The 117,160-nt window shown below is 46.9% G+C and overlaps 5 protein-coding genes and 3 long non-coding RNA genes across 15 annotated transcripts; 5 read left to right on the forward strand and 3 right to left on the reverse strand.

Moving 5' to 3' along the window:
* The first annotated feature begins 2,053 nt into the window (after positions 1-2,053).
* Clcn1 (chloride voltage-gated channel 1) lies at positions 2,054-32,053 on the forward strand. 2 transcript variants are annotated; one of them, XM_003475264.4, is made up of 23 exons: positions 2,055-2,335; positions 4,772-4,892; positions 5,283-5,414; positions 5,985-6,113; positions 6,312-6,445; positions 7,453-7,530; positions 8,504-8,582; positions 14,374-14,499; positions 14,806-14,890; positions 15,237-15,338; positions 15,641-15,725; positions 15,918-16,067; positions 20,342-20,411; positions 20,576-20,686; positions 22,248-22,461; positions 22,699-22,832; positions 24,916-25,160; positions 25,521-25,629; positions 25,850-25,929; positions 26,129-26,167; positions 29,245-29,349; positions 29,431-29,517; positions 30,021-32,053. In XM_003475264.4, the coding sequence occupies exons 1-23, from the start codon at positions 2,159-2,161 to the stop codon at positions 30,399-30,401; spliced, it is 2,973 nt and encodes a 990-aa protein (XP_003475312.2). In that variant the 5' UTR covers positions 2,055-2,158; the 3' UTR covers positions 30,402-32,053. The 2 variants fall into 2 exon arrangements, with proteins under 2 accessions (XP_013014271.2, XP_003475312.2); XM_013158817.3 differs by lacking the exon at positions 15,237-15,338 and having other exon boundaries at positions 2,054-2,335.
* LOC134476446 (uncharacterized) lies at positions 12,377-22,253 on the reverse strand. Its single transcript, XR_010048097.1, has 2 exons — positions 21,529-22,253; positions 12,377-12,731 (listed from the first exon to the last, which is right to left on the reverse strand). It is a non-coding gene; the product is annotated as an uncharacterized LOC134476446 (long non-coding RNA).
* Positions 31,592-63,370, reverse strand: Fam131b (family with sequence similarity 131 member B). 6 transcript variants are annotated; one of them, XM_063250652.1, is made up of 7 exons: positions 63,061-63,370; positions 37,966-38,075; positions 37,596-37,631; positions 37,201-37,294; positions 36,717-36,914; positions 35,219-35,365; positions 31,592-35,041 (listed from the first exon to the last, which is right to left on the reverse strand). In XM_063250652.1, the coding sequence occupies exons 2-7, from the start codon at positions 38,017-38,019 to the stop codon at positions 34,569-34,571; spliced, it is 1,002 nt and encodes a 333-aa protein (XP_063106722.1). In that variant the 5' UTR covers positions 38,020-38,075; positions 63,061-63,370; the 3' UTR covers positions 31,592-34,568. The 6 variants fall into 6 exon arrangements, with proteins under 6 accessions (XP_063106722.1, XP_063106720.1, XP_003475358.2 ...); XM_063250650.1 differs by lacking the exon at positions 63,061-63,370 and adding an exon at positions 40,314-40,499; XM_003475310.5 differs by lacking the exon at positions 63,061-63,370 and adding an exon at positions 38,840-39,235.
* LOC134476447 (uncharacterized) lies at positions 39,561-44,866 on the forward strand. Its single transcript, XR_010048098.1, has 2 exons — positions 39,561-39,650; positions 40,844-44,866. It is a non-coding gene; the product is annotated as an uncharacterized LOC134476447 (long non-coding RNA).
* On the forward strand, positions 61,809-70,948 carry Zyx (zyxin). 2 transcript variants are annotated; one of them, XM_063250649.1, is made up of 10 exons: positions 61,809-62,165; positions 62,728-62,947; positions 63,353-63,552; positions 63,683-63,775; positions 63,872-64,408; positions 68,490-68,622; positions 68,734-68,903; positions 69,011-69,189; positions 69,958-70,078; positions 70,458-70,948. In XM_063250649.1, the coding sequence occupies exons 2-10, from the start codon at positions 62,740-62,742 to the stop codon at positions 70,560-70,562; spliced, it is 1,746 nt and encodes a 581-aa protein (XP_063106719.1). In that variant the 5' UTR covers positions 61,809-62,165; positions 62,728-62,739; the 3' UTR covers positions 70,563-70,948. The 2 variants fall into 2 exon arrangements, with proteins under 2 accessions (XP_063106719.1, XP_063106718.1); XM_063250648.1 differs by lacking the exon at positions 61,809-62,165 and adding an exon at positions 62,364-62,643.
* A 66-nt stretch (positions 70,949-71,014) lies between these two features.
* Positions 71,015-84,825, reverse strand: Epha1 (EPH receptor A1). The gene is made up of 18 exons (XM_003475244.3): positions 84,668-84,825; positions 83,669-83,736; positions 80,439-80,720; positions 78,549-78,951; positions 78,186-78,341; positions 77,524-77,868; positions 77,269-77,396; positions 76,875-77,028; positions 76,518-76,614; positions 76,254-76,312; positions 75,304-75,429; positions 74,271-74,456; positions 74,083-74,144; positions 73,770-73,976; positions 73,462-73,611; positions 72,969-73,162; positions 71,473-71,628; positions 71,015-71,386 (listed from the first exon to the last, which is right to left on the reverse strand). Exons 1-18 carry the CDS (start codon positions 84,753-84,755, stop codon positions 71,308-71,310), a joined length of 2,940 nt encoding a protein of 979 aa, XP_003475292.1. The 5' UTR covers positions 84,756-84,825; the 3' UTR covers positions 71,015-71,307.
* Positions 84,588-90,209, forward strand: LOC134476448 (uncharacterized). Its single transcript, XR_010048099.1, has 3 exons — positions 84,588-84,616; positions 87,558-87,645; positions 89,934-90,209. It is a non-coding gene; the product is annotated as an uncharacterized LOC134476448 (long non-coding RNA).
* Positions 90,210-110,271: 20,062 nt separating this feature from the next.
* LOC100727247 (taste receptor type 2 member 143-like) lies at positions 110,272-111,174 on the forward strand. The gene has a single exon (XM_003475308.4). It carries the CDS (start codon positions 110,272-110,274, stop codon positions 111,172-111,174), a length of 903 nt encoding a protein of 300 aa, XP_003475356.3.
* The last annotated feature ends 5,986 nt before the right edge of the window (positions 111,175-117,160 follow it).

Here is a 117,160-nt window from a genome sequence, read left to right on the forward strand (position 1 = left end):
TTAGTTTCTGTCTGCAGGAAAGACAGATACTATATGTGGCAGAAGCGTTAGCCTCCAAACCAGCACACATCCATTATCTTTGTGAATGGAGTATTATGGACCTTGAGATTCACAGGATTGGTGGTGGGAAAGGCTGATAAGTCACGGTTTGATATATTGGTAAAAATATGCATTGTCAAGTGATCACTACAAATTGGTTAACCATTACTTCCAATGGTCACTCTAAGCAAAGTTCAGACACACAGCACAGTATTGTTAACGAGAGTCACCATGTATATTAAATCTCCAGAACTTAATTCAACCTCTGTAACTAAAACCTGGTATCTAGTATCTTGATTGACATCTCTGTCGTCAGTTTCCCAGCAACACTCATGTACTCTGTTTCAATGAATCCTACTACTTTAGTTTCTACATATACTGTACAACCATGCAGTATTTGTCTTCCTATATCTGGCATATTTTATGTAGCATATGTTCTGATTCATCCATGTTGTCACAGCTGGTAGGGTTTCCTTTTTCATGGCTAATATTCTGCCACATTTTTTTTGCCGTTCTTCTGTTGACAGACATTTAAGATATTTTCATATCTTGGCTGTTGTAGATGGTGCCATGGTGAACAAGGGAGTCCAGATATAAGTGGCATACTGATTTTATTTCCTTTAGGTATATATTCCAGAGTGGTATTGCTGGATCATAGTTCTATTTATAATTGTTTGATAAATGTCCATCCTTCTTTCCATGAGAACTGTGACAGTTTACCTTCCCACCCATAATACACAAGGGTTCTCTTTTCTCTGTGTCCTGGACACTTAACTGCTTCTCTTTTTGATTGTAGCCATCCTAATAGTTATGAGATGGTAACTTACCATGGTTCTGATTTGCATTTCCCTGATGATCAATGAGTTGAACACCTAGAAAAGCTGCTTTTCATGGTATCCATGTCCCACTTGCTTTGAACAATTCCATTTAGCTTAGCTCAGAATTACTTTGTAAACCAGACATTTCCTGTGCCATCCTTCCAGTTCCTGAACTAGGAGAGTCCTGGGAAGAAGCCTCATTTGGTGATGCCCTGCACTTCCCTTTGCCTCAGTTTACAGCTCTTCTTCTATGGTGAGGAGTTTATGGAGAAATTGAGAGAGAAAAAAAAAAAACACCATGGCAGGTGGAGTAGTCTGGCCTTGGTGGAAAGAATTTGTTGACTTGAAAGGGGAAGAATGGAGAGATCACTTCCCCATCATCTTTCATTCATTGGGCTCATCGAGTGACAAACGCCCTTTCCCACCACCTTCCCTTGCCCCAGCCTGCTTCCCTCTCTCCTTAGTTATCTAAGCCACTGAAGTCTACATGGAAGTCCAGTCCATCCCTGGAGTTCTGGACTGGGAGTGCAGCTGACACCTGAGTGTGGGAAGTGGATGAGATTCCAGAACCCAGGGCTGTTACCCCTCATCCCATTGGGCTCCACACCCCGGTGTCTGATAGGGTGGGATCAAGGGCAAGTGTTATTAACAGCTTCTGGCAGACAGAAGGGCAGAGAGCTGGAGGAGAAAGCTGGAAACGGGATGGCTGGGCAGAGCTGGCCCGACAGAAGCTCCACATCCAGATGAGGATGAAACCCTGCAATGACATGGACCTGGGGACAACCCAGCATGTCAAGATGGCAGAGCGGCACCATTTGCTCTCCCAGGTGAGTGACTTTTCTGGTGACTCCAAACCTTCAAGGAATTCATCCCGCACCCCCACCCTCCACATCCTGAAGGAGACGTGGAGCCACACAGTGTGGACAGCATAGTGTAAGCACTTTCCCATCCTGGTCTGGGCGATATTTATAGAGGGACCGATGACCGGGAGCTGGACAACTACTACTGACAAGGGAGGGGACAATGCTGCTGGCACGAGGAGGGAATTCCCTGTGGGGCTGTCCCACAGGTTCCCATCCCAGCCCCACCCCCACACTGCACTCACACCTGCTTCGACCCCAGCAGATCAGATGTGGCGGGAGGGGGGTGTCATGTGATGGAGAGGCAGCTATAAATAGCTGGAGGTGGGCATACTGCCCCAGACGCCTTGGGGACAGGCGAGTGCAGAGGCCTAAGGAGCTGCACCGAGGGGAGGATAGGGGCAGGCAGGCCAAGGCCCAGCCGGGGCTGGGGGAGGACACATGGAGCGATCCCAGTCCCAGCGGCATGGGGGTGAACAGAGCTGGTGGGGAAGTGCCCCCCAGTACCAGTACATGCCCTTCGAGCACTGCACCAGCTACGGACTGCCCTCCGAGAATGGGGGCCTTCAGCACCGGCCCCGAAAGGACGCAGGTCCCCGGCACGTCTATCCCACACAGGTAAAGTCCTGAGGGTAGGGAAGCAGTGGACAGGGACACTGTAGGGCAGGGACTGGTGAAAGTGAGGGGCTCGGTGACAGGAGAACAGTATCTTTTAATAGCTTTTTTTAAAAAGTGCTCAAAAGACAAAAATGACTAGAAAGTCTGGGCTTGCTTAAGTGTGCATTTGGAGAGCTACACATGCACATTGATAGGCCCTTTACTAACAGAATAACTGTGTCCTGGGGAAGCTGACTGAACCACATGTGCACGAAGAGCCAGTGCTTACATAACCTCCCGGGAATGACTTGTACAGGGGCCCACGCTCTGTGTGCTTCGAGCCTCCCACACCCTCAGCCACAAGCAGGCACCCTAGGGTTTCTGCCATGCAGCCCCCACAGAGCACACACATACAGAAGCCCCTCTGCAGAAGCAAGAGGCAAAGAGTTGGGACAAAGAGTGGATAGCTTATCAGTGATCAGAGTGGCCAGTGTCAAAATGAGCAGAACAATGTCATCAGCACTACAGCACTTTTTACCTAGTATTGGTGAAGCCCTACGTTTGCCCTCCAGCACCACACACACACACACAAAAACTTTTAAGTGGCCAGATGGAGCAAGAATATATTCTGTGTGAGACACTTGGAAAGATGCAGAGATGTGGTCCCAGAGGAGCTGGCAGGCTAGTGTCTGGAGATACGTATCCTCCAGGGGTGGGGAATGGACATTCAGAAGAGCAGTGAGGGTGGGCATGAGGAAAGAAAAGATTGTGAGATTGCCTTGGAGAATTTACAGACCACAAATAGTAAGAAAGTGTGGTTCTCACTCCAAAGAATACGGAGAGCCATAGGATGGAAGGTGTCTGGAGGGGCAGGAAGTCAGACTTAAAAAGGGTTTCTGTTTGCCAGGAGTCCTTAAGTCCTGTTGGTGTTGAGTGGAAAACCTGAGGGGTGAACTACACAGGGGATAACACCAGGGGTCAAGCCGTAGCCCAGCCCCAAGGGGAGTTGTACAAGATGGCATGGGGAACTCATTGGAGGATGGGCCATAAACCTCAATGCAGGACCAATCCTGAGACCAAGAGGCTTCTTGGAGACCCAGACCGTGGGGCACTGTGAGGGGCTGGACAGAAAGATGCTCCCACCCCGGCCCTGCGCTCACTCTTGCACTGGTGCTGGTCATTCAAAAGAACAATGAAACAACAGATCAGGGTGCGTTCTACTGACAGCAAAGACACTCACTGGTTAAGTGAGCCTGAAATGTCACATAGGAAAGAGTGGCAAGTTACTTTGGGGACTGAGTCAGTCCCAGTTCTTTGATCTCTACTCAGGGTGTTTTCTATCTATGGGTCCTGGCTAAAACATAGAGGAAAACAAGTCTCCCTCCATCACTAACTTCATCTCAAGGGGTGACACAGCTATGAACTGAGAAATGAGTCTGTGCCTATTTGGGGTCAAGGTATAAAATGCTACTGCTTTTTATTGTGAAATCAGATCTCTTCTGCCCAGGCTCTCAGAATCAGCAACATGGCCTGGCCTGACCTCAGCCCCAGAGGATGGAATTAGTGTACTGGGGTGGGGCAGGCTGAAAGTCACTAGAGTTCTTCCACACCCCCCTTGTCACACATGCTCCTGTCGGGGGGATGGGGGTTTCCAGATCTGACAGGTGCTGCTCCTCCCTCATTGCATGTTGGTGGGACCCAATTACCAGACTCAGGAGTAGATTGACTTCCTTGTCAGGCCCAGTTCCTCTTCATGCAGGCAAACTCTGGAAGATGGGCTAGACAAGCTTTATCCAAGCTTGATCCACAACCCAGTGCCTAAAGAGAGGCAAACTATTCAAAGGCAAAGTGCAACTAAGTCATCTGCCCCTCAAAAGAAATACATTTTAAAAATCGATTTAAGGGACTGGGGATTTAGCTCAGCGGCATAAGCACCTGTCTTGCAAGCAGGCAGTTGTGAGTTCGATCCCTGGTACCGATAAAAAGGAAAAAGACAAAAAAAAAAAAATCGATTTAAAGATATGTAATCCATACTCAGTCTGTCTACATTAAGATCCTTATGCAGTGTCCATGCAAGGCATAGGTCTTAGAAAACTAGTCAGACAGCATAGTGACAACACAAAACGCCTACCTGATACAGATGCCCAGTTTTGTGTCTCTACTTCATAGTAGAAATTGAGCTCCTTAATGATAGCTACCATGGACCAAGACGAAGACAGTTTGAGGAGTGGGTGGGAAGAAGGTGGAGATGGGTGGATGAAGGAAGAGTGGGGAATGTGAGATTGGAGAGCAGAGAGGAAAGGGAAGGGATGACCATCAAATGCTTTGCATGCAACCCTCAGTGTCCAGGATTCAAAGTAGTTACTTCCTCTTGTCTCTGGAGTCTACATGCTGCCCTTTGTCTATTCTTTTTGATGCTTCATCAAGACAGACCTTGATCATTCTCCTTCTGCCCAGATTTATGGCCATCACAAAGAGCGATTTTTGGACAAGGAACAGGATATAAGGATGCCCAAGAAGATGGGCTCCAGTTCTACCTTGGACAGCAAGGATGAGGACCACTATTCTAAATGTCAAGGTGATGGGGGCTGAGAAATAAAGGAATCTGGAATAGGAGGTACAAGGATTAGGAGAATAACTTGGGTGCTCCATTCCACAGATGCCCCCACACACATAAAGTCTGCCTCTGAATATTATCTTCCCTTGTTCCCTATTGTGACCCCACTCCCCCAAGAAACAAGAGTTATAGAATGGAATTCACATGTTTTTGGGAACTGGATCGTGGTGTCTTCTGAAAGGACAGGGCAGCAGGTGGCATAGACATAAAGACAAATCTGGTGACCATGTTTAAACAATAGCCTGTGGCCCAATATTCCCCCCCCTCCCCCCCGTCTTCACCCAATCACTCAAAGTAATAACTGGCTACTACTTCTGTCTTTTTTTTTTTTTCACACTTTTCTCTTCCTAGGTTGTATCCACCGCCTAGAGAGTATGGTAAGAAGGAAGTTAGGGGAAGACTGGATCTTTCTGGTGCTCCTGGGCCTGCTGATGGCTCTGGTCAGCTGGTGCATGGACTATGTCAGTGCCAAAACCCTTCAGGGTATGTTCTCCTTGAACCACTGCTGTGAGCTTTACTCCATACCACAGAGGCTGTTTCTGGGGTTTCCACTTAGGAAAAGCTAAATGTGTTTTGGTAGAGGATGCTGCATAGACACTGGTGTCAGTTGCATCTTCAGCCTCAAGTAAGACCCAGATCCACTGCTCTTGCCTCTTCCACCTGCTATTACCCAAGCAGTGGGTGCCCCTCTCATAGGGTGACCCACTTGTTCCAGTTTCCCTGGGATCTCACCATTTTCAGCATTGAAGTTCCAATGCTGGTCAACTTGGGTGGTTGGTCACGCCATGGCCTCTACCCAGGAGCAACCACCTTGTATTAAAGCATGACTTACAGAGTCACCAGCTACCTCTACTGCAGGGAACCACAACAGGCACACCACCTCCCCTCTGTGAAGTAACAGGGCTCCCCCAGGGAGAGGTCAGCAAGATGCCACAGCCTGTGGGCGCAGCTGGTCTGCTGGTGGGCTCTGTGCGCTTGGTGTAGGTGGTGACAGTGCCATCATTGCATGCTCCTCCTCCACCATCTAACTGACCCCAGCGTGTGTCCCTGCAGCCTACAAGTGGACCTATGCCCAGACGCAGCCCAGCCTTCCTCTGCAGTACCTGGTCTGGGTCACCTTCCCGCTTGTCCTCATCCTCTTCAGCGCCCTCTTCTGCCACCTCATCTCTCCCCAGGCTGTTGGTAAGGAGTTTCTTTGCCAGTTTCACACAATCTGCTTCCTGAAGACCCTTCCATCCCACCTCCAATCCTCTAGGAACCTTGCCATTCACCTTCCCGTCACATCTGCTTTGGCCTCCCCTCCGCAGTCCTCAGTTCCACTTTCGTCTCTCTATTAATTCCAGGCTGAACCTGCACATGGTCTTTTCTTAACCCCCTTAGGCTCTGGAATCCCGGAAATGAAGACGATCCTTCGAGGGGTTGTCCTGAAGGAATATCTCACACTCAAGGCCTTTGTGGCAAAGGTGGTGGCCCTGACTGCAGGGCTGGGCAGCGGCATCCCTGTGGGGAAAGAGGTGGGCACTGAGACATCGTGTGTGTGTGTGTGTGTGTGTGTGTGTGTGTGTGTGTGTGAGAGAGAGAGAGAGAGAGAGAGAGAGAGAGAGAGAGAGAGAGACGGGGTAGGGGGTGAGTTTGGGTGGAGTGCTGTCCTGTACACTGTGGGTTATTATCAGCATCCTTGGGCTTTAATCTGAGATCCTAGTAGTAACTCCCAGTCATGAGCACCAGCAATCTCCAGACATTGCCATATATCCCCCAGGGGCCCCAATTCTGCCATGTGGACCACTGCCTTAGTGATAATCTACACCAACCCTCTAGTTTTCATTTGTAAAAGCAGAGACCTAGAAACACTGAGCTTCCCTCAGGTGGCTGCCGTAGGCCCTCTCAGCTCCATCCCCTGGGCACCCTCGCCACTGCACTGCGGTGCACACTCCACACAGCAGGTGGACTCATCTTTAAAAGCGGAATAGGCTGCATCTGATCTCTGGTCACGACCTTCCTAAATGCCTCCCATGCCGTTTAAAATAAAATCTGAACTCACAATGGCCTGGTCTGAGGGCCACCTCTCCTGTGTTGTCCTCCAGCCTCCCAGACTGCTGCCTTCATTGTGCTCCAGCCTCAGGGCTCTCTTTGCATCTCTCAGCCATGCCAGGCTTGTCCCCCTAACAGCCGTGTAGAAAACATTTTCCCTGGCACCCTCCTGTCTCACCGTCTCACTGTCTCACTGCACTCAAGCACAGCTTGTGTTTTAAATAGCCAGGGGAGCTCCCTAGACCCTAGACCTGTTCTAAACACATGTCCCCAACCCTCCCACACCAATCCTGTCCTTCTTTCCTCACTCTCCCTCATTTGTTTCGTTGGCATTATCTGAAAAGATAGCATACAGGTTAGTCATCATCCAGTCCAACTTCAGCAGTTCCAGCAGCTTGTCTGGGGCCAACAGTTGCAAGTATTAGCTTCATGAAGCCTCTAGGCCTCCTTCCAGACTGTTCTCTCTGTCTTGTTCTCTTCTGTCTTCCAGGGCCCTTTTGTCCACATTGCCAGCATCTGTGCTGCTATCCTCAGCAAGTTCATGGCTGTGTTTTGTGGGGTCTACGAGGTAAGGTTGAGACCAGGCAAAGCAGCAGGCACGGCTGGTGGACAAAAGCCGCCGTGTGCACAGGGAGCCAAGCCGGGGAGGGCCGCCTGCTCCAGCTGGCCATGGTGCTGCAGGGGCATTGCACTAACCCGCACTCCCATTCCCCACCTCCATTCAGCCAGTGCCAGTCCCGTGTCTGATTTGTGTCTGGCCACGGTGGCCTGGGTCATGTTCCCTGCTAACCCTCCTGTGTCAGTTCCCCTCCCCTACCTCCTGTGCTGCCTTTGGTCCTGTCCAGTTGCCCAGCGCGTCTGCCTGCCCGCGTACCCTGCTCCCCCTGTCTGGCGTGCTTCTCTGTTGCAGACCCTGCCTAGGCAGCTTGACCTTCTGGTGCCGGCCTGCGCAGTGGGCGTGGGATGCTGCTTTGCGGCCCCTATTGGAGGCAAGTTTCACTTCCTCCCTACTCTGGTTGCCTGAGCCACACATGAAGGGAGGTGGGGGCTGTCATAGCTTTGGGATGGACGAAGACGAGTTCACCATCAGGTGGGCATGCAGGAAGTGACCGTGGATCACAGCCCCCCAGTCCTCATGCACTGATATTTTTCCACAGAAGGCTATGTGTCCTTCTGAGACCAGCCATTCTTTCCTGCTGCCTTTATTGATACTTTTATGTCTGCAGTCCTCACTTATCTCTTCTGCTACTGCTACTTCTCACCATGGATATGTCCATCTCCAGCCATCTTACCTGCCTGACTTCTATCTGCTTGGCTTTCATTTCATTTTCTATTGTTGGCCTTGAACTAGAAGGTCACTTCCTGTTTGCCAAATTCCCTGAGGTTTTCCTGGTCTGGGAGTCACAGGGGCAATGGTATCACAGTAATTCCCTGAGACATAGGCCTCTAACTTCGCCTCATTCCCCACCCCTGCTTGTTCTCCTTCGCTGCCCCTTCCCTTCTCCTGTCTTTCTGTCTGTCTGTCTGTCTCTCCCTAGTAGCAGCCGTACTATTACACTGACATGCTGACAGTGGGCTGTGCCGTGGGGGTCGGCTGCTGCTTTGGAACACCACTTGGAGGCAAGTGCCCCTTGAATATTAGCCCACTTGCCTGGTTTTGCCCTCCCCAAGCGCTAGACTTAGCCATTTTCTCTTTACAACAAGAACAGCGAACTTCTAGTGAGCCTTTGCTCTGTGCTTGGGAATGCTCTAAGCACTTGACACTGATTCCCGGTGAAAGCTGTATGAGCAAGATGTTGTGGAGGAGAGAAATGAGCTGCTGAGAAGGCAGGTGAGCTGAGCAAGTCCATTCTGATGTGGAGCCAGGAATTAGAAGCAAGCCAGTCTTCAGGATTCCCCTGCTTATATTAAAACCTGTTTGTATTATTGGTTACTTTGGCCCCCTTGCGGTATGTTTTATAACCGGAAACCGAGAAAAATTTAGCATTTTGTTGTATTTTTTAATTACTACAATTTTTATTAGTTCATGATTGTGGTATGTGATGATTACATTCATTGTGGAGAGTTGGTACCTGGGTGTAGCAATCTTCTGTTTTCATTCTCTTTCTTACCCTATTTCCCCAACCCCTTTCTCCATCTCGTGGTACCCTTTCTTTTTGCAAAAGATCTCCTTGATAGAACATGGGTGTTTCAATGAACCTTCCTCAGATTGCTGGTGAGCTTTAAAAAGGGAGTCTTACAGTGGGAGTTTTAAAGGCAGATAAAGCAAATGGTGGTCTTCTAGATTATTTTTCTTATCATGGGTAAGAAATGGACTTGGTCAGAGAAGACAGTTCTATTTATTCACCAAAATCAATTGTAGTTAGGATCACAGGGCAGGAATTATCTGGATCATTCACTGGATTCATTGGTAATTAAAAAAACTTACCAAGTAGGTAATTGAAGGAACAAAAGTGCAGGAAGACTATATGCTTTTTAAATGACCACCTGCTAGAGCAATGATAGTGTAATCAATCTTTCTACAGAGACATCTTCCAGGCAGCTAAAATGCCTCAGCTCTAGAGTAACATGGGTCAGAGTTCACAGTTAATGAACACACACATTGTGCCACCCTGTGCTACCACTGTGCCTGGGCAGCCAAAGACCCAGTGACCACATGAGCTACCAGTATCTGGATGGCACTGCTGATACCAGCTTATAAGAGTCATTAGTCCCTGTCATGGGAGGACAGTGTGAATTCCTACGTGAGTTAAAGTTCATGGTTGCATTTATACACAATTCGCCTTTATATACTCTTTAACCTTCCAAATCCAGAAGGTCTAAAGAATAATTTTAGTCAAGAAGAATTTCATTGTTGTGTTGGCTTGTGTTGTACCAGCCAGATTCTTTTAAAGCAAAACATAATCTGCATTCTCTTCCTAAAACTGGAATGTTTAAGATACATGAGGAAGGTTCTTTTTGGTCGCATGGAGAGTAGAGTCCAGAGGAAAGTTACAGAAAGAACATTGCTCTCTCACAAGAAACTGCTGAACACTTGGAAATTAAGGTGTCTGCTCAGGCTATCTGTACATTAAGAGACAAAGATAAATGCACCTGTATGTAGAATTATTTGATTTACTTATAAGAAATATAGAATAATTGTGAAAGAAGAAATTAGCATGAAGATCATTTATTCGCAGTGTAAGCAGCTCTTAATTCCTTGCATAGATGAAATAAATATATTTCAGCATTCTACTGAATGACAAATGTTTATTTGCTGCTGTTATGGGCTAAGAGCTGTACTCAGTCCTGTGTTCCCAGGTTGGTTGCTGTTAGGAGAGACACACAAACGGATTCTCACAGCCTACATCAGTGGCCCTGTGGCAGCCTGAGCAAAGTGCAGTGGGAACTTTCTGCCAGGCTTCCTGGGAGGCCCACAAGGCTTTACAAAAGAGGAATGTTTGAGATGAGGCTGAGTTGATAGGAACTTGCAGTTTTTGTGTTGTGAGGTTTTTTTTGTTTGTTTGTTTATACCAGGGATTGAACTCACAACTTTGCACTTACCAGGCAAGCACTTGAGCCACTGAGCTAAGTCCCTGGCCCTAATAGGAAATTTCAAGGAGACACTGAGGTGGAAAATTTGGGACAGAAGAGAGAACATCAAAAGATCTGGGGAGTTATCATTACAGTAGGTTTTACAAGAGGAAATAGGAAAGATATAGGAAATCTGGACAGGTAAATGAGAGATGCAGGTCTTACTCTTTAGGATAGGATTTGTCCAAGTGTGTTTTACACAATGTGATGTTATAGGTGTACCGTGTAAAAATGGTTCCAACATCAAATCACGGGAAAATGCTTGGTTAAACAAAGTTTTTTTGAAAAACCAGAAAAGTGATCAAAATGTCTCATATCCTGACATAATAATGAGCACACAAAATGTCGTTATAAGCAGCATTTCTCAGGGCCCCCCTTCTGCAGGGACTGTCTCATGGGGAGCTTAGTATTGCATGGACGTGAGTTTGGAAAATGCTGTTGTGAGTGAAGTGAAACCACAGAAAGGGTTTGAACAAGGAAGTGACACAGCCAGCTCTGCTTGTCCATCCAATCCCTTTGGCACATGTGCACAGAACAGAACTAGCCTATGGATTAACAGGATTAATCTAAGATTAACAAGAAGACTATTGTCATAGTCTTGATTCTAGATGACAAGAAACTGAGCCAGGCAGAGGCAGAAGAGATTGAAAACTGACTGATAAATATGAGCAATATAAATTCAAATCCTTGTGGCCTACTGATTGGTTTTATGTGAAGACAGGAGGGATAAGAGAAAGAAGGATCGAGGCTAAAGCTCAAGCTTCCAGCAAAGGCAATGGATGCACAGTGGTACTGGTAACCAGGGTGGGGAATAGGGGAAGTGAAGCAGGACTGGGGAAGAGTTGATCAATTTTACTTACCTTGAGAGCTTTGAGTTTGAAGTTCTCTGTGGCAGATACATGGATAGCTGAGACTGAAACCCAGGAATGGGGCTAAAGACATAGACTTGCTGATCAGTAGCATGTGGGCGTTGCTGACACCATGGGCATAAGGGAGACTGAGAGAGAAAGTGTGCCTTGAGCAACAATGGTAGGAGACCAAGGACAAGGCTCTGGGTTGGACAGAGAGACATAGGAGACAGCAAGAAATCAGAGGAGGAAGCTGAAACAGGAGAAGAATAGTGTTCCAGACCTAAGAGGCAAGAGTTCTCAAAAGCTGTTTGTGTTTTTAAGGCTTTGTTTCCTTTTAGCAGCACATTTTCTGTTTGGCTGTGGCTAATATTAAAATTAGCTTTCATTCCTGAGCGTGGAGTGACAGACTGTGAGGGAAAGTGTCCCAGATCCACTTCATGGGAAAGAAAACCTAGCCTAGGATTTCAAAAACTTGTTGTAAAATATTCATGAAGTTGGATTGTTTTACCCAGGAAGTCAAAGCCAACTTTACTTTTATTATGGGCAAGAAAGGAGAAAAGGGGACTTGGGATTTAGCTTAGTGGTGTAGCACCTGCCTGGCAAGTATGTAAGGTCCTGAGGTTCAATTCCCAATACCAAAAAAAAAAAAAAAATTAAAGGAAGGAAGGAAGAAAGAAAGAGAGAGAGAAAGAAAGGAAAGGGAAGGAAGAAAAAAAGAAAGAAAAAAAGAAAAAAGAGGGCCAGGGACATAGCTCAGTTCAACCCCCAGTACCACAAAAAAAAAAAAAAAAAAAAAAAAAAAAAAAAAAGAGAGAGAGAGAGAGAGAGAGCAAAAGAAAGAAAGAAAGGAGAAAAACCTGCAAAACACATTGGGTGAAATCCTTCTTGTAGGCTTGAGGAAGGTGTTCATGGTGGGATTTGAAGAGCAGGACAGGACAGCTGGCCAGGAAACCAGGGCTCCCCTGCTGAGTTCCATTTTCAATAGTCCACTTATTTTGTTCTCCTCTTGTTCTTCTTTCTTCTTTCTCTAGTCATTTCCCATCTTCCTCTGCTCATCTCTAGAACATGTACTTGGCACTGACTGTGCCAGGCATGAACTCAGTGTTGGTTTCTAGTAATTTATTATCTTAGGGGGAACTCAAAAATGTGCCCAGATCAGTAGATCTGAAATTGGCAAGTGATCGGGTTTCTACCAGAAGAGGAAGACTGGGAGTAGCTTCCCAGAGAAGGTGACATCAGGGCTGGCCACTGAAAATTCTCTGCTAGCACTAGCAACAGCAGCATAAGGTGTACCCATCAGGCCAGTGTCCACTTGGTACTCATGTCAATGACAGTGGACTGTCCCCTGGAGGAGAGAAGGTAGAAAGAGGCATGGAGGAATTTTAGAGATGTGATTCGTGAATGCAAATTAAGGAAAGAAACTTTCTTGCAAGTGAGATGCTTCCTTAAGGAGGAGGCAGGCAGCAGGCTGTGGGCAACCCCACAGCTGTTTACCTTGGAGACAAAGAAGGTAGCAAATCTCACCATGTTTCTATTTTATCTTGCAGCCAAGGCTTATCATTAGGGGCTACATTTCCCTGTTTCTCCTTCCTTATTTTTGATAAAAAGCTGAGGCGGGTGTCTTAGTTACTTTTTACTTGTGGCTGAAACAAAATACATGAAGCCCAAAGTTGGGAAAGGAAACGTTTATTTCCTACAGTTTTGGAGGTTTCAGTCCATACTCAGTTGGCTCCAAGGCAGGGTGGCATGGCTGGGCCACAGTTCATGGCGCCTTCAAACACCAAGGCAGAAACCAGCAACAGAGCAAGACACACTTTCTTCCCGCCATTACATCACATCCTGGCTCCACCCCTAGGCCAGTGTAGCACTCACACCCCCAATCCAAGCACTAGACAATGAACCAATCACAAATGCATAATGCAAATGCATGAGGCCTGGGGGCCACCAACATAAACCATGACAGCGGGTTTTAGATAATTTCATTATCAGCTTTTACTTTGTACTGAATCAAAATCCAATCCCTTCAGTCTTAGTGTTGGGGGTGTTGGGGTTGAGACAGGGTCTCCCTATGTAGTTGAGGCTGGCCTTGAACTCACTATGTAGCCCAGGCTGCCCTTGGACCTGAAACGGTCCTGCTGCTTCAGTCTCCCCATGCCTAGGTGTTTTCTTATTATTTTGTTTGTTTGTTTTTGCATCTCTTGAATGCTGTTTGTTGAGACTTCAGTGTTCTTGTCTCTGTTCCCACCATATCTTCCTTTTGTGATAGATCTTTCTCCTCATTTTTTTTTCTCAGAAACAGTGTAGGTGAGAATTTCTAGTTGACTTTCCTTTCACCCACCTTTCTTAAACACGATTGCTTTTATCTTCTTCTAGCTTTCGTTTCTCCTTTTCCTTTAGATACTTTAAATATGGTTTCCTATGTTTTTAAAGTTTGGATGACTCCTCTGCTTTCATTTCATGGAATATTGAGTATTGTACCATGTTTCTTACTTCTCAGTGAAGTTGCCCCCATAGAAGGTAGTAGCCAGGTTGGAGGGGTTGCCAAGAATCCCAGCATATTCTGAGCTCTGCATAGCAAGTCTGTTGAGCACCTGCTCTGGAAACTTTCTCTCTTTTACCTTTCTATAGAATTTTCAACTTCCTTCAAATCTCCATGGATACCTTATACTTGTGAACTTCAGTCAACCCTACATACTAAGGGATGTGGAGGTCATGGCCACTAAAGCTTTATATTTTGGGTTTTGGGGTTAAAGACCCATCCATTTCCCATCTTCTATGTTATTGAACCACCTATGTTACTACCCAGCCTGATTTAAAAAAAGAAAAGATAAAAGTCTGGGTAGTATGTACCTTACAGCACAAAAGACCAAGAGACCATACTTTCCACTGCTGCTTCCCCTGACTCAAGTCGCAACAAAAATTTCTCAGCTCCATGTGATGGTGGGTGGGAAGTGACTGCACCTGACCCAGCTTTCCTGACCCCTTAGGCGTGCTCTTTAGCATCGAGGTCACCTCTACCTACTTCGCAGTGCGGAATTACTGGCGAGGATTCTTTGCAGCCACATTCAGTGCTTTTGTGTTCCGTGTGCTGGCGGTGTGGAACAAGGATGCTGGTAACAGGGAAGGCCAAGGGAGGAGGTGAAGAAAGGGTAACGAGGGGAGCTCTGGGGGGCACGTCTGAAAAGAAATGTATGGCAGCACTTGGGAAGGGGGACCCAAGGCGTAGGACCAGAATCTAGGTCAAGGAGTTGGAGGGCAGGGGTGGTACAATCCTGTGCATAGAAAGACAGGAATTAAAGAGAAGAGGAGAAAGTAGGATTGGAAGAAGGAAAGGAATGTTTGAAACTGATGACCTCTTTTCCCTATCCGTGACTTTCTGTGAAGCTACCCTGCCACCAACACTGTTTTTCCTCCTGCAGTTACTATCACAGCTCTATTTCGAACCAATTTCCGAATGGACTTCCCCTTTGACCTACAGGAACTCCCAGCCTTCGCTGTCATCGGGTCAGTGGGGCTGCCTGCTGAGGGTGTGGTGAGCAGGGAGTGGGTGAGGCTGCGGGTTGGAAGGGACCCAAGCTGGACAGAAGGTGAAGTGGGTGTGGGTAAGGTGGCCAGGGAAGTGGTACAGAAAAGGAAGGTAGGGTGCTGGTATGCATTTCTCTGTAGTCGCTGGGTCTGAGGGAAGTGAATTTCATGTCTGTGAGTTTCCAGCCCTGTAATTTTTTTTTTTTTTTTTTTTTTTTTTTTTGCGGTACCGGGGATTGAACTCACGACCTTGCACTTGCCAGGCAGGCACGTATGCCGCTGAGCTAAATCCCCAACCCTCCAGACCTGTAATTTACACCCTCAGGATTTGCTGTGGGTTCCTGGGAGCTGTATTTGTGTACCTGCATCGCCAAGTCATGCTCGGTGTCCGAAAGCACAAGGCCCTCAGTCAATTTCTTGCTAAGCAGTGAGTCACTGCCCGTCCCTTGCCCTGCCTACTTACTTTCTGGTTTGCCTCAGAGTTCCTCTCTTTTTAATCTTGTGAAAGGTATTAAATGCCTTTAGGTGGAATGCATTAAAACAGCAGGGAGCTCTGTGAGTAGGGGGCAAGATGTAAAAGCTTCTCTATAAAGATTATTTTTTTTGGCAAAGACAGTGCTCTGTGCTGAAAGAATTGTGCCTGTGGTTGACTACCGGAAACTTCAACTCACCAGAGTTGAGCACTGGGGTTCCCAGCTCAGCTGGGGAGAGGCTCTGTTTCTTTTTCAGCCGCCTGCTGTATCCTGGAATTGTTACCTTCCTCATCGCCTCATTCACCTTCCCACCAGGAATGGGCCAGTTCATGGCTGGAGAGGTCAGCTCTAGGGGGACCTGAGGGTGGGGTTCAGGACACTGCACCTAAGCCAGGAAGGAAAGGGGCAGTTCAGGTTCCCTGCGCAAGGCGCAAAAGAGACTCTTGAATAATGAAGTTGGGAATGAGTTCTCTAAAAAAGGGAACACAACAGATCCTCAGAGAACCTGCTCCCTCTGCTTCTTCCCCAAACAGCTGATGCCCCGGGAAGCCATCAGTACTCTGTTTGACAACAATACGTGGGTAAAACACGAGGGTGACCCCAAAAGCCTGGGCCAGTCGGCTGTGTGGATTCACCCACGGGTCAATGTTGTCATCATCATCCTTCTCTTCTTTATCATGAAGGTACTGGAGCCCCACGGTGGCCCCCCAAACCTCTGTTTTCAATCAAGCCACCCAGGACTTGCATGGGGTAGCAAGGGGAATGTATCTGGTCTGTATCTGACCTAAAAAGGTTACTAGGAAACCAGGGCATAAATAAGTTGCCCGTGTCTAGATGTGAACCACATCTGGGTTAATTGCTCCATTCATGTCAGCTCAGTGATGCTAGTGTAATTATAATAACCCCTCTAATGGTTTCACTTGTTATCTTATTAAGGCATCACAACAGCCACATAAACAAGGCAAGACGAAGTTTAGCAATATAGACAACTGTGTCAAAACCTCAAATTAATTAGCCAAGTTCCTCCCACATGTTAGGTAATTAGGTGCTTTAGTCTCCATGTATTTTTCATTTTTAGGTGATTAGCACACACATTCACCCCTGCCAGTCTGTGGGTAATCTCTTTTTCTGGAATTTCAAAAGAGATGACAATATTTAAATCTATTTTATTAGTGACTAAGTAATTTGTGTAAATGTTATTATCCCCTAGGTAGTGAGGCTATGAAGATTTCGCCATGCTCAGACTATTTCTTCCTAACTTCAGTTAGGAAATGAAAACTGGCTTTTTAAAAACATCTGTTCTTTTTCATACCTGTCTATCAGAAACTGTATATTTATAGCCTTCTCAGTTACTGCCTTTTACAAACACATTTTTTATTTCCACCCTTGGTTGTGACATCTGCACAATTACTGATTACCTTTCTTTTCTACTTTTTTGGTAATTCCTCTTTTGGTAATAGTATGGCTTGCCTAAGTAATCCAACACTTTCCTTGGTATATTACAGTTCTCATGCATGTCTGTCCACACTGAACTTTCATGACTTTGAATACCTTGCTATTAACTTCTTTGTTGTACCTTTTATGAATCTACATTTTTCCAGCATGAGTCACTAAGTTATATTTATATTATTATTACAATGCAGTGGGTTTATTTATTCAAACAATGTTATTAAACACTTATGTGTCAAGTACATAATACTTGATCTTTTGTCTTTGTCTAATCTTGTGCTTACAGCTGAAAAAATTACTTTAAAACCAGGCATAGTAACTCACACCTATAATCTCACCATTCTGGAAGGTTCAGGAAGGGAATCCTAAGTTTGAGCCCAGCCTGGGCAGCTTATAAAGTTAGCAAGACCTTCATGTAAAAAGGGTTGGGGATGTAGCTCAGTGCGAAGGTTCTGAGTTCAATCCACAGTGCCGTAAAAAGATTTTTTTCTATTCATCTCATGTACTTTGCAATGTTTATCTAATCGAGTAGAGATACCAGGTGCTTCACACATGAGGTTTCAACTTATATGCTCAGGGTTAGTGTGGCTTTCTTAAAAGTTATATTTGTCTATGTTCTTCCCTGAGCCACTTGAGGTTGGTAAATTGGATCTAAATTTTCTATATTTTGTACAATTCCCTTCAATAATTTATTCCTTATTTATTTCTACCTTCAAAATATTTGACATTTTTTCATAAAGAAATTCTTAATGTCTTTTAGGGATTTGATTTCTGGACTTTTAGTGTAGAGTTTTCATCTTTTTCAATTTATAAATCTTAGCTCCCCATACTGGGCATTGACTCTACAAACCCATTTGTAGTTTTGTTCTCCAGTGATGAGGACTGTGTTTTTCTGTATTTCTCTACACTAAGCCAAATGGTAATACTGGGGTCATCCATACTGTTAAAGTGTAAAAATAGTCTAAAGTTTTATAGAAACAAAATACTATGCATTCCCCCACTCACCTCATTCTACCTTCTGAGATTTCTAGTTATGTATCTGCCTTCCACTTCATGGATTAAGCCCTACTTAGATGATATAGAATGATTCAACTATATATTGCTATGATTAATTTCTCACTGAATTATACACTTGTTAATGTTTATATCATAAGTGTATTAGAAAAACAACCCATACTTCCTGGGCTACATTTCAGTCTTAACAGTTAGCAGCAGGTCTATGATACTCTATAGTATTTATAAACATAAAATCATTTATTGCTACAAACATGTGAGGTTACTACTTATTACTGTTTCCTAGCATTTCCCACAGTTAGACCGACAAGTTAGTACCTGAAGTTTTCTGGCAGTATAAACTAGTGAGATTCTCAATTCAGCTCTTCTATAACATCGATGAAGGGAAATCCTGTCTTCCTTTATCTCAAGACATAGCAAGTATCCTTGTGTTGTAACTCAAACTATTTACAATTCTATCCTCTCCATTTCCCTTTTAATAAGTCTAATACCCAATCAAATCTCATCAGTTCTCAATACAGCCGGATGTTTTATAGAATTCATTCTGCTGATCTATCCCTCTTGTGAAGGGCCTAAGTCTCTATTTAGAGTCTATGATAATTGGCCTCTAGTTTCCTAGGTTTCTAGAACTGGGTGTTTAAGAGTTGTTTTCCACATCACTTCAGAGTCTGTTCTTTCAGGTGACAATAGCTAAAAGAGTTCACTTATCTCCTGTGTGATTCTTTGTGCTGTAGGAGCAGATGACTTCAATGCCCTTTGATCCTCACTGTTTGCACGCATATCTTGGAGATAATCCAGTTTCTCCTCTGAAATCATACCCATTGGTCACCTGTAATCTGCACTACTGCAGTTTCAGATTATCTTGAGCCTACAAATCTCTTATGGTTTTTATGTACTTATCACAAAGAGATGGTGCCTAATAGTTCAAGGGGTCTCAAACTGTTAAATGTCACGATCACTTAAGAAGCTTAAACTGCAAGTGCCTAGAATCATGTCGTCTATGGGGTCTGGTCATCTTCATTTCAAACACATTCCTAGGGATAAGTGCTACTGTTGGGTATTTTAGTAAATATTAGCTCCGAGGAGCTTTTTCTGCTTTGCATGAATACTATTTGACCACTCTATGGTCCGTCTTCCTTCTCTCCCTTCCTCCTTCCTGTATCCCATCTACATTTACTAGGCATTGTGCCAGTCCATTTTCTCCCTTCAAATTTCAGTCCATATTCTCATCTTGGATATTTAATTTTGCAACTTTAATTCTTTTAAAGCGGTATGTTCTGAGAGTACATTTTGCCTTATTTGAGTAGTTCTGGGATGAAGCTTTCTGAAAATCTTTATTGCTACCTTGTGAGTTCAGGCTTGGCTGAGGAGAATTAGAGAATTAAGAAATGTATTTCCAATTAGTTTGCAGTGCAACTGAAGCAGTTTTAACACTTTTAATATTTTAATCTTGTCAATTTGTTTGAACATCTCTTCCCATCTTGTATCTAATTAGTTTGAGATCTTTTTCCAACATGGACTTACTTGTTTTAGAAGTACATATGTATGTCAAACTTCTGCTTCATTTATGTGTTATGTCTCATACTTTTATTTCTTTGGAAAATATTTCAGAAGTTCAATCACTACTGCCTCTATTCCTTTTCCATTGTCTTTCTCAATTCTTTTCATTCTTTGCCTAATAATGTATATCCTGCATGTGCTACAACTAAATTTCTATTAAGATACTGCTTGGTGAAATTGGCCTTGGAGATATTTTCCATTGTATTAGCTGACTAATCAGGCCCTCACTTGGTCCCTTCAGTTCACTAAGAACAGACTTGAGTGTGGAGAGGCTTCTGGCAATGGAAGCACATGCCAGGCAGGTGCTCTACCACTGAGTCACACTCCTTGTCTCAGATCTAAGTTTTGATCTTCGGGTTAAAATGGTTTGATGTAACAGCAAATGACACAGGCAAGACACTCTTCCTTCAAGTTCCCCTCATAAGATCTGACACATAGGTGGCTTTATAAAGCTAACCTAGTCACAGTAAGTCACTGAGAATTTAGTGTCTGCCAGGGAGACCTTGGGGGCTCATTTTCGAAAACATTACCAAGGAAAGGACTCTTCTGGCTTTAAAAGTTTTGGGCTACTGTCTAGCAGAAAACTTCCTGGGCTAAGGAAAGACAGTGGGTTGGGGTCCTCTCAGGGCAGTGAAAGAAGGATCTTTTGGGGCTCTATTCCTTTTTCTAGAGTGTGCCAAAAGGAAAACACAGTCATCCAAAGTAGGAGAGATTTGGGTTAGGCTCTCTTATCCTGTTGTCTTCGATGATCTCTGAGAATGCCAAGTTTTTTGGTTCTGAAGAAAGGGAGAGAGGATGACTTCCAGAAGGATTAGCTATCCTGGGATTTCTGTGATGACACCAGAAGAGGGAAGGAGGAGGACAGCGAGAAGGGAGTGCACTGGTGCTTGCTGAGCAGAGTAAAGAATGTTCTAATACTTTTTCTCCACCCTAGTTTTGGATGTCCATTGTGGCCACCACTATGCCCATACCCTGTGGAGGCTTCATGCCTGTGTTTGTGCTAGGTAAGTTCTGGTGGTGTCTTATTGGTCGCTGCAATCTAAGCTACTGAGGGACAAGCAGATACCTGAGATACTGGGAATTTGCATTTGGTCTTAAGAGACATTAGCTTGAAAACAGAGAATGAAGAACTTGGATCTCACAGGACTTTTCTTTCGTTCCCATCTAGGAGCTGCATTTGGAAGGCTTGTGGGAGAAATCATGGCCATGCTATTCCCAGATGGTATCTTATTTGATGACATCATCTACAAAATTCTCCCTGGGGGCTATGCAGTAATTGGTGAGACACATTCCCACCTTCCAGTGACCAATCTTGGAGAATCCTGAATCCCCACAATCAAAGTCTCCCAGTACATCTTCAATCCAGAATACACAGTATGGTTTTAATTTAATGCTGCTTAAATCACCTCTCATTCAAATACTCGACCCATTGCTCTGACTCTTGTGATCTCTCACTCTACTTCTTTGAACTTTGGTTTCCGCAAGGGAAAATTGGTAACAGGGATATTACATGAGGAGGGAAGGCTGAAAGCACCTCAGACAGTGTCTGAGTGTCTAGTAAGGGTTTTCCTCTCCTTCTTGAGAATCGTGGGCCCCACAGTGCAGGCAACTGCTCAGGTGTGCTTAACCTGAGATGTACTGATATTGTTGGGGACTAAACACAGGTGTAGGAGCTGACAGACATGAGCTGTGGGTTTCCCTGCCACTTGTTGCCTGGATGACCATGGAGCAAGCCAGCTGTTATTCTGAGCCTTAGTTTCTTTATTCTAACATGACTCCCTGAAATAAGGTTATTCTAAAACTGACCATGGGAGTCCCCAGAATTACTATGCCCCCTCCCTGTTTCCCATCCTTGCCAAAATCCCATAACATCTCACCTTCCCCTGGATGAGAACCAGTAAACCAGCTGTGTAACCCAAAGGGCACTCACCCCCATCATGCTTCCTTTATAAAACCTGCCATCAGCAGCTCGCATCTACTCCTACTCTCCTGCTTCATACCTCTCAGGTGTCATCCACATCTTTCCTGGTCTCTGTGTCCCTGTATACACACCCCAGGATTGAATACTGAAAATCAGTTGTGTTTCTTTGGTTGGAATGTTCTGAGTTATTTTATACATACCGTTCAGTGGCATCATTCCTCTCAATATTTTCCTTTTGTGACTTTTTCTCATTACATTTTCACATATGCCTGCTCCAGTATTTTTCCCACAGGCTGTCTACCTCATGTTTGGGTTGGTGCGAAAGTAACTGAAAAATAAACAAGATAGATTCTATCTTCATTGAGGTTATAGAATCATAAACTGTTAGATCTGCAAGGATTTTAGAATTCATTTAATGACCCCTTTGGTCCATAGAGCAGGGATTCCAAAGCAATTGAATTCTACTTATATAGTTGAAACACAGACTCAAGAACTGATGCAGGTCTCGTCTCTCCAATTTCGCAGCACAGTTCTTGGGTTTTCTCTTTATTCATTCATTAATTGTCAGCATCAGCACTTAAGGCTCAAAATAATACGACATAGTGGGGTTTTAAAATGCTCAATTAAGAATCATACAAACTTTTAAAAGCAAAGATTGGATAAGGCATCACTATCTTCATGTTATAAAACAGCATTTTGCCATAAGCAAAGATTTTGTGATTTACTAAATATTATAGAAGAGAATCAAAAACATAATTTTCTAGCAGGTCAGCATTGTAGCCCCTAGTCTTGATTTTAGAAGTATAGTTCCTGACCAAGGCACTGCTTCCCATTCTGTGTTTTTCCTACGACTTCTGTGTATATCCTTCAGGCCAGGAAAGCAGCTCTAACCTCTGGACATATTTCTGTGTCATTCTAGGAGCAGCCGCCCTGACGGGGGCCGTGTCCCATACAGTCTCCACAGCTGTGATTTGCTTCGAATTAACGGGTCAGATTGCTCACATCCTACCTATGATGGTGGCTGTTATCTTGGCCAACATGGTAGCTCAGAGCCTGCAGCCTTCCCTGTATGACAGTATCATCCAGGTCAAGAAGCTACCCTACTTGCCTGACCTTGGTTGGAACCAGCTCAGGTCAGGGGCATTAGTAGGAATTATCTCAGGCTTCCTGGGGGATGGGAGGTTCTGAGGCTGAGACTGAGGTCAGGATCAATGTTGGGAAGCACTGGCTTTGCATTAGTTTCTTATTTCCATGGGGTACACGATAAATTCTGTGAAAATGCACATCCAATCTCATTGAGAGGAATGAAAAGAACAGCAAAGGCCCAGGCATATGGTGGGGCTAACTCACTGTGTTTCCTCCCTCCACAGCAAATTTACAATCTTTGTTGAGGACATCATGGTACGTGATGTGAAGTTTGTTTCAGCTTCATGCACATACGGAGAACTGCGAAACCTGCTCCAGACCACCACAGTCAAGACTCTACCACTGGTTGATTCAAAAGGTCAGTGGGAAGGAAATCGATTCCTGAGCTGCTGACCTCAACAGAGTTTCAGAGAGCTACAGGACACTGATGGGGCTTGTTTTTAGGGACCATCAAACCTGCTTCAGGAGGCCTATTCTGTACTCTTCAGGGATATGATGTTCCTCAAGGAAGGAAAAAGGCAGATCTATCACATGCACAAGAAAATAGTGAAAAATCCAATAAAGAAACACAATTGATTTTCAGTATTCAAGGCAGCTGTGTTCCATAAAGCCACCATGAATATGAAATTACTGGATACTGCTGAACAATTACTTTTAGAGGAAAAATAGGGACCAAGCCTCTGGTCACACCATTTTTGTCAATTAACCAATACATGACCTGATTTATGTATGTTTCTCTTTAACATGCTTTATTCCATAGATACTGCTGAAATATTAACACAGAACTTACAGCCAATGCCACTGTCATCATTCCTGAATGGAGCTTACTTACCACACATATTTTCTCAGTAAACTACATCGCAGTCTCTTTATGCTCAGGAACACCAGGCAGCACTGTATTATTATGTTTGAGACTGTTTTAAACAGCAAATTCACCAACACAAAGCACAGAGATATGAAAAGCCTAGCATTAAATACGCTGCAAAAAGAACCCTCTTTCACAGTACTCAAGCTGGAATGAGAAGGCTGGGCACTGTTATGTTCCATTCCAGCTGGGAACACGAGTGTCAGGCAACTCAGTTTTTTTGTGACTTTGTACATGTCTGTGAATTACACCAAAAGCCCCTGTGGTATTGATATTGGGTTATGAATGTGTATTTTAGTGAAAAGATGAGTTCACAAATAGGGAATGCATAAGTAATAAGGATCAGCTATAAATCTCATGGTCCTTTACTACTTAACTAAATCACACCTGTTCCCGGGACCCAACTTCAAGACAGGAAACTGCTCCCTATAAAAGATCTGAGTAAAGGATGATTTTTCATTTCTCTCTCTCTTTATTCTTCCTGCCCACCTCCAGCGCTTCATCCTGCTTTTTATTATTTCTTCCTGTGTTTTGTACACGTATGTCTTATTTTCTGGTATTCCTTGACGGTATAGACAATAACGTCTATATTACCAGAGCGTTTTGTTCTAAGTATTTACTGGATAGTCAGTAAATATTTCTCTAGTGTTCAAATTAGTGCAATAGATAAAAATCATGTAGCATTACCAGGAGGCATTAAGATTGCCAGTTCTGGGGCTGGGGATTTAGCTCAGCGGCATAAGTACTTACCTTACAAGCAGGCGGTTGTGAGTTCGATCCCCGGTACCAATAAAAATGAAAAAGACAAAAAAAAAAAAAAAAAAAAAAAAAAAAAAGATTGCCAGTTCTGATATTGGATAATCAGAGCATCTAAAATTTTCAAATTATATTAACTCAAATATTTCCTATAAGCTCGGACACCTTTTAAGTGCTTTCCACAGTGGCTCTTTGCTGAAGCAAGCTACTGATGATGAGGTACATGACGTTCATAATAATGGCTGACTTAGGAACATTGATTGCAATGATGTTGCTGCCATTCCAGTGTAAAACTTAATGAATATGTTGATCATCGTAGCAGGATTTTTATAAACATACACAAGATCGTCCCAGGAAAAATAGGCATGTTGTTTACAGCCCAGAAGGACTCAGGTTCTTGACGTGGTGAAACGTCAGATGTGAAAGATGGACCCATTTTTTCCTCCTCCAGTAAAAGACAGGAAGCTTACCTTGCTGGTAGACTTCTTCCAAAATGTGTTCACGTCTCAGCCTATGTGAGTGGCATTTCTTGTTGTGTTCTCTGTGGACAGCATTGATCAGCCTACTTTAATCCAAATAGCAATACAAATAAGTACACTTTAGCATCAATCCGTGTGCTACCAGTTGGGTCTGTAAGTGCTGAATGGCTGACGTAAAAGAGAGTCAGGGAAGTTACCCCCGAAGGATTTTTGAAATGCTTTTTTGGGAAGAGGGCAAGCGCTACAAAAGGGAGGTGCTCTGGGCGTCAGCTGCGCTTACGGTGCAGGGGCGTGGCAGGGTGTGGGCAGCACTCGGGTTGAGCGTGGTGAATTTCCCCCAGATTCCATGATCCTGCTGGGCTCCGTGGAGCGCTCAGAGCTGCAATCCCTTCTGCAGCGCCACCTGTGTCCCGAGCGGAGGTTACGGGCAGTCCAGGACCTGGCGCGGATGATGTCCGAGCTGCCCTACGACGGCAAGGCACGGCTGGCGGGGGACGCGCTCCCGGGCAGTGCGCCAAGGGGCCGGCCTGAGTCCTTTGCCTTTGTGGATGAGGATGAAGATGAGGACCTCTCCGGCAAGACCGAGGTTACAGAGCCTGGAAGGACTAGGGAGCCGGAGGGGGGGGGGCGTCGGCAGGGGGCGCCAGCGACATCTGTTGACGGTGGCTAGGCTGGTGGGCCACCGGTGCAGGGAAACTACCAAGAGGGAAGGAACATGGTGGTGAGAGAACACGACACAGTTCTGGATCCGGTGCCAGAAAGGCCAGTGCCTCAGAGTCTAGCCAGCCACTTAAGGAGATAACGTCAAGATGTGTATCTATCAGAATCAAGAGGAATTTAGGCATTCTGAGCCCTGGAGCAATAGAGTTAGGATGACAACTGGTGAGGGAGTGAAGCTTCAAGCAACTTTTCCCCTGACACCAAGAACTTGTGCTGTTTCTTTCAGCTGCCTCCACCTCCACCACCACCCTGTCCTAGTGCCCCATCGTCCTCTGAGGAGCCCAATGGGCCCCTGCCCAGCCACAAACAGTCACCTGAAGGCCCAGAACCTGCAGGTGAAGATCTCCCTGCATGCCTCGGGGGTTACCCCTGTGCCTTCTCCACCCACCTGTAAGACTAGGAGGTGGGGTGCAGGGACTTTCTTTGGTAGATTCTCCACCTTGCTATCCTAGGTTACAGGGAGCAGAGGTAGTGGAGAGGTGTCCGCTGGGAAGTGCACTTCTTTGAGGGCAAAGTCTCTGGGAAGCTCCTGGCCACTTCCTCCACTCCTTTCAGGTCAAAGATCCTCCGTCTTTCAGTGCCTGCTGCGCTGCTTGCTGGGCAGAACTCGGCCTCCAAAGAAAAAACCAACTCAGGTGAGGGATGTGCTTAAAGAGGAACCAGGAGGCTCACTTTTGAGGAGTGAGAAATTATGGTCTTTAACGGAAAGCAGAGATCCTGCCAAGGATGGTGGCTTGGGAAGAAGACTCTTGTGGTGCTGGCCAGAGAGAGATGGGAAGGTAGCTAGCATGAGAGAAAAAGGAAAGAACTTGATTCTGTGTCTTTCTTCTCTAGGATTCGACAGAGTTAGTGGATAACATGTCACCGGAAGAGGTAAGTAAGAGAAACAGCTCTTCAGATGGATTGTTTAATCCGATGAAGTTATTGCTATTTTTCCTACTTTCTCTATTTTGTTATTATAATGGTTAAATGTAAAGGTTAGGGATGTGGCTTTGCATGCAAGGTCCTGGGTTCTATCCCCAGGAAAAAAAAATTTTAAACGTAGATGGGGAAATATTTTGCAAAGTTGGAGAAAGTCATGAGCATGTAATGGGATGCACTATGTTCTCAGAGGGACAGGGTCCTTGCAGAAGGGGACAGTTCATGAGTAGATAGGACCATTGTACCCTAGACCTGGAAATGGAAGATCCAGACTAGGGAGAGGCTATACAAGAAGGATGGGATTTACTGGCAGCAGAACCAGCCCTAAAACATAACAAGGGAGAGAATCACATCAAAATTCTTAATGGGAAACCTGCCCTGGTGGACCCATCAAGCCCTAGGACATTGTACCCCTGGAAGATGTTTGTCCTGAGATTTTGAAGAGCTACAAATGTGAGGCAAATAATGACAGTGTTGTCTCATGGAGGCAGATGCCTCTTTCTTAACAGAAGCCATTATCAAATCCATGAGAGAAAAATCAAATCCTGAATGTGCTTGGATGTGAAGAGTGGACGGAATATGGAACAGTGATTGAGAGCCCAATCAGAACAGGCCCCAGGGGTCATGGAGGAACAGAGAAAATCCATTAGCAACTATTGTACGTACTAGAGGGAATGCAAGTTGGCTGCAAAGAGAGCACTTTTAGAGTACGTAGCTGACAAAAAGCCATGGCGAATACTATTTTAAAATAAATATCTTATTGAACATCCAGAATAAATATGTACCGAAGACTCAAAATGCTACCAGCTCAGAGGAGGGACTTACAGTGGAAAGGAAGGAAGAAATGGTACTCTCTCCCTTGCCGTCCATTCATAAATGACTTATGGAAGAGCCAGATAGATGGTCCCACAGGCGGGGAAAAAAAGAGCCTTTTCTTCTGCCACAAGCAGGAAGCAGATGAACCAGACTGCAATAAAGGAATACTTTGTCTAGTTGTTAATATCTATTTTATTTAACATGCACCAAAAAAAAGTGAAACCCAGTTCATTTATCAGTGTGGAGCTCCTCACCGCATGTTCCTTAGTCCTTTGTGCCACTGATGGGACATTTCAATCAAGACACAAAGTGCAGCTAAGTATAAAAAGAAGAGAAATTTTATATTTCTATATAAGAAAGACTTTAAGGCTCTACCAACTCTCATGTGACCCATGGAGCTATTCTGAAGGGATAATATTTAATAGGAGTCAAAATTCAGGATATTTTGAGCATAGTGCTCACCTCAGATCAGATGACAACTTGATGTCAACTAAGATGTTGGTATTGATAAAAACAGTATGGGCAGTATAGCATGGAAAGAAGTCAATACTGAAAGAACCTCTCCCAAGTCCTTGCTATAATTTGTTTAATTCTGTATATTCTGTTCAGAATAGCCACAGTTAGAACTCTGGCTTCTAATTGGTGCTGAGCTTTTTACAAGATCCAACAGCAGTATCTTCTCGCCTTACACAAGTTGAGGCTGAACCCGAAACATGGTTAACCCACAAAGCCAGATACCCAGTTCCACTGGTCATGGCCTGTGGAGTCCTGGGAAGACTATAACATGGTGCACCTCTGCTTCCTCATCTGTAAAGTGAAGATGAAGATAGAGTTGTTGGGAAGATGCTAGCAGCTAAGACATGTAAAGAAGTTAGAGCCAAGCTCTGCACAGAGGAAGTGCTTGGTAAATGTTTAGAAGCATAGTGTTACATACATGCAATCCCAGCATTCAAGAGACTGAGGAGGAGGATTGTTGCAAATTTGAGACCACCCTGGGCTCCAACGTGAGTTCAAGGCCAGCCTGAACTGCATAGCAAGACCCTGTCTTCAAAAGACAAAAATAAAAAGTTTACTGAAAATGCTGCTACAGCTCCTGTTGCTCCTAAGGAACAAGCAAAAATGGAAGCTGAGAGGTCGGAAATAGTTGTAGAATGGACCAACACAAAGGCCTGGTGAATCCCAGTATGAACCTTTAGTCAGCAGATTGAGTTTAAAGGAGCTGTGATGGGGTCCAAAAATATTAGGAAAAGAGAGATGGAGGGAGCCTTCTTGTGGACCACACCCTCACCCCCAGAATGAGGGGACAGACTTTGTCCATAGTCTCTGAATCTCAAAGATGTAGAACTGGACAAACAAAAAAGTAAATTAAAGTACTGCATCACTCGGAAGGTGCTAACCAAAGAACAATTTGAGAAAAATGTTAGACTAAGTTATGAAATCCAGAGGCATAAGGGCTTCTTTGGAATTGTGGGGATTTCCATTTGCTTATCTCAAGTCAAGGGAACAGCTGGCCTATGTACCTTAATGCTTTCTTCATTGACTGAGAGACAAAAACAAACCCCAAATGGCTTTGCTGAAGTCAACTAAGTCCATGTTATTCAGTAAGTCTACTCAAATCTGCAACTGTTCCCTGAGCTTTTCTTCCTAAGAGGTGGCAGTACTAGTTACCTCATAATGCACAGCACCCCGAGGAGGTCACTTCCTGTGCACAGAGGTAAGGCCGATACCATATGTGGTTGAGCATGCGCAGTGTCATTTCTGAGAAGGAAAGACCTCCAAAGTACATAGGAATTTTAAAAAAAGAGGGAAAGCCTGTCTAACTGGGCGCATCAGGAAAGTCACACAGTAGGGAAATGGAACAGGCACAGGAAGCCCCGGTAGAAAGAACAATAAAGACGACAGAGCAGAAAGCAGTCTAGTCTAACCGGAGAAGCAGGTCTACAGGAGTAGAGGAAAATAAGGTTGGAAGGATACATAGGAAGTAAATGTTTGGGGGTTCCAAGGGTGTAAGACTTAGGAAGCGAGGGAGCATGTTCTGGGTGCCTGAGGGTGAAGATGGATTTGGAATCTAACGAGGGAGGGTAGGGGAGGAGCCATCTGTGGCAAGACAGGGAGCACTTGGGGCAGGTGGATCTGTGACAGTCTGTAGATTGGAAGAGCACACTGTTTAGAGGGCCTCTGTGATACTGGTGACTTTCCCACCCGCCCTGCAGATCGAGGCCTGGGAGCAGGCGCAGCTGAGCCAGCCTGTCTGCTTTGATTGCTGCTGTATCGACCCGTCTCCCTTCCAGCTGGTGGAGCAGACCACTCTGCACAAGGCGAGACTAGCTGGCTGCTGAGGGCTGCCGGGAGGGCAGGGATGGCGTGGGACACGTGCTTACCTGTGCTCTTCCCATCAGACACACACGCTCTTCTCACTCCTTGGCCTCCACCTGGCTTATGTGACCAGCATGGGGAAACTCAGGGGCGTCCTGGCGCTGGAGGAGGTAACAAGGATAGGGAGCCTGCTGGAGAAGAGATGGGCACAGTACAAGAAGGGGGCATGGGAAGGAACAGGTTCCCCTTTGTATTTCTTACATAGAGATCGGGGAGGTGGGACCCTGCAGAGAATGTAGACTGCAATGCCTTTATGGTCATAGTCCTGAAAGGGACACAGTTGTCCACCCAATGTGGCACAGGCTGAGGATGGGGTTCTGGGAAAGTCACAGGAATGTGCACCTGGGCCCTCATGGGGAAGTGGAGGTCATGAGGAGGGAAGGGGTACACGGGGCCCCCACTGTTATGCAGGTATAAGTTTCTGTCATGCCCTTGTCTCTTTTTCTTCCTGTTCTCTTCCTTTGACCATTCTCTATTATCTCTCTCTGATTTTATCTTTCTTGCCTATCCCTTTCCCATCCCTCTTTTCTTCTTTCTTGTCTGTTTTTTGTCCCCATGTTTTTTTTTTCTTTTTCCCATTTTGTACCTCTCTCCTCCTCCCAACCCTTCCCAGCTACAGAAAGCTATTGAGGGTCACACCAAATCTGGAGTGCAGCTCCGCCCTCCCCTCGCCAGCTTCAGGAACACAACCACCTCGACCTCTCGAAAGAGCCCTGGGGGCCCAGCTCCTCCTGCAGAAGGCTGGAGCCTGCCTGAGGAAGCTGGAGGCCATCTTGGAGCAGAAGACCTGACCCCTGCATCCCCGGAGACACCGGTGCCACCCCCATCCCCAGGTCCCCCTCAGCCCCTGGCCCCCGCTACAGCAGGGGGTGAGCTGGAGGAGCTGGAGTTAGTGGAGAGTCCAGGGCCTGAAGAGGAGCTGGCTGACATCCTTCAGGGCCCCAGTCTTCGATCCACTGATGAAGAGGATGATGAGGATGAACTGATCCTTTGACCAACTCTGGATCCTCCTCATAAAGAATGTTTAGAGGCCCATCACAAAGGATGGAATTGTGTAGGATTGGGGTCCTGAAATTGGGGTGGTCGTACCTCCTGGGAATTTTTAAATGTGTTAAGAATAATCTTAAAGATGGAGTCAAAATTTAGGGAGGAAGGAATTTCAGTTATTTAGACAGCTTCCCAAATCCCAGGCAGGCAGGTGGTTGTAACCCCCAAGGGGTCCTGATAATCCATGGGGCCTCCTGAGTTTTCTTGTTGTATAGATGGGGTGCTCACTTCCCCTCAAGGCCCACAATTGCCCAGTGCTCTTGTGCCAGTGTTTGCTGTCCTTGTGTGTCCTTTACTTCCTACAGGGGGCAGATAGGAGAGGTCCAGAATGACAGTGGAGGGGGGATGGGACCACCTCTAAGCCTTGCAGACTGGTCACCTCAGAATATGCCTCCGATCCATGCTTCTCTGGGAGCCCCCAGCTCCCACCAGCGCATGGTCTGCCCCCAGGTCCTATTCTGCCTGCTATTACCCATCTTCATGCCAGGGCTATTTAAGGCCAACCACATCCCCCTCCTTTGTCCCCCGCTGCAAGCCATGAGCTGTGGATACAAAGACTATCCAGGGCAGCTGCCTGGCAAAGAAAAGGTGGCCAAAGCCTCCACATGGAAGAAGCAGTGCCTTATTGTCAAACAATCACAGTCCCATGGTATCATCTGACTCCCCCTGGCAAAGAGGTCTCCCCTTTCACATTACTCTCTGATTCCAGGTTACCCCCTAGAAATACATCTTCCCTATCCTGCTGCTGCAACTGATCTGTCCTACCAAGGGTCACTGTGCCCTGGCGTCTTTCCAGCCTGCAACCCCTCTTAGATAGGATCCTCTGGTTCTTCCAGGGTGGAGTCTTGGAGGGGACCCCTCCGGATCGCTGGCGTTTTTACTGCTTCCCATGCTTGGGGCAGTTCCACCCTTGAGCTCCCCAGTGGGCAGCAGGCTGTGGTGCATGGCGTTAGCTGCCTCCCATGCTAAGGGACACTGGGGCTCTGAGAATCCAGAAGCACTGGCTCCAAACCCCATGCTTTTTTCCTGCCCTCCCTGCATGCCTTGTTTACTTCCTATTCTCTTTTCAGCATTCTCCTGCCCCTCCCCTGTGCCCAGCTCCTCCATCCCCCAAATAAGACACTCACAGTCAGAGGATGCCACCACATTCTGTTTAGTGTCACTGAACACAGCCTCTGGTCCTCCCCAGCATCGCATCCCTTCCACCTCCCCAGGCCAAGAGAGAGAGATGCCAAGGCCTGGGTAGGGGGGTTGGCAGAGGGCATCAAGCCCATGCCCATGTGTATATAATCTATAGTATTTATATATATTTATACAATTCTCTCTGTAATATATGTCATAGAATCTCTCTCAGGCCTGGGGTGGGAATATCACATTAAGAAAACATGCGAAGACTGGCCATAAAAATGGGAATTTCTCAGAGCTGGAAGATGGAATGAGAGGCATATGGGGGTGGGCAAAGATGATAATAAACTCACTCCCCAAGATCCCTCCTCAAGACAAGGGTAAGAAAGGTGGGGGTGGTAGAGGGTCAGTGGAAGAGGAGGAATGGAAGGTTTGGATTTCCATTTAATAAAGTTGATTGAAAATGAAAGTGCACCCCCCCCTAAAAAATCATTGAGCAAGAGCAGTTTCATTCACAAGAAGATAAAACAGCCCTGCTCCGGAGCTGCTGTAAAACGTGCTGCACAGCCTTTAACCCCAAAGGAAAAGCAACCCTTCCCCACCGCCCAATAGCTTCTTCCTGCACATGCCCCTCCCACCCCCCTATAATAGGTTAAAAGCAGTCCCCATGCATCCTGCCCCAAGACCAGAGGCAGTTCCTCTGCCAGAGTTCATAGCTGTCCCCCAACACCTGTTTTCCTCTTCAGAATGGGGCAGGGTTTCTAGCCAAAGGCAGACATCCCCCACCTCACAGGCAAGTGCCAGCAGCTTCAGGACACCCAGTCCCTGTTCTGTGAGAACCCTACCAGGTGCCTTCTGATCTTTAGCCATCTCTCACCAGGGACCATTTGGCTTTCTTGGGAAAGGAAGGAAGGAAAGAAAACTGCTTTAGTCTACCTGTCCCAACTCCTCAGGGCCCTGAGCACAAAGGAACTGTAATGAATGAACCTACTCCCTGGATGCAGTCCACTAAGACCTGAGGGCATTGGGGGAGAGACAGAAAGGAGTGATGCACTGAGAGAATGGGCAAGGTGAGGAAAGGGAGCCAGTGGCAGAAAGGTAGAGTAAGCATGCAAAACCCCAGGGGCCCAGGGCAGGAGTTCTAGAGTCAGGGCCAGCAGCCAAGTTGGTACACTGGCCCTCCCCAAACTTCCTTGAAGTAAAGTGTCGGTATGTTGAGTAAAAACACGTGAAAAAAACCCAGAGGTATCTTCTCCCATTCAGGTAGTGCAGATCAAGTCAAGGACTGTCCACCTACCTTGGCTCATCACACCTTCTCTTGTTTCCTACAACAGCCAACCTCAGGATAGCCAGCCACACCCTTCCTGAACCCAGATCACTGCCCTGCAGCACCTCCTGAGCATGGGAGAGTACGAACTTGCTGAGGGGCAGGGTCACAGATGAACAGAAGCACCCTAACTCTCCACCCGCTCATTCCAAAGCCAGTGTGGGGGTGTAGCTTGCACCCAGGGCTTGGGAGAGGACAACAGTGCTCCCGTGGTGGCAGAGGATCAAGTAATAGGACCCTGACAGAGTGGAGTAGGACTCAGGCCTTGGAGCAGGAGCAGGAGCTTAGAGGAGCATGAGGAAAGAGGGAACAGGGCAAGGAGCTTCTTCAACTCACACTGCACCCATGCCAGGGGCTGGTGCAGGCAGTGGTAGGGGTGAGGTGCTCCCCAGCTTTACTCCAGTCCTGCTCCCAACCCTCAAGTACATGCTGGGCTTGCTTGCTGCTCCATGACCCCATGTTTCATTTCAAAGCCGAGCGGAGACAGCACGACTGGGCAACCTGTGCCTCCTGGCAAACTTGTCCAGGAAGGAAGAATGCACTGGTTCTCCCCTCTTCCTCCAGCAGGTGGCCTGGGGACAGATGCAGGACACCTGGGAGGCCATCTCGGGAGTCCTGGGAAGAGCTAACAAAGGGGCAGAAGGAGCCAGAGCCCACCCTGGCCCACGGCCACCAGCCCAGCCCAGCCGGGGCAAAGACAGCACCGGAATCCTCCCTCCACCCTGCTCAACCCTGAGTCCCCAAGAAGTTATAAAAATGTAGAAAAGGCAAAGAGAAAAGTGTAAACAGCTCCAGAGAATTAGGGGTGGTCAGGGGGAGACCCAGCCCTCATGCTCCCCCCACTGGTAGGGACACTGCCTCCTGTGTCAGCGTATCTTGAGACTGGCATCTGTTCCCCCTCCTCAGGGCTGGGCTCCCAGAGCAGGATGGAAGAAGAAGGCAGAAGGGAAGCCAGAGCGGAAGCAGCCAGCCCCAGGTGAGTCTTTTCTCTGCTCTTTAGAATTCTCCTTGCAGCCAGGATGTTCAAGAGCCCAGAACAAGGAGCCACATTTGTTCTTGGTCTCGCTAGTGACCTCCTTGTCTCTGGGCAGACCTTGAGATAAAGAATCTGCATGGCCCCCAGCTGTCAGGTCCAGCTCCTGTGATCAGGAGCCAAATTCCCCACAGAGGGCAGACGGTCCATCCACCTGGACACAAACATGCCTTTCAGGCCACTCCACTGTGCACCTCAAGCTACTTCCAACAGCTCCTGAGGTCTGCTCCTCAAGCCAGAGAAAACAGAGTCAGGAAAAGCAGTTGTGAAATGGAAAAAGGAGGCATTCAAACAGCACAGCCAAGGCTCCTGGAAGATGAAATCAGGGAGTGTAGAAATAAGATCCAGTCTCCAACATGGTCACTCTGCCCTGCTGTCCCCACGACGACGCTCACGGGACAGACCCAGAAACCTGTAGCTGCAGCTCGTCTCCCACAGCCATCTGGCGGCCTGGGTCTCAGTTCTGGACCTGTGGTTTGAGTGTATGCCTTATTGGTCCTCTACTTTGCAAGTAAGAGCTGGAAGCTCCCAGGTTCCCCACTGTCGTCTGCCCAGCTCAGCTGTGCTTTGAGGCAAGGGAGGGTATGGGTTGCAGCCATGCCCTCGGGTAAGAGAAGGGAGAAAGAAAACTAGTTGTTGGCCTCGCCCTCCTCCTCATCAAAGGACTGCACACCTGAGGATGTGACGTCAGACACCTTCCGGCTGAGAGCAGTGGACATTTCAGGATCTTCTCGCGGGGAAAGAGATTCCAGGTCCCGGCATCCAGCATCCTCTTCCTCTTCAGGGGCTAATGGCCTCTTCTCATCCTCAGCAGGGCCTCTGGCCAGGTCCACCCCACTGCCCCCTGGTGCCCAGTCAGTTTCTCCTCCCAGCAAAGCTGGAGGCTCCTGAGCAGAGTACCCTGAAGCAGGCTGGGAAGGCCCCATGTCGTGCAGGCTGGGCTGTGAGTCACCAAATGCAGGGCCAAGATAGGATCCTGTGGCCGGAGAGGCAATAAGGGACTGGTCGCTTGCTTCCCAGGCATCCGATGACCCCAGACAGTACATGCCCTGGGACACATAGGAGTGGGGCCAGCCATCCATGGGCGCTTGGGCTAGGGCGTCTGTAGAGAGAATGGGAAGGTCTGAACATCATTCATGGGAACACCACGGGAAGCATGACAAGCACAGAGAAGAGATGGTAAGACACAGGCACATGGAGCAGGGGATGAAGAAAGCCCTAGGAAAACAGAGAAAAGATTCTGCAGGCCCAGGAGCTGGTTTCTGGAGCCATTACTCACCCTGACTCTCCATCAACTCCTGGTAGTTGTCACTGTAGTTGCAGCCCAATGATTGCTCCTGGGCAGAGTTGACACTCATGTCCTCACCATCCATGGAAGACCAGGCCATCAGAGTGGCCTCAGAAATAGCAAACTGTTCCATGACACCTGCACCAAGAAACAAAGTCGTTGCAAGATTTCCTGGGGACTCATGCAGACATGGGGACATCCCCAGGGCAGCGCTGGTCATTAGGAACAGAATGGAGGCCTTTATGTTACTAAATTTTCTAGCAGCCACATTTATAAAAAGTAAAAACAAGTGAAATGCCTTATGTTAACATAGATCGATATACACAAAAAGATGATCATCTCAGCATATTAATGATCTAAAATTATGAATCAGATATGGTGCAGTGTTCTCATCCAGTTTATATTTTAGAGGTACAGCACCTCTCTACTTTGACTGGCCACGTTTTATATTCTCCACAGCCACACATGGCCAGCAGCTACCGTGTTGAACAGCAGAGCCTTTGTGTGTGCCCCAAACCAAGGAACAAGTCACAGAGAAAGGGTTAGGGGAGCTTATGTGGAGGTATCCTAAGGGATTAAAGTTAGGAACTGGAAGAAGCTTTTCACTGGAGGTTTTTGGGAACTGAACCTAGTCTTAGGTGGTTGAAGAAAGGAATTCAGGGGGTAGTTCTCAAGACCGACAGAGGAATGCCCAAGGAAGCACTGAGACAGTGTGAGTCCAAAGGGACATAAAGTTGAAAGTCCAAGGGATTGGAAGGCAAAGGGAGGAGGACATCACTGTTCTAGCAAAAGCCATGAGTAAGCGGAAGCCTACGCTGCTACTACCCTGAGCTATCTGCCTTCCCTCCTCACGGGTATTTCCTCCCCCATCCATACCACCAATGAAGATTCCTCCCTACTTTTCCAAATCTGTCCCTTTCCCTAGGCATCTCCCTGATACTTGCCACTAGGCGTCTGTCACTCTTTTAAGTACTGTATACACCTGCCATTGTATGTCTCCTGCCTTCTCTTCTTCCGTATACCACCACCTCCAAGCCAGTTCCTCTGATCAGCTAGTGGCTGTCACAAGTGGTGAGTTCAGAAAGTGAATCAGCAACACCAAATATTGATTGGCAAAGGCTGGAAGAGATTCCCCGAAGCCTCTTTCACTTCCAAGAATGAGTAGAAGTCCAGCCTTTCCAAGCCCAAGGTCCCTGCATTTACCTCCTATACTAAGGAGTGCTGGGAGAGGACAATCCTGCCATTCAGAAGAGAAAGCACTTTTACAGGACCCACAAATCCTAGTTCCCCTCATTTCCCGAGATTATAAGAACAGATGTGAGGGCACTTACAGAATGAACAAGTAGGAATGCTTGCAAGTTGAGCTACTGGAATTTTTACATTACAGTCAAGATATGCACAGAGACCATCCTATCACAGGGAAGCATGGTAAAGGATCAGTCTCTGGCCAGCCCAAAAATATATCTCTTGAGGGTTCAAGCTAGAGTACCTGCTAGGAAACGCGCCTCCTTCTCGCCGTCGCTGAGGTCCGAGTAGGCATCTGTATCCCTGCGCACTGCCTCGTGGCTGTGTTGTGGCTGAATGGTCGGGGTCTTCCCCCAACCCTGCCACTCAATCATGTGAGCCACTCGTCCTTGTCCCATGGCAGTCGGCTTTGTCACATGGTCCTTCATGCTTCTTGAGATCCCTGAGGGGCCAGACATTTCCCACATCCTCCCAAATATCACACAATATCCACAACTTCCTGCCATCCTCCCTCCTTGAGTCTCACAGGATCCCATCCCACTGGGGCAAGAATCCCCCGTGACCCATATATGAGAAGTAGCCTTGAGGATGGGAAAGGATTGACAGTAAGGGCAGACAAGTCAAGGGTGTAGGAATGAGGAGGGTCCATATCAAGCCTGAGGAGCAATGAGGCTGAGCCTGTAAGTATTCCCCTGTCTGAGTGCACTTCCCAGGCCAGGCAGTCTCACCTGAGAATGATGACTTGGCCAGGGCCCCAATGCCATAGGCATTAGAGTTTCGCTTAAGCTTCGGAAGGATGGAAGTGGTATCTTCCATGGAGAGCTGGAATGTAAAAGGAGGGGCAGAGAGACAAGAAGGTAAGGGGTGCCTTAGATATAAAAAAGAGTCCATGGTTGCCAGGAAAGGAGATATGCATTGGGGCAGGAGACATGGAAAACCATTATGGCTAAGAGCCCCCAGGAGGCAGAAGCCCCAACCACCCTTGACAACTGGGGGATTGAGAGGAGCATGTGAGGGTATATAGTGCTGCTAGAGCTGGACAGCACTGTCCCACAGAGGGCCCGGAAGAGTCAAGGAAGAGGAGTCAGGGTGGGCCGGGAAGGGCTGGGGCAGCCGCACTCACATTGATGCCATCCCAGGAGAAATCAGTTCGTGTTTGCTGTAGGAGACAGGAGAGGAAATGGTAGTCTGGGTACTACTCTCACTTGCCTCAGAGGGACTTCCAGAAGAGTGCAAAGTGAAGCAGGCTTTCCTGAAGCTGCCTCAGGGAAGCAGGACCTCAGTGGGGAGCGTTTGCTATGCGTTTTCAGAAAAGCAGAGTGGCATGTTCTGTAAAAGTGTCAGTCTGAAGGAGGCTTTTGGATGTTGCCATGGAATTTAGGAAAAGAATCTAGAGATCATGCACTACAGACTGGGGGGTTTTGCTCCTTGATGGTTCTTGGGGTCTTTCCAAGGTCCTTTGGCACTGGGACAACGGACCTCACAGGACTCACCTCCGTGGAAGGCCGGTGGAGGCTGCTCCCATGCAGTGAGCTGGTGCTGTCCATGTTGATCTGATCCACATCCTTCAGGCCCTTCCAGTCCACTGCAATCACCTCATTCCCTGAAGTGGCCAGAGGGTTACCTTCTTTCCCCTGTGTCCCTCTTTGGTTTTTGCCCATACAATGCTGAGAGGCACCTACGCTTCCACAAGTCACCCACGGGACCCAGCTGTTACTCCTTCTGAGTGCCCATTCCCTGCGACCTCTCTACTGTCCCCAAATTTTTGATGAGACACATACTAATGCTGAGCCAAACTATCCAGTTTTAGCTCAACCAAAAATAGCACACTCATGGCCTTATTTGTTGTTGTTGTTATTGACAGGGAGTGTGCAGGGGATCAGAGGTTGAGTTTTCATAGGAAAACAATTCTCCGTTCTGTCCAAAGGAATCTTTGAGCATTTCTATGGGGGATCTGGGCTTTTCACCAGTTAGTTCCACAAAGAAGGGCAGAACTTTTCTAGGGGAATTCTCTTAATCTTCCCTTGAAAGAGAAGCCTCCATAAGAACCAATGAATGGATCTGACAGGAGGAAGCTGTGGTGGGGATGGAGACAAGAGGTAGGGACTTGAGTGTGTTCTCCCAGAAGCAAAGAGCAAAGCAATGGAGGGTGACTGACAGTAGGAAAATGGGATAGATTCAAGAGGAGGGGTGGAGGACAGTGCAAGGAGACAAGAGGACTTTGTAAAACAGGAATGGAAAGTACAGGAATTCAAAGGAAGCAGACAGAAGACAGTGGGAGGAGGGCAAGGCTTGAGGGCTGAAGGGGAAAGTGAGGGGCCACAGTGGGGAGGGGGGACAGCTCCTGGCCGAAGCACAGGGTTGTACCTGGTAAAATCTGGGGGAAAGAGCTGCTCAGGTGTTTGAAGCAAGATTCTAGCATCACATGGTTGCTTGCACCACCTGCCCTCACAGATCCTCCATGCACATGAAATTTTCTGACCAAGTTGTGGGTGCAGGTCACTTCTTGGGGAGGGGTGCATGGAACCCAGTCTTGGGCACGAAGAGGCATTTGGCATGCAGCAACACAGGTTGTAAGCTGGTGTAAGGCGGTGGAATAGTTCATGGGATTGTGAGATGTAGGGTCCCCTGCAAAGACAGGGTCTTTGAGGAGGATGAGATAGGTCAGCTGCTGGGGCATGGAGGAAAGATGGACATACGGACATGGACACTGAGAATGGGACAAACCAGGACCGGTCTCTGGGAAGGAAGATGGGGAGGGCAGAGTGGGAGAGAGGGGAGGGAGGGGAGATGGCCTTTGAGGAAGAGGCAGAGCTGAGTCAGAGGCTTGGGGGGCAGGGAGGAGGAGGGCAAGAGAGGAAAAAAAGGGGTGGAGGGGGGTCTCCATGGAAATAACTCGGGTCTCGGAGAAATCAGGCTTCCAGAGAGAGAGAGAGTTTGTTTATAATAATAATACGAATTATTCTCCCAGCCTGAGGTCATTGGGGCGTGTAGGCGGGAGAAACTAGGAGTTGGGAAGGGGAAAATTGGGGCTTTCAGCAGAGAGCTGGATTAATTCGCTAAAACGTAGAGTGCAGTGGGTGTATGGGGTGGGGAGTGAGGGGCAGCAGGAACACAGAGCTGAAGGGAGAGGACACGTTCCCAAGCGCCTCTCTTCCCTCCCCCCAGCCAGTCCAAGGTAAATAAAGAGCGGCCCCGCCCCGCCGTCCCCTTGGACAGGTGGCGGCGTCCCGGGGCTCCTTTGCCGAGGACCCCACCCTGCTGGAAACGAGGTGCGACTCCTCTGGGCGCGCCGAGCCCGGCCTCCGACTCCCCGCGCCCTCCCGCGAGGCACCTCCGCCCGAGCCCCGCTCCCTGCGGGCCGAGGCACCGGGCGCATCCCGCCCCCGCCCCGGAGGGAGACGCACGTGAACAAAGCGAACCAGGGGAGGCAGGATCGACGGGAAAAGGCAACCGAGAGGGGAAGGGCAGGGGGCAGAAGACCCGGGGCGGACGAAGGGGAACAGGGGGCCGAGCCAGGGCGAGGGATGCCCCCGAAACTGTGCGCGAGGAGACACCCGGGCCGGCGAGGGCCTGGAGGTGGAGGAGCGCTGGATGCATGGGGACGAAGAGCTGGGCGGCGCGGCGGATGGAGACGCGGGGATAGAGAGGACCGCGCCCGCGGGAGGGCGACGGGAGCGGAGAAGAGCCGCGAGGGGCGCGGGGGAGATGCGGGCACCGCGCGCAGACCCTGGGAAAGTGCAGGCGCCGGCGGGGTCCCGGGGGGCCGGGGCGCGATGGGGGAGGGGGCGCGGCGACCCGAGCGCAGCCCTGCCCCGGCCAGCGCCGGCGCGGTACCCACCCACAGTCCGCGAGCCGATGCAGCCCATGGCTCCGGGGGCCTCCGGGCCGCCTGCCCCTTAGCGGCTCGGGGCGCGCGCCGGGGGCAGCACCGGGAGCCGCGCCGCCGCCCCAGCAGCTCTGCAGCACCGCGGCTGTCTCCGCTCGGCTCCGCTCCCCCCGCCCCTCTCCATCCCTCCCCGCGGCAGCCTTCGTCGCCGCCGCTGCCGCTGCCGCCGCCGCCAGGCGCCCCCGCCCCGGCTGGGCTCCGCGCTCGGCGGCCGGGGAGGGGGCGGCCCGGGGATTGGCTGCTCCCGGCGCCTCCCCGCCCCACGCCCCGCCGCACCCCGGGACTCCTGGCTGGCGGGGACCGGAGCGCACCGGCGTGGATCTCTGGAGCCAGCCGGGAACCGGGCTTCACCCTTAGCTCAGGCTGACCGGCTTAGAGGGGTGCGGGGTGGCCATGCCCCAGAGGAAGTGGGGTGGGGACAGCATAACGCCCACCCGGAGGACCCTGGGAACCGAGTTCCGCAGACACTTGTTTTCTTCCAGGGGCTGCATCTGGGACACACGCGGGAGCGTGATCGGATTGGACACGACTTGGGCTGCTCTGCGTGTCATGTGCGCTATTTTTCCCACCCAAACAGATCGTGAAGCCGTTGCCAAGGGATGGGTGGAGAAGCTTGACGGGCTGCTACGGGATGCCTGTGCGGACGGTGCAGATCATCGGGCCACCGTCTGTCCGCCTACGATGGGCAGCGTGACGAAAGCTATTCAGTCACAGCCACAGTGAAATGAAGTATGGGTCCCGAGGTTGGCTCGCAGGCAGAGTTTTAAATCCAAATTAACTTCTCCGAGACCAAGGACAGCACCGATGTCACACAGCAAGCAGTAGGACTGAAAGACTAGCCTTGGCCTAATGGGAAGAGGACCAGGGAGACACCACGGGCCCCCTAGGTGAGAGAGTGGGATCTGCAGTGCAACACTTAAGGGATATTACTGTCACTCCAGAGAGAAGTGGAGCTGGAGAAAAGGTTCAGGAGCCCCTTTTCTCAGGGTTGTACCCAGGAAACAGTGAGATAAAGCAGGCCAGATAAGCGCCCATGAGCAGAAGCGAAAGCTAGGTGGCGCACGCCTATAATCTCAGCACTTGGGAAGCTGAGGCAGGAGAACCTCTACAAACTGGAGGCCAGTCTGGGTCACGTGGTGAGTTCAAGGTCAGTCTGAATAACATAGCTGGAAATTCTACCAAACACACACGCGTGCGCGCACACACACAGAGCAAAGGCTAATCCAGGATCTATTTGCCCCTTGTAGATTTTGGGCTCCTCCTAGGTTTGGAGAGGGAGAGGACAGTGGGGCAAGGGCCCCTGGTGTAAATGTATATGGGGAAGGGCAAGTCTTCTGGCCACAGCTTTGCAACATTAGGATTATGAATGGGGAACTATAGCCTACAGAATCCCATTAAAGATAAGGGAGAAAATACTTCGTTTTATGATACTGTAACAAAACACTTAAGACCAGGAAATTTATAAAAAAGTAAAATTTTGTTGGGCTCACATTCTGAAGGCTGGGAACTCCAAGAGCAGGGGCCCCCATCTGCTCAGAGTTTGATGAGGGCTTTCCTTCTTGCTGCACGATGGGAAGAGCGTCGTATGAGGCAGAAGAAGCTTGCTGGTTCTTGGGTCTTCCTTTTACAATGTCACTAATGTCATAATGGGGTGTTCCTCTTATGACCTAATCCTAATTACCTACCCACAAATGCCCCATCTCCAAGTACTATTAACTTATGAATTTGGGTATTGTATCTGACACATGGATTTTGGGGAAAACTTTCAAATCATAGCAGATACCGATAGTCTAATTATAGATCTGAGGGGTAGGATTATGGATCCAGAACAGATCTTTAGTCTGTTTGCACACACACACAAAATAAAGCCAGTTTCCATCTATAAAGCCATGAGGGAGGACAGAAAATCATCACTGTAGGCCCACTTAGGTTGTAACAATCCAGTATAGTTTGGAACAGTAGAGAGAATTAGGAAGCTTTATTCTTTTCCCCCATATCTACTGATTTTGGTTATCTAAAAGAAATATCTAGTGGTTTCTATCTCCTAGAATGTATTGTCTAGCTACAAAGGAAACAAAACAGAGACAGTTAAGGAGAAGGAACAATTTCCTATACTACAGCAACTCCCCCAGACCTTTATCATTTGAACAAAGGAAATACTGGAGGAGGAATGGCCAGGTATGGAGGTCATAGACCAAGTGGCTGTTGCTGTTTATGTGTTTCACAAAAACTGTTTTTGGTACTCCCTGAATCCTATATATGTGTGTGTTACTTTGTATCCCGCAGCATGGTCAAGGACCCCAGCCTCTTTCTTTGGTTCTCTTAGCATGGTTGTATATACAGGGTCCATCCAAATGGTTTACATCAAGTTAACATGAGGGGCCCCAGGTATTGGACCCTGCTCCAGTCCACAGTCTGGCCTGATGGCAGAAAATAGGACATCATGGGCTTAGGGTTGTGTTCTCTGCTGCAGGATTCTGTTACTTCTCACCATTTAGGAACATTGAGTCTCTAACCACCTTCAAGCCAGGACCTGAGTTCTGATAAGAACCGGGACAATATTTCTGGAGGGCAGTATAACAGTACTGACCAAAGAAGTCCTTAATATATGCATTGTTCTTGTGGTTGTTGCTAAATTGTAGTACAACCATTCTATATATATATATATATATAAATAGTCTCAGGATATAAAAATAGAATGTAGATTTAACCTACAACACTCATCAGGGCACTGATTACATCAGATCTGAGAAATAAATTATAGCATATGTCTTTAATAGAATAATATACAGCCATTAATAAAATTTTACAACTCAGCAGGGTGTGGTGGTACATGCTTGTAATCCTAGCCCCTTTGGGGGTGGTGAAGCAGGAGGATTGAAAGTTTGAGGCTAGCCTGGGCAACATAGACCCTATCTCAATAATAATCTCAACAATAATAATAATAAAAAAAAGGGTGTGGAGATATAGCTCAGTGGCCGTTTTCCAATCCTAGTACTGCAGACATTAATAAATAAAATTGTGTAACTGTGATATTGAAAATTCTTCCTGCTACACTGTGAAGTTATTTTTAAAAAGTAGGCTATGAGAGCTAGGCGTGCGGTGCACACCTGTAATCCTAGCACTTGGGAGGTTGAAGCAGGAGGATTGTTTCAAGCTTGGGACCAGTCTGGGCTACAAAATAAGTTCAAGGCCAGCCAGAACTGCATAGTAAGACCCTGTCTCAAAAAGACCAAAAAGAAAAAGAAAAAAGAAAAGCAGACTATGAGAACTACATTATTATCAGTTTTTGTTCAATACACACACACATTTCTCCTACCTTTTGTCAGTCTTTCCATCCCAATTAATTTATGGAATTCCTAAGGAAAACTTAATGCTTTGCAAGACTCCAACTCCACTCCTAGCTTACACTTTGACCCTCAATTAAATCATATTGTGGGCTGGGGATGTGGCGCAGTGGTAGAGTTCTTGCCTGCATGCACAAGGCCCTGGGTTTGATCCCCAACACTCACACAATAAAAAAATTATTCTAACCAGTTCAGTCCCGGAATCTAAAAACATTGGACCTCCACAGAATGCCTCAATGTGGCATTAATAATTCCTAACTGGTGCCCTTGGGGACTCAGGACCAAGGTGAAATCATGGCTTTTACTCTCTGTTGTTGCTGGTACCTGCTCCTGCGTCCTTGTGGGAAGCTCTTGGACAGCAGGAACCAATCAAGTCCAGTGGCAGCAGTGTTTATAACACAGATTTTTGTTCAAGGACCCACATGAAGAACCCATAACCTTAAATGGAGAGACTGGATTTTTATTGTAACTGAACTTGTAACTGAAAGTCCGCATTTACCTTAATCATAACACGATAGGAAGCAAACCACAGTAGTATTAGAGGTAGGATATTGTGTTTTATCACCAATAAAAATCACAGATGCTTACATTACGAGACAGTTGGGGACTTTGTACAATGCCATTTGTGTTCGTCGCTGATTTATAGTTATGGTAAGTATCAAACCTGCCTTTAAATTTCTTTATTTCTTGATTTTCTTTGGTGGTTTTTGAAATGGGGTTTTACTTTGCAGTTCAGGCTGGCCTTGAACTCACTGTAATCCTCTTGCCTCAGCCTCACAAACTCTGGGATTATAGGTGTGCTCCAGCATGCCTGACCTTTAAATTTTTTATCTAATACTTTTATAATGAAACAGGTATACTACTTGAAAGGTTCTTGCCGTAGTATAAATTACTGTACAGTTATGGCCGTGGTCTAACATAAGGGAAGCCAGTGCCGGAAATGCTTACCACTTCCTCCTTCTTCAGCCCTAGTTGCAACTCCCTTTCCCTTTCGTGAAGAAAATTCCAATCAGTTCCTCACACGTCGTCCATATCCGCCCCACGCACCACTTCCGATCAGAGGTCATATGACCCTCTGCCTCTCTATCCAGCAGAAAGGCAAACGGTTGAGCTCCTTTCCACTCTTTCAAATAAAAAGGCCTCTTTCACTTTTTCTTATATCCTGCTTCTCTGTTGTGCCAGAAAACTAACACTACCATATCACAATTTTATAGTAATTATTTGAATACAATGGGTTTCCTTTGTAATCATATGTATTTTATTTTACACATTTAATATTATTCTGAGAGGAAAACCAAAGTGGCCTAGGGTGTTAAACTTGAGAACTCCTGAACTCTAAATATACATGTGGTAGAAGAAAGAGCCTCTCACTCTTCAGGGGCCTAATCCTGCTAACGACCATCACACAGGCACCGAACAGTCACACACCTAGCATTCCCTTTGGGGGCCAGTGTTTCCTTCCCTCCTCAGGGAGGGAGGAGATACTATGGCTTCATTAGGAGGCAGAACTTCAGATCTGATCCCCCTCACTTCAGCGAACCCAGAGTTTTAGTGGGAGACATTAAACCACAGTTAAAGGCTCAAAGTCTGAGAGACAGAGGATAATCTATTCCTAAGGTGGCCATGGAGAATAGCAGACGTACAGGGAGAGGGATTGGGCTTGTGGTGATCCTCCTGCCTCAGCCTCCTGAGTGCAGGGATCACAGGCATGAACAACGATGCCTGATTATTTGTGATACTGTGAATTGAACCCAGGATCTTTGCATTGAGTTACATCCACAGCTCCCAGTCCCCTTTCTAATTTTTTTTTTTTTTTGAGACAAGATCTTGCTAGCTTGCCCAGGCTGGGCTCAAACTTTTGATCCTCTTGCTCCAGCCTCCCAGAATGCTGGGAATACAATGGTGCACCATCACACCTAGCTTGTTTTACATATTCAATCCTTTCCTTAATTGATCACTGGCAGATACTGGCAGATCCAAAGTTTGGTGTTGGAAAGATAAAGGATTTTCATCTGTCTCCCGGAAGTAGAAGGTAAGATTACTATTGAGAGAGAATAGGAAAGATAGAGGAAAGCGTAAAACTAGTATGTAAACATCACTTTTCAGCTGACAAAGTTACACACACACACACACACACACACATATATAATTTTTTTTTTTTTTGGCTGTGCTAAGGATCAAACCCAAGGCCGCGGGCCTGTGCATAGTAGGCAAGCGCTCTAATCCTGAGGTACATTCCCACTACTCCCTCCTTTTAATTTGATTTTGAGACAAGGTCTTGCTAAATTGCCCAGGCTGACCTCAAGCTTGCCATTTTCCTGCCTCAGCCTCCTAAGCAGGCAGAATTCCAGTATGTGCCCTGGAGCCTGGCTATTCAGTTCTTACAGTAGCCCTACAAACAGATGTTATCTTAGCATTGCAGCTGAGAAATCCATGGTTTAGACCTCGATTAACTTGCTCATTCTCAGATTGCCCAGCTGGAAAGAGAAGGAGTTAGAGCTTAAATTTAGCTCTCCAGATTTTAAAAAAAAACTCAGCTATTGTAGGAGAAAGCTTTAGTTATGTGTTTGTTTCTTAAAATAATTAGCTAATTACTTCGGAAAATTTTAATCGACATGTATTCTTGTACTCTTTAAGCTGTAATGAGAAGCATAAATTTACTTATATTCCTAGATTTTGATATGGACAAGCAATTATCTTTCCTGCAAATGATAGATACAAGCTATAGGTCTTGGGTGTTATCCTGAAGTACTAGTGACAGGAGTGTTACCTAAGAGTGGCTTAGAATCTGTACCCTGGAGCCTCACGCAGATTAGTCAGCCAGCTCCCAAGTTCAGCCGACTTTGGGGTAGCTCTTACTGGTTCATGAGAGACCATTTGCTTCTCCTGGCCCAGAAATGGGAGATTAATCCTGGAGACCCTTGGTAACAGGAGTGGTAGGGTCTGGGTGGAAATCACAAGGATCTGAGAACTGGCAATGATGTGAGTTTATTTTTTCTTAAACGAGAAGATCAAGAATGAGGTTTGGGGCTATTCCTTTGCCTACAGGGGGTTTCACACATGTGTGAGGCAGTTGTAGAGCTGAGTCCTGGGCGGGCAGGTATGTTGGTGTAGAATGCGTATTTCCCCAGGGTGAGGAGCAGCTGCTGTATATGACCTGCTGGTCTGTGGAGCTGGCTCCCCTACTCCCTTTCCACCTTCAACTGGATTCCCAGAACAATCATAGATGAGGTTCCTAATCTCTGTTCTGTGGCCCGCCTTTCTTTGCGCAGAGGAAGTTTTCAGCAGAAGGAAAGACAGAACAACATCTCAGGGTAGCTAGCTTCTTAGGAAGGATGACTTGACTGTAGCAGAAGTTCCCTGGATTCTGTTGGTGGTGAGAAAAAATACTCTCACTTAATCCATGAGCTGTTGGATATTGAGTCCAGAGAAGATTGCTTATTTCGTGATTAGATGAGGTTTGAAACCTTTGCAAATGGTCAGGGTTTGGAGATGTGCTTATCAATGTATTGTTAGATGACTAGGTTTATGTATCCACGTGGGCCAGAGTTAGTTAGTACCAACCTTTCCTTTTGGAAGCAGATCTGTGGTAAAGCCTGGAAGAGATCTGCAAATCCCATGTGCTACGGTTTAGATATGATATGTCCTGCAAAGACTTACGTAGTCTCCAGGTTAACAATATCAAGAGCTTCACACTGAGAAGCGATTGATGTTCTTCAAGCCGGGATGAGTGAGGTCTCTTAACACTGACTCAGGTGCTGTGAGAGAGCTTGATGTAATAAGTCCTGGCATTTCTGTTCTCTCTTCCTCACTCCCCTTGCAGCTGTCATACAGACTCTCACCACGTGACACCACCCAGTGTGATGTGGCACAGGGTGAAAGGTTTCTGTTCTAGTATAAATTACTGGACATTATGGCAGTGGTCTAAAATGATGGAAGGCCAAAGAAAAAACAACACTTACCCTGACAACCACTTCCTCCTCCTTCCCCTTCATACCTGATTATAACTTCCTTTTTTTTCCCATGCAAGCGAAGAGAATTCCAATCAGTTGCTCGAGCATCATCAATGCCCTCCCCAAGTGCTGCCTCTGGTCAGTGGTCATAAAACGTCCCACCATGTTTGTCTCTGGCCAAGAAGAATGCCCAACCTCATGCCTCTGATCCAGGAGAATTGACAACCCCATGGTTTACTTCTCACCACATCCTCAATGAAGGTCACTTTTTCTTTCTTTTTGCTTTTCTATTGCTGCAGAAAACCCTAACACAAGGCTTGTGCCAGATGTGACCATCTAAAACTTGGATTTTTCCCACCTCCAAAACCAAAAGCCAAAAAAGCCCTCTATTTCCTTATAAACTGCTCACTTTCAGGTATTTTGTTGTACAGCGTCAAACAGACTGAACTGTCATCCAGTCTGATGAAGGCTCTTACATCTTTCTGAGAGCCTGAGAAAATGTGAACCAGTGATGCATGGAGCACCTGAGGCAGGAGGATGGCCAGGTTGAGCCCAGCCTGGTCCACTTAGCAACTTAGTGAGACCCTACTTTCCTGGAGCTTAGTGGTCAAAGCACAAGCAGGGTCTCAAGGTACATGACCATGACCAAGTCAGTGAGAAGAACTCAGGCAGGAGGACAATCAAGCCTTAAGGAGCAGGGCCTAAAATCTGGCTACCTGAAATTAGAGGTCAGGTAAGCAATGAGATATTCGGAAATTAAGTGACTGCTCATCATTCATGACGGAGCAAGAAAGGATCAAGTATGTAATACAAACTAGATGTGGTGGCACACTGTAATCCCAGCCCTCTAGGAGGCTGAAGCATGAGTACACAAGTTTGAGCTCTGTCTGAGTAATTTAACAACATCTTGTCTCAAAAAAGCCACTTCCTGCTGTCATGGTTTATGTCAGTGCCCACCCCCAGCCTCATGCAATCACAGACATGACCAAATCTAGCATTTGTGATTGGTTCATTGTCTTATGCTTGGATTGGTGGTGTGAATGCTGCACCCACCCAGGGGTAGAGCCAGTGTACAGCATAATGGCAGGAAGAAGGCATGTATCCTTCTTTTGCTGTTCACACTTGCTGTTTATAGTGGCCCCACCATGCCACCCTGCTGCTTGAAGCCAACTGAGTATGGACTGAAACCTCCAACCTATAAGAAATAAACCTTCCCTTCCCTAACTTTTGGTGTCAGCTATTTTGTCTCAAGAACAAGAGAGAAAAGTAACTAAGGACCCCCTCCCCAAATCCTGAAAGCCAAAAAAGTGTGGAGATATAGCTCAGTACAAAGATCCTAAGTTCAATTCTCAGTACCATGAAATAAATAGGTGTAGTGGCAACCACCTGTAATCTCAGCATTGAGTCAGGAGAATCACTGCAAGTTGAAGGCTCATCTAGGCTACATAATGAATTTAAGGGCAGTCTGGAGGTCATAGAGAGAGCTTACCTCAAAAAAAAAAAAAAAAAACTCATCAAAAAAACCTCAAAAATCGAAAGACTGCTTGTGCCAGTCTCAGCAGGACCCTACTTTTAGTGTCACAGCCTATTACCACTGTAACTGGAAGGATCCCAGTTCCTGCATGACAGAGAGCTTTGGTGCTGGTACTTATCCAGTCAGGGGTGGGGAGCAGCAGACAACCTGTACAGCTCCTCTCTTCTCCTCCCCTCCCCTCCCCTCCCCTTCCCTCTCCTCCCCTATTCTCTCCTCTTCTCTCCTCTCCTCTCCTCCCCTTCCGTCCCCTCCCTTCTCTTCTCTCCTCTCCTCTCCTCTAAGCTGCTGGCTGCAGTACCTCACTGCCCATCTGTCTCTCTTGTCACCAGGTGACTCTGTCAGCCTACCTCTAGGACTCCGTAATACACTTGCTTTCTGGGCTCCCCAACCCTACGCCTGGCCGGAGTGTTGGGATATTCTGCAAGGGCAGCTTGGGTTCCTCCTATAAATGCTCACCTGGGTGAAGCTCTGTTTTTGCTGCCGTCTGGCTTCCCAGAAGCTCTTTTTTCCTGCAACTGGCCTTCTTCCTAAATGATATATAAGATATGTTTAATAGGCAATGGGTAAAAGTGGCTTCACTCTACCACCACCTTTGAGTCTGCTAAAGGCAGTGATAGGACATGGAGGCATTTTTCCTGATAATTAGAGTAGCAGTGACATAGGACATAAATTTATGTATTGCTTCAGCATAACATCTTTTAATTAAGTATCTTGTTATCTTTTCACAGACAACAAAAAATATACAAACAAACAAACAAAAAAACCCTCACTCGCAGTGTGTACAGCCACATAGCTAGTAAGTGGCTGACCTGTGACCAAAATTCAAGATTTACGATTCTTAGTTTGTCATTCTTTTCCCTGTCCTATGATATTTCTCTAATAACTATGTGAGAGTATTACTATAATTGTTATTATAACATTTTGAAATACAAACTCAGGCTTCATCTCTTTTTGCTCATGTAGACCACAGCTTTTTAGAGATAAAATGAGTTTTTTTTAAAAAAGGGCAACATTTTAAAAGACCAGATCTTGAAATTAAAAATTAAAAAAATTTTTTTTAGAAAGGACTATTGTTCTTTCTAACTTCAGAGTTCTGGAGCTCAAAGCTCTTTTGTTCTTTGTGTTTCAGAATGGGTGGGTAATCTTGTATGCACTCAGGGCGTTGTTTGGTTAAGGCTTTGCACTATGATAAGCAGATGGGAAAGAGGCAATACTCCTCAGGGTGGGTGTCCATCTGAGGAGTGAGTCAGGCACAGCTGTCCTCAGGCACAACTGTCCGGACTACCGGTGGACCCTCCAGACCCCAAACTCCAAATATGGAGTTTCATGTGCTGTGTGTGCTTCTTTCCTTAACCTAAAGAAAAATGACACAAGTAACGTTCTTTTCAGAAAAACATGCATACAAAGCAAGAAGATGAAAATCAGTCAGCACTCTGTCTTGTACTATTAACATTCTGATACCTTTCCTTTCAAATATCCTTGTGACTAGTGCTAGCAGAGGTTGAAATTTACTTGAAGGTGGAAAACTATTGGATTGGAGATGGGAGCAATGTCTTCACTATTTACCACTTGGTTTTCCTCTGTGTCTCCCTGGTTTTCTTCACAGCCACGTTCTTGGAAGAGCCACAGCTATTTCCCTACCTGCATGCAGTTCTCAAACCCCATGGAGTGGTGTGTTCAGTCTATGGGAACAGCTCATCATTCATGGCCTTCCAGATTCTCCATGTTGGCAGATTATGTTCATCTCTAACATGCCAGCAGCAGAATTTCACACACTCTCATTCCCAAACACCCTTTTCTGGTTATCTTTTGCGCTCTCTGGCTGATCCTTCTTTGCTAGATAATTCCATTCATTCCAATGGTAGTGATGTCACTTGGTGGTAGAGTGCTTGCCTAGCACTGTGTAGGTGAAGTCACAGGGTTAATCTCCAATCCTGGAAAAACTCAAACTGTCCTGCAGCTTATGGTCTAGTGCAGGGATGATGAACCTTTTAGAGACTCAGTACCCAAAATGTAATGCAAAACCCACTTACTTATCACAAAGTGCCAATACTGCAATTAAACCTGAATTATTGAGGTTTTAATTTAGAAAGAGCAACTATTATCTGATATTTGGCTGCCAGGATGATTTAGCTTGCATGCTGACAGAGGGTTCTGTGTGCCTGCTGTGGCTCATGTGCCACAGGTCTACCACCACTAGGCGAGTGAAATGTGATGGAGAGGGAGCAGCAAAACAAAACAGAACAAAAAACCCCTCAATTATGGGCAAAAACTAAAGTCGCCTTGGGGCTTATGTTCTATTGCAATGTCAGGCATAGTGGCATATGTCCGTAACCCCAGCCTACGGGAGGTTGAGCCAGAAGTTTAAAAGTTCAAGGCCAGCCTGGAGTACATAGTATGTATCTAAAACAAACAAAATAAATAATACCATTTATTTTGTGTGTGGGTGTTCAGACCCAAGGCTGTGTAATGTAACATAATTCAAATGATAAAAAGCAATGAAGAAAATTGAAATCAAGGAGGAAAATAAACAGAGTTGGTAACTGTAGTTTTAAATGGGGTGGTGGTGATGGATAATCTCACCGCAAAATTAGCACTGAGGAGGGATTTGAGAAGAAGAATGGGCTGAACCACATGTGCTTGTGGAAAAGCTCACAGGGAAGCCAAGAGCAAGACTCCCAGGTGGGACTGTCTTACATACTGGAGGCATGTTAAGGAGGCCAGCGAGGCTGGCAGAGAATGAGCAAGTTTTCCAATTTTCTTCATGCAATAAGAGGTAAGAGTGTCAGCCATGCATAGGGATGAGGGAGGAGACGGTGACAGAAGGAGGCCCAGAAGTCCTCCAAGGGAGTGGGAGAATGCATGGACATGGGACTGGGATGCTTCTCGGAAACAGAGTTCCCCAGGGCCCCCTGAGGGTCACCGTCATAAATTTTGGGATAAATCGGATCAGAGGGCTATTTTTCAGCAGCTGATGACCTCTGTGGGAGCAGTCTTGGAGTCAGCAGAGTAACATTTAATCCCCAGGCTTGAGTTTTGCCAATACTGGAGCGAAAGAGAGGCACTAGGGTGTTGACAAAAAACGGCTCTAATGATTGTGAGGGATTTAAATTCCTATGCAAGGTACAAAGGGGGAGGAGTATGTGAATCTGTAGGTCTTAGTCAGTCCAAGACTGTTTGAGTAAAGGCAAAAGAAGATGGAAAAATAGAAGGAGCCAAGTGGAGAGAGAGAGAGAGCTTAGAAGTGAGATGTGAAGATGTACAGAAGATCTCTGGAACTGTGCTGTTCTGCAGCGGCTACTAGCAATGGGGTACCAGCAACGGGGTACAGTCACAGGGGTACTAGTCAGAGCTGCGATGTGCAATCAGTGTGAAACACACGGCAAATTCCCCAAGACTTAATATTGTCTGGTAGTTCCTTTAAAAATGGCTCACCCATAGAAAGTATTCCAGGTCCTTTTAGTCTCGGACAAGCCAAGCCAAAAATGTCAGCAGAAGCTTATTTTGAAAGTGAGAGGTGAAAGGGTAAGGAAGGAATGAAAGAAATGGTAAAAGCAGAAATAAAAGAGCACCCTGCATGTAGAAGAGGCAGGATGGGCTACAGTGAGAAGCCACCATAGCACTATGGCTCCTTTGGCATCTCACGGCCGGCCTGTATGCTGATGTCCACTTCTCATAGGCGCTCTGGAGTTCTGTATATAGGGCATCTTGGGATCTTGTAATTGACAGGACCTACCCACTTCTCCTGCTGGTGCTGCCACATGCTACCTCCTGTGCCATCAGAATATTTCATTAATAATTTAGGAAACATTGGTTACATGTTAGCTAAATGCGATACAGTATGCCTGTCATTCCAGCATGAGGATGGCAAGTTTGAGCCCAGCTTGAGCAACTTAGAGACTTAGCAAGAGTGTGTCTCAAAATAAAAAATAAAAAAAAAAATAAAAAAAAAAGCAATTCTCCTTACCCGTGAACTGGTGGAAGTCATGCGGGCTCTGGGAGGAGAAACAAGAAGCCAATTTACCCTTCCCATGAACCAACGAGAGCACAGGCTGGGAGACAAGTGGAATCCCTAACCCCTACAAAGAAACTGACTGACTCAGAGGAGCACATGAGGAGTTGTTAGCAACTGAGATACAAAAACAACTTAATGCTTGAATTGTTTGATTGACTTTGCAAACCTAAAACCAGTAGTCTGAGCATCTACTAAAAGGATAACAATACGCAGTATAGCAACTATGGGGGATTTTCTTCTGTCTTGTGTTTAAAATGCAATATTGTTCTGACTCTTTTGTTTTGTTCCTTTGTATTGTTTTTATTCGATGTTCAGTTTTGATTGGTTCATTCCGTTCTGTTTTGTTTCATTTTCTTATGTGTGATGGTGTGAGCAGTGACTTTTGAAGACAGCAAGAGGCATTATGATAGCCATTGTTGACTTCTGTTATTCTGTTTTGAAGTTCTGTATCATATACCCTTGTTTTGTTTTGATTGGCTTTATTCTGTTTTATTTTGTTTGATTTTATTCTCTTTAAAATAAAATTTTAAAAAACCCAAAAAATATAAAAAAGGCTCGGAATGTAGTCTAGTGCAAAGGCCCTGAGTTCAGTCCTCAATACTAGGGTTAAAAAATTACATGTTTAGTTTTTTGCATATATTGGATGAAGGTACATTATGAAAATGAATGTCGGGGCTGGGGGTTTAGCTCAGCGGCATAAGCACCTGCCTTGCAAGCAGGCGGTCGTGAGTTCGATCCCCGGTACCGATAAAAACGAAAAAGACAAAAAAAAAAAAAAAAAAAAAAAAGAATGTCATTCATTTGCTTTTCTGTTTGTTTTTTACTTTTTAAGAATTAGCTATGTGGCTTACCCTATTTCTTTTCTGTCTTTCTTTCTTTCTTTCTTTTCTTTTCTTTTTGTCTTTTTGACACAGGGTCTCACTGAGCAGTTCAAGCTGGCCTTGAGCTCACTTTGTAGCCCAGGCTGGTCTCAAACTCACAATGATCCTCTTGTCTCAGCCTCCTGAGTGCTGGGATTACAGATATGCACCACCACAGCTGGCTTCACCCTCATATTTCTATTGTGTTCATGGGGCATAGAAGAGGAAGGAAGTACCAAGAATGATGAAACATTGGGAAGTCCCAAGAATCATCTATGTGGTTGGATGTTGCAGTGACTAGGACTTCACAGAAGGCTCATTCTGGCAAGTAGAATATGACAACGTTCAAGAAATGAGAATATTCGGCCCTAAGTGACAGCCGACTTTACAAGTCCGTGCAGTGCTAGATGGTTTGATGACCTGATATGCTTAGCAGGGGAGGACCTGAGGGAGGAGAGGAGGACAACTATCTGGACATAGCACTGAGGATTGAAGAGATATTTGACCCACAGTCCTGACTGGTGGTAAGAAGCTTTTGGTGAAGCCATTTACAGCCATTTGGTGTTTCCCCTGGCCCAGGTTAAAGCAACAAAGGAGAGAATGCACAGTGAGCTCCAGAGCCCCTCCTGGACTGATTCCAGGAGTTGGGCAGTTTCTTCTTTTGTGGACTCACATTGGTACTAAGGAGTTAATGAAGTGAGTTAATAGAGAGAGGTTATGACATCCCTTTTTGCTCCTGCTGAAGGACAGGATGGTCACACCTGAGTCTGAGAAAGGATGTGTACCACCGTCTTCTACCTGGCCTCCAAATGCTGGGATCCATCCCTCTTCCAAGGCCTCTCAGTTTCCCATGCAATATTTGGTATGGGATTTCTCCAGTTAATACTGGCTTCGAATCACTTCCAGGAGTCAGGTCACTCATAGATGTGAAACTTTTGTGTAATTCTCTCTTCTCTGCTCTGCTCTGGACCAGAAAGATATCCTACAGCCCACTGCACATTGGTTCCCACATGCCACCCCCACCACAAAACACACACTCTTACTCCCAGCTCTGTGTTTCACAGTGGGAAGCCCCACATTCCAGAGACACCAACCAGAACCTGGGCGGGCCCACAAGAACCTTACTCTGTGCCTCTCTCCCATCCTCCCTTATTCAACCCACTGCAGGCTCTGTCCATGATTTCATGTCCTCCAGAGCTCTCCAGTCTATTCACTTCCATCCACTGCCGCCCTTTCCAACCCACCCCTTTCTCCACATCCCCCCTTACTCGCCCTGCTGCTGCTGTGCACATTGCCCCTAGGGGAATATTTTTAATAGTCAGTCCTCAATTCCTTTCTATCCATCTGGTCTCTGTCTCTTCCTCCCTCCTTTCCCTGTGTTTTCTGAGCTGTAGATGAACTGTAGGGCCTTATACAACTCTAACAAATGTTCTCTCACTGAGCCACAGCCCAGCCTTGGACTCTTTTCCTGCCATTCTTTGTGTTTAGAAGCCTTCAGTGGTTCTTTATTGTTCTCAGGAGAAACTCCAAGCTTCTCACGCTGCATATTCTCCCCACACCCTGTGCAGCCTTCCCTGCTTGCAGTCCCTCTCAGATGCCCAGCCAGGTCACCTGTGCTAAATAGGTCCTAGAGCAGGCCAAGCCTGCACCTATCCCAGGCCTGTGGGGGTTGCAAAGCCGCTCCCGGCCAGTCTGCCTACTGAACCCCTGCTTATCTCTCAGAGCTCAGCTTGGGGAATCTCCCTTCCTTGAGCTCCCCAGCTGGGTCCTATCTTCCATCCCTATGCGCCCTGTCAGACTTATTTTTCTCTTGTGATCTCTTTCAATTTGTAGTGTTATCTTCCTCATTAAATGATGAATATCCACCCCACCTCCACCACAGCAGATCTCTTAAGGGCATGGATTCTTCATAAGGGCTGGGATCGTATCTCTTTGCTCAGTGCCAAACAAAAATGCCTTGCACATATTAGGTGCTCAGTAAAGATCTGTTGTACAAATAAGTGAACGGTTTGGCACGTCTTTAAACCTTTAAGGTTTATCACTGTTTTGATTCAGTGTGTGATTTCAGTGGTCCTGGGACCTAATCATAGTTATTATATAGGACTCCTGGTTTTGTGGCAGGCACTGCACAGCACTTACTCTGTGGCTACTGAGCGGACTGGAACAATTTTGCTAGAACTGTGGCGATTGTGTGGCTCACGTGTCTTCCTGTCTCATCTGATACTCTGTACAGTCTCACTCAAGCATGATAACAAGTCTTACAGTATTGTTCCTAGTAGACCCTTCCTTCTGCTGAAATAGTGTATGTTTCCAATGCTGGCCACAACTCTGGGTGAGGAAGTAAATGTGAAACTATGGGGTGACCCGAAGGGTGGCCTAAGGAAGCTTGAGCAAGCTCTGTGGATTAGCTCACTGGCTCCCACTTCCTTTGCTAGATCCTCGGATTGGTTTTCTGCATTAAGCCTACCCTGCTAAAGGGAAGAGAGGTAGGGGAGCAAAGAGAAGGAGCCAAAAGTGCTTTTCACCTCCAGCTAGATAGGTTTTCTATGGCTATTTGACCACTACTCTCAGAAATGTTTCCTCCCTCCAAAGACAGACAGCTATTTCCAGGGACAACCACTCCAGCTTCCAGGCCAGTATCTGGTTTTGGCTTCCTCTGGGTCAAGGAGAAGGAAGCAGCGGATGCCTCACTAAGCAGCTAGCTGCCTTCGTGCCAGCAACCTGCCGGCTCTGCTGTGGGTGCCCGGGGTCTCTTTTCCTGTCTGCCCTTCCCAACTCCCACGGTTGCTGACTCTTTGCCATTTGACCATCTGCCTTGCTCTACCCTGCCTCCCCCATTTGTGCTCTGCTGATGCTTGCAGTGCCTTTGTGTGCCCATCTGGTCCAGCACTGGGGAGGCAGGAGTCTGCCTTCCCCTCCTCCTCTGATCTTTGCTCCAGGGATGCTTGATGCAGATTGGGAGCAAGGGGTCCTGGACTTCCCTGCTTCTCCAAACCTGAGGGGATAATAGGGTTCATGGGAAGAAAGACGTCCATTTATTAGAATTAGTGCTAATTAGGTTATTAAATTTTTTTTTCCAAAGGCAAGAATGGGGACTGTTTCTCTATATAAACTGAGCACCTAGAATATAGAAGTCATTTGGTAAGTACTCGTTCCCCTGAGGCTGAGGAAGTGAGAAATGAGTGAAGGAGAGTGCTCTGATGTCAGGGTTGACCTGGGAGGAAGGACGCCCAGGGGCATCTGCTGCCTTCAGCCCTGCTGTTTCAGGGACTGAGCGGAAGCTGCAGTTTTATTCTGGACTTGGCCGAAGAGATCCCTGTCTTACTGGCCTCTTCGCCTTCACCTCAGCTCCATCCTCTCCTCCCCTGAGTCTGCAGACCCACAGGGGATTTTGCCTTCTACTGACAAGCAAGGACCACTGAGGACAGGACATTTGGCAGCAAGTGGGAACCGAAGGCCACTTGTACATAATACTCAGTGTGAGGAAAGTATAGGCATCTGTTTCCTTTTCTTTCTTTCTTTTTCTTCTTTCTTTCTTTCTTTGTTTCAAGATTATAAAAGTAACACATGTTCTGTGCTATGTCTATCCTTGGTTTTGACTGACAGCTTTGTTTTGCCATATTTGACTGTATTCTGTCCTCCCCAAAAATGTAATAAGCACTAAGGAGTAATAAAATCCAAAATGTGCAAATTTTGTTGTAAAAAAGAGAGGGAAAAAAAAAAGAAAAAGAGCTCTAACGGATATAACAGCAAGTGTGTTTAGGGGTGTTGAATAGCTGACTATATCAATGTTTTTGGATCATTGAACACAGCTGTTTGCAGTCTCCCTGTTGAATGTCCACCTTGTATTCTTTGATACTGTGATTTGAGCAACTATTTTCAAGATGATAATATGTAATCTACCAACAGGTGATTTCTTACTGTTATTTTTTTTTTTTTTTTTGTAGTTCTGTATTACGTGTACCCTTACACCGCTTTGTTTTGTTTTGTGTTTTTCTCTTTTTCCTCTTAAATAAAAAAAAAAAAGTAACACATGTTCACAGGGGAAAATACAACAGCATAAAAGCCTTTCATCATCCATAATTTTATTCCCTAAAGATAACAAATGTGCTGGCTCATACCTCATATCCCCAGGTATCTGGGTGGTTGAGGCAGGAAGACTCCAAGTTTAAATCTAGCCTGGGCAATTTAGTGAGAATTTGTCTGCAAATTTAAAAAGATAAAGGCATAGAGATGTGGCTCCATGGGAGGACCTTGAGTTCAATCCTCAGTACCAAAAATAAATAGAGGAATAAGTTTGTTTTGTAGGGGTAGGGGATTGATGATAGTTTGAGACCAGATCTCCCTATGTAGCCCAAGCTGGTGTCAAAATCATGATCCTCCTCTTTCAGCCTCCCCAAGTGCTCAGATTAAAGGTATTTGCCACCATTGTAAACAATTCCTTGAGAAATCTGGAAATGTAAATGTAATTTTATGCAAAAGCATGTATACACACAACTCACAGATACAGAATGTGTATATGTGTACATGTGTAGGTACATTCATACAAACTTAGACAGATGGAATGTAATGGTGGCTTGGGATAGAAGGAGAAAATGGTGTTCCAGGGATATAAATAAGAGGGTTCAGTTGGAGACAGAATCAAAAGGCTGAGGAAGCCAGGTATGCTGGTGCATATCTGTAACCCCAACACTCCGGAGGCTGAGGCAGGAGGATTACCACAAGTTCAGGTCAGCCTAGGCAACACAGAAAGTTCAAGATCAGACTGCTGGGCTACATGATGAGACTTTGTCTAAAAATAAATTGAAAAACTAACCAAAACAAAACAAAAATAAAAAGGAAAGGATGAGGGTGAGGTGGGAGGGGGCCAGGTCAAGCTGAAGAGCTGGAGTATCTGAACAGGAGGCGCTATGGCATAAAGGCATGCAGGCAAGAGTAGCAGGAAAAGCAAGTGAGTAGAAAAGGTTTTTTTTTTTTTTATTTCTTTATTTTAGACAAGTTTAAAATAATAGAATTTTTCTGTTGCCCCAAATCATTTAGGTGGTGAAATCCAATACCTAGTAAGCCTCAGCTTCCTTCAGTGAGAAACAGGGTAATAATGCATGTTCTCACAGCTTGATCCTGAGGATGACTTGGGAGCACATAGTCAGAGCTTAGCATTGCGTGGTAAGAAGGCCTGCTACCCAGTACCTCAATGTGTGCTGGTTCGGTTCAGGGCTGAGCGTGGAACTCAGAGCCTACCCTCCTGCCGATGGGGGTAGGTAGCACCAAGCCACAGCCCAGCCTAAAGGTATGCAGTTGCAGTGGTGGTGGCTGTTGCTGTTCTTGTTGGCACGCTCAGCCTGGTGTGGGCACACAATCCCTCCCTTGTCCACTGGCAGCCAGTGAGCAGATAGCATCCCTATTTTTTTCTGGTACTAGTAATCAAATTCAGGACCTCAGGCTTGCCAGGCAGGCACTCTGCTGCTGAGTTATATCCCTGGACTTATTTACTTTCTGAATTCACTTTCTCCCATGAATGCTCTCAACTTATCACTTTATGCTATGTACCACAAGGAGACTTTCTGATACCCAGGGGCTATAAATCTTTGGAGGTGTCTAGAGATGTTTCCTGGAGCAAGGGTCATGGTTCCTTTTGTTATTTTTCCCTGGCCTGCTTCCAAGCTGCTTGGTGTGATCCCCTACACTTGACTACCCAGGATACCAGTCAGAATTGTTTGCTTAAGAAAAATACCTGAGAATTGTCCAGGCAGTTCTGTTCATTGTCTGCATTTTAGTAGCTCTGACTGACTCTGAGGCACCTCCTAAGATATCCTAGGCTGTGATTCTGTCCTGGGAAATTCTGTTTCTACTTGTATGTAGAATGGCTGGCTTAAAAACTCTTCATTTTTATGTTCTGCATCTCAAATGCTCTTAGTTGTCAGTTACACTGAGCCTACCCACGCACTCTTCTATTCTTGATTTATAAATAGGTTTAGCTCCCTAACAATTACACATACTCTATTTTGCACATGCATACTTGTTAAGGAGACTCTTAAAGGGTAGATGGTTTTTATTTGTCTTTTTCTTTTCTTATTTTTTCTTTTAAAGACAAAGTCTGCTCTATTTTGCACATGCATACTTGTTAAAGAGACTCTTAAAGGGTAGGTGGTTTTTATTCTTCTTTTTCTTTTAAAGACAAAGTCTGCTATATTACAGCTTAGGTTGGCCTTGACCTCTCTATGTATCCCAGGTTGACTTTGAACTTTCAACCCTCCTGCTTCAGCCTCTTGAATGCTGGAATTAAAGACATACCAGCACATCCTGCTTGACTTTTACCTGGAAACTATCTATCTTACCAAGTATTTTGTTGTTGTTGTTGTTTGTTTTTTTGGACAGGATTTCACTGTGTAGTTCAGGCTGGCCTTTAACTGTAGCCCAGACTGGCCTCCAGCTCACAGCAATCCACCTGCCTCAGTCTTCTGAGTGCTGGGATTACAAACCTGGGCCACCAAACCTGGTTTTAAGTGTGCAAATTTGGAAGGATGGTGATGGGCTTTTGGTTTATAAAGCTCAAGAAACAATCTCCAACATGTTCAGGAAAAGCCAGTATCAAATCTCTCCTAGATCATCATAGAGACAAGCCCAGGACTAGCTCATGCCTGTCAGAGAGCTGTGCACAGCAAGCTTTGTATCATATGTGACTACATGTGCTGTGGCTGTGAGAAAACTTGTTATAAAGATGGGAAAATGCTAGAAAAGAGAAAGAAGAGCAGAGGCTGAGAAGAGGATCGCAGTCTTGGTATACTTGAAGACTTCCTTTGAGAGGAAGTGGGGCACTGCCGAAGCCAATCGCCAATCGGGAAAAGAGATCTGCCTGGCAAGAGGAGGATCTTGGGGTTGGACTTTTGGTTCTGGGCAGAACTGGGAACTGAGAATAATACTAATACTGAGCATCATAGGGCTCTTTCAGGTTGGGCACTTCATTTATTTTTCCATGTAATGCAAGGGGGCAGTTTGCTGAATACACCCCCTTCTTTTTTTTCCTTGAGACAGAGTCTGTTTATGTAGTCCATGCTGGCCCGCAACTCGTGGCATAAGCCTGCCTCAGCCTCCGGAATGCTGGGATTACAGGCCTGTGCCACCATGCCCGGCACTATAGCTCTTAAGGATAGAGGAACTGAAGCCAAGAGAGGGAAAGAGACTTGTGGGGTGGGTGTCGAGGTGGGGTGTGGCTCTTTGGTCTCTTTCTGCTTTGCACCCAGTCAGCTGCTTCATCCAGAGCAGGACGCAGCCAAATGGACTCTGGTTTGGGCCCACAGCATCAGTTTATAGAGTTGGGTTTCAGGACCCTAACGCGCACCCCGACGAGCTCGGATAGCAGGGTGTAGCAGTCGTGGAAGGCCACGGACTGGAAAGCATGCAGACGTGAAAAAGAGGACTGTGTAATGCTAGTCAGCTATCAGGGATGACGGATGCCAGATGAGAAAGCAGGAAACGCCGGGGGTGGGGGGGGACAGAGGGCGAAATGCCTGACTCGGTAATTTGCACGTAGTGAATGTGGAAGAACTGAGGCAGCGATAGGGTAAGTTTCCATTTGTAATTAAAATAAAGAAATACTAAGTAAATAAAAGAATCCAAGTTTGGTCTCTTTCGCGTAGCCTCGGGCACAGAGCTGCAGGCTGAGGAATCCGGTCGGACCAGTTGGGGGCTCCACCGAGCGGGCGCAGACTCCAAATCCCCAAGATCTCACCGCGGCTTGGAAGCCCCTCTCCGAGGCAGGCCCCATGGGGCGCCTGGGTCTAGGTCCTGGCGACCCGGCCCAAAGTCAGCTGGGGGCCCTCGCCTCCAGCCGGGTCCTCACACTTCCATCCAGGCGCGCTGGGGCGCAGGCAACGCAAATTCCTAGAAGCGGTCGGAGGCTGCCCGGCGCTGGAAGTTAGCATCCCCCAAGAACGCCCAAGGTCCGTGCTCACACACAGACCGGAGGCGGGCATGGGGAGAGAGGACGCCCCTCGGCCATCCGCGCCCACCCCGGAGCTCAGTCTGAAGCCCGAGCTAACCCCAGGGCATCTGAGGCGCGCGGCTCCGAGCAGGAGGAGCAGCCCCGGGGCAGGTAAGATCCTGCCGGGAGCAGCGGGGCGAGGCTGCCTCCGCACCTCTGGGACGCCCACCCTCCGACGCAGCCCTGAGTGGGGAGGGTGAGTCAGATCTCCGGCACTCGGCCGGGAGGGGGGCAGGTCAGGAAATGACATCAGAGGCCTGAGCTCGGGGAAGGGTGGTCCGTGCCCGGCGGGGGCGGTGGGGACTGGGGCGGCGGCGGGCGGACCTCGGCCGAGCCTCGGGCCCCGGAGCCGGATCGGGGCCCCTTCCTGGGGGAGTTTCCTGCCTCGTCCGCCCTCCCCTGCTCTCCCCGCCCCCTCTCCGGGCCGCTCCTTGTATGGTCCGGGCGCCGCGCTCTCCCCGCCCCCTCTCTCCCTCCCTTTTCCCTACGTCCCTCCCCACCCGGCTGGAGGCAGCTTGGGACCGGGACGTACAGTCCGCGGACGCGGCCCCCTCGCAGACGCGGCGCGCACGCTCCGGCCGGCAGTGAGGTGCCCGGCCCTGGGAGAGCCGAGGGGGCGCCTGGGTGTCCTGGGCCGGCGCAGCGCGCAGTAACCGCCCCCCGCCACCCGCAGCGCGTCCCGGCCATGGCGGCCCCTCGCCCGCCCCCCGCGATCTCCGTCTCGGTCTCGGCTCCGGCTTTCTACGCCCCGCAGAAGAAGTTCGGCCCAGTGGTGGCCCCTAAACCCAAAGTGAATCCTTTCCGGCTTGGAGACAGCGAGTCTCCCGCGGCAGCAGGGGCCCAGCGCGCACAGATGGGCCGGGTCGGTGAGATCCCCCCGCCGCCCCCGGAAGGTACGTGGCCAGGTTTGCAGGCTGGACCCTGGCTTCGGGGATTCGGGGTGTCTGGGAAGGTTGTGGCGGAGGGGGCTGGGCGCAGCCACCCTGTCCCGAGCAGATGTTCTTACCTCATCGTTGAGCTCGTGGCTGGGAGCCAGGGCTCTTGGGATCGTTCCAAGTCTCCCGCCTGGGGGTGGGAGGCGGGAATGTGGGCCACGGATCGTCCCCTCGGAGCCCGCTCTCGAAAGTGTAACAGGAGCTGCACCTCCTCGGCGGAGCCACAGCCTTTTCTGACATGCCCCCGCATTCCCATCTCGCTCTCTCCATGACCCCGAGAGACTTTTGGGGTTAAGGGTTAGAGGTGCACAGGGAGGAGAACTAGAGGAAAGTGAAGATGATCCCTTTCTCCTTTCTCCCGAGACTTTCCCTTGCCCCCGCCTCCGGTACTTGGGGATGGCGACGACACGGAGGGTGCCCTGGGAGGTGCCTTCCCACCCCCGCCACCCCCCATCGAGGAGCCGTTTCCTCCTGCGCCTCTGGAGGAGGACATCTTCCCCTCCCCGCCACCCCCGCTGGAGGAGGAGGGGGGGCTTGAGGCCCCCACCCAGCTCCCATCACAGGTATGGAGCCCAGAGAAGGCAACTGATTTAGAAACCCCTTCCCCCCAATGGAGGGGAATCTTTGCTCTTATCTCTGTCCTGAGTTGAGTCCGGTGGGAAGGAATGGGTGCTATGACTCCTGATCCTCTAGTCCAGGGAGAAGGTGAGCAGTATTGACCTGGAGATCGACTCTCTGTCCTCGCTGCTGGATGACATGACCAAGAATGACCCCTTCAAAGCTCGGGTAAGGGACAGGTTGGCAGAAAATGCTGGGCCCAGAGGGCAGCTCTTTGCAGACTGCCTCTGCTAACTGCACCTGTCTCCTCACCATCTCCTCCAGGTGTCCTCCGGATATGTACCCCCACCCGTTGTGGTTCCAAAGCCCAGTCCTAAGCCTGCAGCTGGAGGTGCAGCACCCCTGCCTCCTTGGAAAGCATCTTCTAGTGCCCAGCCTGCACCCCAGCCTCAGCCTCAGAGCCAGACACTGTTCCACGTCCAGTCCCAGCCTAAGCCCCAGGTTCAGCTCCATGTACAGCCCCAGGGCAAGCCCCAGGTTCAGCCTGTGTCTTCTGCTAACACCCAGCCCCGGGGGCCACCAGCTCCTGCTCCCCCAGTTCCGACTCCGGCTTCCACTCCGGCTCCTAAGTTTTCTCCAGTGGCGTCCAAGTTTACTCCCGTGGCGTCTAAGTTCAGCCCTGGAGCCCCAGGTGGACCTGGGTCACAGCCAAGTCAAAAACTGGGGTCACCCGAGGCTCCCTCCACCACTGCCACTGGCTCCCCTAAGCCCCCTGGCTCCACCTATGTGCAGCAGAGGGAGAAGCCCCGAGTTCAGGAGAAGCAGCAGCCAACGCCCCATCCAACCCAAAACCAAAGCCAGGTGAGGAATGAGCATAAGGCTGGGAGCAGGGCCTGGGGTCGGTCTCAGCCAGGAGTGGAGAAAAAGGGGAAGTTGACCTAGGGGCTGATAGGTATGGCACATTAGAGACCCTGTGGGTTTAGATTGGTGAGAGCAAGTCCAGAAATACTTCCCAGAGATGAGGCCTGGTGCTTGGTGCAGCCCAGTCAGTGGACTGAGCAGCCCCAGCCCTGCATTAGGGGGATTCAGTCAAACTTCCCTTTGTCCTTTGTCCTGGAGTGTTGCTGGGAAGGAACCGATCATCAGGCCAACCTTGGTTTTTCCCGTTCTTGGGCCTTAGGTTAATCTCTCAGTTTCTCTGAGCACTTTCAGCACCTGAGGCCCAACTGGAGATAATAGCTGCAGCCCCAGTAAACACTTGCTGCGCCAGCCTCAGCTGAGTGCCAGCTCTGTGCTCTGTGCTCCTTAGGCTGGAACAACGGAGGGAAGAGAATCTGTCAAAGAGGCTCAGGCTTCATGAGTCTGTGGACCTGGGATAGAATTCCCAGCTTAGCTTTGCATAGGCTGTTAAAGCCCAGACAGATGAGGTAAACTTTGAGCCTCAATTTCTTTTCTCTTAAAGCAGCACAATGTGTCCCATAAGTGATTATGAAGAACGAGTAAGCTAATGCTTAGAAAGGGCTAGGTTTTCTACTAGCACATAAATGCTCAGAAAAGAAAGAAGCAAACAGAAATGGCTTTTGGTGTCTTGTTAAGGAGACAAGATCTTTGAGTGGAAGAGGCCCAAATGGTTTTGTCTGACTGTCTCTACAGCCCGATTGACACTGTGATTGTCTCCGCATAGAGTGTTTGTGTATAGGAAGAAGAGTCCGAGTGCCACTTCTTGTAACTCGGCATGTTGTGAATTATAGGAACTCAGAACAGGGAGCCAGCTTGGGGACTGGCAAGTGAGTAAAGGCTTTGAGGAGCTGGTGTGTTTTGAATGATGGGCATGACTAAGAACCCAGAGAGAAAGAGCAGCATTTTGATGGGAATAGCATGTGGGTGAGAGCTGGGGTTACAGCATGTGAGTTAGGGTTAGGGTTTGTAAAATTCAAGGGTGCATATGTACCAGGGATGTTTGGAGAACAGAAAGCTGAGGGTGTTGTGGGAAAATTATAGAACTATTCTCCAGGAGGCCAGAGCTTGAGGGAGCAGGAAATGAAATCCACAAGGAGCTTGTGCATAGTGGATGATCATGAATGAGTTTTGAGTGGTGTGTACTGGGTCAGGAGGGCTTTTGGAACTTATGGGCCTTTTTTCCAGCAGAGATGTGTGTTAAGAGGTTGGGCAGTTGATGATGTGTTCGAGTTTACTTTCAGACCATAGTAACATTAGTTGCAATAAAAAATAAGGTTGGGGGATGAGAGCACTTAACAAAGGAAGAGTCTACAGAAAGAGGCAACTGACAAGCAGTTGGAGGGGGAGAGAAGAAGAAAAGCCCTGAATGTTCAGAGCCTGCGCGTGTTGGGGGAGTAATGGTGCTGCCAACAAAATGGAGAAGTCCGGGAGGGGAACTGGTTTGAACGGAAAGAGGAGGGGTCCAGCTGTCACATGTTGAGCAAGAGGTTCCAAGGGCTCTTACTTTCAACTAGATTTATCATTGCGCTAGAGATGTGGGACTGAAGTCGGGAGTGGCCCCCAAGGAGAGATGTGCACTCGGTGGCTTGTGAAAGGACACCGAGAAAGTAGGACCTGGCAGGCTTCCCAAGGTTGTGAAGAGGGGAGCCGAGATGGAACTGGGGTCCAGCCACATTGGTTAGGTGGGAGGTTAAGGAGGTTCAACACAGAGGAGTGGTAGAAGGGCCTGAGGGAGCGGGGGAGCAATGGGGAGCAGCCCTGAGGAGCCCTTCAGCTGTGGGCTTGAGGATAGAGGAATGGGAAGATTCGAATGAGGCCACAGATAAGGGACAGAGATAATGGGACATCACAGATGGTGGGGGGGGCAATTTATGCACTTTGTGGGAGCAGAGTGTAAGAAGTGAGTGGGTGTTGAGAACAGGGTTGGTTGTGTAGCCTTTTTTCAAAGATTGGCAGCAATAAAGGATGGACTGTGATTGTCTGTATGTGTGTGTGTGCGCGCGCGCGCATGTGCATGTAATGTTCAGTTTAGGTGCCCAGGTGTACAGTAAGCAGGAGACAAGTTTGTGGGGTAGGTTTTGGGGGACTGAGAGCAGGGGCTGACTGACCCTAGGAGTGTCCCCGAGAGTGAGGACAGGGTCACACTGGAGGTGTGCATGGGAATGATGAGGAAGGAGCTTACACTGGCTGCCTGCCATCCTCTCAGTCACAGAGGGCTGAAGTCATCGGTGAGCAAGAAGGGGTGAAGCTACTGGGGCCTAAGAGGGATGGGGAAGGTTGGGAACAGCTGCTGTGGGAAGGCAACTGGGAATCTGCCACTGCAGCCAAATACCAGACAGCTAGGCTGGGCGCGGAGGTGCAGAGGGCACTGCAGTGGTTTGTGTATGTACTCTGCAGTGTTTGGTGATTTCTCCACCTACTTTCTGCAGCTTTGAGGCAGAAACAGGAAGCAGACAGGGGTGTGACCCAGGGTTGCAGGCCAGATAGCCGAGGTGGCCAGAATGAAGTGGGAGCCTTGTAGAGGTAACTGGCCAGAGGCCAGCCTGGGAGCTTGAGGCACCCGAGGCAGGGACCCTGAAGCTCTTTTGCTAGGGTGCTTAGCAAACATGAGTACTGCAAAAGACTTGGGGGAGTGGTTGGGGCAAAGAGTGAACCTCAGGTCCAAGCTGTCCTGAGAGCAAAAGTGACTGAAGGAGAAGAGTTTGGAGCTGTGGGAGTTAAGGAACTAGAAGTCTGAGTCTTGTGGCTGTGGCAGCAATGACACAGCTGTCGCAGGCCGGGAGTACCCAGTGGCTGACAATATTCTGAAGACTGTGGGTGCTCTTGGGGTTCACATGGATAGTTTGTCCTTTCAGAGAATGAACAGGCATTTTCAGTGGCTCTGGAGAGCAAGGGCTAGGTGAGTCCTTTTTCTTAACCCCAAATCCCATCAGGGAAGCCTGGCAGGGAAAAAAGGTGAAGCTTGCATTCAGGAGCGCCTGTCAGTTAAAGGTCACAGATGACAGGAGTCTTAGGGGACAGTGTGGAGATCTAGAGGAGGTTGGCCCCAGGGACCTGAGCTTTTCAGCAGAGCAGAGCATTCTGGGTGTGGGGTTGGGGTGGGGTGTGTGTGAGGGGCTGGTGGCGTAGCAAGAGGTAGCAGGGAGGCTTTGGAGGTCCGAGCTGTTAGAGGAATGACAGCTTGACAAACACTCAGTGTTAGAGTCATCAATCCCTGGTGGCCTTATCCCTTAATGGAGAAGACCCACCCACTGTTCCGTGCAGCTGCAGGTGAGGCAACCCCTGCTGGAGTTCTCAGCTTACACCATGCCTTGTCCCTAACCTCCGCCCTCACCCCCAGTCCCAGTCTCCAGCACTGAGCGTCCCCGAAATAGGGCTGAGCTGGCTTAGGAACTGGGCCTGGGTACACCAGAAGCCCCCATTCAGGAAGCTCCTGGGGGCTGGGTTGGATTCCGGCAGATAGTTCTGGGTTTAACTTGTGCTTCTGCCTGTGTTGTATCCTCATGCTGCCAGGGGCTGCTCGGCAGCAGGCAGGCCGGGTAGGTGTGTGCACGTGTGTACACGCATTGCGACTTCACTTCTGTGGGAGGCTGTGTCCCAGCATGCTCTGTGACGTTGGTTTGTGGCCCTGCTGTGTTTGGTGGCTTCGGTGACCTGAGCTGCTACGTGCGTGGCCTCCATTGCTCAGTCGTTCTGGCCTGTCTGTGACTGCTGGTGTGGGAGTGGGGAGAAGGTGGTTGGGGTTTGGGTGAAGCAGGCAAGATCTCCGACCTCACTGTCTCTTTTGCTCTGTAGGGGATACAGGCTAAGGTCACCCCAATCCTTACATGTTGAGGGATGGGCAGGGTGGGGCGGGAGGAAGAGGAGCTGGAAGCTGAGCACCTAGGAAACAGGCAGGAGCTGAGTCGTGGAAGAAGGGGGTCTGGTTGGCTGGCCTTGGGTGGGTGTGATCTTGGAGAGTATGAAAATATTGGGATTTCAGGGGCGCTCTCCTGGGGCTCCCGGTCCCCTGACCCTGAGGGAAGTAGAGCAGCTGGAGGAGCTGACTCAGAAGCTGATGCAGGACATGGAACATCCTCAGAGGCAGAACATGGCTGAGAACATGGCCGTGAATGGTGAGTCTCCTACGTGCTCCTGAGACGCTGTCCTCTTTGTTAATGGTTTTCTGGGGCTTGAGCCACACATCTCTTCCTCCTGTTGATGGTGATCTTTTGTGACTTTTCCAGAGTCCTGTGGCCGGTGCCATCAGCCGCTGGCACGTGCACAGCCTGCTGTCCGAGCCCTAGGGCAGCTCTTCCATATCACCTGCTTTACCTGCCATCAGTGCCAGCAGCAGCTGCAGGGACAGCAGTTCTACAGCCTGGAGGGGGCGCCATATTGTGAGGGCTGCTACACTGTGAGTAGTTGGGGCAAGGCACCAAGTGGGGGTGGGTAGTGAGCCTCACAAACCGGCCCTTGGGGGTCCAGATTCCCACCCTGTCCGTCTTGCTGCTGCCTCCCTAGGATACCCTGGAAAAGTGCCACACCTGTGGGCAGCCCATCACAGACCGCATGCTGAGAGCCACGGGCAAAGCCTACCACCCGCACTGCTTCACCTGCGTGGTCTGTGCCTGTCCCCTGGAGGGCACCTCCTTCATCGTGGACCAAGCTAACAAGCCCCATTGTGTCCCCGACTACCACAAGTGAGGACTTTGGAGCTCTTCCCTACCTTCCATCAGTACTTTGTCTAGTAGCATTATGTGTAGTACATAGCATCAGTACTATGCCTGAGACAGTCCCAGACCCCTGGCCTTGCTTTCTGGTCCTACATCCTGCCTGTGACTGTGGGGAAGGACTTCTCTGTCTGATGGCCGCCAGCCTGGGTGGTCCTGCTGCTCCCCTGTAGCCCTTGGCTCCTTGCTGAGTCTCCTTTGGGTCCTGGCTGAGGCCCTGTGGCATGAGCTAGAGTCACTTTGTTTCAGCAGTGGTTCAACAGTCCTAGGTGGGTCTTAGACTAGTTCTACAGTCTCAAGTGCAGTAAAGCTTACATGGTGGCCAAGTTCTCAAGCCAAGTGAGAACTTGGAGCTAACGGGTGGGCCAGGAAAGGTGCAGAATCTGCCCCCTACTTTGGATGGTGCATCTTGGGGGTGCATTTTTGGGCTTGCACATGGGATGCCATGGGGTCTCCTTTCCTATGCACTGTCTGAAGGCCACTTTTATGGGGGCAGATAGGGCAGGTGGGAGCAGGAGGGACACCTCTTGGGTGTGAAAGATGGAACATTTGGAAGGTGAGTGGAGGCAGGAAGTTCCCTGTAAGGCTGGCTCTAGTGCCTTCTCCCGAGCTTCTTCTGCATAGATGTGTGCGGTGTGGAAGTGTGGCTGAACACCCTTAGCCTCATTACCCTGAGCTCACCAGCAAGGTGAGGCTTGAGTGCCCACTGACCCCACATCCTCTTCTCTGTAACCCCAGGCAGTATGCCCCACGGTGCTCTGTCTGCACAGAGCCCATCATGCCGGAGCCTGGCCGTGATGAGACTGTTCGAGTGGTCGCTCTGGACAAGAACTTCCACATGAAGTGTTACAAGTGTGAGGTCAGCAGTCCCTCTGTCTCCTGGGGCAGTCTCTTTGAGCCTTGGATAAACTAAGGGACTGGCAAGTGGGAGGGAAGAGTGGCATTGGATGAGGGGGGAGTTGGTGAAATTATAAAGAGAGGTCAGTTGGGGGTTGAGATAGGATAGGAGAGCCCCAAGGGTTCACTGGGGTGGGAGGCAGTAGGTAACCAAAGGCAGGTAGCAACCCCCTAGCCACTGCAGGAGAGGCCCGGAGGCTGGGAAGACATGCATGACCAGGGTGCCAGCTCTGAGCCCTGGGGCGTGGAATGGCCTTTTAACTCAAAGATGAAGCCCCAGGATAGAAAGGTAAAAACAGGACCTTCTGGGCCAGTGACCCTCTTGCTTTTCTTTCTCCCAGGACTGTGGGAAGCCCTTGTCTATTGAGGCGGATGACAATGGCTGCTTCCCCCTGGACGGCCATGTGCTGTGTCGGAATTGCCACAGAGCCCGAGCCCAGACCTGAGTGAGGGCTCCTTCTGTGTCACAGGTCCTCTCCCACACCACAGACCACCCATACTGAGACCAGCCTCACCTCCACCCGCCCTGCCTTCCTCCATTCCAAACCCCTCCTCATTATCTCAAGTGCCCTGACCCTGCGCCCAGCATGGCCCACTAGGCCTGCAGGGATGGCCTGCCCGTCCTCCAGGTCCCCGCCCGAGGGGGCACCAGTTTAGTGCTGCTGCTTTTTCACTGTGCAACAATGCCCTTGGCTGGCCGCCAAGCAGCCTCCTACTCTGCTTGCTGAGGGTTGGGAGATGCGCTGACCTTCCAGGAGCCTGGACACCCACCCTGCCCACATTGCCGGGTTGTGGCTACAGCTACAGATTAAAAAAACCTTGTTTTCCAGAATGTTCCATGGTCTGCTCTGTCTGTGGTCCTTGGAGGAGAGAGGGATAAAATGATCAGGGGTAGGGATGAAAACTCAGTTCCTGTTTATTTACAAAAATATATATGTGTATATATATATATATATATTAAATCATCCCCCAGTGCCCACCTGCCCATTATCTGCTTGACTTACACCCACCTCCCTTTTTTAAACAGAGGCGTGTCCTGGGCACAGAGACATAGTCCTGTAATAGTGGACAGGGGCAGCACCAGTAGCCTACATCGTGTAGGTTGAAGAAGGGCCGAGTGACTGACCATGGCCCTGCTCTTGAGCCTTGAGGAGGAGGGGCACTGAGAAGTCTCCTCCCTGACATGACCACTCAGTCCTTAAACCCTTGAATACTGCAAAGAATGCGCTTCTGGTGCCCAGGCAGAGTGATTCCCATCTGTGTCAGGTCCCTGTAGAAAGGAAGGGAGGCTTTGAGTCTGGAGGCTCAGACCCCAGCCCCCCTATCATCTCAGAAACCCCAGCTCCAGGTCCGTACTCAGCTGTCAGTTCCAGCACACACTCCATGGTGTCCAGCCCGGCCGAGCGGAAGTGCAGAATGTACCGCTTCATGCGGATGGACTCAAGCCACTCAGACACGCTTCGATAAGGGATTCCATCTGAGCCACTCAGGCTGGGCAGCCGGAGAGTCACCCTGTGGGATACCAGGCTGTGTTGGTTATCTGCAGGTGCAGGGCTGGTTGGCTTTGGCCTTGACATCAGCAGTGGGTCCTGAAGCTGGACACCCGGCGGAGAGCTTGTGGAATGAGCCAGCCATTGTCTGGACCCACTTCCTGGCTGGTTTCCTGGTGTGCTTAACAACTGCTGACAGTCCCACTATGTTGACAGATCTAGTAAAGGTGGCTGCTCTGAGACTGTCCAAAAGAAATGGATCCCAGCCCATCAGAGATGAGTGTGTAACTGGCTGAGAGAAAGCCGAAGGCAGGAGGCAAGGCCCTGCAGCTGGGTGTGGTCCTGCCCTCTCCAGGGTGGCCCCTGAGTCCTGGGAGCCACCTCCACTTGCCTCCTTCAACCTCTGGTGTTATGCTTGCACTGGGACACCCACAACACAATGCGTGTTCCTGTACTAAAGTCAGCCAGAGCCAAAAACCATTAGCAAAGTAAATCTACTGGAAGAAAAATACCCAACATTCCAGAAAGATTAGCACATGTAGTCTCCAGCGTATGAGGAGTTGTGCTCCAAAAGATAGTTTCAAAAGTTAGAACTTGGAACATGTTTTCTCCCAGACAAGGTTATATATGGTGGTTTGATACTGAGGCCAGGAAGCTTGGCTGGTTTACCCGATAAAGCATTTGAAGCAGAGCCTTGCCTGGCTTCCCTTTCTTGTTCTTGCCACTCATGCTCTACATTTGGCCATGTTTTTGGTAAAATGCAATTGTGACTATAATCCCTCCCTTCCATGGGCAGTTCTGAAAAACTAGTTGAGAGTTCCCTGCATGCAAGAAGTCCAGCCTGAGGGGTGCTTCTCTTTGATGACCCTGGCTGCTTCCCCAGCTTTAGCCCAGACTGCATGTTGCCTTCATCTTGTAGCATTTGCAGTCTGCCAGCTCAGCTTCTTGACTGGCTATGTGATGGGAGTGCATTCCAAGGCTGGGACAGGTGCCTACCGTCCCCACCCCAGCCTCACTGCCCAAGCTTCCTGGAGCAGGTACCAGACCATAACGTTGCCATAAATGCAGTGGCCATCACAGAGACCACACCAGGGTGCACTCTAGATTTGTTAAATATATAAACCTGTTCCACGGGGAAGGTGACACATCCCAAGTCCCAGACAGCCAAAAATCTCCCCAGGAAAAACATCAAGTCCTAGGTCAGTTAGTGCATTGGGGTCTGGCTGTAATTTTCTGTAGTATGGTAATCTACAATGGCTGCTTTGAGTTCTACTTTATAAAATTCTCCACACACACTCCATCTCAGTGTGTTTCCAGATCTGGCCTCTGAATTTCCCTGCTCCCCCCCCCCCCCCGGAATACCTGGGATCGAAGTTGGCAATGGTCCTCAGGGAGTAGGGATCGGCAAGCAGTTTCTCCAGCTGTCCCTGCAGCTGGGCGAAGGTGGGCCGACGAGTGCGTTCATATGCCCAGCAGTCCTTCATGAGGTCATACAAAGGGGCAGGGCAGTCCACGGGAGGGGGCAGCCGGTAGCCATCCTCAATACTTTTCATTACCTGCAAGGGGAACATGGATGCCCCTAGGGTCAGAAGCCCACTTGGAGGCTCAGGAGTAAACAGCATTCAAATAAGGTCATTGCCATGAAACAGTCCTGACCAGGGTAGGAGAAGTAAAGAGGACAAAGTGTGAGGATGTAGGAGTGCAAAAAACAAAAAACAAAGAAACAGACCCCAAACAAAACAAAACAAAAAGGGTCAGTGTGAAATAGAGTTACCTGTGAAAATGTACCGTGGGTTGGATTTGGGAGATGAAGTTTGAGTCAGAGATGCTATGGGGAGGAATGTTCCAGACTTACCTCCTGATTGCTCATATCCCCATAGGGCTTGTCCCCGAAGCTCAGCACCTCCCACATCACAATGCCGAAGCTCCACACATCACTGGCTGTGGTGAAGGTCCGCTGGGCAATGGCCTCAGGGGCTGTCCAACGGATGGGAATCTTGCCCCCCTAGGAAGGCACAGGGGAGACAAGTGACATGCATGGGGCATAGGCAGGTGAAGTTATTGTGGGCAGGAGACAGGTTACTGTGCCCATACAACCTCTGTAGATAGGAATGCATGCAGTGATGCATATGAACATGTATGTCGCATGTATGGAACTCTAACCTGGGTTTCATAGGTGCCACCAAAGTCATCTAAAAGGCGAGTCAGGCCAAAGTCAGACACCTTGCAGCACAAGTTCTGATTCACCAAGATGTTCCTGGCAGCCAGGTCCCGGTGGACATAATTGTGGTCACTGAGGTAGTTCATGCCGGATGCTATGCCATGTAGCATGGCCACCAGCTGCGCAGGGGCCAGCTGGTCTTCCCGATCCTGCACCATCATGAATGAGTGGGTCAGGAGATTAACAGGTCTTCTCTTGCCAAGATTCAGGGCTCCATGGCACATCCCTCTCCCTGGATGGTCCTCTGTTTCTTACCTTCAGGAAAGCATCTAGGGCTCCATTTTCCATAAATTCTGTGATGATCATGATGGGCTTTCCTGGGACACAAGAGTGCATGCCATGACTCTTCCTATCCTTGGCAACACACCCCCGCTTCCAGTGGGTGGATGCAATCCCTCCTTCCCTTGGACTCCCCTCTAGCTTTTAGAGACCGCTGCTCATACTCTTTGTGATGACGCCTTCCAGATGCAGAATGTGTGGATGGTTGAATTGGCCCATGATAGTGGCCTCACGGAGGAAGTTCCACCACTGGCCATCTGGGGACGTGTCTTTCAAGGTCTTAATAGCCACAGTTTTGCAATCTTGGCGGGGGAGGCTCAGAATCCCTCGATAAACTTCCCCAAACTCCCCTGGGCAGAAGGAAAACAGGATTGTGACCCAATGCACCATGAGGCAACCTAGGATCAGACAGTGACTCCCAGTGATGACTCTAGAACTGTCCTCTGAGGATCAGAGGACCAGGGTGCCTGTGCCTTGCCTCTTGGCTCAAGAGGGAGGACTGGAGCTGTCTGTCCTGGGGAAGGGTTACTATGGAACCAGCATAAGCTTTGCAACCTGACCTCCACTGTTCTTCATGAGTAGCACAGCACCTGGCTTAAGTAGGTGTTCACTAAACACATCCCTTTGCAGTCCAGGGCTTCGTGAAGAGCAGGTTGGTGTCCAAGTGACAAGGAGGCTGACCCTTGCTCCCTCTGTTTTGTGCACTCCTTGACCGTGGCTTAACTGGGTTGGCTACACAATCGGCATGTACACTGCCACGCTTTGTTCTCTGTTTAGATCCATTTCCTCTGGTGGCTTGAGGGATCAGGGCAGTGCACGGATACTGGGCCATTGATGGCATGGAATGATGGCCTTGGGGGGCACTGAACCTCCCACTTTTGGGAACCACTTGAGAGCAGCCTTGGCCAGACAGCAACACATTTGTGTTCAGAAGAGGATGCATTTAACACTCTATTGGAAACCCCCAACCACAGAGCAAAGCGTGTAGGAAGCAGGGGCTACCCTAGGGCATCTGATGTGGAGTTTTTATCATAAACCCAGCGATTCAAGGAGACATAGTGTAAAGCATGTGCGAACTCATCCAGAGCTCCGGGAAGAGACCAGATGGGCTCCCCAAGTGAGGCCAGCAGGTAGGGGTCTGCTGGAGGCCTGTGCTGCCACACAGAGGAAGCAGCTATTGTGCATGGCAGGGCTCACCTTCTCCTATGACCGTGTCCACGATCAGCCAGTCTGGGTCCAGCTCTTGGGTGAAGTCAAGGGCTCCCTGTGCAGGGTCCTCATAGGCCTGGAGGTCCACATAGGGCTTTAGCCACAGCTTGTCTTCTAGGGAGGACAAGGGTGGGGACTCAGTCACAGCAGCACTCATTTCAGGGCCCAGGGTTGTGGAGACCAAGGAGGAAAAGCTAGGACTAAGCTCACATCTTTCCATACTTCTCTGCTCCAGGAGGCAAACTCTGCTTTGGTTCAAGAGGGAGGTCTCCATTTTTTAAGCAAAGAAGCCTCCATCTCAGCCTTGTTTCCTCTTTGTCCTCCAAGCTCCTCTGTCTCTGTTCCCTAGGGTCCAGAGCAATGGGCCAGAACCCAGTGCCAAGGAGGAAATTCCCTGTTCCAAGTTACCCAATCTTCCCATGGCTCATGACCCTCACTCTTGTCCCTGTGCCACTCATCAGGCACAGCTCATCTGCTTGCAGACAGGGCCCTCCCACCCCTAGCCTCTTGGAATCCCATGTATCACCCCACCTCCTGCAAGGCCACCTGATGAGGTGTCAGACAGAAAACCCACTAGCCTCAGAATATATCAGTCCCCCTCCTGCCAGGCCTCAGCCCCAGTCCATAGACCTGGCCACCAGGGTTGGACGGAGGGAACAGCCCAGAGTCCAGAGTGGCCCTGTAGCAGCACCAACAGCCAGCAGATAATTGCATCAGAGCTACTGACGGGCTATTAGGGCAGAGTTAATTAACCAAAGTTAATTAGGTGACAAAACACAAGAGCCCTAGGAAAAATAAACCCAGTCTGTACCCCCAGAGTTGATTTGGCAAATGTGGGTCCCTTGATCGCTTTCCAATGCAACACACACACACACACACACACACACACACACACACACACACACAGAGACTCACGCACACTCAGGTGCCTGGCTCACCCCGATCAACATCGGTGACTCGGTCCCGCTGCCTCTGTTGCCGCTGGCGCTGTCCTCTCCTGTAGGGGTGGTGCAGCTTCTTCAGGGTCCCAGGACAACCTCAGGGGCCCAATGGGCTACGGATGAATTTCCCCCAGAAACAACTGGGACTGGGTGTGCGGGATGGGCACGGAGAGTTTTGGGAGGGCACAGGAAGGGCTACTTTGGGGCCACTCTTCAGGCAAAGGGACACAGAATGGGTGGGGAGAGGGTAGGACCCAGCACCTCGAACGGCAGATGTAAATCCCAACCAGCAGAGCTACGCCAAGCAGCAGCCCAAAGATGATGGCCACAATCTCTCCTCCGGTCAGACTCCTGGAAGCTGTAGAGGTGGGGGGTCAGGAAGCCTGGGGGCTCACAGCCCATAGGGGTCCAGGGAGTTAAAACTCAGGGTGCTGGCTTCACCCGGGGTCAGGTCTCTCAGTGGGTATCAGATACATGTCTGTCCTCATAAGAGGGAGATGGGAGTTGGTGTTTGTGCATTGTTCATGGGTACAGAGAAAAGAAAGTGTCCCCAACAGGATTAGGAGCTGAAGTGATTCTGTGGGACAAGAGAGTTTGGTAGAACAAGGGGAAACCCACCTGGTGGGGGACTCGTCCGAAACTCATGGTCAGGGGAGAAAGGTCCAGGGCCCAGTGGGGTCAATGTGCGCACTCTGACAATGTAGGTAGTGTCCGGCTGCAGTTTTGTCAGTAGGACCCTGGGCTCCAGAACCATTTGGTACCATTCTTCATCCTGCAGTGTGTGTATGGGGGGGACTTGCGTTAACTGGGCTGTGCTGAGCCAGGCCCCGGTGGAGGTGAAGGGCAGGGGAAGGAGCACACGAGAGAGGCTGGGTAACATGGCCAGGATGGGGTTCTTTGTAGGCTTTTGCTGTGGATGCCCCCATCTGCACCCCAGGCTAGGAATTTCATCATGTGCCCACAGACACAAAGGACACCCCCGCCCCAGCACACACACGGGTAGCCTGCTGACCTGGTGCAGCACGTGCAGCTCATAGCTCAGGTTACCCCCAGGGCTGCGGGGTCGAGACCCCGCCCAGGTCAGCTCCAGCTGCCTTGGTTCTTTCTTGACCAGCCTCAGAGACAATCCCGACAGTGACTCTAGGAGTTCACAGGGACGGAAATGGATATGGAAGCAAGAGGGAATGAGTTAAGCAGCAGTTCAACCACTTTCTGTCCACCTCTGGCCCTTGAGGTTTCCAGACCTTAGCCTGGACCGAGTGCCTACCTGCCTGGCCCATGTTGATCCTGAGGGAGGCACTGGCTGGGCTGGAACTGCTTAACCTAGACACTCCGTTTTGGGATTTGATGTTAAAGGTGTAGTTGGCATTGGGCTCAAGGCCTTCAACCTTCACAGAAGGCGTGGTAAGCTCCCTGGCCCCTGGGGAGAGGTGCACACCTGTCCCACAGGGCTGACAGGGTCCCCCATCCTGTGCTGTGCCCCGACACTGCAAACACTCCACACTGTATTGCACATCCTGGCGTCCGCCCATATCGGTGGGGGGCTCCCAGCGCAGGGAGAGCTGAGTCCCTGATACAGAGAAGCTCAGGTTTCCAGGAGCAGACGGAGGGCCTAGAGGAGAAGAGTCATCGGTAGGTGCCAGTTTCAACCTTATCTGACCCACAGACTTCCTTACATTCTCTCAACTCAGCACCCCAATTTCCAAAGTCTCCCAAAGGCTTTGATTGGAAACTGGACTTCTACTGAAGAGAAAGCAATGTAATCACTTTCTGCATATTCCAAGGAGAGCAGGGGTCAGGGGAGTGGCCACAAGGAATTGTCTGTCACCCTGGACAGTATCCAATATCTGATAACTCCAGAAATTCTGACCCTAATGAAGGCTGGGCAGAGGTTCAGCACTCCCTCTTGAACTTGTTCGATGGACTCACGTGTGCAAGCCTCCTGGTGGCCCTCCCCAGGGGCTCGGTAGTGACCACTTTCACAGGTACAGACGGTGGCCCCCTCAGCATCTGCTGAGCTGTGGTGAGGGCACTTGAGACAACGGGATGTGCTCAGGTCTGTACGGTAGGAGCCCCGAGGGCAGGCTGGAAAGAAAAGGGTAGGCCACTCGTGATTTCCAGCTCCACTCTCTCTCCACCCCATTCATCACACGGGGAACACCTCTGCAGAGGCGTCCCCAGGGCTTCTGGGCACTCAACTGCACAAGAAGCAGGGTCAGTACCCTTTCCTGCTTGGCTCCCAGGAGGCCCTCCTGAGCGGTCCTGGGAGAGTCTCATTGCTTCCTTCCTTACCAGTGCATCCCACACCGCCGCTTCCTTCCTCATAGCCCGGCTCACAGAAGCACTGGCCCACAGGTACCAACCACTCGCCGTCAGGGCTGCAGTGCATTCGGGGTACAGCGGAGGGCCCAGCGCCGACCTGCGCATGTGGCAGGCAAATCCCCGCCACTTCGACCAAACTGCCGGGCCCAGGAAGGGTGTCAGGGAACTGGGCCAAGCCGTGCACAGTCTCAGGACAGCGCTGGTAGAACACTCGTACAGACACCAAGGCTACACAGGCACCAGGGTTGTGGAAGGCGAGGTAGAGACCACGGCGGGTGAGGTGGCCCAAGGAGCAGCGCTCCACGTTCAGCTTCACGGAGCCAGACGCCTTGTCGCGGATGGTGAAGCTCTGGTCTGCAGCCACTGTGGTTACCTGGGAGGAACGAGGGGAGGAGAGGGAACGAATGAAGGCCATACTTCATCCCCATATAACAGAAATGGATGGCTGTTGGCTTAATACAGATTGATCACCCCTGATCTGAAAGTCCAAACTGAAATGTTTCCAACTCTGAAACTTTCCGGGCCTGATGCCCTTCATGGAAAATTCCATCCCTGACCTCAGGTGGCTGGTCACCGTAAAAATGCAGGTACACTGAAAACATTGTGTAAAAAAAAAAGAAACACAACGAAAGATATTGTGTGAAATTACCTTCCAGCTATGTGTATAAAGTGTGTAGGAAATACGAATGCATTTCATGTTTAGAGTTGGGTGCTCTAAAACATCTCATTTGGCACAGTCAAATACTGCAGTCTGAAAAAATCAGAAACACTTCTGATTGTAAGCATTCTAGATAAAGGATACTTAAACTATAATTTACAATTGAGCCAGTCATGACTGGTGAGCTTTTTATGTATAAGGTACCAGGTGGAGCATTTTGTCTATGTCAGTAACCCTGCGAGGTGAGACACCGTATCATTTCTATGACCAGATGAGAAAACCAAGTCTAGGAGGAACTAGAGACCTTGTGTGAGACCATACAGCTATGCCACGATAGCGCTACAACTGGACTCTAGAAAGTGGACTTCTTTTGGCTTGTTTTTTGAAACAAGGTCTCACTATGTAGTAGAGGCTAGCCTCGAACTCAGAGTGATCCTCCTGCCTCAGCCTCCCAAATACTGAGATTACAGGTGTGTGCCAGTACCACACCTGGCTTTTTTAATTTTCGGTATCAGGAATTGAACTCAGGACCTTGCCAGGCAGGCGTTTGTGCCGCTGAACTAGATCCCCACCTCAGAGGAAGTAGGACTTTATAATTCATAAAATTCCCACTATTGGAAGGTGTTCCTAACCCTGCTGCAATGAGATGATCAGTTATAATTAATTTATTACTAATAATAAACTTCACAACTTTTCTCTTTGGAGAGGAATGAGAGCATGTTCCATAATAATATGCTCCTTACTGTTTTGCATTTCTGTTTCCTGAGTTAAGAGGTTGCTGGCAGGAAATTGCCCTACCATAAAACTCTCACTTCAAAACTTGTGGGGTGGGTTGCAAATGAATATCGTACCAAGATGGCTAACAGACAAAGTCTAAGTATATCTGCACCACACTTCCTTTTGCTACTGTGGCAGCTGGTCATCTCAGTGCATGCACGTCAAAGCCTTTGGGACAGACAAGGCTAGTCCCACAATCACTTTTTGATGAGGAATTCAAAGCTTGGAGCCCTTAGCAGGAACAGTAGAGGGCTACTCACATCCAGCCTTTCTGGTTTCTACTCCCACATTCTTTTCATTATCCTACACCTGTGCTTCCTTCTCCTCTCTGCCACATTTTATCCTTTCTTAGCTGAGCAGGGTCATGGTAAGGAGCCAGGCAGGGTTCAGTGGAGGCCTGGGATGACACACAGGGGCATCAGTACCTTTTGGAACAAGGGTCGTCGCAGCTGGATGCCCACATCCTGGTCACTCTCCATGTACAGGAGGTTGAAAGTCTCCTTGCAGCCCGGAGGTCTGGCTCCCCCAGGGAAACTCTTGCAGTCGCGCACAGTGAATTGCAGTTCTACATGGACTCGTGAGGCTTCCTCCCCTCGGTAGATCCAGTTGGAGCGAAGCCAGTGGTCTGTGTCTCCATTTTCCTGCAGTGGGCAGTCCTGGTACATGTACAGCGGCGTCTCATTCAGCATCTGTTGCACCTCGCTCCACTGTGGGGAGATCATCAGAGTTAGAGACTAGAGCTGATAAAGACCTGCCCAACCTGATCCCTCAGCCCCAGGATAGTAGGTTAAGTGTTTAGGGTTGTAGATTGACTTGGTCATAAGCTAGGCAGAAAAATAGCCCCTGAGTTAGCCTCGCTCCCTGCAGTTCATCTACTCCAACTCTAAAAATAAAAATACCCATTCATCAGCAGAAGTGTCAAAGGCAAAGCTCATTTAAAAACTTCTGTAGCTGTGCAGAGAGGAGGATCCTGGCCTTTGGAGACCAGGAACAACTACAAAACTTCACTACAGGCTACTCTCACCTTTTCCAATATTCTTTCCAGTTACGGCCATTAACAAATCAATTGAAAGAGTCAGCTGGACTCTCAGGCACTATCAGGTCCGACAGTTTGAAAGAATTTTAAAACCTAGTAAAAACAGCTGAACACTAACACAGCAGTTACCACCGGTCAGTCACTATCCTAAGCACTTTCTCTGAGGAAGAGAGGTGGAGCGACTTGCCCAGTGGCTGAGTGACCTGCTCAGGTGTGAAGAGCAGAACCATGAAGCCAGGCGTTGCAGGCTCCAGAGTTTACGCTCTTAATCATTACGCCTCTCTGTGTTAATTACACAGAGAAGAAATCAAGATGTACACAGAATAAAAAGGTTAAATTCCATCTCCTTCCCTCCATTCCCAGAGGCAGCCATTGTTAACCACTCAGAGTAAAACTTTGCAGAACCCTTTCAGCATCTTCACAGAAATGTCTAAGTGCTTCTGCGTTGAGTTTTTAACACAAAGGAGATCCAACTGGTGTTGTCCTGTAGGCTACTTTATGTTTTAACAAATCACGTCTTTCTCTACAATATTTTCCACATTGATTTGCAGTGTCAGTGTCAAATATCACATACGTGGGGATGTTTTTGGACTTTCTGTTCTGTTCCATGGGCCTGAGGATTCTTGTCAACACCACGTATTTTAACTATTATTGATGTTCTGATATCTGCTGCTAGGATGTGTCTACCATTTCTTCTTAAAAAAAAAAAAAAAACAAAACTTTCTCATTCCTTAAGGTGCATTTATTCCAGATGAATTTAAGAAAACAGCTGTCAAATTTTACAAAATATCCCTTTAATATTTTGGAGGCCATCTCATAACCTGATAAAACCTACCACCTTAATACAGACAGTCCACTTTCCCAGGGAAGTGGGACTTTATAATTCATAAAATTCCCACTATTGGAAGGTGTACTCTACTACAGTTCTCAAATTCTCCCGCCTACTCTAAGCTTGATGGAAAGGCAAGAAAAAGCATCATTAATGAAAAATTTTGGTAGTGTGATGGGGCAGAAATATAAGCTGCTGTGAGGCACACACTTCTGCATTATGCTTGCAAGTTCAAAGATGGGGCAAGGGGCAGCGAAGTTGTCAAGAAAAGCACCTGGAGCCTGCACCTGCCAGGAAACCATTCTGGGTGGAAGAAGGCACAGGCAGGGCAGGTTGACGGGGTGGTGGGTGGTCAATCTGCACCTCCATAGCCAAATTGCCAAGGCTGCAGCTGGAGCTAGAGAAGCAGATGTTCTCAGCTGTAACGGCTTCTCCCAGTGCCAGCAGCAACAGATGGGGGAGAACCAGGAGCAGCATTAAGACTTTTCACTCACCACTCAGGCCCTGCTAACTGCTACATGGGGGGCGGGGCTGGACTCTGAGTGCATACATATGTGTGTGTGCGTGCGTGTGTTTGTGTGTGTGTGTGTGCGCGCGCGCGCGTGTGTGCATGCTTTGAGAAGTAGGGGCAAGCAAGGTAAGGGGTGCTGGCTTTTTCTTCTTGCCTGAAGACTGCAAGCCTGTTTTCCCAGCAAGATTGAGAAAAGGTCCTTCCTGTCTCCCTGACCCAGTTAATAAAGAGCTATGTCAGTGGGGGTGGCAGGGGCCCGTGGGAGGCAGCAGATGGAACTGCAGCCGTTGTTGTGGGGTGATGAGGTGCTTTATGAGACGAGGCGCCTATTAGGGCTGGCCTAATCTAAGCTTTCCTAAACGGCCCCTTCTGGAGGATATATTATGGTTTAGTCTATTAACTTTAATTACAGGCCATTCTGTGGGACATCAGAGAATGAAGCCAGGACCCTCAGACCCAGAGGGGAGGAAACCAAGTAACTCTGACCCAAGAAAGGGTGGGTGGAAGTCTGAGGGACGGTGAAGAAGGAAACATCCAAGGAACATGGTCCAGGGGAGCAGTGAGTCTGTCCATTGAGGCAGCTCTGGTGGCTCTGTGGCCAGCTCTGTTGAGTGGTAGCAAGGGTGTTCTCTGGACTTCGTGTCCAAATACACTCTCTGGACCCACCTACCACTGACCTCTGCTCACTTGGTCTGAGGGACACCCAGAGAAGGAACGGACTTAGAGCAGACTCTTGGTTCTCCAACAGCTGTTATAGCTGGTGCTCAAGGTGCCTACCTGGAAGGAATGGACACCCAGCCAAAGGCTCTGACACCCTGAGGCGAGCAGCTTTTAACATGTGAAGAATGTGATGGAAGCTTTGTCTTTCCTCTCAAGTACAAAATGTCCACTTATGGTTTTGAACACACTTTTATGGAGTTCCTGACCCCCTGAAACCAACTCATGCAACTCCACTGGGATGAACATAGCTAGGCCCCAGGATATTTCTACTCTTTCAGTCCCTTCCCAAGCCAGGCCCTGCTTGGGGTCTCTCCCTGCAGGAGCCTTCACCCCAAGCCTCACCCAAGGAGTATTTACCAGGAGGTGGGGGGAGGAGTGAAGCCTGACCCCCCCAAATCCCATTCGGGAGGGAGGCGTTGACTCAGCCTCCCCTCCCCCTCCAGGAGGAGACACTTCCAGTTTTTCCTGCTCTTTTCTGTTCCTCCACCCACTTTTCCCGCCCCAATTCCCACTGGCCTTCACCCTTGAGCCTCCCCAAATCCTTCTTCCCAACACTTACCCCGTCCTCTGGGGGGTCCAGCAGCCAGCCCAGTTCTCCTTGTGCCTTGCTCGTGTCTACCAGAGTGACTGAGGGAAGGGGAAAGGAGCCTGTCACCCTTGAGGGAGCCGTGCAACCCACATTCCTCTCGCTGGGGCCCTGGCGTCCACATTGCTTCCTAACATCTTTGACATCCAGAGGCTTGAGGGAGCAGGAGGACAGCGAGGAGGAGTGCAGAGCTAAGGGATTACAGGGTGTTAAGAGTGTAAGAGAGCTGGGCAGAGTGAGGCAAGCATTGGAGCACTGGAGCTTTGAACAAAGTCAAGACCAAAGGCATGATTCCAGTAGCTCCAGGAAGGATTTATCCACTGGGGTCCGAGGGAGGTTGGAAGGTGTAGGCCGGACCCCATCTGTTGCACAGCTGCAGTGGGGGTTGGCAGGGGGACTTGGGTTCTGCAGCTGCTCAGCAGGACCCTGGAAAGTCCCAGAGGCTGACTTCTACTTTCCATGGCAAGTGGCTGGGGGTATCATGTGGAAGTGCAAGGCGCAGCTCTGATTTGGGGATGTGGGGGACCCAGGGTTTGGGAAGCAGGGGACACCGTGAGAGCTTTTAGGTGCAAGGTTTGACCCCGCTCTATACGGGAAGCCCTGGGTCTTGAGTACTAACCCTTTTCCTCGGGGTCAGGTCATCCTGTCGCCCAGCCTAGATTGGCCAAAGGTGGCTTCCACCTCGTATCAGAGGGGCTCTGGTCTCGCTGCCTGGGAATGAAGGGACCCCCAGTGGCCCAGGCTGGGTGGGGTGCATGCAGCTTCCTGGCAATGGTCAGGCACTCCTACCCCCATGCAAAAATTGCTGGCCAGCAGGGATAGGGTGTCTGACCCGCGAGAGCAGCAATTAAGGGTTAAAGAGCAAAGAGCAGCCTAGCTAGTCGGGGAACAGAAGGAAGGCTGGGCGCAGGGCCTGCAGAGGTACGCGGCTCCCCAGGGGAAGGGCACGGACGGGCAGGATGGGGTCTGTACCTTCCTCGGCGCGTGCCCCCGGGCGCAGCGGGGCACAGAGAAGTAGCAGCGGCAGCAGCCCAAGCGCCCGGGCCCAGCGCCGCTCCATGGCGCCGGCCGGGACCTGGGACCTGGGCCCCGACGGCTGGGCCAGGTCGCGAGGCGCAGGGCAACCGGGCCGGCTGGGCGGGGGCGGGGCCAGAGCCTGGGGGCGGGGCCAGAGCCTCGGGGCGGGACCTTGGCCTCACCTGGTTCACCTTCTTAAAGGGACAGGAGAGCAGGAAGGAAACTTGTCCGACAGGTACCAAACTTGAAAACCTGGAGGCAACTTGACCGGAATGAGACTGCAGGCGCCGCCTAGTGGGTGGGACCTGACATTGACTCACCTTTCTCAATTTTGATCTTAACTCCAATCCAGTCTTGATCCACCCTGGTCTTACCTCTGATGTGACTACGCCCCTGTATTCCTCCTGCAGCGTTTGTGCAGACCCTACTTCTGTGACAGACATCAAGAAAGGCAGCAATGAGAGAGGGCTCTGTCCCCTGGTGCGGGAGGCTTAGCCAACCACAGTGCAAGCAGGTGCAACCCTTAGCAAAACAGTTGGGGACAGTGGGAAAGTGGGAGGAGGACAAGACCAGCTCTGCAGAGAGGTGTGCCAGGGAATCTTGGGGAAAAGCTGCCTGAGCCCAATTGTCAGGCAGAGGTTGGGAGAGGCGTGAAGGAGCTAGATAGGGAGCCTGGAGGAGCACTTGGAAAATGGGGAGTGGTGAAGAGACCAGTTTGACTGCTGGGGCCCAGATTTGTCTTGGGAGCCAGGGCAGAAGGACAGGTGCGGGCCAGTGCAGGAAAGGAAAGGTCTTGGTAAACAGGCGAAGGCGTTTGAACCTCGTCAAGCAGCAGATGTGGTGATCTGGGGACGGTTCTAGGCACAGGTGGTGGAGAAAGAGAGCGCTGGCTGCTACCTGAGCCCTTTCTGGTGATGTAGGGCCCAGGCCCTCCTGTTTTGTTGGACACTGCCTTATTTATGTCCTACATAAATCTCTGCTATACATGCCTTAAATTCTGAAAGCACCATTCCACTCCGTATGGTAAAATAGGCCCTGGACAACATTCTTAGTCTCAAGAATGTTGGACTCAGGGCCTCAAGCTTGCACGCAGATGGCTAAATAGGAAATGGGAGCGAACCCCACTGGAGGTGCAAACAGAGACACAGTGACCCCCAGGGGAGTGATGCGCCTCTGAAGGCTACTCCTGCAGCCCCTCTTTCTGCCATTATCCCTTTTGGGGAACTTATTTACAGCTTCCTAACATTAACATTGTTGCATGTTTTCCTCACTGAAGGAAGGGAGGTGGTGAATCATATTTATTTATGAGTTAATTCTCTCCCCTTTTCTTTACAGATATATAAGATACCCCCTCCTAAAAGAGAAACTCAGCCCACAATTTTTTGGCCTCATCTATCTTTATTGAGATATATAAATAAATGTAATCTGTGTACATTGTTTAGAAAAGTCATGTTGAACAGAAAGGTACAAAATAGAAAATAGAACTTCCTCTCTTCCCACTTGTTACTGTCCACTCACATCCTGTTAACAACTACATGCTGTCCTGTTGCTGGTTTCAGTGTGCCCTACCCTGTGCACACCGTTACATATTTTCTCTTCCCTCCTTCTCTGTAGCCCCTACTTGCATGGTTTTAAACTATGTATCCAGAGGGGATCATGTAATACCAGGGGCCTCTTTTCTGATGCTAAGGGATTTGGGAAGCAGGGGGGGGGGGCTCATGCTGGCTCTCTGGGGTCAGAGCTGTGTGATTTCAGCGGAGAGGAATGGGTGTAGGGTGCAAAGCCAGCGGAAGGGGGGATGGAGCAAGGGTTGGTCAGTCACTGCTAGGAAATAAGCCAGACTGTGGTGAGGTAATGCATGTGCTTCTTGCTGTAGTTTGTTAAAATTAGAAGACCCCTGGGACCCTAGAGGTTTGGCAGGGGGGAGGTGTGTGCTGCGCGGTGAGAGGTGGAGACTGCAGCACTGGAAGGAAGCCCTGCTTTTGTTTTTGTTTGACTTTCTATGTGGGTCTGAAAGTCTCACATACGAGAAATGAAGGTCCTTCTATTCTCCTTCAGGATAATCCCAGTTTCACATTTTTCCATACCTTGCTGCCTTTAGTTTTGGTCTCTGTCTTGAAGGAATGGCACAGCTGTGTTGTTACTAATATTCATTATTTATAGTTTTTGGGCTCTACCTTTTCTGGTCCTGAGGGATCTCTAAGGCATTTCCTAGGATGATCCTGGCAAGGGCAAAGCAATAGTGTTTCTGATTTAGAAGACTTAGGCCGTTACTGTAGCATTGTCTCCTTATCTATAAGTCATGCCCAACTCGTACAGTGTGTGTGATGATCAAAAGAGGAGAAAATGCTCCCTTAACTATGAAGTACCTAGCAAATGTTAATCTAGGAGAAATGGGAGAGGCTAAGACTTGTCTTCCAGAGCAAAACAACCTCTATGACTAAGATATCATTTTTTCCCCTTTAAAATCAGCTATATTTTATAACCTCCATAAAATAAATTGCATCTTTCCCAAATGGACAGTTCAGGGGACTCTGACCAATGCATCTGCCGTGTTACCACCTCAGTCAGGACAGAGAATGCTTCCATTCCCTAGAAACCTTTGCAGCACCTCTTTGACTCAGTGCCACTTTGGGCCCTGGGGGTTTGTCAGTATAGATGTGTGGCTTTTTCTAGAATCTCTGGGAGCCAGCTTTTCCCCTTCAGCATGATGCTCCCAAGATCCAGATGTCCGCTGCTGTTGGCTCCATTCCATTGCTGATGAGGATTATGTGTACAGATACCCTAGGATGTCCTTAGCAATTCAAAGTCAAAACTAACAATTCTTTCTCTGCTTTGATCTCAGAGGAGCCAGGGCATCCTGACTTCCCAAAAGGGCTCCTCCCTCCTGTATTCAGAACCCAGTGTGGCTGTTGTCTTCATTCAGTTGTCAGGTAGGAAAACTCAGTCTCTATAGCCTGGGGTCTTCTGGGCTCCAGCTAGTCCCTCCCTGCAGCTTTGATCTTAACACCACTGTTTAAAAAATTATCTTCTACTTTCCTCCTAGGCTGACTCCTTTCTGATCTGGGATAAGGTGAAATTACAAGAACCTGTGTTAAAGCCTTTTTAGCTATAAAGCTCAGGTTAAGATGAAACTTACAGCACCACGATGGTAACCCAGTAAACTGCTGGTAACCACGATGCAATTTATGCATCTGTAATTTATCTATAATTTATCAGATTAGTATCAGGTCTCCCAGCAAGGGCCTCTGTGGATGCAATGAAAATAATTTGTTGGTTGCACAGGGCTGGCCCACACTTGCAGGCAGCAATGTTTGGGAGACTGTGTGGGCAGTGGGAGGAAAGAACCAGCTCTCCCTGGAGCAGCGTTCCGGTGGTTCTACACATCTTTTGATCACAAGCCTGGCTGGGTGCTTCCTCTTCCATTTTGTCTGTCCTCTGCCTATCTCTCCTCTGATCCTAGTTTACTATCAGGCATGGGGCGGGGTAATAATAGTTACCATTTATTACTGCACCTACGCATGCTGTGGGGCACTTTATGTACATTATTCCACTCACTTCTCACACCAACCCTTTGAGGAAGGTATTATTAGTCTCTTTTATTGATGCAAAATCCAAGACACAAGTTGTATAAGTTATTTGTGCAAAGTTACTCAGTTGCAGACTCAGAATTTGAACCCAGTTCTATGTGGCTCCTGAACTTGTGGTCCTACCTAACCCCTTTCTCTGGGTTTTAAGAACTAAAGATAATGGGAAGCATTTCATTTTTGTCTTGAGTTCTCTTCCCCTATGCACTCCAGGTAGCATATGACTTAACATACTGTGAATTAGATTTGTTTGGTTATGACATGGAGTCATCTGAAATGTTTTCTTTGGTGTTTGAATTCTTTCATTGCCATTATGTGTGTGAGATTTGTTCACACTTTTGTGTTCCACTCTCAAAATGTATGATTCATTTTCATGTATCAGTTGAAGAACACCTTATCTTTAAAGGCCTCTTGATCTATGGTTAAATGTTCTCTATTTGAATTGATATACTGAGTGAGTTCTGTGGTTTATCTACCTCGTTTCCATGTCTATGAGGTAAGATTAATCCTCCCACAATGTACTTCCTCCTATGAGGTACTTCCATTTTCAAAAAAAGTTTTTACTAGGCCAAATGCTCATTAAGAGATTAAGTATATGCAGAGGTGTTTGATATGTATTATGTCATCCCTCCCAAAATTCTTCTCTTCCAAGTGATTCTGTAATGAGGAATATACCTGATATTGTTTAGGTAACTGAGTCTCCAGAAATAGGACTTTCTGTGATAGAGACAGTTTTCTTTGAAATGTAAGAAGCAGTGTTACCTGTTAAGTATTAGTATTCAAAAGCTGTGTGATCCTGGGCAAATCATAGCTGTTTTTGAGCCTCAGCTTTCTCATCTATAACATGGGGTGGTGTGATGATGATATGGTTTGAATATATCCCCCCAAATGTCATTCGTGGGAAATTTAATCCCCCACTTCCTGCATGTTCTGTTTGGAGGTGAAGCTTTAGGGAGGTGGGATTCGGTGAGGCTTTATAAGAAGAGAGACCCAATTTAATACCCATGCTCTGGCTCATCATAGGACACTGTCTGCTATGCTAGATGCAGCACAAAGGCTCTCACCAGTTGTGAAGTAGAAGTGGGTGCCATGTTCTTAGACCTTCTACCCTGTGTAGTCATGGGCTACATAGATCTCAGTTCTTTGTGCATCACTCAATCACAAGTATGTTGTTACAGCAGGCAAAGAACCAGTGGAGCCAGGAGGAAAAGATGTCTGTCAAAGACATCTACTTCACAGCATATGAGGCAGGTGTACACATGATAGAATATTTGAGCACCCCCCCCCCCCGGGATGACCATGTAATGCTAAGAGGCAGCATTTTCACTTCTGTGTCAACCTAAACAGGTTTATTTGCAAGGTAAGTCTGAGAAAACCAGCAGTAAAGTCTGCTAGAAGAAGAATGATGCTGATGAGCATGAGTTCCTGACTTAACCGATGTTTGGGGGAGCTCAAATCTCAAAAAGCAGCCAAAGAAGACTGACCAAGGAGCTAAGAGAAATCACTCTTGATCCATTTACATTGTGAAGCATTTAGAAAGGAAATACCACATTACTGTTTTTGGGATATATTGCATTTCTTCCTGAATTTACTTTTTGAATCTTGTATTTCTACATTATTAAAATTCTCCAAAGCATTTTGTTTGTGCTGAAGACAGAGAATGGAGAAGCTGTGATTTTTCACTGCATCCCAGAGCAAGCTTTGCAGAAGAGGACACTCAAGTCAAACAATGCAGAGAAACAGCCACAAGGAGGAAGATATAATTGGTTCTGGAGCTGATGGGAGAGAAACGGGGTCAGGAGAATGGGTTATGCGTTACATTCAAGTGTATTCAGATGTAAGGCTTTGCTTCCATGGCCCCTTACCTCTTCTCTCAACAGACCTATCATACTGAAATAAAATAAAACCAATTCACCATAATCATCCTTTTATTTCAGTTTATTTCTGGATCAGTGAAATGAAAATGTAAAGGGGCTGTGACTTAGGATTCCTCGTGATAGCATTAGTGTGTGTCTCATGACAAATCACTGTATTTCCACTGTGATTTGCTTGTCTGATGGCCTGAGATGACAGGACTGCTGACCTGAGGAATTAATGCACTTGCTGATGCCTGAGCAGGTAGGAGGGCAGGAAGGAGAGGAAGAAAACAAGTATGTCTTAGTGAACTGGGGCATGTCAGAAATTTAATCACAACAAGTCAAGACAAGTGTCAAGCACTGGAATCCCTGGAGAACACAGCCATAGCTTGGTTCCTTGTCAAAAGGTGGGCAGTTGGATCTCAGGGGAGGAAGAAAAAATGGCAAATGCATCATGGTTTAAAGTGGACTTTAGCTAGCATGGGAGAGGTGGCTGAAATAAATCATCAACTTTGTTTTCCAGATTAAATCAGTTTAGTTTATTCAAAAAATGTACAATCTCATTGCTAATCTGAGCTAGAATTTCTAGCAATTGACTTCCACAGAGGGCTAGGAAAAAATTGGTATAAACCGAATTAGTTTTAAAATGACAGGTAGGGGACCTCCTTATGGGATGTGAATTGAATTTCACATTTTGCTTGGAAGTAGTTATTTATCAAAGGATTCTAACAAGCAATTATAATTTCTCCTCACAGATCCTACTTAGAAAGTTCCTATTAAATTATGCACACAAATACACATTTATTTGTTAGCTGTACGCACAGATAGCAACCCACCTTTGATAAGAAATTAGTACACACAAATCCAAATCTGTGTGAGTTTAGAAGGAATCTAGGCTACAGGTTGTAAAATGTGAGAGCCACCTAGTGAGAGAACTGGTAACTGCATCTTTGAATTCCATGTATGTTTTGCAGGGATAATTTCTGTTTGTAACAACTTTGCATATCATGGGAATATTTGTCAACATGATGTGAAAGTGACAGTGATTATTGTATATTCCAATTATAAAGGTGGCTATATTTTTAGTTATAAAGTCACTTTCTTTTTGTTTTTGTGCTACTGAGGGTTGAACTCAGGGTTTTTACCTTGAACTACATTCCCACTCCTTTTTTGAGACAGGGTCTCCCTACATTGTCCAGGTTGGATTTAAGCTGGCAATATTCCTGCCTCAGCCTCTAGGACTGCTAGAATTGCAGGCATGTTCCACAACACAGGGTGAAAGTAGCTTTCTTTTTTCTTTCTTTCTTTCTTTTTCTTTTTGGTCTTTTTGAGAGGGTCTCACTATGCAGTTCAGGCTAGCCCTGAGCTCACTTTGTAGTCCAGGCTGATCTCAAACTCACAATGATCCTCCTGCCTCAGCCTCGGAGTGCTGGGATTACAGGCATGTGCCACCACACCCTGCCGAAAGTAGCTTTCTTGACTTCATCATTCCAGTAAAGATAACCTTCTGACTTTGCAATGATGTCTTACTATTGGAGTTTCTGCTTTAGACACATAAAAAGCATAAACCAAGTCTTCTAGGAGGTGCTGGCTAAAAGGGAAAGACAATCATTACTTGCCTGTGTCTGTTAGGGTGTGAGCTGGAAAGACATGCCTATGGCTAAGTCAGCCTTTTCATGCTATAGCTCCATATCCTCAGGACAAAATAGCAGTTACGAAAAAGTAGATGCAGTTTTCTTTCTTCCATTTTCCCGTTTCATGCTCTTTTTTTTCCTCCCTCTCCTCTGCCTCTTTCTCTCTCTGCGTCTCTCTTTCTCTGTCTCTGTCTTTGTTTTTCTCTTTTCTCTGTCTCTCTTTCTTTCCATTCCCTCTCCCTCTCTCATTCTTTCTTTTGTTTTAATGTTCTTGGGAATCCCTATATATCAGATTAAAATCAAGACCTAAATCCCATTGTACTGTGTATTCTATTTGCTTAAAATTTGTGTGTTTTAAGAGCAACTGGGGATTAATGGAAAGGACGGTAAGTAGCGTTGGATTCAGGTTCGGCAGAGTCCTGGCTCTCCCTGTCTCCCAGGTGTAAGATGTTCCACGCTTCTCAGCCTCTCTGAGACTGAAAGTTTTCAGATGATTCATTTATTTTTTATGGTCTCATAACCTTGGTGGTGGGGAGATGCTTCTGAATAGAAGGCACCTTTGGTAGAAACAGATATAAAGAGCTATGAGTATACAGGAAAAACTTCACTGAGACCCTTTTAAAAGCTGGGTGCCATTCTGAGCACTGGGGAATCCACTGGTCATTGGCAAAAGGACTGTCTCACAAACTCTGAGCTAATGTTCTGGTGGAAGGAGTCAGAGAGTACCTATCTATAACAAAAACCTATTTTACAGATGTTGATAAATACCATACTGGAAGAAATATTAGAGCAGGTAAGGGTAAGGGAAATTGGAAAGACACGAGAAGGTGTTTATTATGTAGGCATAGTGAGTTTTGAGTAGACAACAGAAGTGGGGAACGAATGAGCTATGGGAAGGGAAGGCAATTTGGGAGAAGAAAACCATCCTTATGTCCAGGGCAGGCCTGCAGATGGCCTCTGTAGAAGATGGCTGAGGCCAGCGTTTCAGGTCCGCACGTACAAGGGGAAGGTGGTGGATATTGGGTGAGGAACAGCACGCCCAGAGCCTTCTAGACCTTCTAAAAATTGGCTTTGAGTGAGCTAGGGACCATTAGAGGGGGTCCAGTCGAAGGAGATGCCCATTCTGACTCATTCTTGATGAGTTCACCCCAGCTGTTGTGTGGAGGGTGAACAGAATGGAGTCTGGGGTGGAGACTGGTGAAGAAGTGGGGACAGTTTAGATGGCTGCCATCCTGGGCAAAACAAGAGAGGAGACGTGGAGCAGAGTGTCAGTGGGATGTGCTGGGCTGATGAGAGTCAGCAGAGGTGGTTTCAGGTCCAGGCAGGCAACAGCTTGATAACCACACAGTGGGAAATGGCGCTGTGCCCAGGTACAGCTGCGCTGCAGCGTGGTGTGACAGGCTGGGGTGAGGTGAGCAGGAAAACCGGAAGGGGCGCTCCGGAAGGCCGGATGGGGTTGGCCGGGGACGCCTCGGAGCATTCTTTTTTCATAACCTCACATGAGTGTTCTGCACTCCCAAGACCAGACTTAAGAAGAGGCAGCAGGAAGCGGCGATTAGGTTCAGAGAGACAGTAGCCCAGCAAGAAAACAACAGGGGCTCAAACCTAGGCCATCCACTGAGAGGATGAGGATGAGTTGCCCAGGCAACAGGGTGGGGTGAGGAACATTAACCAACTCCCTGTGAGGTAGAAAGAAAAACTATGCAGAAAGGAGACCAGGAAATCAACATTTTAAAATTGCATTTTTAAGAAAAACTGCATCTGCCAGTTATGCATGCCTTTCCCTTTCCAGGAAACTCACTCAAAAAACTACAATTTCTGAAGGTCTTTCTTTCTTTCTTTCTTTCTGTCTGTCTGTCTGTCTGTCTGTCTGTCTGTCTTTCTTTCTTCCTTTCTCTTTCTTTCTTTCCACTAAGCCTGTAAATCTGAGCTCTTAATCTGCCCTTTTCACCGGCAAGTTGAACCCCTAAGTCTTCAGTCTTGAAGAAGCAGCAATATTGGGGGGCAGGCAGGAGAGTTTAACCTCAAACACCTGTGAATGTCTCTCACAGGTGGTGAAAACACATTACCTGCATCACCCATCTAGAAGACAGCCCTTAAATACATCTACCTCCTGCTCACCATGCGTCTCACTTCTCCATTCTTGAGTCCGCGCTAATAAACCTTTGTCTTGCCTCTTACAGTGTTGTGTCCTGAAAATTCTTTTTGTGAGACAGGAGTCATTGAACCTGCAAACTTATTTGAAAAAAAGTAGGATAGCTTCCTTATTTCAGCCTTGAGGATCTCTCAGACTCAGCCTCCTACTGATCATATTGATAGAATTCTCATCCTGATTTTTGATAATTCTTTTGTTTTTTGGTACCGGGGATTGAACTCACAACCTCGTGGCTTGCCACGTAGGTGCTTATGCTGCTGAGCTAAACCCCTGGCCTCACGCTGATTTTTAAAATACACTGATTTGAAAATGTGACCATAGGGTAGTAGAATCAATTTCTTCCACACTGGGAAAATGAATTTTATTTATTTACTTTTGATACAGAGTCTCACTGTGCAGGACAGGCTAGCTTTGAACTCACTGTGTAACCCACGCTGGCCTTGAACTCTGGTGATCCTCCTGCCTCTGCCTCCCACGTGCTGGGATTACAGGCATGTACCACCTCTGCTGGCTGGGAAAATGCTTTAAAAACCGTAGTGCTGAGCTGGAATTTTGCTTGACCAAGTAGGGTGTCTATGCAGAGAAGACTTTGAGAAGGGGAGTTGGTAGAGGAGAAGGAAAGGTAGGAATCCAGAAAGAACTGGAAGAAGGCCTTGGAGAGAAGACAGTGGAATAGGTTCCGACTTGTCAAATGCCTCGGGAGAAGAACCAGGTAAGAACAGCCAGCATAGTTAGGGAGACTGAGAGGGTGACTGGCAGGGAGGTTTTGGATGGGATGTGAGTTCTTTTTTTCTCTCCCCACAGTGCCTTCTGTGAAAATGAATCATTGTGTGGTGCAGTGGCTTTAGAGTCTTGGTTTTCATGGAAGGCACCACGCCAGGAACAGGTATCTGCATCTAGGCCAATGCTTTTGTTTTCTTCTGCTGCTTGCCACCCGGAAGGGGAAAGAAACAGGGCAGTTCCAGCTGAGCCCTGCAATTTCCCACCCTTTCCTCGTTTAGTATGTTCGACGCCAGCTGTCTGCTCTTCTCATCTGCTTGTACTCCTCTTCTTCTGTGCTGTGGAGAGGGCTTTAGTCTGAATCCTCCAGCAGCTTGGCTGGATAGAAGGGAAAGGTCACTGTCCATCTGCTCCTTGCTTTTCTCACTGTCTCCATCAGGGCCCGCCTCTCCCACAGCCTCCTGGTGAGGCTGGCCTTCTGCTAAAAGTTTTTATTTGTCCAGAAGGGGCTCTGAAATTTGTTCAGGTCTTTATCCATCTTCTACTCTCTTCTGTATCATGTTCCTTTGTCACACTCACAGCCTGGGAATATAATCTTTGCTGCCTCTTTGCTACGCACAGAGCTTAGAAGCAGCCCAGCACTTACCTTGTTATTATTATGACCCTCATTACCTCATCACTGAGATTTCTGAGGCACCTGATTGTAACTGGCCTGCAATGAGAGAAGGAACAAGTGTAGTTATTGTAAACCAAGAAACACACACTTAAGATGCAATGCAAGTGACCAAATATCCTCGTTTTTGGTCAGTCTTAAGCTTGTTTTGTCTTTGATTGCATCCTTTTCTCGCTATGAGAACTTAAAGAATGTTTGATCTCTCTTGGCTTTGAGCACACAGAAAATTTTACCTGAAGCCAGAGGAAATATTTTGTAATCTCCTAAAAGCCTTTCAGCATGCCGATTCTTAATTCTACCAATGCTGTCTATGTGATTCCCCGAAACAAAGTCATGACTGTCCCAGCACCATTTCAGAGAAATTCTCACTTTCTTACGGATAATTTCTGAGATGGCACATAGGTCAGAAAACAAGCCTTTCAAATGCACATTGCTGGGTAACAAAATTAGAAGAAGGCTTCTTCTGCACACCTCTCCAGGTGGCCCCGGGATAGAGCATTGGTAGCTTTTTTACAGTTCTTATGTCTGTCAAAGCTGGAAAGAGCAGTTCACAAACATCGCAGTGTAATCTTATGAGAATCCATGTGGCTTGCCCATTTTATAGGTAAGGAGACTAAAAATCCAGGGAGACCAAGTAACCAACTCAAGGTTCTGCATCCAGTAATGGCAAAGGTCACCTTCAAACCCCTGTGGCCTGAACCCAGAACTCAGACTCTTAGTTACTCCATGTGATGTCTACTTATCCACATAGCAATAGGAGTCTTGTTTATGTGACTATTCTGGCAGGTTCTTGTGATCCCAGGGGTTTAGACTCTTCAAAAATAAAGCAGTGATAAAGCATGTTGCCTCCCTGGGTTCCTGAAAGGCACAAATCTCAAGTCCAGTTATAGAAAGAGTGAAGGTGTGTGAATCCCTTGTGGATCACTGTTCTTCCTTAAAGCTGTTGGGAGATGCTCGGTTCCTGAGACACTCATCTGAAGGGTGCCTTCTTGTGGGAAGTAGGTCTCTGTGGTTACTTAAAGGTTCTGCTATCCAAAGTGGATGGAAAGCGTATTTCTTGGAGGCGGGGCCATTCCTCTATGCTGGGGAGAGGCAGGGCGCTGGTAGTGAAGTGAGGTCATGGCTATAGGCAAAGCCATAGCTCAGACGGACAGCAGCATCAGGGAGCACACAGTGGAGGGAGCAGAACTCTCAACAGCTGCACAGGGGCGTGGAAACCCCCAGAAACCCACAGACCAGCTGGCAGGGTGCACAGAGCCTGGTGCCATAGCCGTGTGTCATCTGTTTCCCAGACTGCAAGGATCTGGGAAGTAACTGTTAGACTGTGTACAACTTGATTTTTTATGGAGAAATCATCCTTCTCAAATTGGACTATAAAAATGAATTGGTTTATTGCTCTCGCTGCCTCACCAAATGATGAGTCCCAAGTGTTCTTCTGTGGTTAACACTGACACAAGGCCCTGGCGCTTCTGAGGTTGGGGTACTTTCGGTTGCCTGTAAGCCCCAAGATTTCTATGGTTTGGTCAGCTATGTCTTGAATGTGTGTATTTTTATATAACTGATGCCAGTTGTATAAATTTTTCTGAAACAGATTCTTTTCTTTTTCCTTTCTATCTATCCTGTCTCTCTCCCTCCCTTTCTTTTCCTTTTTATGTGGTATTGGGGATTGAACCCAGGGCCTTCACACTGAGCTCCATCCCCACCTTTTTTGGGTACTTTTTAATTTTGAGACAAGTCTTGCTAAATTGCTCAAACTGAACTAACACTTGCAATCCTCCTGTCCCCCCCACCCACAGGGCTGGGATTACAGGTAGTGCCATCACACCTGGCTTGAAATAGCTTTCTTTACTCACCTGTCTGTCTTAGAGATGTCTCCATGCAAGTATATGTAGATCTAGCTAGTTCTTTTAATGATTACAGTGTGTTCTGTAGTATAATACCCGTATTTTAAAAATTAAGGTTACTCTGGACTTATGCCTCTGCTACGGTTTGAATATGGGCATTGACCCCCAAAGGTCTATATGTTTAAGACTTGGTCCTCAAGGTAGTGCTGTTGAAGGTGGTGGAGCCTTTGGCAGATGGAGCCCAGTGAAATGTCCTTAACTCACTAGGGATGTGTTCTCTAAAGGGACTATGAGCGCTCACCTGTTGTCTCCTCTCTCTGTCTCCGTCTGACCACGTGACCACTTATTCCCACAGCTGTTTTCCGTATGATGTAGCACCATCTGGTTCTGTAACCAGAGGTCGTATCTGTGAGATCTTGGACTTTGGAACTCCCAAAGCATGAGCTAAGTTAAACCTTTGTGTTTGTAAAAGGAATTATTTTGTTGTAGTGACATGGATGTTAGAATAATTGTTCAGGAAAGATAAATCCCAGGTCTGTCTCATAGAGCTCCATTCTTATAAGGATATTAGGGAACAACCCCCATACATTGCTGAAATTAAATTTGCAAGTGATATAATTTGTCCACAATATGATTAAAAACTGCTACATAAAGATATAAAGGAAGCCTGTTTATAATAAAATAATATTCATCTTGGTATAAAAATGTCTTGGGCACATGTAACAGATGACATAATGAAGCAAACAGCTGCCCCTATGTAGACTCAAGGAATGTCACAGCTCCAAACGCAGACAGATTTAAATGTGTTCTGTTGATAATTTAAGTGCTGTGGTGAAGTTGTCATCAATTTTATGATTTTTCCGAGATGATCAAACAACTCATGGTAAAGATTTAAACTAAACATACTTCCCAAGCCTCCAATTTATTGACTATTCCCTTCTTAGAAAAATGATTACATATTAACATAGAAACATTGTGTTAATATTTAGTGCAAATGAATTCTTGGTGCAGATGTTTTGCACCCAAGTAAATATATGATAGGGAATCTTAAATCTTTGCTGGATTGGTGTTATGGTTGATACATTGTGTTAACTTGAGCAGTTTAGAAGTTCAACTGAGAGACTCAGTAGGAGCCAGGATCCCTACTTTGTAAACATCCTCACCCTGTGCCTGAGAAGGACACAGAGATTTTGTGGGAGCTACACCTGCCCTGGAGGGGGAAGGGGTGACCTATGTACAATATAAGAGGGAAGAAGAGGCTTATTTTCCTCCTTTTGCTTTGGCTGCTGCCTTGAACTGTGCCCTTGTGCCATGCCACTCTGCCCTGGAAGCAGCTGATTATGCATTGAAACCTCCAAAACTGTAAGCTAGATAAACCTTTACTTCCTTCATTTAGGGTGACAGGTATTTTGTCCCAGCAACCAGAGAAAAGTGACCAAGACAATGGAGGAAAGGTTTTGATCATGTTCGATACCTCTCTATCCCAACCAGTGAATGCTAATAGTAACTCCATTTGCCAATAGTAACCTGCTTTTCCTAAATAGCTCTTAGGAGGATGGCACCGGCCTCATTAAGAATCAATGATTTAGCTGGGTGTAGCAGCGCATGCCTGTAATCTCAGCACTCAGACAAATGAGGCAGGAGGATCGCTGTGATTTTAAGGCCAGCCTGGGCTACATAGTGAGTTCAAGACCAATCAGAACTACGTATTCTGTTTTCTTCCTTTGGGTTTTTAACATTAGAAGCAAAGCACCATAGGGCACACATGTTGTAGAAATGTTAAAATAATCGTTCAGGAAAGATAAGTCCCAGATCATTTTAATGCAAAGGCCAATGCTCAGCATGGGATGTGAAGTGTATCTTTTGCATAGGAGGCTGTTTCTGCCTCACTTACGTTTTTCTTCTTTAGGTAACTCCCAGACCTGAGTTGCATCAGGTCTTAGTTTACTTAGAAAATGATCCCTGCCTTTCTTTTCCTTCTCTGGGAATCCAGCACTCGCTTTCTCTCTCTCTCTCTCTCTCTCTCTCTCTCTCTCTCTCTCTCTCTCTCTTTCTCTCTCTCTCTCTCTGTCTCTCTGGTCAGGAAAGCAGATGCACTCATGACTCCAAAGAACCCACCCTACTCTTCCATGGAGCATCCCTTTATGACCCTGCCTCAGCTCCTGTAATTTGATGTATAATTTTCACTGGGGGTTTGGCCTCTGCTAGGACACCCCTTGGTATGCCACTACCTGGACAAAAGCTAGGTTCAGAATAGGAGCAAAATAAGCAATACTTATAGGTGGACTTTGATTGAGGAGGACCTCTCAACTATGTACATTGGAAACTGCAAATGTCTTCAAGGCATTTCTTGGAGAAGCAGTGCTATGGTGCTATGCTTTGGACTTGTGTCTGACGTTCCTTTGTGTGTTGGAAACTTAATCCTCAGTGCAACAATGCTGAAAGGTGGAACCTGTAAGAGGTGATTTGGTCGTGAGAGCTCTGTCCTGATGGATGGATTAGTGTCATTAACATTAGAGTGGGTTTTTTATATAGACAGTTGAGCTGTCTCTTGCCCAGCCTTGTCCTTCTGCCTTCTGCCATGGGGATGACAGAATATGAAAACCTAAACCAGGTGCCAGCATCATTCTCTCAGACCTCCAGAACTATAAGAAATAAATTTCTGCTTGTGTAAATTACTTAGTCTGAGGAATTCTATTATAGTGGCACAAATGGGCTAGGACAAGCAGTAGAGCTGGACTTTGGCTCAGAGAGATGGATGAAAAGGGAAGAGAAGGGCTGGGAAAGAGTCAAAATCTCAGAATCTCCTGCCACCAGGTAACTTCACAGAGCTTTAGTTTGAGATTTGGATGTGCATTCCATGGTAAAGAGCCTTTAGGAAATAGGATGCAGCTGAATGCTCTGAAAGAAATAGATTTCAAGACATTCAAAAGCCATTGCCATAAGATCTGAGATTTGTTTGTTAGAAATAGAAACTAGTCTTTTTTTTAAAGTGAACAAGGGCTTTGAAGTCAGAATGTGCTGGGAGTTTCCCTTCAGAAATGGAAAATAATAGATAATTTGGAAGGTTTACATTTTGTTTCTTTGGCTTTGTATCCATTCCTTTTCCATGTTGTGCCTGTTTTGCTTAATAATGAACATCTCAAGCTTAACAATACACAAATATGTCTTTATAAAGATTGCCTCATCAAATATTCATGACCTTGACAAATGTTTCCTATTATGATTGTAAACAATGAATTGGAAGAGGGAAAGATTTAGCCTCGATTGCACTGAGAAAGTGACAAATAGAACGCATGCCCCACCCCCCAACCCCCCCAAACAAAAAACCACGCATGCCCAGTTTTTCTCAGTCTGAACTATCTCTCCTTTACAACTAAACCTGCTCTAAGTTAATTTAAACTTGTAGAATGTAACGATAAACCTCTCATTCCTGTGAGTTTCTTTGGAATGTCATACTATTTTCTTAGGCTGTTTCTATCGTTTGCCTGCTTGGGCGTGTTTACCCATTGCCACCTGGCGGTAAATATGCAGTGTAAGGGAGAAGAGGAGAAACTGGGAGGCGAGAAGCACAGTTGTTAGTTACTCGAAACAGCACTCTTGATTCAGAATTTTGAGATTTAATCTCTGACAAAGGGCAAGGAGATAAAGTTGGATTCTTTGGAATCCACCAGCCAAGGGAAATAACTGTATTTTGGACTTGGTATTATGACACTCTATTCAGGGCAAAGGTGGAGTTTCAGCATTGTATTTTCCAAAGAACGAAATGTAAGCATTGATTTTGTATGGAGCAATAAAGAGCAAAACTGGAGTACATATGGCATTCTTAAATAAAATTAAATGAGAAAATGATGTTTGTGAACATGTTTAGCAAAATTCCAGCCACATGTTAGGCTTTTTTAAAAGGCTAGTTGGTTCAACTTGAGAGTGGATTTGGTTTCTAGAGCTACTTAATATCTTAGGATTTTTAAAAATCTGTATTTTTTTCTGGGGCTGGAAGAGTAGACTTGTCTGGCATGCATGAGGCTGTGGATTCTCTAACCAGAACTTATTTTTTTTTTTCTCTTTTTTCTTTTACTTTTGTTTTCTTGGTCTGTCCCTAGAAACAATGAACTCATTCAGCAACCTGCCACCATGCCTGTGAGCCCTGGGCCATTTGGTGTGGGTCCATGCTTTCCTTCTTGTGTTTCCGAAGCCCCCTGCCATTCCCTTCCCAGGAAACATGGCCTAATGAGGCCCACTGAAATGCTTCTTTCCTTCACCCTTGCACATGCAGACAAACTGACAGATCATCATGGGGAAGGTTCAAAACAGTGCCATGATAATACATAACTCCTTCTATGGCTTCTTCTTCCCAAAAGTCTTTCACAAAGCCCATGCACATAAAGATTTACCCAAGCCCCTGCACTCTCACAAAATCAATCAGCTCACATCAGGACCCAGAGCCCTTCCTCCATCAGAGCCTATATCAGGCAGAACCTGCCCCTTGTCTGCAGAGATCCACCACAGCCAAACTCTTTTCTTATCTCGTTGTCTCCGCTCTTTTAATATTCTGCGCTGCTCTAGACTGAGTACAAAGTTTCCACTCAATCAAAACAAAATGACTGAGATTTCTTGGGATTTTCAGGAGAAACTAGAAGACTGGAGTTGTGTTTTCTTTCTCAAACTCCTCTTCGGCATTGATGTTCAGAGGAATTGTGTGAGTTTCCACATCATTTTGGGAAGACAGCAGATGCTTCTTTTGCCTCTGTTTCATCCTCCAGCCCACGGAACCACACAGGAGCATCATTGGGGTCCATATGCTTTGGCCTCATCCCAGGAATGAGTTTCATCACTGTGGGTATCAACACTGCCCTGAGCTCTGAGAGATTTCAGGAAAGGGTACTCTGAGGAGTATTGGGGGCGGGGGGGCTGCTAAAGGGTGCAGACAACATGGGGGACAGCGGGGAGACAAAACTGAGAGAAAACAAGTGAAAAATGGAAATCTTGGATTATGATTTTTTTTAGCAAAATGAATAAACCATTTCAAAACATGACTCATGTCAACTTCTGCCCTTTCTTTCTCCAAATGATTATGAAAAACATATACTTGGAAGGTTTTAATAAAATGATGAGTAATATTAGATCATTGTGATTCCTGTTCATAGTGGACAGCCGTCCAGTACTCAGCTGCACGAGGAACATGAATCCTTGCTTCTGGGAGGCACAACACTGATGAAACCCAAAGGAATAGTCTTTCCCATGCTGCCTTCTCTCGTTTTTAAAAAAGATTTTAAAGAAATCAAAATTAAGTTTGTAGTAGTCCAAAGAGCCAGATATTTCTGTAGTTGTTTTTGAAAGAGTTTTGCTCTAGAATGAATTACTGTACAGCTATGGTGGTGGTCTAACGTGATGGAAGGCCAAAGCAGGAACCTTACCACTTCCTGCTTCTTCCTCACCTTAATTGCAACTCATTCCAATCGGCTCCTCCTGCATTGTCAATGCCCGCCCTAAGCACCATCCCCGGTCAAAGGTTACATATATCCCATACCTCATATTCTGGTCGAAGGAGACAGCCCAGCTGCCATGGGTTGTGTGCTCCTTCTCACGTCCTCAACTCAATAAACCTGTTCATTTTGTACTTTTGCTTCTCTATTGCGCCAGAATATTCTTTCAGTTTTGCAGAACACAGTGGTTCTTGCTTCCAGTTTCTTCCATTTGCCTGTTGCTCCACACAACTGCTGTCTCTATATTTAGCTGCTGAGTAGGGAGCGGGCAGTATAGGGAACTGGAGAATGCTTATTTCTTTGCCTCTACGCTATTGCTACTTGTGACATTTGCATTGCTATTGCATTGCTACTTGTGACTTTTCAGCAAGGACATACTTTTCACCCTGAAATATGAAACCGTGATTCTTCCTCATCCTTGTCCTGGAATCTGTCTTGCCCTCCATTTTTCAAAGTGGATTCTTGTAATGTTGGTTGAATCCATATTTGTGTTTAAAGTAGCATAGCAATGTAAATGCTGTTCATGGTTGAAATGTACATTAGGTTGCAATTACTTTTTATTTACTGTACAAATTTTTGGGTTCTGTCTATGTAACAAGGGCCTAGTTTTGTTTGCTTTTTAATCTCAAATTCTTTATCATTGGTCTAAAATCCTTCCCATTGATTTTGCATCATGTGTAATGAAGTTTCTTTTGCTGGAGGAAGTCTCTCGGGGAGCCTCTTGTCCCGCTCCAGCCTGGACTTGTCCCCGTGCTCTGTGTACCTCCCTCTATGCTGAGATCTGCCTTTGTAATCACTTTGATGGTACCCTTCACCCATCTGATCCTGGAACTCATATTGCCTGTATGGAGTCTTCCTTTGTATTGTCTAATTTTGGATTACATTCTTCAGTAGTTTCCACGAAAAGGGAGCATAGAACATAAACTCTTTTTGGAGACTTCATTTGTCTACAAAGTCTGTATTGCTACTCCTTGATTTACCTTTTTTTTTTTTTTTTTTGTCAGGGAGAGTACTGGGAATTAAACTCAGGACCTTGTACTTGCCAGGCAGGCATTATGCAGCTGAGCCAAATCCCCAGCCCTCTTTGAATTACAATGGAGTTATGTTTAAATAAAGCCATAGTAAATTGAAAATATCATCAGTTGAAAATGCATTTATATATACAACCTACTGAATGTCATAGCTTAGCAATACAGTATCCTGTAGGGCCTTGGCTATGCATCCTTGTGATTATGTGACTGATTGTTAGCTGTGGCAACTGCTTCTGCTGCCCAGCATCACAACAAAGTATTCAACAGTGTGTCCTTAACCTGGGAAAAATGCATACTCCAAAAAATCAAAGTACAATGTCTACTTTATTTTTATTGTTTTTGTATAACATCAGAAAATCATCAGGTGAACCACCCCAAGTCAGGAACCACTTGTAATTTACCCTTGCACTTGGATACCTAGATAGAGTTCTAGGTTACAAGTAGTGCTCCTTCAGTGAGGCTAACACAGTCATTTGGCTAATTTTGCTGTTTTCTATACAGTGAGCTTGTCTCAAATATATTCAGTATACACAAAGCTCAGAGATACTGCTTTATGCGCTCCAGAGAATATAGCTCCTCTTTTCCTGGGTGGTTGCCCACAGTTACACAAAAAGAGACAGATGATCTGGGAAACGGAATTTTTTGTGCCTTCAGTGCTGTGATCAATTCTAGGGGCTGGTGCATTCAAGGCAAACTTTCTACCACTGACCTCAGTGCTTGGAATCCACATTTTAAACTGCAGCCTTCAATGGCATCTGGGACTGCAGATCCCAAGCACCAGTCAGTTTTGCACTGAGTTTTCCTTCTACTCTTGTTGGATTTAGTTCTCACAAGTCTAGGATGACTTTTGGCCGTCCCTTCATCTACTTTGGAGCATCTCAATTTTTTTAAATTTTCCATTTTATCTGTTGTTATGGATTGAAGCCCTGAAATAATTTTTTTTGTAGGAGGTACCGCTAATGAAACTCAGCACCTCAGGCTTTCCAGGCAGCCGCTGCACCACTGGACCAAATCCCCGCCCCCTAAATAATTTTAAAGTATCTCTTTATAGTTCAGTTAGAAGAGTTTTAAGGAAAGGATGAAAGAAGATTACATGAATTCTATCTGTTCTCATCCTTCTGGTTGATTTTTAGTTGAAGACAGCAGTTTCTGAATTTTCTTTTACAATGGAGTCTTGGCTTTGAAATCCTTGTTAAAAACTAAGCACATGAAATATCTATGAACAGAACAGCTCTGTTTGATGAGGGTTTGTGGTTTTCCTTTCTCAGTTCTCTTACTCCTGGCGTCCTATGAAAAACCTCTGGAACTCACGCTGTGTAAACTCATGACACAGAAAGTTGTGTGACATGGTTTACCCCCAGGCAACATCAGATGCTGAGTAAAATTTATGACACGATAGAAGGAGCACTGGTTTATTCCTTGAGAGATCAATTTTATTGCTCCTGACTGCCCAGTTCATAAAAGAAAAAGAGAAATCTTTATTTAAAAGATTAGAATAGAAGTGGACCCTGAAACTCCTTGTAGACTAACGCTACAATTGTACAAATAACTTTACTACTTTTTATTGGAAAGCAAAGTATCAATTGAACATGGAACAATATTAAATGTCCTTCCATAATTTGGTAACTGAAGATACTGGGTATTTTCAAATTTACTTTCAGAGAGCCAAATGTCCACTTTATACTGGATTGCTATTAGAATCAAGGTTTTACACTGAATTATTTACTTAAATTATTTAGTCAATTTATTTACTGAAATGTAAGTATGAGAAGTCTATTGGGTCAGAAAAAGATATTTAGCACTAATTCTTGTAGGCAAATCATTACATGTATGCATGGCTTACCTTAATATGCAGTCCAGCTATTAAAAACATTGTTATTTCCTTCTTCCTCTGCCTTTCCCTGGCATAGGCCATCAGTTAGGTTGTAGAATATGGAAGTGTTTATGCACTGGAGGTCCCTAAAAGGTTGAGTGAAAATGAACTGCAAGATTTATAAGCCCTGTTAAATGAAATGTATATGGCCCAGTGCATGCTTAAAGGTAATAAGGAAAAACCAAAGCAGAATGCAACACAAATGAACACAAACAAATAAACAACCAAAATAATTACTGATGCAGATAATCAAAACAGAAGGAAGAGCAAGTAGCGTTTTGCAGAATCTTCCACCTGAAATTCATCCTCTTGGTGTTGTTTTGCAGAGGACACAGGCCTCATCCTAATGACACATTTTGCCAATGATGTGGATTCATCAACTGCATTTGAGATTCCCTCAAAAACAGAAAACAGAAAGCTGACCCAGATTTTTACAACAAACAACACTATTTTGTTTGCACATTCCTATTTTTTTAAAAAAAATTTTATTTAAAAGGAAAAAGAGAAAAAACAAAACAAAACAAAGCAGTGTAAGGGTAGAAGTAATACAGAACTGCAAAAAAAAACCAGTAAGAAATCACCAGTTAATAGATTACACATTATCGTCTTAGAGATAGTTGCTCAAGTCACAGTATCAAAGCATACAAAGTGAACATTCAAACAGAGAGACTGCAAACAGTTGTGTTCAATGATCCAACCAAAAACATTAATATGGTCAGCTATTTAACACCCCTAAACACACTTGCAGTTGTATCCTTTAGAGCACTTCCCCCCCCCCTCTTTTTTACAACAAAATTTACACATTTTGGGTTTTATTACTGCACATTCCTATTTGAAGAACATTAACGACAGCTAAAGCTACTGTCCTGCTTGTGGTATGTTTTGGAGGCTAAGTATGAATAGGATGTGGCAATTTATGGGGCAATAGCAAATCACTGAGAAATGGATGATCCCATGCCTGAGGGAAGGCCACCTGGCCCATCTTCTTGTAGAAGGTCACGCAGCCATGAGAAGATGGATGTGGCGTTACATATTGCAGAGAAGGAGAAGTGCTGGGGAAGGGAGAATAGTTGTAGATTCAGTGACTATATAACACGACAGTGTTTGTATTACACAGTGCACACTCAGTTACACAGCATTGCCATAGGGTGTGTGTGTGCTGTGGCCTCAACTTGCTTGTTGATGACATCATGAAGTTGGTCTCTCACCAAGGGATTTCGAGAAAAGCCAAACTGTTGTGAAACATACAGAAGTCATTCACCTCTTCTTCCCCAGGAAGAAGCCGGGGGGAGGGGGAAATTGTGCAGAGGACTGAGTGAAGGCACTGGAGCTGGCTGCAAACTGTGGATCAGGCTAGATTATCTGATTAATCTTGTGAAAGTTTACTAGAAAACAAAGCAGCTCTTCCATCACGAGCTGTACTTGAGCATTAGCTGTGTCTCTTTCTGTTGGGGTCTCCCGTATAAATACTTATCAGGCCTTTATGTTTCTTAAGCTTTTTCACATATAGACCCTCCCCTGTGGAATCCTGAGTGATGTTAAATGAAGTTGGCAGCAGGGTTGCTTCTTGTCAGTCATCAGAGAGGACCCTAACTCTAGAATCTTTGACATCTGAATTCATACTTCTCTTCTTTTTAGTTTTTGCTGTGTTTTCTTCATGTGCATATGCTTTCTTTCTTTTTCCATTCTATCTTAACTGGACTCTTGCTCATGACTTGAGCCTGGCTGACTGAGCGGAACCAGTGTCACTCTGTGTGGCAGGTGGTCAGGGTTGGTGATGAAGGCAAAATGCTCCATGCATGGAGTCACTTCATGAATGACAAGGCCCATGGCAAATTGGTTGTCACTGTCTAAGTATTATTATAGGACAGGGATCATCCTACATGGAGCAATCCCTTCTTGAGGCCCAGCTTGGATCTGAGCTTCTCCTCTTGATATGCTACCCACTCTTGCTTTCCTGGCCCCTTCTGGGACACACTTTCTGGAACACTTTTCCTTTTCTGTCTTTCCTTGGTTCTCATGTTTATCTACACTATTTATCCCTCCAACCCTTCTTAGGAACTGAAGAATTTTGATTTGCCAAACACATTAGAACTAAGGAATTAGTGGTTAACAGATTTGATGTGTGAGTCAGGGAGCTCACATTTTAGACAGAAATACCATGGACTCTAACATAGAGCCAGGCAGTGAAATTTTTGGCAGCCTGAGATGTCAGTGACCAAGGGAGGCTTTTCTCTGTAATTCCTAGCCTTGTGTATACATGCAGACAACATACCATCTCATTATTCTGGAGGTGAGTCTTAATGTGGTGTCTAGAGGCTGTTAAAGAAACTATCTACTAATAGGAGCTGGGGATTTAGCTCAGCAGCATAAGCATCTGCCTTGCAAGCAGGTGGTCATGAGTTCAATCCCCAGAGTACCGATGCTCAGTACGGATTAAAAAAAAAAAAAAAGCTATCTACTGAGGATATAAAGGGACAGGGAAGGTTTGTGTTTTGGGGGAAGAAATAATGGAAACTTTCTTTTGAAGAAAAGTTAGGAAGGAAATACTACAGTTAAGAAACAAGTGCAAACAGCAAATAAATATATGAAAAAATGTTCAGTTATCATTGATCATTCGAAACAATGCAAATTAAAACACTGAGATTCTATCTCACTTCAGAAAGAATGTCTATCATCAAGGAATCAACCACCAACAAATACTGGCAGGGCTATAGGGAAAGAGGAACCCCTTTCTATGGTTGGTGGTAATGTAAATTGGTGCAACCAATATGGAAATTGGTATAGAAATTCTTCAAAAAATTTCAAGCTAGGCTATCTGTTGTAGTCAGGGGTTGTGCAGAGAACAATTAGAATCAGGACACAGAATTTATATTGTTTTATGATGGTCACCCAGAGTTAACACAAGAATGCACAGGAAATCTATCCACAACACTAAAGACCCAGAATATTCAGGCAAGGTCCTGGATCCCACAGCAATGTCCTATATATGATGCCAGATGAAAATCTAGAGGCCATGATAATGCCTCCCAAGAGTCCAACTGGAGGTCTAGAGCCCAGGAGGACTCATACCAGTGTTTTTTATGGATCTGTGCTGAGAAGGCCTAATCGTCAGTGGTGGAAGCTAGAAAGTCTGTGCTAGTGGGGTGAAGGAGCTGTGCTGGTAGGTTGAGGATTCTGTGCTGGAGCCGAGAAGTCATACTCAAAACAAAGACCAGGGCTGTCCTGAAAAGTACCACAGCCATCCTCAGTGACACAGAGGCCCTGGGCTCCTCCAAAGATAAGAACAGTTGAGTACGTGCCAGAAAACCAGCATGACGAGTTTGTCCTGGAGATCAAACAGTACATGTCTTCCCCTCTGGAGCCAGGAAGCCAGAGCTCCCCCAAAGTGAACTATAGCCACTCTCACCAACACGGTCCTGACCTCCTCTGATGACAATGGTCAAACTCACACTGGGAAGCTAGTCATGATGAGCTCCTCCAGGAGAACCAAAGGCTCAAATAGTGTCACTTAGAGAAACCCATAATGCCTCATTCATCTTCTCCAAGTCTCTATTTATGCTGGCAACTTTCCTCAGGTGAAACATCTACGCTCAGCACCATGCTGATTTAATTCAACTGGCATTAAGTTGACCACCAGTTTTTAATCCATAACAGGTTCCATTTGAGCCAGCTATTCCTCTTCTAGGTATCTTTCTAAAAAGGTTAAAAGCCTCATGTCATAGAGAAATATGCATACTCAATATTTATAGCAGCACAATTTATCATAGCTAAGTCTTGAAGACAAAAAGAGGAACCAAAATATATCGTGTACAAGTATAGATTCTGATGAATATGTTCATTATGTATATCTAAAATGTACCAAGAAAATTAATTAATTAAAAAACATGAACAGATGAAGAAAGTGTTTATATATAGTAGGGTCTTAGTCTGCCATAAACAAGCATAAACTTGAGACATTTTTTGGTAAATGGATGCACCTCGAGGTCATAATTTTAAGTGAAATAAATTGGACACACAAGTTTAAATATTGCATTGTTTCTCATGTCTGAGAAACCCAAACAGTAAATAAGATCAAAATGGAGGGCAACCATTGGAAAGTAGGAAGCCCTTGTTTCTACAGAAAGAGCAAGAGAGGGGAAAGAGGGAAGGGAAGGAAGGGAAAAGGAATAAAAAAGAGGATAGAAAGGAAAAAATTGGAAACAAAACTTCATAAATGGGGAAGGAAAGATGGGTTGAAGGAAGAAGAGGGGAATGGGGAAAAAAAGAAGGTATACTTTGTACAGGCACAAATTTCTTATGATGAAAGTGATCACTGTGTGTGGCAAATATGTACTAATAAAAAAAATAAACTACGTGCAGAATGTGGGTGTTTTTTCAATTACCCTTGGAACCTGTATTCTGCTAATATTTCCCTGCACCTGGCTCTGATGCATAACAGGCAAATATAAGATTACCCAAAGAGAGGCATGTGTCACAGGGCTGGAAGTGATTTACATGCCAACGAGATTGCAGTTGTTCTGATTTCAAATCCTGGAGTACCTGTGCCATGCAGGTGGTTGGGCTTTTGCATAAATCCAGGGAGAGGGGTTTCTGAGTCTCTGGTCTCAGCTGGGTGATTTGTCTGGTGATTCTGTTTTCCCTGTGGATGTGTCCCTTCTGGAGTAGGAGCTGGTCTGAATAGGTTCTTGCTGGAGAAGATGCCCTCCTTCCCCATATTGTTCTTCATGGTCATCTTTTCCCTGGTGTCGTTGGCTGCTGTGTTGCAGAATGGTTTCATGGTGACCTTTTTGGGCAGGGAGTGGTTACGGTGTGGAACCTTGCCTGCAGGCGACATGATGGTGGCTTGTCTTGTTACTTCCCGGCTCTGCCTGCATGGCATAAGCATCCTGAACAACTTGGTAAACTTCTTTGGTTTTTGCTACAGAACTAGGTATCTTGACATCTTCTGGGACTTCGTCAACACTCTTACTTTCTGGCTTACTGCCTGGCTCTCTGTTTTCTACTGTCTGAAGATCTCCACCTTTGCCCATCCTGTCTTTTTCTGGCTGAAGTGGAGGATTTCTCGGTCAGTGCCCAGACTGCTGCTGAGCGCTCTGTTCTTCGGTGTCCTGTCAGCTACCTCGACAGCTGTGGGGAATGCAGTAACCATTCAGACCATCACCTCTGAAAGTGTCCATGGAAACTGCACCCTGTCTCATAGCATTATAACTTTTCATCGGTGGTACTTTTTCTGGCATTCACTGATGATGTGGCTCACTCCGCTTCTCTTGTTTCTGGGATCCATCATCTTGCTTATGTTCTCCCTGTACCGGCACATGGAGCAGATGAGGGGGTGCATGCTTGGGCCTTGTGATAGCAGCACCCAGGCACACACTGTGGCTCTGAGGTCACTCTCCTTCTTCTTCATCTTTTATGTACTGCATGTCCTGACTCAGTTCATTTCTCGAGTGCAACTCATAACTATCTGGAATCCCTGGTACTGGGTCAAGGAAACAGTACTTTATGCAGGCATCTTCCTGCACTCCATGGTCCTGTTGCTAAGCAGCCCCAAGCTGAGAAAGGTCCTGAAAACCTGGTTTTCGGACCTGTGCTGCCTTTAAAGGCCCTGGACAAAGACTGGTTTCATTTTTAAGCAATCAGCATCAATAACCAGAACTGCGATGACTAATCTCATGTATAGCAAGAATTGACAAGGTTTGGTATTCTCTCTTTTCATTTCCCCTTCACCTCCTTCCATCAACCATTAGTTCTTTTTCTGTCTCTCTGTGAGCCTTGAATTACCTTTGCCTTAGACGATGGTCTCATCTCCTCACAGGCCTCTCTGATTCACTGTACAACCAATCATAAATATCCTGATATCTTTAAATATCTTTAAATATCCTGATGAGGACCTGTGGCCATCGTCAGTTATCTCTGTGGGAAAAGTTGTTGCTTTTTAGTGGTGTAGATTCTCCAGCACCCCCTGCCTTGTGGAGCCAACTCTGTCCTCCCTCCCTACCCTGCTGCTAGCTCAGTCTCTGTTTAGCCCTTTCTATCTTTCCATAAAGTCCTTCCCTCCCACTGTTTATTCTTCAGTCCACCAAAGAACTGGAGCTTCCCTCTTCCTTCTTTTTTTTTTTTGTCTTTTTCATTTTTATCGGTACCAGGGATCGAACTCACGACTGCCTGCTTGCAAGGCAGGTGCTTATGCTGCTGAGCTAAATCCCCAGCCCCTTCCCTCTTCCTTTTTTCTTCTCTTTTCTTTTCTTCTTTCCTTTCTCTGCCCCCTTCAAGCCCTGCTTAAAACTTGATTCCATCCATGGAGATTTTTTTCAACTTGATCTCAAGGAAAGTTGAGAACACATGAAAGTTTTGTCCCACTAAGATCCTATCCATGAATTCATGTGTTTGTTTCATGGGGAGATAAAAGGAATTGTCTAGGGCCAGGGATATAGCTCAGCAACAAAGCACACAAATCCTGAGTTCAATCCCCCCCCCCAAAGGGAGCTGTCTACTGTGGGAGGTTTTTAGGTTTGGACTTACAGAAGATTGATGGAGCAAAAAAGAGAGTCCCCTAATTATTAATGTTGATGACCTACCCTGTCGGTGTGCTCACCCATGACGTGACTGTTGGTCTTCCCAGGATGGTGGTCTCCAGGCTGTAGCTTGTGTGGGTGAACCACTGGGCGTGGAAAGGAGAACACTCCAGTTTCAGTTTCCGTTTGCTTTAATCTTCAACTTCCTATTTTTGTGTGTATTTAATGTGTGTACAATGTATCAATAAAATAGTACATGATATAATTAATATGCATATTAATCAGTTCAGACTGTTGAATATATATATACATATATAGTATCAGGAATTGAACTCAGGACTTTCACTTGCCAGGCAGGTGCTTGTGCTACTGAGCTACATCCTTGGCTAGACTGCTGAATATTATAGACTAAGAGGTTATTTATTTATTCCTCACAGTTCTATTCCTTGCAATTCAGGGTGGTAGCATTACTGGGTTCTGATGAGAGACCTATTCTGGGTTGCAGACAGATACTTTCTTGCTGTGTGGAAGAAAGATACTTGTTTGTGTTTCTTCTTATAAGGACATTAACCCTGCTCGTGATGGCGCCACTCTTTTGATCTAATTACCTCACCAAAGGCTCATTCTCCAAATAGTGTGTCTGCGGATGAAGGTTTCAACATATGGAATTTTGGAGAACACAGTTATTTGGTCTATGGCTGAAGAGATGTGTACTCACTGGAGTTCACCAATAAGAAAGTAAAATAAAAGTCGATAACAGGAGGTAGGGAGGTGGATTTTTCTCAAAAGGGAAGGAGATCAAGAGATGGAGGGAAGGGGAAGGAGAGGACAGTAAGGGGATGAAAAGGAGAATTGAGATGTGCTGTGGGCATGTATTAACTCCACACAAGGAATGTAAACATGATGTACTGTAAGCATGTACAAAAAAGGGAAAGAGATCAAGAGATGAATGGAGCAGGGAAGGAGAGAAAGGATAAAAAAGGAATTAAGATGTATTATAAAATGATGTAACAATCCCCACAAAGAATGCAAACATTATGTGCTACAAAAATGTACTAATAAAAAAATAACTACCAAAAAAAAAAAAAAAAAAAAGGATGGAGGTCAATAGACAAAAAGAGATTGAGGAACAGACCAGATTTGGTCAAATGAGGCCTAATAAGTAACAGGACAGAATAGAGAGAGCTGTGAATTTCAAAAAGATGATTGCCTTTGTGTTAGTACAGCAAGAGGAGAAAGGAATGACTAGAGATGAGATAACAAGGGAATGAGCTTTTTTTCTTGTAAAAAGATAACTGAAGCTTTATTAGTCTTTTGGTCATTTTCAACCACAAAACTTTAGTTTTTAAACCAACTGTAAGTACTCAAAGATTGAGGTTCAAAAAACAAAAAATAAAACGCAAATGGGTCATAAAAGGCCAAAGCTGTCTCTAGCCTGCTCGTTCTAGTAGCTGAAGAGGAATTCTACTGAATGTCAAACAAAGGATATCTCTGGACTCAAGAAAGGGCCTTGTTATGGTGTTGGTCAGTCTTCTTGAAGAAACCATCTGTGTCTTTCCCACTTAATGGCCCTCTGGCCTTAACTATCAAAGTGTTCTTTTTCCTAAAAGAGAAGACTAGTAAGAAATATTTATATGTTTTATGCATTACCTAGTAATCCTTACTATCATCTTAGAAAGTATTATAAAATAAAAAATAAACTATCTATTGGTATAGTTCCTGTTTGCAGTGTCTGAATGATTTATTGAATGATGAATACATTAAACTTTCTATTTGTTACTCTCCTGTCTCAGGAACTAACAGAATGACCCTGATGAAGCCCCACTAGTTACTAGTTTGGTGACTAGTTCAAACAGGACTACCAGAAAAGCTAACCCCTAAAGCTTATGATAGAAGCATTTATGCATTATTTGGGCTGGGATAAGTTTACACAAACTTGACTGCTTAGCCTTGAAAATATCTGAAAAATTAGGAAAAAATGAGAGAAGGCAGCCACTATAACACAAAGCATGGCACATCTGTTCCTAGCCATCATGTGGGGAAAACTTTATTTTTTGGCTTGTTTCACTTTTTCCTGGTTCTCCACTTTCTTAATGGCTGCCCGAGTGGCCTTTTGGCTCCCTAGGAACTGGTGAGGCCCAACTGTGCATCGGTTCTTATCCAGAGAATGTGGACTTCGGTAGGAAGAATAGTGTTGCTGATATCTTCATCTGGGATACTTTTCAGATGTTTCTACTGCTATTTCCATGAGCATCAGTGCTCTTATCTAGTCCTGGAGCCAGAAGCAATAACTGAAGCTTTAAAAAATGAGATACTTAAATTCCTGGCAAGAAGCACAAAGAGAGAGAGAGACAGAGAAAGAGAGAGAGAGAGAGAGAGAGAGAGAGAGAGAGAGAGAGAGAGAGAGAGAGAGAGAGATCTGTGAGAAGCTGTTACTGTATCCAGACTCAATTTCATAGGCCCCCAAGGCCTGCGAAATGTAGAGAAGACTTACTGTCCTCACCATCAATCACAGAGATTATTTTTGCAACAACACAAGTGAACTGATGACTTTCTACAGAGGGTGATGATAAACAGTGGAGACAGACCCTTGTTCATGAGCCTCAAGCCAAAAATGGGCTGGATAGAGGCAGTGAAGGCAGAAGCTTGCGGGTTTGTGCTCCATTGCTTCTCTTCAGCTGGGAGCATCTGGAAGTCAGCCTGTCTGGCCCTGGGCAGAAGACCTTTGGGTGGGGGGCATGGTGATGCAATTTATGACCTACCATGTTTGAGTTACATTAAGTCTATTTAGCTTGTACCAGGGATTCTTCATTTGTGGATGTTTTGAACCTCCTTTCCTGAGCACAGAAAAGTTTGGTGGCTCCATCTTGACTATACAGATGTAGTCAGTATCTTCATCTCTACAGATAAAACCTTCTATCATTCTGTCTAGGATTTCTGTGATCTTTTTCAGCCTACATTTCTGCCGAGTGTGTAAGCAGGCCCTTCTGTGAATCCTCTGTGGTACTCAAACTTAGATGTCTAATCCTTCTGGACATAATCTAATTTCTACCTCTTTTACTAATGCTTTGTCCTCTTTCAACATCAAAATAGCATCTTTCTTATCTCACAAGGATGGCACTTTTGCTCCACTGAACTATTCTAGGAATTCTTGAGATGGGAACAGGATGATGCACACTGTTTAGAACTGCAGCATACGACATCCCTTTTAATACAAATATTTCTGATAGAGTAGTGAGTTGAGAACATCTAACTTATTCTGGGTTTTTATACACCTTCCTGATTTTACATTATAAAAATGACAGTATTCAGGCGTGGTGGTGCACTCCTGCAATCCCAGCACACAGGAGGCTGTTGCAAGTTTGAGACCAGCCTGAGCTGGTCTCACCAGAGTGAGCCTAAGGCCAGCCTGAACTGCACAGCAAGACCCTGTCTCAAAAAGATAGGGAAAAAAAAAAGACAGCAAATTTAAAATTCTCAAACTTGGCTTCCTTCTAGGAAGAAACATTTGACTATAAGAAAACAAAAAAAATTCCACAAACACAAAATACAAACAGTAACAAAAAAAATTACCTAGAGCACAGAGCTCATTACATATTTAAATTTATTTCAACGATTGCTTTCTCTTTTGAATTAACTTGATCCACACATGGCATAGTTTCAGGGGATATTTGTGGTACATCACTAGAGCATGAAATCACTTTGGGGGCTGATATCTAGTTCATTATTGTAATCTAAGTGCTTTCATAGAATTATTACAAGATAAGAAATACTGAAAAAACTTGGTAAGTGAATTTAGGGCTCACTTCATACCTTTCTTATTTTACCATCATTGAAGGCATAAGAAGTACAAGTTTTCCATACTGGGAGGCTCATGCTGGCACGACTTAGAAGCCCACCGCTCTCCTCACTCCTCCAAGTCCTAGTAGAAAAAGGTTAAATTCAGTCAGGGAATCCAAGCCAAGGAAGACGGCACTGGGGAGTTTTGCTCCCTAGAAATTTTAATTTTTACAAGAAGGCAGAATGAGAACAGCTGTTCACTGCTTTTCTTTGACTCAGGCACATAGTATTCACTACAATTGGCCCCTTTGTTGGAGAGATAATTCTACCTGAATGGATAGAAAATGGAAAGAGACACCAAACCCTTTGCTTTCTATTTTCTCTTTATGGGGTTCCATGCAAAGAACTAGTAGATCATGGTGCTGGCCAGAAGATGGGGTACCACTGAAATAGCCCTTATTTTCCTATTGCTCAATCCTGAGCTTCTTCAATATTGCTATAAGGGACCCAGAACAATTTCTACTTGCTTGTTCCCTGGTGGCACATTAACCTACTTACCCTCATCTGGTGGTCCATTATTGATGTTTTAAAAAATTTCTTCATAGCTAATTCCTGTGGGAAATACAGTGTTTGCTTCCTGTATCAGATGGCCTAACATTTGATGTCTTAGGTCTTACTGTATCCCTGATGCTCTCCTAAATTTTTCTGGGCTACTTATGACAAGTAGACTGGATGGGAAATGCTCAATATAAATACATCATTGTCATTATCCTAGTTACTTTTTCCTCCTCCCCCTTGTTCACTTTTTATTGTTGTTGTTGTCTTGAGAATTTAACTCAGGGCCTTTGCACTGAGCTATACCCTCAACCTTTGCTATTTTTAAGTTTTGATTCAAGACTTCATTAACTTGCTATGTTGCCCAGGCTGGGAGTGAACTGTTAATCCTCTGCCTCAGCCTCTGAAGGCTGGGATTATGGGTGTGCACTATCACATCTGGTCAGAATCACTTCTCTGCACCTGAACTTATAGTTTCTAAAATATTCTTATATTTTTAATATTACATTTATTTGTGATTCATATTTTCATAGGTATGGGAAGAGGGGCTCAAATGGCTGTCTGTGGCTTTATAACTCTTAATTGTGACAAGACACAAAATCCTACCTCCTGAGTCCAACTAAGGATGAAGAACATAAGGTGTCAGTTGTGCTGCTAACTATGGAAAGGATCCCTGCTCATGGAAATCAGTTTGGGGCTCAATATCATACCCAGGAACCCAGAGGGAGGGCTGGGG

This window comes from Cavia porcellus, unplaced genomic scaffold (genome assembly GCF_034190915.1).
Source record: "Cavia porcellus strain 051 isolate PalLab524CR breed Dunkin Hartley unplaced genomic scaffold, mCavPor4.1 scaffold_6, whole genome shotgun sequence".
In the NCBI taxonomy this organism is placed as follows: domain Eukaryota; kingdom Metazoa; phylum Chordata; class Mammalia; order Rodentia; family Caviidae; genus Cavia; species Cavia porcellus.

Bases quoted from the DNA above. Each gene is read 5' to 3' on its own strand.
- Clcn1 (XM_003475264.4), top strand. From the start codon at position 2,159: ATGGAGCGATCCCAGTCCCAGCGGCATGGGGGTGAACAGAGCTGGTGG. The intron at 20,687-22,247 runs GTGAGACACATT...GTGTCATTCTAG, and splicing joins TGGGGGCTATGCAGTAATTG to GAGCAGCCGCCCTGACGGGG. The intron at 25,630-25,849 runs GTGAAGATCTCC...CACTCCTTTCAG, and splicing joins TGAAGGCCCAGAACCTGCAG to GTCAAAGATCCTCCGTCTTT.
- Fam131b (XM_023567395.2), bottom strand. From the start codon at position 39,359: ATGGAGACCCCCCTCCACCCCTTTTTTTCCTCTCTTGCCCTCCTCCTC. The intron at 35,366-36,716 runs GTACTCTAGCTT...TTCTTGGTGCAG, and splicing joins GGAGGCGCGTTTCCTAGCAG to GTGTCATGGAACAGTTTGCT. The intron at 35,042-35,218 runs GTGAGTAATGGC...TTCTCTCTACAG, and splicing joins GGAGTTGATGGAGAGTCAGG to ACGCCCTAGCCCAAGCGCCC.
- Zyx (XM_063250649.1), top strand. From the start codon at position 62,740: ATGGCGGCCCCTCGCCCGCCCCCCGCGATCTCCGTCTCGGTCTCGGCT. The intron at 68,623-68,733 runs GTGAGTCTCCTA...TGACTTTTCCAG, and splicing joins TGAGAACATGGCCGTGAATG to AGTCCTGTGGCCGGTGCCAT. The intron at 70,079-70,457 runs GTCAGCAGTCCC...TCTTTCTCCCAG, and splicing joins TGAAGTGTTACAAGTGTGAG to GACTGTGGGAAGCCCTTGTC.
- Epha1 (XM_003475244.3), bottom strand. From the start codon at position 84,755: ATGGAGCGGCGCTGGGCCCGGGCGCTTGGGCTGCTGCCGCTGCTACTT. The intron at 75,430-76,253 runs GTGAGCCAGGCA...TGTCCTCCCTAG, and splicing joins AGTCACCGATGTTGATCGGG to AAGACAAGCTGTGGCTAAAG. The intron at 73,977-74,082 runs GTAAGAAACAGA...ATGATGGTGCAG, and splicing joins CCCTAGATGCTTTCCTGAAG to GATCGGGAAGACCAGCTGGC.
- LOC100727247 (XM_003475308.4), top strand. From the start codon at position 110,272: ATGCCCTCCTTCCCCATATTGTTCTTCATGGTCATCTTTTCCCTGGTG.